Source organism: Panthera leo, chromosome E1 (assembly GCF_018350215.1).
Source record: "Panthera leo isolate Ple1 chromosome E1, P.leo_Ple1_pat1.1, whole genome shotgun sequence".
Lineage (NCBI taxonomy): Eukaryota > Metazoa > Chordata > Mammalia > Carnivora > Felidae > Panthera > Panthera leo.
Genome location: NC_056692.1, coordinates 49811501 through 49929131, shown reverse-complemented (window position 1 = coordinate 49929131; position 117631 = coordinate 49811501). Strand labels below are relative to the sequence as shown.

Here is a 117631-nt window from a genome sequence, read left to right as displayed (position 1 = left end):
AAAGCACCCCTCATCAAGGAAGATTATAAAGGAGCATATATGCCTTAGTCTGGCTCATATCATACCTTCATCCCCAGTCTTGCTACTAACCAAGACTCCAAAATAGTAAATAACATTTCTCCCCACATCCAGTTTCTCCTGCCCAAGCATGCTCAACTCGATTATCTTTAGTATGCCTTCCAGACTCAGATTATAATCACCCACTTTATAACCACGCCATTGTGATTCTCCCAGATGATCAAAGACAGGAAGCTTCAGGAGACAGATCAACAGGTCTTGGGTATTGAATCCAGCTAAAATGTGTCTAAATCTCCATTTCGGGGGGAGAATTCCCATTCCCTCAAGTATATCACGGCCTTCCCATGGCCACCGGTGACGGCCATTCACGCATCAACTCAGTTTCTGATTTTAACAAACCATCTCCTCTTGTGTATTATAAACAGAAAAGGTGGGACTCAAATTCCATGCAGCAATAGCACGGATGATGGTGATTGGAACTTCCACAAAGAGTTAAGGTATGTTGGAGTTGCTTTCTTGTACAACAAGATGACAAAGACAGTAAGTAATGTCAGGCTCTGATAGAACAAGTTACAGGTGTGAAGGAACATTCCAAAATGTCAGGATTAAACACTGAAGGAATGAGATGATTCATTACCAAAATGTTCCTAAGATTTTTCTTGTCGAAGAAGGTTTCTGAGATGTTAAGATTTGGAAGATGTGGAAAGGTATATTAGGACAAGTTTGGCTGCGATATGGGATCAACCCAGAAGAGTAGAATGGCTCAAACAAACGAGATTATTCTTCCTCACGAAAGAATCCCAGGTGGCTATTTCTGGCCCACGGATATCTCTGCTCCAGCGGTGATTTCAAGAAGCAGACCCGCCACCTGTTGGCTCAGTCATCTGCTGTGGTATCCAGGAAAACAAGGTGAATTGGGCAAACCCCATTCATAAAAGGTTGACTCAAAACTGTCCTGGGTGGTTTTTTCCTTTGTTGTGGAAAAAGCTGCCACGGTTTTTGGATTTTAAACTGCTTGTGGCATCTATGTTTAAAACACGGGATTATTTTCCTTTAAGCTCTAGATGATTGTTCTCAGAAAGATACCATCGCTTGCCTGGCACCTGAATTCTCTTAAAAATGTTCTTCAGGATAAGGCACAATAAGAAAAACACAGAGCCCAGCGGGAAAGATAGCCTTTGTTATACTTTGTTTCTTAAGAAAAGCTTCCTTCAGCTGTTTTTAATTTTTGCGTTTAAAAAAAAATTTTTTTTAACGTTTATTTTTGAGAGAGAGAGACAGAGCGTGAGCAGGGGACAGGCAGAGAGAGAGAGAGGGAGACACAGAATCCGAAGCAGGTTCCAGGCTCTAAGCTGTCAGCACAGAGTTCAACGCAGGGCTCGAACTCATGGACCGTGAGACCATGACCTGAGCCAAAGTCAGAGGCACAACTGACTGAGCCACCCAGGTGCCCCTACTTTGGTGTTTTTAAAGTAGATTCTTCCCACCCGCCAATCAAGGAGCTTAGCTATGAGGTGAGAAAGCAAGGTTAATCTCCCTTTTTTAAACATAAAAATATTTTCAAAATTATGAATATTTATCATTTTGGAACAAAATATCATTAAACTCTAAAAGAATAAGAAATTTTATAAAAGTGGAAGTTTAGATGAGTTTTCCAAACTTTTTTAACAAGTGAGAACAATTATCTCGCACTATGTTTTCACGCAGGTGCGGGGAAAGCTCTGGGGGTTCAAAATCACCTCACTGGACAGTAATGAGGTTATGGGGCTTATAGACGATATAACCGAAGGCAGCTAGTGAAGACACAGAGTTAGTGCTAAGGACAAAGTGACTTAATTTCTAAAACACATATATGTTGTGTTTTTTCAGAGCACGTCCCTAAAAATCACCCCTTCGTACGATGTGCTTGTCATTTACAGACACTGGTCATTCTTGCCAGCTGCCTGCAAAGGAGCATACCGACCAGAACGATATTTTCCAGCACCGGAAGATATTTCTTGTCGCTTCCACTTTTGGCTAGAAATTTCCTCTGCGAGTTAAGGTCCTTGAACAAAGAGCTTCACGCTCTCAGAAGCTACTGCCATCTCTCACGTAATGTGCAAGCCTGTCACCGACTGTTTCTTTTCCAGGGAACATTGTCTCCTGGACCAGGGACCTAGTTACCGTCGACACCAAAACCACAAGCTTTCTTTTAAAAGAAACCATGGAAACCACAGCCTTTTGACTTCACTAACGCAATTGACTCCCTAATGGTCAGTACTGCCGTTAAAAAACTAAATTCAGTGGGTAAATGTGAAAGTCTAATTGGCCTTATTAAACAATTCATGAATTGGAATCATCGAACAAGTGGGGGGGGGGGCGGGAAGGAGCCTTCTGCTGAGCTAAAAGAAAGAAAGCTTTCAAAGGCAGAGAGGGGACATCAAGAAAAGAAAAGAAGGAAGGAAGAAAAAAGCAAACAAAGGAATTTAGTAGCAAGGAATGCCTTGCTTAGGAGAGGCTGCCCTCTTAAGGAGAGGGGAAGGGGCCTGTCAGTAAATTTCCAAGCCCTGACCGAGAAATTCTACGTTGACTGCTTAAAGGTTACATTCCGGGCAAGTTGAAACTGCAGGTAGGTTACGGATTAAGTCTGGTTTACTGGGAGACAAACCATCAGAGACTCTTAAATACAGAGAATAAAATGAGGGTTGCTGGAGGGGAGGTGGGGGGGGGGGGGAGGGATGAGCTAAATGGGGGATGGGCATTCGGGAGGGCACTTGTTGGGCTGAGCACTGGGTGTTGCGAGTAAGTGATGAATCCCTGAATTCTATTCCTGAAATCATGATTACGCTATATGTTAACTCACTTGGATTTAAATTTAAAAATTAATTAAGAGAAAAAGCCTGGTTTTCTGTACATGCCCTAAGGGGCACTATGTGGGGCCTGTGGTTTTCTTCTTAGCACTGTTCACGAGGAAATTGCCTTGAGGCCTTGAGAGTACGTGCTGAAATGTTGTGCTGAAATGTTGACCAACCGTTACAAGAAGAAAGAGCCTATTTTGCTGACTTCTGCCTTCCTCCGTTCAACAAAGCTGGCTTTGCAAATGTGGCTGTCATTCCCCAAGTGTGCAAACTTGGGAAAGTAATCCTAACCCTGAGAGCTTCTGTCCCCGAATCTGTAAAGAAGGGATCATACGGGCGCCTGGGTGACTTAGTTTGTTAAGCATCTGACTCTTGATCTTGGGGTTGTGAGTCTGAGCCCCGCATTGGGCTCCATGCTGGGCATGAAGCCTACTTAAAATAAGTAGTAAATAAGGAAAGAAAGAAGGAGAGAAAGAGAGAGAAAAGAAGGAAGGATCGGAATCTTACCTCTCAGCTTGACAACTATATGAGATACTAACGGCATTTGCCACATACTGAGACTTGTAATCTTTAAATTATCAATATATTTTTTCCAGGAGAGCTTTTAGGGTTATTAGGAAAGAAAGAAAGAAAGAAAGAAAGAAAGGGAGAGAGAGAGAGAGAGGAGATCATAATTACACCTCTCAGCTTGAGAACTAAATGAGATACTGTATATAAAGCACGTAACATAGCTCTTGCCACATACTGAGACTTCTAATCTTTCCATTATCATTAACATATTTTTTTCCAGGTGAGCTTTTAGGGTTATTAGGACATAACAGAGCCAGTAAAAGCACATCCATTGGAATGTTAACTGGAGACACAAACCAAGTGCAGGACAGGTAGATGGATGAGATAAATAATATGTAATCTAACAACACCCAGGATAAGTTTATAAGATATGACACTCTAAAACAATGTTGCCACTCGGGCACCTGGGTGGCTTAGTCGGTTGAGCGTCTGACTTTGGCTCAGGTCATGATCTCACGGCTTGTGAGTTCGAGCCCGGCGTCGGGCTCTGTACTGACAGCTCAGGGCCTGGAGCCTGCTTCGGATTCTGTGTCTCCCTCTTTCTCTGCCCCTCCCCCACTCTTTCTCTCTCTCCCTCTCCCTCTCCCTCCCTCTCTCTCTCTCTCTCTCAAAATAAATAAACATAAAAAGAAAAAAAGGCAATGAGGCCAAACCATCAGAAAGCTCAGGGTTGCCAGAGGGACAGAGATCACAGGACAGAGACAACGTATTTTTCCCCTTGTTAAAAAACAAAATGCAAGGGTAAATTTGGAGATCTAATTGGCTTTATTGGGCAGCATCCCATCCGGCGGGAAGAGAGATACTCTTCTCACCTCTGGGGACAGTATCTGTGGTCGCTGTGACACCATTGTCTTCTCCAAACTGAGCACCCTGACTTTCTGGGCCATGTGGTCATTCACAGCACTCCCCAGATTGACGCTGAGACCACTCTTGGCCTGGGACATGTGGCGGCACATTTCCGATCTGCTGGGCTCCTAGAGGGACCATACCTGCACTTGCCTGTCTATTTTGTTAAACTCCAAGGATATTTCAACTCGATTAGGGGCAAGTTGTAATGGCTTTTGGGGAAAAAAAAAAAAAAAAAAAGCCTGAGAGTCATCTATCTGTTCCTTCGATAGCCATAGCGGTCTTTTATAAACTTATTTATTTATGTATTTATTTATTTTTTAATGTTTATTTTTGAGGAAAAATAGAGTGTGAGTGAGGGAGGGGGAGGGACAGAGACAGGGAGACACAGAATCCGAAGCAGGCTCTGCACAGGGCCCGACGCGGGGCTCGAACTCACCAACCACGAGATCATGACCTGAGCCAAAGTCAGAGGCTCAACCGACTGAGCCACCCTCTCTGCAATCTTCCGACGCTTCCCTTTTCTAGGTGTCGTTTCCTCCCTTCCTTCCTTCTGGCTGCCGAGTCAGCTCTGCTAAGCACTGGCTCACGTGTGGGGACGGAAACCTTGGGGCTGTTTCCCCCCCTTAGAGATCTCAAAAAGTGGGCACCACGCAAGCATAACACAAGTGCCTTCCATCCCCCAGACCTAAGCAGACGTGTGTCTGTTAGCTAGAAGATGTGCTCACTACCGGGGTATGTGGGTGGTTCCGTTGGCTAAGCAAATCAGCATGCTCTTGATTTCAGCTCAGGGCACTATCTCACGGGTCCGTGGGCTCAAGCCCCGCGTCGGGCCCTGCACTGCACTGACAGTGTGGAGCCTGCTTTGGATTCTCTCTCTCCCTCTCTCTCTCTCTCCCCCACCTGCGCCCTCTCTGTCTCTCTCAAAATAAATAAACTTAAAAAAAAAAAACAAATACATTAAAAACAGTAAACTTTGAAAGATGGGGTCAGTCGCCTCACCTCATTTAAGATTTGCCCGTATTTTCTGTTTGTGTCCTAAGGTGATGTAGTAAACCATCCAGATTTAAAATATACGAACTCCCAAAGCGTGCCCACCCTTCCGCAGTTCAACGGAGCTTCAGCCTGGAGGAGTACGGCCTCTCGCAGCCCACCCTGGAGCAGGTGGGTCGGTCTTCGTGATTTCATTTATTTACTTATTAATTTTTAAGCGTTTAGTTTTATTTCGGGGAGCGTGCACGCAGGGGAGGGGCAGAAAGAGAGGGTCAGAGGATCCGAGGCGAGCTCTGCACTGACTGTCTGAGAGCAGCGAGCCCAACACGAGGCTCAAACTCACGAACCTCGAGATCGTGACCTGAGCCCAAGTTGAACGCTCAACTGACTGAGCCACCCACGTGCCCCAGGATTTGTGGTTTTATATCAGCCGTGAATATTAAAGTACCGTCTGTGAGTAGACACTGCACTCAGTCCAGAGCTACTGGAGGCCGTGTGGCCTCCTTCTATTCTATTCGTTTCCAGAAGAGGTTTTCTTGGACCTCTCCAAAGAGCAGGAACTGGATGATTTGGAGGAGGAACTTCAGCCCTCAGCCAAGTGCAAGCTTCTGCTGGAACAGCCCAGAAGCCTCAAATACCCTCTGTTTCTAAAAAAGTATTATGCTGTTTTAACTTACTGAAAATGTTTTGGAATGATAAAGCTGCAATATTATAATTATAATGTTATAAGTTCTCCGAGAAACACAGCATAGTTCTTCCTGTAGTGGAGAGGCAGAGCAAGGGCTGGGCAATGGCAGTGACCACGTGAACAGAGGCACATGGCTGAGCCCGCCCCAGGGTCACAGCCTCTGTGTTGTGTCTCTGCACATCATATTTTTCCTTTTTTTTTTTTTTAACTCAACATTATCTGTGAAATCGGCATGGCAATGGGTCACTTTTATTTGTTGTCGTGTGGTATTCCACTGTGTAAATACACCATAATTTATGTATCCATTCAGGCTATTATGACTAAACCTGCTGTGAACATCCTTTTATAGGTCTTTCGATGGACGGCGGCACTCATTTCTGTGTATCTATGCCTACACTCCCAAGTGCCGGTCTTAGAGTAGGCACTTCCCTACCTGTAGTAGATACTATCAAACAGTTATGAAAAGTGGTCGTACAAGTTTACAGTCGTCTCAATAGTATGTGAGAATTCTGAGCCGCCCACATTGTCCTCGGTTTAATAACAGGCATTCTGGTGCGTGTACATGATTTTAATTTACGTTTCCAGACGACTAGTGACGTTAAACATCTTTTCATACGTATTGGCCACTTGGAAGTTCTTTTGCTGGAATACCTATTGAGATCTCTTACCCATTAAACAAATCAAATTGTATGCTTTTCGTTTATTGACTGGTGGTATTTCACATATATTATTAATATGAGTCCTTTGCTGAATAGATAGATCGATCTACGGTGGAAGTACACAATGGATGTGTTCTCTTATTTTGTGATTTTTAGTTTCTCACTCTTCCTTTTCACAAATGGAATTTCATTTGTGGATAGTCCTGCTTTATTTTTTTTAATGTTTTATTTTTGAGAGACAGCGCAAGAAGGGGAGGGGCGGGGGGGGTGGACAGAGGATCCGAAGTGGGCTCTGTGCCGACACCAGCAAGCCCAACGCGGGGCTCGAACTCACAAACTGTGAGATCATGACCTGAGCCAGAGTCGGACGCTCAACTGACTGGGCCACCCAGGCACCCCTAAATGGTCCTGCTTGAAAAATACTTTGTTTTTCCCAAGGTTAGGAAAATATTCCTCTGAATAAGTTTTAACTTTTCCTTTCTAAAAATTATGACTTCTAAGTCTTTTTTCTCCATTTGTGAACTGCTAAGACAACAATGCTGAATGCCTATATTGATTGTGGACTTCCTTCTTTTTCCCACGCACAGAGGTAAAGCATTCTCTATTTCACCATGAAGAGCGATATTAGCTGTGTTTTTTTTTTTTAATCCTTCATCGTATTGAAAGATTCCCTTCTTTTCTTAATCCGCAGATAGTTTTTATTATGAATGCATAGGTAACGTTACAAAATGATTTTTTTCTTCTAGTGAGATAATCATTCATCACTAGTGGTTATGATGATTAATTAAATGGTTGGATTTTGGAATGCTAGCCAGCCTTCTCGGACCAGTTCATGACCAATTAAGCCATGGTTACCTGGATTTGATCTGGTAACATTTGGTTAGGACTTTGCATCCATGCTTATGAGGCATGTTGCTCTATCATTTTCATTTCTTGACATGCCCTTGTCCGACTTGGTATGCAAATAGTGCTGGCCTCCTAAAACACGTCGGAAACTTGGGTGGATCACACCAGGTCAGATGTCGGAAGGGACGCTCAGACTCCTCACATAAGCTGTTAAAGGTAAAGGATATGCTAGATCAGAGAAAAGCATAGGCAAGCATTGGGCTCTGGAAATAGTGCCCTAGGCTTCTTTCTCAATCACATGGAATATGCTTCTTGGCCTGAAGATCCACCAAGATGTGTGCAAGAAATGTGACATCAGGGAAGTCTGGGAAAAAGTTTCCAGCAAGATGGTCTATGCCTCACTGCTCATGACGCCAAGCTCTATCTTCAGGAGTTGGGCCAAGAGACCCTGGCCCTCCCATCGGTCCGGATCATAATTCTCTCCTTTGTCTCCCACCATATCAGGTGACTCTGGCTTTGCAGGAACTGTAGATTCCTCCTTTGACTACTCATCAAGTATTTAAAAAGTCCCTGATGGCAGCATAAAGAGGAACCTTCACCGGTTCAGTTGCAGCTCTACAGGTTGGTGGAACATCTGTATCATCTACTCTCTTTAGTTTTCCACTAAAATGTTAGCAATTACTCTATTCATTTCTTCCACTTTCAAGTCATTTTTAATTAAGCTTCTACACGGTCGACGGCCTCAGAAGGAGGCTTCCACTTCCTATGTATGACTGGCGTTGTACAATTCTTTTTTCATTATGCGTTATACAACCCCACATTTACCCTGGCTAATAAGCTGGGGATGGGGAGTCTGTCCCTTTATACAAATCTCTGCAAAAGCTGCTGTGACCTGACGGTCTGGTTGAGACCCTAACCTTCCCTTCCACTTGGGTGTATCTTTGACATTCGTGTGTAAAATCCGCTTCAGTAGAGGGTCCAAGGAGTTCCTTGGGGCCCCTGGGTGGCTCAGCTGGTTAAGCATCTGACTCTTGGTTTCAGCTCAGGTCATGATCTCACACTTCGGGGGACTGAGCTCTGCATCGGGCTCTGTGCTGATGGTGCAGAGCCTGCTTGGGATTCTCTCTCCCTCCCTCTGTCTCTGCCTCTTCAGCGTTCATGCTCTCTTTCTCTAAATAAATAAATATAAATAAATAAACAAATAAATAAAAAGAGGGAGTTCCTTAAGATCGTTCACAGAACACCCTAACTCTTTGACCACATCTCCCCATGTTTGGGTAGTCTTGATTGTCCTCCAACCGCCTGCTACCTATATAATCTTTTTGGTGATCATTGATGGGACAGGGACCCAAGCCATCAAAACAGATTTCCCCCAAACTCCTTACGATGTTATGTCCCTTTCTTACAGACTGAATCGCCAGCCGTAACATAGCAATTCTGGTGGCCCACAGTATTTCTTAGTTACTTTCATTTTTGGTGAATGAACCCAAAGCAGCCAGGGTACCATTTTCCTGGCTGACCTCAGCCAGAATTTCTTTTGTAATGTACTTGTAATTCATAGAGATATACCAACACCAAAACCCCAGATAAACTTTTCCTTTTGTCCATGGCTACGGTGCTTTAGCGACAACCCCCAGAGATGGTTACAAAACCCAGCTGGCAACGGTAGTTCTTCAACAGGTCTTTCTTCTGCAAACTTTTGTATTTGTCTCTCTCCCAAACAGAGCCACGGCCATTATTAAAACCGTGGAGCCAGAGAGACTTTAAAAAATCTTCTACCACGGTGCTAATTCCATAAATTGTATAGAGGCAGATAATTGAAAGGACTCACAAGACCCTTTGGGGTGTGTATTTCTGTAAGGTACAGCAGGAGAAAATAAAGGAGGGGCAGGGAAAGTATCGGGGGCCTGAGAAAATTCCAGAAGTAGATCCCCATCGTCCTTTTTCAATCACACAGGTAACTGTTTGTATTTGAATTATCAGCCACCAAGATAATGTGCAAGGAATACTCGTTCCAGGAAAGCCCAGGTAAAAGTATACAGAGGCATGTGTACCCCCCACCCCCCACCCCACCCCCCCGGTGATTTATCCAAACCAGGCTGTGTAACTGGTTAAATTAGAAGTAAACTATCAACCCAACATCGCTATACAATGAAGACAAGGTGGCCCCAGGTACTGGCAGGGGCGTTTCACACTTTAAGCGGCACATTGTAAATTACTAGCTGGCCCTTCTAGTGTTCTCTTGGCCAAGTGTCAGTAGTTAACTTCTTAGAAAAATTTTCCATCGAGACCTGGATGTGTCCCTCTTCTCCTCCAGGGAAAGGTTTGTGGTGATACATTCAACTCCTTACATTGTGAAAGAATGATTCAATTTTGAAAATATCTTCTTGCGTTACTTTGGGTAAGTGTGCGTGTGTGTGTTTTTTAAAGGATTTCTCATTTAATCCAAATTTTCAAATTTATTAAGATATGGTAGTTTATAACACCCCTGTTCCTTTTTTTTTTTTTAATGGAGTTTGTTTATTTGTTTTGAGAGAGAGACAGACAGTGCAAGTGGGTGAGGGGCAGAGAGAGGGAGAGAGAGAATCTCGAGCTGACTGGACACTGTCAGTGCAGAGCCCCATTCGGGGCTCGAACTCACGAACCGTGAGGTCATGACCTGAGCCAAAATGGAGAGTCAGATGCTTAACCAACTGAGCCATTGGGCGCCCCCTTGTTCCTTTTCTATATTAGCAGGATTGATAAAGAAACTTTCCTTTTCATTCCTGATAAGTAATTTGTCTCTTATTTTCTTAGTCGACCTAGTAGATTATAAAATTTTATTATTATTTTTCAAGAATCAAATGCTGACTTTGTCGGTCTTTCTCTTTGGGGCAACTAAACTTCTCTGTCAGGTTGAACTTACTGTTGTATTTCTGGCTTCTTAAGACTGAAGCTTCAATCACTGATTTTCAAACTTTTTCTTTTCTAATATATCCATTTAGAGCTACAAATTGCCCCCTAATCATTACTTAGGATATAGTCACAAGTGGATATAGTCACAAGTCTGATATGTTGTATTTTCATTATCATTGAGAAATAACGTTGGGGCACCTGGGTGGCTCAGTCAGTTAAACATCCAACTTCAGCTCAGGTCATGATCTCGCGGTTTGTGGGTTTGAGCCCCGCATCAGGCTCTTTGCTGAGAGTTCAGAGCCTGGAGCCTGCCTCAGATTCTGTGTCTCCCTCTCTCTCTCTGCCCCTCCCCCACTTGTGCTCTGTCTCTGTCTCTCAAAAATAAATAAACATTAAAAAAAATTTTAAAGAAATAATGTTTCCTAATTTTTCATTTTGATATCTTTTTTAGTAACACTTTGATTTTTTTTTTGGTACCATTTCTTATTTAGAATTGCATTACATTTGTGCAAACACATACATGTACATATACACATGTGCACACATTACTATTATATTTTAGAAAATATTTCATTTTAATCTATATTTTCTTTCAGGCCCCCCCAAATAATTAAGTTAGCTAGTGGTTTACATCTTTAAAAAAATTTTTTTTAATGTTTTTATTTTTGAGAGAGAGACAGAATGCGAGTGGGGCAGGGGCAGAGAGAGAGGGAGACACAGAATCTGAGGCAGGCTCCAGGCTCTGAGCTGTCAGCCCAGAGCCCCAAGCAGGGGTAGAACCCATGAACCGGGAGATCATGACCTGAGCCGAAGTCAGACACTCAACCAACTGAGCCACCCAGGAGCCTCAACATATTTTTAAATATTTATTTATTTAAAAGTTTCGGTTAATTAGTGAGATCTACTGTCCTCCTGTTGTGGCCTTATTAATTTTTACTTTTGTTTTTTTGGCTCTTTGATTTGGCTTTCTTTTTCATTTGTTTTGTTGTTATTTTTTCTGACTTTCTGTGCTGGACATTAAATTTGTATTTTTTTTTTTTTTTTTTTTTCAGATAGGAATATTTGTTGGAGGGGGCTATCAGGAAGACCCCGGGGTTGGCCGCAGCAGTCAGAGGCTGCTCGCCCCTCCCCTGTCCCTGGAATGTAGGCCCCATCCACCAGAGCCATTTTGAAGGTCACAACCTTGAGAGAGCAATGTGCTGCTGAGACCATTTGGAGGGTTTACGTGATCGAACCCCGTTAAGGACTCAGGGTAAACATTTAAGATTCTGGCCTGGGTGCAGACATCTACTCGTCTGGAGGTGTGGGACACAAGCCTTATAAGTAAGTCCCTTTGTTTCTTAAACCTAATATATGCCACCGATTCTGATACGTAGTGTTTTGTTATTTCATTTTATAAGATGTTTAACTTCAATTTTTATTTCCCTTTCCATTCAAGAGATGTTTAATAAAAGGTTGGGCAGTTTCCATGTGGAATGCCTTTTAAATTCTGCTGCTAATTCTTAGTTTTATCACATCGCTTTTTGAGAATGTTGTTTATATAATATTTCTATTTGACATAGAACTTGGTGACTGATTTTTGTGACCCAGTGGAGGATCACTGTATGTGACTGGTTCCTGTGCATGAGAGGTGAAGCTGTATTCTCTGTAATCAGGGTGTAAAGTTACTTATATTGACGTAGGATACATTTTGACATTAATTCAGATTTACGGAAAGGCTGCAGGAATATTTTCACACATGCAAAATACACAAACACGAGCCCAGCCATACATGCATACGTACATACATAGTACATGCAGTAACTTGTTCATTGTGATTTTTAAAACAGATAGAACTTTGTATAGGAATGACTGTAGTTTTATGCATTGATATCTATATATCAATATAGAATATGTATTTCTTTTTGAGAGAGAGAGTTGGGGGGGGGGGCTGAGAGAGGGTCAGAGGAGCAAAGCGGGCTCCGTATTGGCAACAGTAAGCCCGATGCGGGGCTCCAATTCACGAACCAGGAGATCATGACCTGAGCCAAAGTCCAGTCTCAGGCGACTCAGCCACCCAGGCGCCCCTATATATAGTACCTTTTTAATTACGGTGTTCCCATCTTCTGGATCCTTCCTACGTTTTGTCCATTTCCTCTGTCTTGTGCTCAAGGTGGTGTGTTAAAGTATTCTACTATTGTGATGCCCTGTTGCTGTCTCCTTTGCATCTCTGTAATTTTTATTTTATAAAATTGGTTGCTGGGTTTTTGGTGAATAAATATCATAATTATTATACGGGGCGTCCGAGTGGCTCAGTCAGTTAAGCGTCCGACTTAAAGTCAGGTCATGATCCCACTGTTCCGTGAGTTCGAGCCCCACCTCGGGCTCACTGCTGTCAGCCTGTCAGCCCATTGTCCACTTCCGATCCTATGTCCCTCTCTCTCTCTGCCCCTCACCTGTTGGCGCTCTCCCCAAAATAAACATTTTTTAAAAATCATAATTATTATAAATTAATTGTCATGTTCAGTTTTTTTCCTTGAGTTGTATTTTGCTTGATATCAGTATTCCTACATAGGATTTCTTAATAATTTTTTTAATGTTTATTTTGGGGAGGTAGAGTGGGGGAGTGGTAGAGACAGAGGGAGACATAGAACCTGAAGCAGACTCCATTCAGGCTCTGAGCTGTCAGCACAGAGCCCTATGCTGGACTGGAGCCCACAAAGCACAGGATCACGACCTGGATCAAAGTCAGACACTCAACCGACTGAGCCACCCAGGTGCCCACCTACATAGGATTTCTTATTACTAATCACCCGGTGTATTTTTGCCAATCTTTCATTCTTGCTAGTGACAATTTGCGTGTTTGTGTGTTTATTAATGGTTAGGTTAGCTAGAGCTCAACGATGTTATCAGTCTTCGCAAAGACTACAAATTCTAGTTTCATTGAATTTCTTTATTATTTTCCTATTTTATTCTAGTCACCAAAACTAGAAATTGTCCTCTAAGTACTGTTTTAGCTGCTTCTCACAAATTTTGTTATATTGCATTTCATTTTTACCTCTTCAAAATATTTTTCTTTTTAATATATTCTTTGAAAAATGCATTATTATAAGTATGTTGTTTAATTTCCAATTATTTGGGGATTTTCCAGGTATATTGCTATTATTATTTTCCATTTAATTCCCTTTTGGTCAAAGTGCACTTGTAAGATATTTTTAATTTATCAAGCTTATTGAGATTTGTTTTGTGTTTAATATATATCTACTATGATGAATAGTCGATGTGCATTTATTTTTTTTTTTAAATGTTCTGGGGGCACCTGGGTGGCTCAGTCAGTTAAGCATCCGACTTCGGCTTAGGTCATGATGTCATAGTTCGTGGGTTTGAGCCCCACGTCGGGCTCTGTGCTGACAGCTCAGAGCCTGGAACCTGTTTTGGATTCTATGTCTCCCTCTTCCTCTGCCCCACCTCTGCTCACACTCAGTCTCTCTCTCTTAAAAATAAATAAAACGATAAAAAAAAAAATCTTTTTAAAATCTGTTCTTTTTTTTTTTTTTTTTTTGCCTGGAGTGCTCAACAAGAGTCAGTTAGTTTAAGAAGCTTGGTTGTATTCAAATTTCCTATATAGTTACTTTTTATCTAATGATTTTATCAGCTACTGAGCTACAGCTGTTGAAATCTGCAGCTTTAACTGTGGGCTTGTTTGTTGGCCTTTTCTGTTCTGTTTTTTTTCTTTTCTTCTTTTTTTCTCTTTCCACTCATTTTTTTATTAAATAAATATGGCTGCTAGTAGTCCTGTTTTTTTTTCATTCATGAGTTTTTAAGCTCTGCTCTTAGGTCTATATACACTTAGTTTTTCATGTCTTTTAATGAATTGACCTCTGCATGATTAGGAAAGACCCCTCCCTCACCAGCAATAATTCTTGTCTTGAAGTTAGTAGGGCCACACCAGTTTTCTGTGATGAGTCTTCCCATGGTGTTTCTTTCCCAGTGTTGGAGTTTTCATCTTTGGGTCTTTAAAGTGTGTTTTCGTTCTTTGCGGATCGCATGTATCTATGGCAGACTTTTCAAATTAAGTCCGGAAAACTCTCTTATAATTGGAATGTTTTCATAATTTGTATTTGGTGTCATTATTGACATTGGTTGAATTCAAGCTACCATGATTTTGTATTTCCTATCTACTCACTGATGTGGTTTTGGGGTGATGATGGGAATTTGGAGCCGAAGGCCAAGAAAGAATTCTCGAGACGTCTTGGGTGCAAAAAGATGGCTTTAGTAAAGCACGGGGACAGGACCCGTGGCCAGAAAGAGCTGCCTGGGGAATTGTGAGAAGTTACTGATTATATACTTGGGAGTTGGGGTAGATAAAGGTAAGGGGAAGTTTCCAAAAAGATTTTCACGTGCTAAAGAAGACTCCCAGGATCCTGGAGGCCCAGCTGTTGTCAAGCCAAGGTTGTTTTTCCCTCCAGCAAAGCATTAATATTAAGACAGTAGGGAGTTCCTAGAGAAAAGTTATACTCGGCCTGTCCCAAGTATTTGTCAATGGGCTGCAGGTTATAAGGAAATTTATTTTCTTTTGTTTTTATTTTTGAAGTTTTTAATGTTTATTTATTTTTGAGAGAGAATGAGAGAGACAGAGCACGAGCAGGGGAGGGGCAAAGAGAGGGGGACACACAGAATCCGAAGAAGGCTCCGGGCCCTGACCTGTCAGCACAGAGCCCACAACACAGGGCTCGAACCCCTGAGCCGCAAGATCGTGACCTGAGCCAAAGTCAGATGCTTAACTGACTGAGCCACCCAGGAGCCCCAGGAAATTTGATTTTCTACCATTTCCTTCTGTCTTTGTTTTCCACATCAGTCACTAGGTCCATTTGTTACTACTCCTACTTTTTTTTTTTTTTTTTACTGATTTTATACCTTTGGTATTCCACTTTCTCTACACACTTGTCGTATTAGTTATATTTATCTATTTATTTTTAGTGGCTATTCTAGGGCTGACATTATGTACTTTTCATTTTTGTTTTGCAATGGTTGCATGGTTTCTGATAAGAAATTAACCTGCCTTTTTTGCAGAGTTGTAGTAGAAACAGTTCTCCGACAGTCTCCTGCTTCCTGTCTAAAATCAGATGGGTCCAGCAAACTTCTGCTTGAAGTTCGTGAGCCCACGAGTATTTGCAAAAGGGCACAGGACTCAGAACTGAGTGGCTCGATCACCTGTAAATCATTCACGCATGAGAAAGGAAAGAACCAAAACAAACGAATAGTGGCATATGCTATTTGTGTGATCTCTGAAAATTGAATTGCAGCAAAGAATGGAAAACATGGAGGAGTCATGTGGTCAGCAGGAGCTACTCCATGAACAGCTGCAGAAGGCTCTCCTTTCAATAGTTTAGCCAGAAAAAGAATTATTGAAAAGCTATCAGGTGTTTACTGTGAGATAACGCACCTGATTTTAGTAGCCTGATTTTTTTTTTAATTTTTTAAAAATGTTTTATTTATTCTTGAGAGAGAGAGAGAGAGACAGCCCGAGCAGGGGAGGGGCAGAGCGAGAGAGGGACCCAGAATCAGAAGCAGGCTCCAGGCTCCGAGCTGTCAACACAGAGCCCGCCACGGGGTCATGACCTGAGCCGAAGTTGGACACTTTACCGACGGAGCCACCCAGGCGCCCCTTTGGTAGCCTGATTAAATACAAACTCCTCACCTAATGGTTAAGAGTGCATTTTAGCCAGTATTAGAATATAGTCATTGTATGCAGACCTGAGATTGTCCGTAGACGTCATACCATCATTGGCTAACTTTACACGTGAAGAAACTTATCTGCATGTGTGAGAACAGGGAGACCTTTATTACAAGCATGGGCTCTTGTGTATAATTGAAGCGTCCTTGGGGCTTCCAGGCCTGGTTTCCAGTTGTGTATTGCTGGGCCCCAGCTCTGGTGCGTTAACGGTGTTTAGCGATAGACATCCGATATCGTCATTCTCGTATTTACTTGCTGAGACACCATAGTCTCAAATGCCTCATAGATATGTACTTGCTAGCGCCTTCGTTTCCACCGGTGCATTTCTTTTCTGGGACCATTTCTGCTATTAAATGTTAGACTCTCTGGTGCACGACATTGGAATTTTGAGGGCAAGATAATAAGAGACGAATATCTCTTAGAAGAAAGAGGGTGGGAGTGGTGATGTAAGAGCAAGAAAGCCTCAGGCAACCTGGGGGAGAGCTCTAGACAAGTTCTGCCATCCAGGGTTGTCCATATCAGGTTGGGACAGTTGGGCTTTGTATCCTAGCCTCACTCAGTCGCCACTGGATGCAAGTGGCCCCAAGGAAGAAGGTGACCTTGTGCAGCGAAAGCAGATCCAGAAGGAACTGGCAGCCGAAGCAGCTCAGAGCCCGCTTTAGATCATCTGTCTCCTTCTCTCTCTGCCCCTGCCCCACCCATCCTCTCTCTCTTTCTCTCCCTCTCTCTCAAACATAAATAAACATTAAAAAAAAAAAAATAAGTAATGGAATGTTGAAATTAGACTTTGAGAAGCAGAGAATTTCAAGCATTAAAATAATCCATGTATATGATCTATTGGATTTGGCCATCATACGGCAAATGTTAAAACCTCAAATTGAGGGGTGCCTGGGTGGCTCAGTTGGGTGTCTGACTTCGGCTCAGGTCATGGTGTCGCGGTTCATGAGTTTGAGTCCCGCGTCAGGGCTGTGTTGACAGCTCAGAGCCTGGAGCCTGCTTCAGATTCTGTGTCTCCCTCTGTCTCTGCCCCTCCCCCTCTCACACCCTGTCTCTCTGTCTCCGTCTCTCTCCCTCTCTCAAAAACAGATAAACGTTAAAAAAAAAAAAATTAAAAAAAAAAACCTTAAATTGAAATTCAAGAGCGTGAATCCAGGAGGTGAGGTATTCTGTTCATCCATGTGTACGTTGTCGTTGGGATGGCTTTGTCTCTTGCTTTGTGCTTTTTGTTTTGAATCTGATTTTTCATTGTTTTGCGTATTTTTTTGGTCCAAGATAAGACAAAACCCAATTACATACCTGTATGTATTTTTTTCAGAGGAGATTATCTTTTTTAGAGCATAGACACACACACATTAAGGACAAAATATAAGATACATCCCTTTGTTCCCGATATTATTTTATTGGTTTACACTATGGATTAAGAAACAGGCCATTCATCTAAGCGTGAATAACACATTCTCCTTTGGTTGGTCGCACTTTACATCTGGACATCCTGCATCATTCCCTCCAGCTCAGTCTTCTGCTTTTTTGTGTTTCTTGCTCCTCGAGCTCACGAGCTTTGCTGTTCACGACTTCCTCCTTGTGCTGTTTTCCTTCTCGTTGTTCGGTGGAATCCTTGCTTGTCACCTATTCCAAGGAAAATGTTCAGGTTTCCTGGTCCTGGGAGACTCTGATGACTCCTGTTGACAGCAGCTGGGTCACAGTGACACATCTTGTCTTCATTCTTTAATTAAGCTGAGCACCTCGACTTTCTCAGTGACGTGGTCATTGGTCACTCTCCGACTGGCACTGTGGCTAGGACTGGCCCACGACTGTTGGTGGTGTCTTTTTGGTCTGTTGGGCTCCACTTTGGGTTCTCACTGCCCTACCGAGCCAATATTTTGGTCAACAACAAGGGCGTTCAACCCAGCTTAGGGCAGTGGTTTCTCGAAAGAGACAGAGAAGGGTATCTGTTCCCTAGAAAACCACAGATATCCAGCTGTATGATCTTCTGATGTAAACTTTTCCAAATGTCCCTTCCTCCTGCTTCCTACTGTTTCCTGCTGCTGTGCTGAATGTGTTAAAAACACTGGGTCATGTACAGGGAAGGAGCTCCCTAAGCAGTATTTCCTTCCCTTGATGTGCAGTGGGTAAGCATTTATTATTTTCTCAAACGTAAGCAAACGCATTATACATTTCAACCCTGGGACAAACTCAGTCCGTGAATGTTTATTACTTTATCTTGTTCCTTGACTTTGTTACTTGTACTTGGTCGATTTTTCAGACCATCTGGATATAAGAATGTACCAAGACGTACAATAATTCTACCCTTTTGGAGTTAGAAATTCAACCTGGAAGAGGACAGCAGGGACAGAGCTCTCCACATAGCAGGACTTGGCTAATTTTGATGAGGAAGTTGATTGCTTGGTGAAGGGGAAGCTCCCGTAGGAAAACCCATAAAAGCCCATGTACCCTATGGTTTTGTTTAAGTCTCTGCCATTTTCTAGGAGAGTTGTTTTCGTAGCTTTAATATTATGCCTTAATGTTTAACAGTCATACCAATTATTTGGTATAAACTATCATGGAACTCATGTTAGAATTTTACATGGAAATGCTGGAATGAGTCTTCATAGCAGAAGAAGGGCAAGTCCAGAAGTAAAGTCAGTGATGACATTGAGAAGATTTCCAGGGCATAGCCAAGATGGATAGACATGGATGGGTGGGGAGAGAGAGAAAGAGAGCTAACAGACAGACAGATAACAGATAGTTATACCTTTATATATAGTATGTATCTTTGATAACGTGTTAAACTGGGAAATGTACAGGGACTGGACTGTAAAAGCATTGCAGCTCTCATTTAGGCCAATGTTGGATCTTGGCCTGATTGTTATACTCTGTGCCAAATATAAAAACTAAACACCAATTCTGGTTATTTCCTGGACACCCTTTTGGTTTATGATAAAAGCAAAAATAAAATGAACGGTGATCAGTTTTGAGTACAACCCTCAGTGATCTATTTGCTAATGCAGAAGATTAAGCATCTAATATGCCTTTGTGTCATTTGGGAAAGAGGTTGGAATTTGGTATCCCAGGTCATCTGAGACTGCATTGGCTTCTCCGGAGATGCGTGGTTGAGAGTAAATCCCGTAACCTTACCGAGCCTAGGGGCCTCTTAGTCCTGTTTACACGCTAGGTTGTATGGAAGTCAAATGGGAAGCTGCAGGTGGGAGTTTTTATAAACCCATAAGGCTCTTTATGCAAATTATCTACAGAAGCAGAATGCACGTTCATACAATGTGTGAAGTTGACTGAGCAAAATGATTTCCATGGACTCCTAAAATCTTCATTGGTAAAGAGGTCACAGACTGGTAAGTCTCTGATGTATTCCCCAAGGACCGGAAGCCCACACAATGGAACTTTCTCATTTTAACAGAATTTTCCCTCCCTTGACCCCTCTCATACCATAGGGCCTGTAGATCACGTGACAGAATGGCAACAATTTGCAGGACACTACGTGCCTGCTGGAAAGTCCATTCCTACTCCAGGCCTCACTCAAAGATGGCATCCTTCCCTGTCAGGCAGTGTACGGGCCAGAGAAGTATTACTAGGTGTTGAATGTGTTGCCTCCAGAATCCAAAGAGACATACTAGGTGCTGGTCTTCTATCGGTAGGGGATACAAGATATGTCAAATTGTCTTTTACTTTGGAGGAGATACGTAGAGTGCCCCTGATCACTGGGGCCATCAACCCTTCAAGTGATGGGTCATGGGTGATGGGTTGCTTATCCTCCACGGGATTTGTCCCCTACTCTCTGGAGCATTTGTGTCTTACCCATGTCATCTCTCGGCCTGATAGATCAGTTATCGATGTATCAATATGATGTTCTGTGAGACACTCTAGGTCTCTTACGACTATAACAGAAGCGAGAGAGTTAACATAGCCCTGAGGCAAAACTATAAAGGAATCTTATTGTGTAATTCACCTGAGTGTGAACTCTTTTCTAATCAGAATAGAAAACAAGGCATCTGGTTAGTCACCAGCTGAATGTCATGGACCTGTTCTAGAAACAGATACCATGTCTGACAGAGCAGCTGTCACTACCTGTTTGAGTTTACAACAATCTGGTTGTTGTTCAGGACCCATCTGGTTTCTGGAGGGATGAGACTGGCAAATTAAATGAAGATAGATACACTCTCTTTGTATTCTTTTTTTTTTTTTGGGGGGGGGGGAGACAAGTGAGAGAAAGCCAGAGAAAGAGAGAGAGGAAGAGAGAGAGGAACAGAGAGAGAGAGAGAAGCAGGACTCACTGGAAGCAAGTCTCGTGGAACTTGAACTCACAAACCGTGAGATCATGACCTGAGCAGATGCTTAACGACTGAGCCACCCAGAAGCCCTCTTTGTATCCTTTATGTCATTAATGGTCTCTACTTTCCCCCTCCTCAGGATACAGTATTGTTCTTGATTCAGTGTCTTGGCTGGAAGTAGGGTTGAAGGAATTGTCAGAAGTATCCACTTTCTCTACCCCGTTATGAGACTTCTTACCCAGAGGCCAAGGACCCAACATGGGGATTATTCCAAATACCAAATATATTAGTTCTGATGCCATACCTGGTGTTAGAGAACTGGCCACTGGGTGTGTTTGTGTTCATAGACTCAGTGGGACCCCATAAAGCTGGGTTTCACATATTACCTTAATTTCATGCACCGATTCTAACAATGGGGCCATAGTGACATTTTGGTTTTCTAAGTATCAATGTCCATTTAGGCCCTATGCCCAATAGCTCTTGAAGTGTCTGAGGATTTTTCTTTCTCCAGTGCACAGTCATCCAAGTAAATGGCTGTAGGTCCCTTTGAGTAAGGCCCAGGGGAAATCATCAGAGTATATACTTGTCAAGATGTTTTGGGATTCTTCTGACTGCTTCTTCAGACAATAGATTCTGGACCTTAAGATTAGCTCAGAGCCGGGAACTACACAAGTGATAAGAACTTTTTACTGGGGTGATAGTGACTGCCCTTAGCCTCTTACTCTCCATTCTTGACTCCCGGTTTTAACTATTAAGCAACACCCTATTGGCTGCCTACCTGTTTTACCCCTATGTGATGGTAAGACTTCTATATTCTACTTAAAGTGGTAAAATATTGCTTCTTCTAAGTAGACTGTGTAAAGTTAAATGTGTCTTTTATAATCCCTAGGGCAATCACTGAAATAAGTATACAAATATATGTAGTTTGCCATCGCAGTGGGTAAATTGGAAAACTAAAAATGTTCAGAGAGACAAAAGAAGGCAGGAAATGGGAAACAGAAGGATGAAAGTCAGAGAAAACAAATAACAAAACGGGAGACCTGAATCCTAAAATAGTAGTAGTTAGATGAAATGTAACTGCTCTAAAGACACCCATTAAAAGACATATATTATCAGGTTGGAATTAAACAAACAAATGAACAAAAAGGACCTCACTTGAGCTGTCTAAAAGAAGGTCACTTCAAATATAATGATATAGATAATTGAAAATTAAAAAATGGGAAAAATATACCATGGAAACACTAATCAAAAGGAAGTGGGAATGGTCCTATTAAAAGCAGGCAAGGTAGACTTCAGAACACGGAAAGTCACTAGGAATGAAGATGGGCGTTATTACATAATGATAAAAAGCCAATTTGCAAGGAAGACATACCAGTCCTAACTATGTATGCACCAAACACGACAGCTTCAAAGTGCATGACACAAGACTAGTTAGACCTGAAAGGAAAAACGGAAGAGTCCATGATTGTTGTTAAAATCGTCAGTACTCCTCTCTCAGTAATCAACAGACCTAGTAAACAGAAAACCAACAAAAATATAGAAAAACTGAAAAACACCATCGACCTACTAGATCTCATAGATATTTATGTAATACCCCACTCAACAGTAGAACGCACCTCTCTTCAAGTGCATAAGGAATATTCACCAAGATAAATCATATCCTGGGTCATAAAACAAGTCCTAACAAATTTGACATACACAGCAAATTTTCTGACCGCAGTAGAATTAAACTGGAAATCAGGGTGCCTGCGTGGCTCAGTCAGTTATGCGTCTGACTTCAGTTCAAGTCATGACCTCACAGGTTGTCAGTTCGAGCCCCACGTCGGGCTCTGTGCTGACAGCTCAGAGCCTGGAGCCTGCTTCGGATTCTATGTCTCCCCCTCTCTCTCTCTTTGCCCCTCCCCACTCCTGCTCTCTCTCTCTCTCTCTCTCTCTCAAAAATAAACATTAAAAAAAATTTAGAAACAAAAAAAGAATGAAACCAGAAATCAGTAACCAAAAGATAATAGGAACATCTCCAGGCATTTGGAAATTAACACACTTTGAGATGACTCACAGGTCAAAGAGTAAATCGTCAGGGAGACTAGAAATATTCTGAACCGAATAAAAATGAGACACAGAGAAATGAAAACCCTGATTATCCGAGTGATGACGTCAGTCAGGCAGCATAGAGCCGTGTAGAGAGGAGCTTTTCTCTGATTAAACGGTTGACTTTCTCTTCAAAGGCACTGCTTTAGATTTTGATATTAGCCCACAGTTATCTTGGCCATACCAGATGAAAGCTTAGAAATATCGGACCTCCTTGATAAGATTGCTCTTCATAATATGATATGTCCCGGAAACAAAATGTAAATGTTACTCCCTGCTCTACAGGAACTGGCTGAAAAGAAGTGAAAACACCCCAACAGTCCAAGAGAGATCATGTGAACGTGAGGTTTGGCAGGACCTGCGGGACTGAGGTCAGAACTTCTGAAGGCTGTCTTCGCAGGAACTTTTCACAGAAGTCAAACAGTTAAAGCAAATTGCAGAGAGGTGGTAGAGACCGGGGGTGCGGGGGAACATGTGAACTGTTTTCTTCTAAACAAGGACGTCAGTGGATAAAGTGTGATTCTGGATTCCTTGGTTCAGATTTCTCAAGAGTAAGTTCGTTTTATTTTTTTCTGGTCTGTGACTTGTGTTTCGGGGTTTTCTTTCTTTCTTTTTTCTTTTCTCCTTATCACAAATTTATAAATTTGGATGCTACCCCTCTGTGGAGAAATTATTTTGAAAATTAATGGGCTGTTTTGATGTTTTGAGTACTCCCTGTTTAACATGATGGAAGCAACGACATTGAGTTAAAACACAAAGTTGTAAAAATCATACAACTCTTAATATGATTTTTAACCAGAAACTGAGTGTGGAAATAAGCTGAACTTTGCTTAACATGTTGATCGGGAAGAAGTAGGGATCTTGAGAACGGATTGGTAAACCTGAATTGTTTTTGAAGTGATGGTTCTTTGCTTTTATTGCATAATAATTTGGGGCTATTGTGGATAAACTGTTCCACGACTGTTAGACTGTTGACCAAAAGCATTTACAGAAATATTTTTATTGTCTCTGGCTCTCTTACGCTGTGAGAATTTTGGAAGCGGAAGATGCTTTCTGTGCACACGGTGTGTTGAATCAAAATTGACTGCAGCATTTCCTTATCACAGTATTATTTCAAATGTGCATTACTTCTGTAAACAGAGATTTCAAGCTGCTCTGGTATAAGCGTTTTGCCCTGAATTTAACAACCGTATAAAAGGAGGAAAATTAGAGCCCTTACAAAATGAAACTATCTACTGCATGTATAATGAGGAATTCATGTTATTGTTAGTCTTTTGATAAACTACAGAACATACGTGAATCGGGGCGGTGGGGGGGGGGGGGGGGGCGGAGGGAAGTAGGCAATACTAATTTCCAGTGGAAAATCTAAGGGATTGGAGCCACACTGACGTTTCCAGGCTGAATTGGGCTGCAGCTGATTCCACAGCGAGATCACTTTTTGGCCAGCTTACCCTCCTACGCAGCCATGCACAATCCCCTTAAAAGTGTCCACACTGAATTCTCTGCACTAGGGACAGCCTATGGGATCCTCATTCCTGTTATCACTGGATACCTGACCTAATGCTTCCCCCAGCCCCCCCGCCCCACCTCGGGAACTGTCTTCCTCCCATCACCTGCCATTCCCTGGGCTTTCTAACCTCTTCACCCAACCTGCTTCCACCTAGACTAGCCCCTCAGGCTCATTAGCCTGATGTGTAGGGTTTAACCCCGGGGCTCTCTGAGGCTTTCTTGGCCTCCCATTGGAACTGGCTTCTGGACACCTTCTATGAGTTTGGTCTCTAGGAAATAGCACAGCCTTAAGCGTCATCCCATGGCATGAATGGAATGACAGCTTCGGGCAAAGGCACAACCATTCCTCATCACTATGGAGAAGTTCATGGCAACCGTGTGGTTTCTGTCCCTGGCCAGCATGAGATGCACATGGGAGGAGGAAAATGCTTGCACCAAATTCAGGACTTAAGAGCCAAATTCAAGGTGGAGGTGCTGACTCTGTGTTCTCAAAAGTCTCGACTCATTCTCCCAAGTCACGTCCCTGGCATGCTTTCCAGAAAACTGATGATCATTCCAGAATATCTTTACTCTCTTTAATCCAGCTTAGATATACTGCTTGCCCCTACAGTGAGGACCTTTTGAAAGCCCTCAGTTTCCACGGTTTTCGGGAGAACCTCAGCAAATCGTATTTGTGTAGTATTGGCTGATTAGGGCTCTGGAACGATGTGGTATTACTATTACGCACTGAGAAGCTTCCTTCTGGGAGGTATTTTGGGTCACTGCAAAAAAAAAAAAAAAAAGCATAAATTTCCCTGCCTAATCCTCACCACCACCACTAGCTCTCACATATGCACACAGGTGCACACACACACACGTACACGTTCATATATGCTCTTTGCCCAGGGGAACGGCCTGGTGTAATGCTATACTGTTCTCTGGTTGCTGATAGGGTATGTCGGGAAGAATACTGCCCTCTGCAGGCAGTTTTAGGTAGAGTCCATGGGCTGTTTTCACAGTGAACTAGCCCACGTGCAAGTCAGAGCCCTGGGTTCTTAATCTGGCTAAAGTCTATCCAAGCCTCGTTCAGGTGGAGTTTCTATCCCCCACCTCAAGAATAAGTTCAAATACATCACAGCCTTCCCATAGTAACCTTATGCAATCCATTGGCAGCTTTAGTTAACTCTGGGTGGCTAAACTCAATCCACTTTATGTATCCTTTAAATTATATGTATTCTTTATATTAAAAATTGAACCAAATTTCTATAGCAGTAACCAGAATGATAGGGTTTGAAATTCAGCTGAGAGATAATTGTCTGGAAAGTGTCTGTTTGTAAGAGGGTCGTGATAATAAATGATGTGGAGTTTCCACTTGAAAAAGAAAGATATTTTCCTAGGAAAGTCCAAAAATTAGTAGTTCATCATTAAAAGAATATAAATATCTTTTATATCTTTGGGACAGGAAAGGAAACATGGTGGGGGGGGGGTACCTTGATAAACTTCAATAGCAGGTTATTGAGACAGAACTAGAAGCAGACAATAAAACACAATGGAAGATCATCCGAAACAAACATTCATACGTGACTAAATTCACCTCTTAAAAATATAGTATCTATGAGTTTGAATTTCAAAAAAAAAAAAAATGATGAATCTTTCCTACTTTAATCACACATCTTAAAATTTAGCAAAAGGCTAAAATAAAGAGAAGGATAAAGCGACATGAGGCAAAATATTAAGCTAAAGAAACTTCATGTCCCTATGCTGCTGTCAGAAGTAAAAACAACCTACCATTAAAATAAGAGCAGGGGCACCTGGGTGGCTCAGTTGGTTGAGCGTCTGACTTCAGCCCAGGTCACGATTTCACGGTTCGTGAGTTTAAGGCCCGTGTCGGGCTCTGTGCAGACAGCTCGGAGCCTGGAGCCTGCTTCGGATTCTGGGTCTCCCTCTCTCTCAGCCCCACCCCTGCTCATGCTCTGTCTCTCTCTGTCTCTCGAAAGTAAATAAACATAAAAAAATTAAAAAGATAAAATAAAAAGATCAATAGAGCAAGGTTTTATGCACCTAACCACTTAGCCTTTAAATGCACTGACTAGGGGCACCTCAGTGGTTCAGTCAGTTGAGCATCTGTCTGACTTGATTTTGACTCAGGTCATGATGCCGGGGCCAGGGAATTGAGCCCTGGGTCGGGCTCCACGTTCAGTGCAGAGCCTGCTCAAGATTCTCTCTCTCTCTCTCTCTCTCCCTCTCCCTCTCCCTCCCTCCTTCTCCCCTCCCCCTGTCCCTCTCCCCCACTCACACTTGCTCTCTCTTGCTCTCTAAAATACTAAATAAATAGGGGCGCCTGAGTGGCTCAGTCAGTTAAAAATTGGACTTCGGTTCAGGTCATGATCCAACAGTCTGTGTATTTGAGCCCCAGTTTGTATATTCAAGCCTGGGCTTTGTGCTGACAGCTCAGTTCCTGGAGCCTGCTTTCAATTTCAATTCTGTCTCCCTCTCTTTTTTTCTTAAACTTTTTAAAGTATTTATTATATATATATTTTTTTTAATATATGAAATTTACTGTCAAATTGGTTTCCATACAACACCCAGTGCTCATCCCAAAAGGTGCCCTCCTCAATACCCATCACCCACCCTGCCCTCCCTCCCACCCACCATCAACCCTCAGTTTGTTCTCAGTTTTTAACAGTCTCTTATGCTTTGGCTCTCTCCCACTCTAACCTCTTTTTTTTTTTTTTTCCTTCCCCTCCCCCATGGGTTTCTGTTATGTTTCTCAGGATCCACATAAGAGTGAAACCATATGGTATCTGTCTTTCTCTGTATGGCTTATTTCACTTAGCATCACACTCTCCAGTTCCATCCACGTTGCTACAAAAGGCCATATTTCATTTTTTCTCATTGCCACGTAGTATTCCATTGTGTATATAAACCACAATTTCTTTATCCATTCATCAGTTGATGGACATTTAGGCTCTTTCCATAATTTGGCTATTGTTGAGAGTGCCGCTATAAACATTGGGGTACAGGTGCCCCTATGCATCAGTACTCCTGTATCCCTTGGATAAATTCCTAGCAGTGCTATTGCTGGGTCATAGGGTAGGTCTATTTCTAATTTTCTGAGGAACCTCCACACTGCTTTCCAGAGCGGCTGCACCAATTTGCATTCCCACCAACAGTGCAAGAGGGTTCCTGTTTCTCCACATCCTCTCCAGCATCTATAGTCTCCTGATTTGTTCATTTTGGCCACTCTGACTGGCGTGAGGTGGTATCTGAGTGTGGTTTTGATTTGTATTTCCCTGATAAGGAGCGACGTTGAACATCTTTTCATGTGCCTGTTGGCCATCCGGATGTCTTCTTTAGAGAAGTGTCTATTCATGTTTTCTGCCCATTTCTTCACTGGGTTATTTGTTTTTCGGGTGTGGAGTTTGGTGAGCTCTTTATAGATTTTGGATACTAGCCCTTTGTCCGATGTGTCATTTGCAAATATCTTTTCCCATTCCGTTGGTTGCCTTTTAGTTTTGTTGGTTGTTTCCTTTGCTGTGCAGAAGCTTTTTATCTTCATAAGGTCCCAGTAATTCACTTTTGCTTTTAATTCCCTTGCCTTTGGGGATGTGCCGAGTAAGAGATTGCTACAGCTGAGGTCAGAGAGGTCTTTTCCTGCTTTCTCCTCTAAGGTTTTGATGGTTTCCTGTCTCACATTCAGGTCCTTTATCCATTTTGAGTTTATTTTTGTGAATGGTGTGAGAAAGTGGTCTAGTTTCAACCTTCTGCATGTTGCTGTCCAGTTCTCCCAGCACCATTTGTTAAAGAGACTGTCTTTTTTCCATTGGATGTTCTTTCCTGCTTTGTCAAAGATGAGTTGGCCATACGTTTGTGGGTCTAGTTCTGGGGTTTCTATTCTATTCCATTGGTCTATGTGTCTGTTTTTATGCCAATACCATGCTGTCTTGATGATGACAGCTTTGTAGTAGAGGCTAAAGTCTGGGATTGTGATGCCTCCTGCTTTGGTCTTCTTCTTCAAAATTACTTTGGCTATTCGGGGCCTTTTGTGGTTCCATATGAATTTTAGGATTGCTTGTTCTAGTTTCGAGAAGAATGCTGGTGCAATTTTGATTGGGATTGCATTGAATGTGTAGATAGCTTTGGGTAGTATTGACATTTTGACAATATTTATTCTTCCAATCCATGAGCAGGGAATGTCTTTCCATTTCTTTATATCTTCTTCAATTACCTGCATAAGCTTTCTATAGTTTTCAGCATACAGATCTTTTACATCTTTGGTTAGATTTATTCCTAGGTATTTTATGCTTCTTGGTGCAATTGTGAATGGGATCAGTTTCTTCATTTGTCTTTCTGTTGCTTCATTGTTAGTGTATAAGAATGCAACTGATTTCTGCACATTGATTTTGTATCCTGCAACTTTGCTGAATTCATGTATCAGTTCTAGCAGACTTTTGGTGGAGTCTATCGGATTTTCCATGTATAATATCATGTCATCTGCAAAAAGCGAAAGCTTGACTTCATCTTTGCCAATTTTGATGCCTTTGATTTCCTTTTGTTGTCTGATTGCTGATGCTAGAACTTCCAGCACTATATTAAACAACAGCGGTGACAGTGGGCATCCCTGTCGTGTTCCTGATCTCAGGGAAAAAGCTCTCAGTTTTTCCCCGTTGAGGATGATGTTAGCTGTGGGCTTTTCATAAATGGCCTTTATGATCTTTAAGTATGTTCCTTCTATCCCGACTTTCTCAAGGGTTTTTATTAAGAAAGGGTGCTGGATTTTGTCAAAGGCCTTTTCTGCATCGATTGACAGGATCATATGGTTCTTCTCTTTTTTTTTGTTAATGTGATGTATCACGTTGATCGATTTGCGAATGTTGAACCAGCCCTGCATCCCAGGAATGAATCCCACTTGATCATGGTGAATAATTCTTTTTATATGCTGTTGAATTCGATTTGCTAGTATCTTATTAAGAATTTGTGCATCCATATTCATCAGGGATATTGGCCTGTAGTTCTCTTTTTTTACTGGGTCTCTGTCTGGTTTAGGAATCAAAGTAATACTGGCTTCATAGAATGAGTCTGGAAGTTTTCCTTCCCTTTCTATTTCTTGGAATAGCTTGAGAAGGATAGGTATTATCTCTGCTTTAAACGTCTGGTAGAACTCCCCTGGGAAGCCATCTGGTCCTGGACTCTTATTTGTTGGGAGATTTTTGATAACCGATTCAATTTCTTCGCTGGTTATGGGTCTGTTCAAGCTTTCTATTTCCTCCTGATTGAGTTTTGGAAGAGTGTGGGTGTTTAGAAATTTGTCCATTTCTTCCAGGTTGTCCAATTTGCTGGCATATAATTTTTCATAGTATTCCCTGATAATTGTTTGTATCTCTGAGGGATTGGTTGTAATCATTCCATTTTCATTCATGATTTTATCTATTTGGGTCATCTCCCTTTTCTTTTTGAGAAGCCTGGCTAGAGGTTTGTCAATTTTGTTTATTTTTTCAAAAAACCAACTCTTGGTTTCGTTGATCTGCTCTACAGTTTTTTTAGATTCTATATTGTTTATTTCTGCTCTGATCTTTATTATTTCTCTTCTTCTGCTGGGTTTAGGCTGCCTTTGCTGTTCTGCTTCTATTTCCTTTAGGTGTGCTGTTAGATTTTGTATTTGGGATTTTTCTTGTTTCTTGAGATAGGCCTGGATTGCAATGTATTTTCCTCTCAGGACTGCCTTCGCTGCATCCCAAAGCATTTGGATTGTTGTATTTTCATTTTCGTTTGTTTCCATATATATTTTAATTTCTTCTCTAATTGCCTGGTTGACCCACTCATTCGTTAGTAGGGTGTTCTTTAACCTCCATGCTTTTGGAGGCTTTCCAGACTTTTTCCTGTGGTTGATTTCAAGCTTCATAGCATTGTGGTCTGAAAGTATGCATGGTATAATTTCAATTCTTGTAAACTTATGAAGGGCTGTTTTGTGACCCAGTATATGATCTATCTTGGAGAATGTTCCATGTGCACTCGAGAAGAAAGTATATTCTGTTGCTTTGGGATGCAGAGTTCTAAATATATCTGTCAAGTCCATCTGATCCAATGTATCATTCAGGGCCCTTGTTTCTTTATTGACTGTGTGTCTAGATGATCTATCCATTTCTGTAAGTGGGGTGTTAAAGTCCCCTGCAATGACCACATTCTTATCAATAAGGTTGCTTATGTTTATGAGTAATTGTTTTATATATCTGGGGGCTCGGGTATTTGGCGCATAGACATTTATAATAGTTAGCTCTTCCTGGTGGATAGACCCTGTGATTATTATATAATGCCCTTCTTCATCTCTTGTTACAGCCTTTAATTTAAAGTCTAGTTTGTCTGATATAAGTATGGCTACTCCAGCTTTCTTTTGGCTTCCAGGAGCATGATAGATAGTTCTCCATCCCCTCACTCTCAATCTAAAGGTGTCCTCAGATCTAAAATGAGTCTCTTGTAGACAGCAAATAGATGGGTCTTGTTTTTTTATCCATTCTGATACCCTATGTCTTTTAGTTGGCGCATTTAATCCATTTACATTCAGTGTTATTATAGAAAGATATGGGTTTAGAGTCATTGTGATGTCTGTATGTTTTATGCTTGTAGCGATGTCTCTGGTACTTTGTCTCACAGGATCCCCCTTAGGATCTCTTGTAGGGCTGGTTTCGTGGTGACAAATTCCTTCAGTTTTTGTTTGTTTGGGAAGACCTTTATCTCTCCTTCTATTCTAAATGACAGACTTGCTGGATAAAGGATTCTCGGCTGCATATTTTTTCTGTTTAGCACACTGTAGATATCGTGCCAAGCCTTTCTGGCCTGCCAAGTTTCAAAGGAGAGATCAGTCACGAGTCTTATAGGTCTCCCTTTATATGTGAGGGCACGTTTATCCCTTGCTGCTTTCAGAATTTTCTCTTTATCCTTGTATTTTGCCAGTTTCACTATGATATGTCGTGCAGAAGATCGATTCAAGTTACGTCTGAAGGGAGTTCTCTGTGCCTCTTGGATTTCAATGCCTTTTTCCTTCCCCAGTTCAGGGAAGTTCTCAGCTATAATTTGTTCAAGTACCCCTTCAGCACCTTTCCCTCTCTCTTCCTCCTCTGGGATACCAATTATGCGTATATTATTTTTTTTTAGTGTATCACTTAGTTCTCTAATTTTCCCCTCATACTCCTGGATTTTTTTATCTCTCTTTCTTTCAGCTTCCTCTTTCTCCATAACTTTATCTTCTAGTTCACCTATTCTCTCCTCTGCCTCTTCAAGCCGAGCCATCGTGGTTTCCATTTTGTTTTGCATTTCGTTTAAAGCGTTTTTCAGCTCCTCGTGACTGTTCCTTAGTCCCTCGATCTTTGTGGCAAGAGATTCTCTGCTGTCCTGTATACTGTTTTCAAGCCCAGCGATTAATTTTATGACTATTATTCTAAATTCACTTTCTGTTATATTATTTAAATCCTTTTTGATCAGTTCATTAGCTGTTGTTATTTCCTGGAGATTCTTCTGAGGGGAATTCTTCCGTTTGGTCATTTTGGAGAGTCCCTGGCGTGGTGAGGACCTGCAGTGAACTTCCCCTGTGCTGTGGTGTATAACTGGAGTTAGTGGGCGGGACCGCAGTCAGACCTGATGTCTGCCCCCAGCCCACCGCTGGGGCCACAGTCACACTGGTGTGTGCCTTCTCTTCCCCTCTCCTAGGGGCGGGATTCACTGTGGGGTGGCGTGTCCCCTCTGGGCTACTTGCACACTGCCAGGCTTGTGGAGCTGGGGATCTGGCGTATTAGCTGGGGTGGGTAGGCAAGGTGCACGGGGGCTGGAGGGGCAGGCTTAGCTCGCTTCTCCTTAGGTGATCCACTTCAGGAGGAGCCCTGTGGCAGCGGGAGGGAGTCAGATCCGCTGCCGGAGGTTTGGCTCCGCAGAAGCACAGAGTTGGGTGTTTGCGCGGAGCGAGCAAGTTCCCCGGCAGGAACTGGTTCCCTTTGGGATTTTGGCTGGGGGATGGGCAGGGGAGATGGCCCTGGCGCCTTTGTTCCCCGCCAAGCTGAGCTCTGCCGTCCGGGGGCTCAGCAGCTCTCCCTCCCTTTGTCTTCCAGCCTTCCTGCTTTCCGAGCAGAGCTGTTAACTTATGACCTCCCAGACGCTAAGTCGGGCTTGCTGTCGGAACACAGTCCGTCAGGCCCCTCCGCTTTTGCCAGCCAGACTCGGGGGCTCTGCTTGGCCGGCGAGCCGCCCCTCCGCCCCGGCTCCCTCCCGCCAGTCTGTGGATCGCGCACCGCCTCGCCGCCCTTCCTACCCTCTTCCGTGGGCCTCGAGTCTGCGCTTGACTCCGGAGACTCCCTTCTGCTAATCCTCTGGCGGTTTTCTGGGTTCTTTAGGCAGGTGTAGGTGGAATCTAAGTGATCGGCAGGACGCGCTGTGAGCCCCGCGTCCTCCTACGCCGCCATCTTCCGGAACCTCTATATATTTTTAAGAGAGAAAGAGACAGAGCATGAGCTCGGTAGGGGCAGAGAGAGAGGGAGACACAGAACGTGAAGCAGGCTTCAGGCTCTGAGCTGTCAGCACAGAGCCCGACGCGGGGCTTGAACTCATGAATAATGAGATCATGACCTGAGCTAAAGTCGCACGCTTAACCGACTGACTCACCCAGGCACCCCTGTCTCCCTCTCTTTCTCTCTGACCCTCCCTGCTTGTCCTCTCTCTCAAAAAAATAAATAAATAGGGGCGCCTGGGTGGCTCAGTCGGTTAAGCGTCCGACTTCAGCTCAGGTCACGATCTCGCGGTCCGTGAGTTCGAGCCCCATGTCGGGCTCTGGGCTGATGGCTCCGAGCCTGGAGCCTGCTTCCGATTCTGTGTCTCCCTCTCTCTCTGCCCCTCCCCCGTTCATGCTCTGTCTCTGTCTCAAAAATAAATAAAACGTTAAAAAAATTTTTTTAAATAAATAAATAAAAATAAACAATTTTTTAAAAGTTTAATAAACAAAATAATAAATAAATACACACAGTAAAAAGTAACAGGGGGGCACCTGGGTGGCTCAGTCAATTAAGCATCCAACTTCAGCTCAGGTCATGATCTCACGGTTCATGAGTTTGAGCCCCACATCAGGCTCTCTGCTATCAGCACAAAGCCTGCTTTGGATACTCTGTCTCCTTCTCTCTCTGCCCCTACCCTGCTCTCTCGCTCTCTCTCTCTCAAAAATAAGTAAACATTAAAAAAATTTTTTTAATGTAACAGAGACACAATAAAAAATTGACAAGTCCATGATCGGTGGAAAAATTTAATAGAATTCTATCATAAAATGATTGCTCTAGCAAATAACATTCAAAAGGATGCTGAAGGTTCGAAGAACACAATTATGAAAGATACGTACAAAACAAACTAAAGGGTGACATATGGCTATTTCAAGCATACATGGAGTATTTCCAAATATTAAAATATGCTGAACCACCAAGGAAGTCTCAAGGAATTTCAATGAAACAATATCTTACAGAGCAGCACTTCCTCAGACTACAGCATGATCAAGTTAGGGACCAAATATTAAAAAACCACTAAAACCAAAGAAATGCAATATTGTAGGGGCTAAGTAGGGGATCCTAAGTAACATATCTTGTCTGTAGCTGTATTTACATTTCATAGCAAAACTAAAAAAAAAAAGGCAACAAATAACACACATCAATAAACATTTACGGCTGGGATGTGTGGGGTAGTTTTTAGGTGGTTCTGCTGATCTTGGATAAGTTTTCTCAGATCTCTGGGGTCTGGCTGGCCGTCCTTTGATGTCGGCTACTCTATACTCGGATGACTGGGATGAGTCTGCTGTTTCATGTGCTTTTCATCCCAGAGGCTAGCCCAGGTATGCTCTGATAGCAATGGCAGAGCCATAGGAACAAGAAGATAGATTCAAGGTCTCATAAGGTCTAGGCTCAGAACTGGCACAATTCTGGTAACAGAGTGCTCCCATCCCTCTCTACAAAGTTATCGTCTGCCCTCAAGGAAGGAACTCCAGAGTTCTCAGACAAAAGGTATGGACAAAAGTAGAGGTGAAGAATTGGAACTTCTATGTTGAATAGGAGTGGTAGGAGTGAGTGCCCTTGTCTTGTTCCCGATCTTAGAGGAAAAGCTTTCAACCTTTCACCATTGAGTATGATGTCAGCCACGGGCTTGTGGTATATGGCCTTTACCATGCTGAGGTTTATTCTTTCTATGCTTACTTTTTTGAAAGTTTTTATCCTGAAAGGATGTGTATTCTGTGAAATGCTTTGCATCTATTGAGATGACCGTATGATTTTTACCGTTCTACTCGTGTGCTGTATTACATTCATTGATTTGCATATATTGAACCATCCTTGCATCTTGGGGGTGAATCCCATTTGGTTGTGGTGTATCATGTGTGGTTGTGTTCAGTTTGCTAAAATCTTGTTGAGGGTTTTTACATCTATGTTCCTTAGGGATATTGGTCTGTAATTTTCTCTTCTTATAGTATCCATATCTGGCATTGGCCTTGGGGTAATGCTGACCTCATAGAATGATTCCGCAAGTATACCCTCCCCTTCAGGTTTTTGAAGTCTTTGAGAAGGACTGGCATTCATTCTTTTCTGATTGGTAGAATTCAGTGAAGCTGTGTGGTCCTGGGCTTTTCTTTTTTGGGAGGTTGTTTAATTTTAATTTTTTATTTTTTTATTTGAGGGAGAGAGGGAGAGTGTGTGCACATGAGCGAGTGGGGGCAGAGGGAAAAAGAGAGAGAGAGAGAGAGAGAGAGAGAGAGAATCTCAAGCAGGCCCCATGCTCAGTGCAGAGCCCACTGTGGGGCTTGATCCCACAATCGTGGGATCATGACCTGAGCCAAAATTAAAAGTTAGATGCTTAACCAACAGAGCCACAAAGGCACCCCTGTTGGAAGGTTTTTGATCACTGATTCGAAGTCCTTCCAGCTTTTCTTTTGTTACTCATTTCTAGTTCCCTATTCTCATGGTCAGAGAAGAAACTTAGTATAATTTCAGTTTGTTGAGACTTGGTTTGTTGCTTGTTGTACGATCTATCCTTGTATCTGTTGGGAGGTCTTGGATATGTGAAAGCATCCTCTCTCCTCCTTGGATGATAGCCTGTCTCTGCTTTGTATCAGTGCTGGATTCCCAAGCAAACCTCAGCAATAACTCACCTTTGCTTAAGAACGGGGGCAGAGAGGTTTCCCACCGCATTCTTGATGGTAGATGGCCATTGCTAACTCCATGCAAGGGTCGTGTTGTGCCAAATAAGGTGTGTTTGGATGGATGTTGTTGCAGCCCACGGGATGACAGGGAAGCCTGAGTGTCAAGCTATGGGCACAAGGACTGGAGTGCTCTGTCTTTGCAGTGGAGAGCAGAAGGAAACAAAAGTCTGGGGGAAAGGCTCCAGCTGTCTCAGGCTCCCAGATGCATTACCGCTGTGTGGTCAAGAGCTGTTGGAAACCCCCAGTGAAACCTGTACCATCCAGATGCTTTGTGCTGGAGGAAATCATTTCCTCTGAGCAGTGGGGGGGGAGGAAAATGAACCCCTCTGACACCAAAAAGAAGAGTCTCTTCTTCCCGAAATGCCTCTTCAGTCCTTTCTCCTGACAGTTTTACATCATGGCGGCTGGCAAAGGAAAATATGTCTGGGGCCCAGATCTGCTTTCACAGAGCGGGCTGCAAAGGATGACTTTTGAGCTGAGAGGCGAGAAAATGATGATCGACACAATGCATGATGAACAAATGAGGGAGTAAAGAGTCTGGACGTGGGAGGAAAAGAAAGCCAGGGCAGCGGGTTATGAAAAGCTAACTTCGGAACTCTCAATTTCTAGTGCTTATGTCTAGCACTGCAACGATCAGCCTGTTCTGTTTTGATTGTTTGTTTGTGGGGAGATTTCTTCTCATTAAGGCCATTGCATTTACGTGATCGTCTTGTCTTTCTTATTAAACAGGGCAAAATGATTAAGAGGGAGATAAGTGTGTGTCAACAAACATGCGCATTATTATGCAAGAACCTTCTTAAAAAATGGAGAATGAAGAGAGAGCCCTTAATGGTATGCCTGTCCCTTTGCATTTACAGGACGAAAATGTATATTTCTTTGGGAAATAGCTATACTTTATCTCCCCTTCCAAAAACAAAACACAACAACCTTTCTGTTGCAGAAGAAGCTGTTCCTCAAACTGCAATCTGTCTGCAGACATTTCACTTGACATAGACCCTAAATTGAGGTCTTAAAGGACTGAAGCTGGCCAACAATACAAAATCCAATAAATGTTTTAAAAGTCAATGGTCACGGGGCGCCTGGGTGGCTCAGTCGGTTGAGCGTCCGACTTCGGCTCAGGTCATGATCTCGCGGTCTGTGGGTTCGAGCCCCGCGTCAGGCTCTGTGCAGACAGCTCGGAGCCTGGAGCCTGCTTCGGATTCTGTGTCTCCCTCTTTCTCTGCCCTTCCCCCACTCATGCTGTCTCTCTTAAAAAAAAAAAAAAACATTAAAAAAAATTTTTAAGTCAATGGTCACATTTTTGCTAGTGTTCCTACTCATGAGTCATCAGGTCCAGATGCTGAGATTCTGAAGGCACGGTAAATCAACCCCCGGAAGTAGCTGGCGGGTATTTTTGGTTTTGAATCTCTTTCTCTTTTTAAAAATACATTATTCTCTTCAAACAAGTGGAAAACTTGGAAATGCCATTAGTGCCAAGAACAAAATTAGTGTTAGCCCCTATAATTCTACCATACAACAAAAATCCTGGTTAAACTCCAGGGTCTTTTTAAAATCAGGTAGTTACAGCTTCTCCGGTTGCCTGAATCATATGGAGTTTCCAATACCAGACTCTTGTCTTGTAGCCAATGTATTATTGCTAAGGAAGAGGTGTCCTCGAACTGTCTCATGTAACGCTAGGCTTTGAGCAGAATCAGACACAGCGTGAGTAGTTCCTGCCCAGTGGTAATAATTTATGATAGGTTGCCACTGTTGTCTCTCATACGTCCATGATCAGTGCATGCTTTAGACTGGTGCTGTGGATCAATACATTTGAATTCCTACGAATAACTCATTGGAATTAGTCAGACTGCTGACATTTGTAAGGTACATATTTTAAACAGTTCCTAATGTGGCATACATTGAGATCAGAAAGATGAATGAGACAAACTGTATGCCCAAATGATTGTGGATAACTGATTCAAACTCATAATTTTCTTTATTCTTTGTCTCGGATTGTGTAGGAATGGCTAAGCTCATTGCTCCTACTGCTTTTTTTGTATGAATATCCTATTTATCATGAAGCTCATGATTTTTCTTCACTGCCCGCCATGGACCTGGGACCGGTAGATTCATTCAATGATACTACATTTGCTATTGCATTCACACCAGTCACCAACGTAACCCAGCAGATCATGGACAAAGTAGCCTTGGCCTCCTTCATGAAAGGTGAGTTTTCTGGCAGCCAAAGAGAAATATTTCTGATGGCAATATTTGGTTCAAGTGACTTTAGATGCATGCATTTAATTTGCATTTCAGTGGATAAACCACATTACTTGTCAGATTTTCTAGATTATGTGAAATTGGAGTGCACAGTCTCTCAAGAGAGAACTCTTGATCTCGCATAGGATTTGGGGAAGCATGGAATATAGAGTTTGGCAGACTTTGAAAAGCAGGAGTGTTAAGGAAATCGTTGACATTGCTGTGGAAGCATTATTACTAAAATGAGGCTCTCCCTCCAGCGTTTGCTTGTGATGAGTGACAAAAACAGCTAGTCTCTCCTTGAGTTTGATTATAGGAATTCTTTCTCCACCGTTTTACTACCAAAAAACAGCTTTACTATATTTGAGGATTCTATGGAGGAGTGAGTATTCATTGTGTGTTTCAGATTTCCACGCTTCTGTGTTAAGATACTTATCAATGAAAAATAAGAGTAAATATGTGGATCCTGAGAAACTTAACAGAAACCCATGGGGGAGGGGAAGGGAAAAAAAAAAAGAGGTTAGAGTGGGAGAGAGTCAAAGCATAAGAGACTCTTAAAAACTGAGAACAAACTGAGGGTTGATGGGGGGTGGGAGGGAGGGGAGGGTAGGTGATGGGTATTGAAGAGGGCATCTTTTGGGATGAGCACTGGGTGTTGTATGGAAACCAATTTGGCGATAAATTTCGTATATTAAAAAAGGAAAAAAGAAAAATAAGAGTATTATTACAGTCAGGATCACTTCGCTGAAAACTAATTTTTTTAAATCAGAGGAGAAGCAGCCTGGTGCAGAGGCAAGAGAACTAGTCTTAGAGTCAAAGAACGCTTGACTAAAAGTGTTTCTATGACTGGGTTTGCATTGCGTTTTGCAAGTCATCAACTTCTCTGAGCCACATTATCACCATAGTCAAGATACGATAAACAATGCTATGGTTTTCATGACTATTTCAGTTGAGAATGAGAGAATCCCAATTCAGCTTGTCTCAAAAAAAAGGGGGTGCTAGACGCTTAAAGGAAAAGAGTATGGATAGAGATGTGTCAACAACAAAGGAAGAAATACGTCTCCACTTCTTAGGTCTATAGTATTGTGTGCTGGCCTCATTCTCAGGTTGGCTCCCCCCAAACAGAAGCTGACTTAGTCTGTAGAATCTCCAGATTTAAGCCCTACCACAAACAACCCCTGTGAAAAGCGTACAGAACAGTTCAAAATAATTTCAGAGATTAGACCCGTTGGAAAAATGGTCTACTGTGGATTAATGTTGGTCTCGGTCCACCAAGAACTAATCTCATTGGATAGAAGAATATACTATTGTCATTGCCCGTTGGCTGAGTTCCTTCGTCACTTTGCAAACCACATCCAAACCACGTGGTATGTGAGTGGGAGAGTGGCAGTATCCCAGATGAATTTTGGAGTGTTTACTAGAAGGGGGACTGAATGTCAGGCAACTAAAAACAATTCTTTGCAAATATAAATGCATACCTCCAAGGGGAATCTATGGTGATTGCCCTATAATTGTGAGTTGAGTTATAATTTAAAAATGGATTAGAGCTTGCACAACTTTGTGAATATGCTAGAAATCATGAAGTTGTACAGTTTAAAGGATGAATTTTATGTTCTATGAATTATATCTCAATTTTTAAAAAGAACATAAAAATGTGCCTTGGAAGGTGCTTCATGTTAATTTTGGACACCATAACTCTCCACCACGAGTATTACTGTGAGGAGAACTTTTGGATCTTTTTCTGCCCCGTCCCTGGAAATCCATAAAATGTCTCTTCTCTTTGTCACCTTATGTCCATGATGCTAGTACAGCTTATGTAACCATTAATTTTGTGCTTGGATTCTGACTCCTTAACTGTATTGAGTATCTAGAAGTCCACCTGTCTGTAATCTATATTTGGAGGTTCTGTGGTCACAGTTCCCAAATTATGTTGGGCTTTTCCTTCCTGTCCATGCTTCGCTGCACACTTCCAGGACAGGTGGATGGTTTACAGCCAAACTTGTTTTCCCATCACGCCTCCCCAACCACCTCCGCCTTACTTCCTTCCAAATTGGAATGTTTACACTGTGCATCTTACCCGCAAACACTGACCCCACTTCTGATTCAAGATCGTAGCCTGATCGCTCTCCACCTAAGGTGTAGTCTCCTTGTCTATCCCAACACACGTTTGCCTTGGTTCACAGATGTCCTCCTAGGAAGTCACAACGCTATGAAAATGTGCCTCTCAGCAACACCCTAGTTCCAAGTCCCCTGCAACAGTTAATACATATTCATTAAATGACTACTGCGCACAGGGTCTTTACATCAAGTTTATCTTTACAATGAACGCGTTGTTATCTTTGTGTCATAAATAATGTAACTAAAATTGTAAATATTCATTAAATGCTATCATGTGCTAGATTTTTATAGAGACTTTATTCTGTAGTAATAGGATATGATTCTATCATATTATTATGTATTTTACTTTTTATACTCTAGTAATATTCTGTACTACTAAAAATAGATATTATTATGTTTATTTTACAAACAGTGAGATTGAGTAATAAAGGTTATGTGACTTGCTCAGGATCACAAGGATTTAAGGAATAGATTCCAGGAAAAAAAAAGTAATTTTATCAAAATACATGCTGCCTTCTTTTTTGCCTTCATCTTCAACACTCCCATCCAACCCAGGACTTGCTTTGTATTCCTTCTCATCTTTTCAGTCTTAATGAGACATCTGTATGGCGTTGAATACACTATCTGCAGAAAAGAGAGATTATTTTAGTGATGTCAACATAGTCGACATATTTTTTAAATTTCTCACTCTTGTTTTTAGTCTATTTAGCATACTGTCAGGATTATTAAAGGAAAAAGAATTTTTATAATCATTTCTACCTGCTGTAAACCAGAGACTAAGCCAGAGACTAACTGTGATTTAAAAAAAAGATATCTGCATGTGCTTACTACCATTGGAGATTTATTGCAAAGCTAATTCTTATGTGAATAGTTTAATTGGAATGGAGTAATATTATATGTGATTGAAATTGGTTCAAGAACTACAAATGAAAATAAAATAACTAATTTTCATGGAGTCCTTCCGAATGTGTCTAGATGAACGTTAGCAATGTCTGTTCCCAAATTTTACTCCTCCTGACTTACTCAACAGTGATATTTGATTTTATTTTATTTCCAGTGAAAGCTCTAATAAGCAATTTAACATGGCCTCCTAAAGTTGATCTCTTGTAATTTACTAATAAATATATTCCTTTCTTGTAATGGCAGGTAGAGAAGTCTTGGGACTGTCCAGTGAAGAAGATATTCAAGAATTAAGGACACATTATCTTGCAGAAATAATACAAGTCAGCTTTTCTAATACATTCTCGTATCATTTGAAATTCTCACTGGGATACAGAATCCCAACGATCAAGGAACACAGGGACCATACAGGTAACTAGCTAGCTACCCAGTTCCACTGCTCTCTATTACAATTATGTTATAGGCTGTACATGGGAACATATGTTAGCACAACAAATGTAAAAACCCTTGCCTGTGATGTGATGTCAGTAGGATAATCAACACATTTTAAAAATGTATAGTGGTTTTGGGGTTTATCAACATACTGTATTAGATGGTTATTATATATGGTTATACATATGTACATATATTTATACATGTATTATACACATGTATTATATGTACATATATAATATACATATATTTACACAGATACATGTGTATGTATACACATGCATGTATATGTATACATATCTATTATATGCAATATGCAGTTGTAATATATTAATTTTAAAGGAAAGTATATTTGTTTATGGATAAAATAGAATAAACTTCTCTTCAAGTGTCTGAGTAAGTTTATTCCTGAGGGCCCAAAATGAAGAAGTCACCAAATCCAAACCGATTGATTATTATTAATGCTGTATGATTTTGCCAGTCTCAGTAACGAAGAGATTTAGGTTTTAGCTGCATGAGGACAAGTGAGAAGATCTGGGGTTTAAATGAGATGAAAATTTCTATATTAATGTGGAACTTGAGGAGACTATATACTCAGCGAAGAAGTGGACAAGAAAAAAAGCCAAGATGGTCTTTAAAAAGAGTGAAATTATAAGTAATTAACACAGTATGCTATTGCCGTAGTAAAAGACCAATGAAACAGAAGGAAACCTGGAAAACTCTCACCTAAACATGAAAACTAACATATGACTGAGAAGACATTGTGATCAGTGCTGGGAAAATTCTCTCTCCATAAAGAAGAAAATGAAATTATCTTATACTTAACAGCCAGTTCCAAGTACGGAACTCAATGGAAAACAAATTACTATAAACTGTCTAGAAGTCAATATAGGAGAGTATATTTATAACTGTTGGATAAAATAGAATTCTTAAAGCAAAAAATGCATCAACTACAAAAGAAAAGACGGCTAAATCCAACTAGAGAAAAATTAAAGAATTACCTTCACCAAAAGACCTCAGAGAGAGAGTGAAAAGTAAAGGCAAAACTTGTGATGAAATGTTTATACAAATAAAACTAACAATGGGGCGCCTGGGTGGCTCCGTCGGTTAAGCATCTGACTTCGGCTCAGGTCATGATCTTGTGGTTTTTGAGTTCGAGCCCTGCGTCGGGCTCTGTGCTGACAGCTCGGAGCCTAGAGCCTGCTTCAGATTCTGTGTCTCCCTCTCTCTCTGCCCCTCCCCTGCTCACACTCTGTGTCTGTCTCTCAATAATAAATAAAACGTTAAAAAAATTTTTTTTTAAAAACAAAACTAACAAAAGGTCAATAACCAGAATATAGAAAGATTTTCTTTGGATAGATAAGGGGGAAAAAACGTAGAAATAGGAAAGAAGTGAACGATATAAATAGGAACTTTGTAGAAGGAGAAACACAGATCCAGAATAAACACATGGACAGATGTTTGCCTCCATTAGCATTCAGGCAAATGCATTTTGAAACCACGTTCAACCAGATTGGCAAAGAACAGTAAATAGAACAATACAAAGTATTGACAAGGATCTGTAACAAAGAAAATCCAATTGTTATAAAGTATTTGAATTCCACAAAAATTGAGAAATTTTATTTTTACTTTGAAGATGTGTGTAACCTGTAACCCAGCATCATAGGAATTTTATTAGGGAAAATCTCATGCCTATTGAAGATTTGCAGCCTATTCTCCTCTCCTTCCTGAGGGCATAGAATAATTGTTTTTAGCTATAATTAGATACCTAGACTCAAGGCATTGAAAAGCAGATGTGAGTTCTCTACAACCTTTCCTCACATACTTCTGCAAGCTAGATAGAAACCCTGTCACCTTGGGACCCTTAGATGTGAAACAGAGGACCTTGCACCCCTCCTTCCAAAGATCTGTGCTGAATCTATAGTCTGAGAAGTAAACTTTTGCTGTGAAAAGACATTGAGATCTGAGGGTTGTTTGTTACTAGGCATATTGTAGACTATCCTGACTGATACACACATATTATGAGAAGACGTATATAAGGACTTTCAAAGCAGTAACCTTGTTTTTTCTTCGCAATAGTAAAAAGAAAAAAAAAAACCTAACCAAATTATCAATAAGAGAATGGATAAATACATTGAATTATTTTCTTTCAATGTGGTTCTACACAATCATAAGAAGAAAAAATAAGGCCATAAATTTCAAAATCATAATATAGAATAAATGAAACAAAATACAGAACGATCGCTGTAATGAGATGCAAGATATAAATAATTTTTTAAAATTTTAATATTTTTTTTTGAGAGAGAGAGAGACAGATTGCTAGTAGGGAAGGGGCAGAGAGAGAGGGGGCGAGACCCAGAATCGGAAGCAGGCTCCAGGCTCTGGCTGCCAGCATAGAGCCCAATGCAGGGCTTGAACTCACGGGTCATGAGATCATGACCTGAGCAGAAGTCAGACATTTAACCGACTGTGCCACCCAGATGCCCCAAAAGTTTTAAATTGCATGTATAGTTTTGAAATACATTGTAAAAGCTTAAAGGCATACGTGAACACAAAGTTCAGGAAAGCAGTGAGCCAATTAGAAACTTGGTGCTAGGAAAAGCAATGAGATCCTAGGCAATATACTGGGGTTTGCAATTGTATTTGTAATGATTTATTTATTTTTAAAATTTGGCCATGGGTACATATGTACCCTGAGCTTTTCTGGGCCTGAGCTATTTTGAAATGATTTTTAAACGGTTAAAATTTTAATGAAACTTACACATAATTCCAATATTCAATTTTAATTTTTCATATTAAATAATGTCTCTTTTTTTAAATGTTTATTTAGTTTTGACAGAGAAAGACACAAAATCCAAAGTAGGCTCCAGGCTCTAGGCTCTAAGCTCTCAGCGCAGAACCCAATGCAGGGTTCAAACTGACAAACTGTGAGATCATGACCCAAGCCGAAGTCGGACGCTTAAGTGACTAAGCCACACAGGTGCCCCATAAATAGTGTCTCTTTAATGCAGTTTCATACTCAATGGACTGATAGGCTTTTTTTTCTTTTTCTTTTTCTTTTTCTTTTTTTTTTTTTTGGTAAGAGTTTTTTCTTCAAAAGATGTTCCGACTGACATGATTTAAACATAGTAGGTCATGCCCTCCAAACGCCCAGTTGCTCATTACTGCCTGTGGTGTATTTAATGTTAGGCAAAGCTTTAGTTTTCAATCCGTATGAGACCTACTAATCTTTGGAAACCCAAAAAGATTTTGTTTTGACAATACAAAATCGTGAAGAGAAGAGCTCAACAAGATTCTTTTTTTTTTTTTTAATTTTTTAATGTTTAGTTTTGAGAGAGAGGGAGAGAGAGAAAGAGAGAGCGCAGGGGAGGGGCAGAGAGACAGAGGGAGACACAGAATCTGAAACAGGCTCAAGGCTCTGAGATGTCAGTACAGAGCTGATGCAGGGCTTGAACTCACAAACCACGAGATCGTGACCTGAGCCGAAGTCAGACACTTAACCGACTGAGCCACCCAGGCGCCCCCCCCCCATTTATATTTTCTTAGGCTTTGAGTCAAAATAACATTTGGAATCTGTAGCCATTGTAAAGTGCACTGTCTCCCGCGATCAGAGCTGAAACCATCCATCATCTTTTTTCCTTAAAGGTCATTGTTTTGAAATGGGTACTGAAGAGGTTAGCTGCCAAGTTTCACAATACTGGGAAAAAGGTTTTCTGGCTCTTCAAGCCGCTATCAATGCTGCTATTATAGAAGTGAGTACGAATGTTCCCAGCTAACTAACGTTCCATGCAGATTAACGGTATGAGAAGCCTCAAAAATTTCATGGAAGAATACAGAAATGGGTAGCCTTATTCTTTCGCTTAATCACCGGTTTCGTTTTCTTTTTTTTTTCCTAAGTTTTATTTATTTATTTTTGAGACAGAGTATGTGTGTGCAAGCGGGGGGAGGGGCAGAGAGACAGTGAGACTGAGAGAATCCCGAGAAACCCAGGAGAGAAGCCCACACTAACAGCATGGAGCCCAATGAGGGACTCGAACCCGCAAGCTGTGAGCTCATGACCTGAGCCGAAATCAAGAGCCTGATGCTCAACTGACTGAGCCACCCAGGTGCTCTGATCACTGGTTTCTTTAGATCGAAGTTTATTTAAGTTGATATGCCATGGGGGCAATAGACATACATGGAAGAGAAATTTTCTCTCCCAAGGACTCAACCTTGTCAGGAAGCCAGGCATTTAATAAGAATCTTAGTAGAATGGGAGAAGGAGATATAAAGAAAGTCCCTGTAAGTAAACAAGCAAAACTTCTCAGCCTAGAATGCCATGGAAGAATTCCTAATCGAAGTAACATTAAAACTGAAGCTTAAGGTAAGATTTGCCAAGTACGTAAGGTCATAAAGGCACTTCAAGCACATTGTAGGGCAGTGTTAGGCGGGGAGGTGATAAAACACACAGTAAATTTGGAGAACTGTGCGAACCTCAGAATGCCCGGAATCAAGGCCCCAAGTGGGCCAGTGGTGGAAGAAGGGAGTAAAAAGTTAGGCTAGCGTCACAGCCAGACCGACCGGTTACGTATTCAGAGGAAAACAGACGATTGAAAAGGAAACGATCATGCTATCCATTAAAATACAGATTTTGTTTACTGACGTATTTCCTCAGACCACAACAAATCATTCAGTAATGGGGGAACTGATGTCTGTCACTGGAAAAAATATGAAGATACATCCTTTTGTTTATCAAGGAGGTGTTGCCACTGATTTCTTCATTTTCTTCTGCATCATTTCCTTTTCCTCCTTCATTTATTATGCATCTATTAACGTTACAAGGGAGAGGAAGAAGATGAAGGGCTTGATGAGGATGATGGGTCTTCGAGATTCGGCCTTCTGGTGAGTAAAGGGTAGCACAAATGAGTAAATGTCGGGATTCGGGGAAAGGGGGCTTCTTCAAAGCATCAGTATTCACACTTAATGATTTTCCAGCTCTTCCCTATGAATGGGGTAAATTCTCCTTGATGTAACGCTTGTCAGGATAAGGCTGTGGATTACTAGGCTTTTTGGACTGAAGAAGAAACATCAGGGTTGGGTTTGTGAGGTGGCCGTGACGTAGAAATAGTGAGGGATGGCCGTTGAGTCTACTGGTAAGAGACTCGAGGTAGATAATGGTAGATTTGGGTATCTAAGCCGGGCGGCAGTGGAATTCAAGCCAGGATGGTACTGAAAGGGGAAAAAAGAAGTCAAGGATTAGGAGCTCTCTTGAGACTAAAGATCTAGCATGATCGATATATTTGAGGGAACAAGTCAGCTGTATGAGATGGTGAATAGGGGCTGTGTAGTTTGAATTTAAAATCTTGGAAGCTGGGTAATTCCAAGGATGGACAAAGCCCTGTGTTGAGAGAGAACCTGAGCATGACTGAAAAAGCATAGACGTGATGTTCATCACGAGGAGAAGGTAAAATAACAGAGACACTAGGAGGCCAGGCGGAATATGGGAAGGGCGACAAATTTGGAATCTGGAAGAAAATCCTATAGATTAATATTGAACTCTTTTTTTAAATAAGTTTGTTTATTTTGAGAGAAAGAGAGCATGCGAGCAAGGGAGGAGGAGAGAGAGAGAGAGAGAGAGAGAGCCTGATGCCGGGCTTGAACTCCATACCGTGAGATCATGACCTGAGCCGAAACCAAGAGTCTGATGCTTAACCGAGCCACCCAGGCACCCCTATTGAACTCTTTCTTGAGTTAATATTGGAGGGAAGCGTGGCCAAGCGGTGAAATCTGATGACTCTAGAGCCCGATGCCTGGACTTGAAACATAGTTATTTAACATCTCTGTTCAGTAAGTTCTTTGTGTATAAAATGAAGGAAATAATGGTGTTTCTGCATAGAGCTGTGGTGGGCATAACGTGATTTGATATTTGCCAAGTTTGTAAAACACGGTCCAGCATGGAGTAATTGCCCTATGTGTGGGCTATTATTTTGTTGGTTTTGCTGCTATCTTTGTCTTTTATTATTTCATTATATCCTTCAAAGAATATTAATCCACATGAGAAAAGAATTGAAGAAAGGAAAGTGAACTATCCTATCTTAACAGTAAATGGATGGAGTTAGAGACCTAGTATGTAGACTTTTTGGTGTATGCATCCAGAGAAAGAAGAAAGCTTCCGCAAAGAGAGAAAGTGACAGCACTACACGTAAGGAGGAATTTTTTTTTAACTCTGAGGAAATTCATAAAGCCCCTCACCCCTAGACAGGCCCCAGAGAGGAGAAAAGATCTGAGATTCAGGGCGCCTGGGTGGCTCAGTCAGTTAAGCATCCAGCTCCTGATTTCGGGTCAGGTCATGATCTCACAGTTCATGAGTTCAAGCCCCGTGTTGGGTTCTGTGCTGACAGCGCCGAGCTTGCTTGGGATTCTGTCTCTCTCCCTCTCTTTCTCAAAGTAAATAAATAAACTAAAACTAAAAAAAAAAAAAAAAAAAAAAAAAAAAAAAAAGATCGGAGATGCATGGAGGGGTTACTCTGTACTAGGACAGGGTCCCGCATAGACATGACTTCATTGATCTAATACTGTAATATTATTCCTATTGTCCAGAGCAATAACAAAACAATGAGGGGTTACAAAGTTTGCCCGAGGTCACAGAGTATGAGTACAGCAGAGAAAAATGTTTGAACCAAAATCAGTCAGACTGGAAGACTATTTTCTCCTTTTCTCCACAATGCTACGTGTGTGTGCATGTATTTATGGGTGTGTATTTACCAAATTAATTTTAGGAAGACGAATATTCCTGATTCCTAGAGAATTCTCCCCAAAACATTTTCCTTGTATTTACATATCCTAAAACTCAATAAATATCTACCGAAAGGATGAGTGAATCGATGAATAATGTTAGGATCGATCCCAGGTCCTCCTTTCAATGAAACAGGAAATACTAAAATAAAATCTTGTTTCCACATTAGGCTCTCCTGGGGTTTACTCTATGCCGTCTTCATCTTCATTATGGCGCTTTTCTTGGCACTTGTTATAAAATCTGTCCAGTTTGTCATTCTGACTGGCTTCGTGGCGATCTTTATCCTTTTTTTCCTCTATGGACTGTCTCTGGTGAGTTGGTGAATTAAATTGCTTTCCATTCAACTCTGACCCTAAGGATCAAGTGTTGGTTTCCAATTAGGTTAATTATTCTCCCTATCCCTTTTCATCACTGTCGGCTATTTGCCTGAGAACATCTATATATGTGATTTATAGTGTTTTGTAATGCCAGCTTATAGTGCAATTTGTAGAGAATAGTTTTGTGTTATAGACAAAAAAGATGTAACTCTAATTTTGTGTGTTAAATCCCTTATTTTGTTTTTGCTAATGATAATCCTTAGAGAAATATCAAGCAAATGGATCTTCTCTCATTTTAGATAGCTTTGGCTTTTCTCGTGAGCGTCTTGGTAAAGAAATCTTTCCTCACTGGTCTGGTCGTGTTCCTTCTTACCGTCTTTTGGGGGAGTTTGGGATTTACGGCATTGTACAGGCACCTTCCTACATCCTTGGAGTGGATTTTAAGTTTTCTGAGCCCCTTTGCCTTCACGCTTGGAATGGCCCAGGTGAGAAACAGTCTAATTGTTTATTGATGGCATTTCCTAAGCATCTTTCCCCTCTGGAATTCAGTTGTCTATCGTCGTCTCTATGATGAGCATTGTAAGATTTAAAGCCCCAGTGCACAACACTTGGAAATTGCAAAGGTGAACTTGTAAAGCTTTGGATACACTGAGCTCAGCAAAATAAGCCATTTGGTGAGTGAGAAAATGGAAGATCAATATATAATTCATTAGAGACAATCTAAAGCATTTCCTTTGACTATTAATTAAATATGTATCTGATGCTGCAAATCTAAGTCTAAATCATTATTCCAGTTTGTACTTTGACTTAGTAATCGAATAGCTTAGTGATTGATGGTCCAAAGCACCATGTAAAAGAAAATTAAAAGTTAAAAACCTCTTGAAAATACATGAATTGACCAGTGAATTACGTTTCTGCTCATCAAATGTCCTTTGTCTTTATCTGATTCTCACCGTGAACTCACTTTGCTGTCCCTCCAATTAAATGGCAATGTTGATCATTACATACATAATTCTTAAGGAAAGGATTATTAATTATAGAAGACCCATTAACTTGAACATTATAGACAAGCCCACTTTTTCCACTGGTTCTCCTTAAACACACCAATTTTTTTGTGTGGGTTTCCTTTTTTTTTTCCCCAAGAGCATGAACTCATGTAGTAATTTTCGAGCAGGACCATACCTTTGTCCTATTTGGTAAAAATTTATCTAAGGTTAAGCTCAAATGTCATTTTTTCCCATACTTCCCTTCCTCCTCCTAATGCTCCATTTTCACTTGGTACATAGTTGAATCGCAGTAATTACTAAATTTCGTTATACTCGGTCACACGCCTGTGCCTTCCAAAGATTTGAGAATTTTAACATATGCGGTTTCATTCAACTTTGTACTCCCAGGATAGGGCAAAAAGTAGCTATTTTATATTTCTGCCAAACTGAACTGTTCAAAATTTATCATCAACCTAAGTTCCTTAAATTAATTTCTTTTTTAATTTTCAGCTCTTACGTTTGGAGAATGACTTGAATTCTAATGCATTTCCTGATCCATCAGACTATTCAAATCCGATCATAGCAACAAATTTCATGTTGGCTTTTGATCTTTTCCTCTATATGGCACTGACGATTTATTTTGAGAAAATTTTGCCAAGTGAGTAGTGACACAACGAACATTGTTTCCTAAAACAAATCTCCTAACACACGTGTTATTTATATTTGAAAAACTATTTGGGGCATCAACAGGAAGGAAATAAACAAGGTCATTGCCAATGGCCCAATTAGTTATTTCTTGCTACTTGACTGGTCAGAACTACAGCTTAAATTTTGTTTATAGGATCACTGATCTTTGAACTCCACTATGGTTTAAGCTTATAGTTTGTTTCTTTTTAAAGACTTGCTTAGAAGGCTATTTCCTAAATGCGTCTGGCGTGATACTCACTTAGCTCAGCAGTTCTTAGCCCTGGCTGTATGTAAAAAGACCTTGAGAACTTAAAAAATACCAAGCACAATTCAACTCTGAGAGATTCTGATTCAGTTCACCAGTGGTGGGACCAGGGCATCTATATTTTTAAAAATCTGCCCAGGGTGTCACAATAGGGAAGTCAGTAGGTCGTAAATTTTTATTTTTATCACCTTGCAAGTTAAAAGAATATGAGTTCATAAAAGCAATGATCTGTGTTATTCACAGAGGCAGCAAAGCACCCACCCCAGTATCTGACGCACACAAGGGACTCATAAATAGTTGGGGTCGAAATGCTAGCTCATTTTCTTCTCCCTCCTTTTATAGTCAGTCACAGGCGGGGTTTGTGTCTGCACCTGTGCATCTGCTGTTCAAAACCGAATGCCAAGGCTTTCTTCACCCCACATAATCCAGCATTCCCACTTGTGGTTACATATCCAAAGGAAAGAAAATCACTCTCTGCACTCCTGCATACATTTCGGCCATTATTCACAGTAACCAAGATATGGAAACAACCTAAGTATCCATCAGCAGGGGAATGGATAAAGAAAATGTGAGATACAGGGAATCTTATTTAGTCTTTAGGAAAGAAGGAAATTCTGCCATTTGCAGCAACGTGGATGAAACTTATGGAGGACATTATGCTCAGTGAAAGAAACCAGACACAGAAAGACAAACACTGCATGATCTAACTTATACGTGACATCTAAAGAAGTCAAAGGAATGGTGCCAGAGAATGGAATGATGGTTACCGAGGGCGGGGGGAGTAGGAGGAATGGGAGATGATAGTCACGGGGTACAAACTCTCAGGTATAACATGACTAAGTTCTGGACACCTAACATACAGTGTGGTGACTGTAGTTAATAATAATGTATTGTATGCTTGGAATTTGCTAAGATAATAGGTCTCAAGTATTTTCAGGACACACACACACACACACACACACGCACGCAGAAAAATTGATAACCATGTGACGTGATGATATGTTAATTAGCTCGATGGTGGTAATACCTCACAATGTATGCATATATCAAAACATCACATTGTATATGTATACAATTTTTATTTGTCAATCATACTTCAATAAAGCTGCAAAAATTATGAAAGTTACTAATGAAATCAACACATCGAATAGGTTTTTAAAAAGTCAAGGGGGTTGCCTGGGAGGCTCAGTAAGTGAAGCGTCCAACTCTTAATTTGGGCTCAGGTCATGATCTCGTGGTTTCATGGGTTCGAGCCCCGGGTCGGGCTCTGCACTAACAGTGAGGGGCCTGCTTGGGATTCTCTCTCTCCCTCTCTCTGCCCCTCCCCCGCATGCGCTGTCTCTCTCTTAAAAAGTCCAGGATTAATCACTTGTACAAAGGGACAAAGGGGAAAGAATGAGGGCAAAGGTGCAGAGAAACATCTTGAGGCAGTGAATTGATCATGTTGTTGCTCTTAGATAATCCCTTAATAACAATAACTGGCTCTGCCCTTTAGAAGAGTCCAGAATAGTAGATGCCAGGATCTACAATTTTGGCTAAAACATTTGTTATATGGTTAGAATTATTTGCATCATCATTCATTAAGCCTGAATGTAAGCCTGAATCCAAATGGTGACTTTGTTCAAAATTCTTTTAAAGATAAGAAATATGAATGAGAGAAAGGAAAACTAACTGGCTAAAATGACAGAATTCTGTAATAGTAAATCTGGTGGGAGAACGAACCCAATACAGCTAAGTGTTTTCGTTGGTTAGATTTCCTAATCAAAGGAAAGAGGTACGATTAATTATATATCAGATGGCAGGTGAATAGAGAGTGTTTGTTTGGTCAATATTGAAGGAACGAATGAATGACAACGCATGAAAAGTACACATAATTTGAAAGCCCATCATCATTACACTGGAGGTCACTTGCAGAATATTAGGGAAATACAATTTTTGTATTTCATAATGTCTCCTAACACGTAGGGAAACAGAGGTGATAATTAAATGCAAATACACTGTGGATTAATTTCCAGAAAGAGGTTCGTGAATAGTAAATTTGCTTCAGAGGAAAGTTATTATCTGGGGATGAAATAGAGGATAAACCCAAAGTAGCTTTTTGAAAAATTCCACTCTGTTAAATTTCAATAAATTGTTTTGCCCCTTTTCTCGCCCTTTCTTACAGTGTGTCCCTTATTTTCGTTAATTCCTATAATCCTGTTCTGTTTTCTCTTGGAATATTTGTATCCAGTAGTGGCTTCCGAATCTCTTCTCCCTTTGTGGGGGGCATGGGGGGCACGATACCCGGACTCTTAACATAACATTCAGGATGCTTAGCATATCTCGCATTTGTATTCTAATATCTGGCTTTCTGGGGATTAAGAAAAGTCCTCACATTTACTTAAATTCCTCCTGGACTTTTTCAAATCCCAGTTTCATTTTCTCTGATGGGAACAATTATCATAATAGAGACATCTTTGTGATTTTCTTCTCCTGACGAAACTACACATGTCAAGGAAAATATGTTCATTACCTGTGTTGATGACACGTTCAGGTTTATGGGCAAAGGGGTCCTATTGCTCTGCTTTATTAGGGTGACTCTTTCCCTTAAACTGATGACTGACCCAATATTTAATTGTCTCCTGGCCATGTAGATAAATATGGACATCAATATCCCCCCTTGTTTTTCCTGAAGTCTTCCTTCTGGTCACGGCAACCAAAAGCTGATTGTGTGGCCCTTGAAGATGAAATACATTCTGATCCTTCATCTAATGACTCTTTCGAGCCAGTGTCTCCAGAATTCCATGGCAAAGAAGCCATCAGGTAACAAGGATGCAAATGAACAGGGCCAAGACGAAGACACTAACAGCACCTGAAGCAAGCACAGTTCTCTTTTGTGCCCTCTAGACGGCTCCGACCTAACCTCCACGCTACCTTCGTCATTTCCCAGTTCACGTTTAAAGAAAAATTCCTTTAACCCTTTTTATCTTATATCGTTGGCTTTTACATCAAATACTAACTTAGGGGGCGCCTGGGTGGCTCAGTTGGTTAAGCTTCCGACTCTTGATTTCGGCCCAGGTCATGATCTCACGGTCCCTCAGTTCAAGCCTCGCGTTGGGCTCCGTGCTGAGCGTGGAACCTGCTTGGGATTCTCTCGCTCCCTCTCTCTCTGCCCCCCCTATACTCATGCTAGTGTGCATGCACGCTCTCTCTCTCTCTCTCAAAAAATAAGTAAATAAACTTAAAAAATTAATAAATTCGAATTTAGATTGCACCAACAAAGATAATTCAACGAAAACCCTGCCTGTGTTCTCCATCTTTTATCTGTTGTTTCTCCCCTCCATCTGTAGCCTCTCTCATTTCTTTGCCCGGTCTCATTTATTCACACTTTGCCCTACCTCATTTTTTATACTCCTTATGTTTTTCTCTGTTCTTTTTTCTTGTTTAAACTTCTTTCCTCTTCTACGTATGGCCTTTTCAAAGAGAATGGAAGAGTAGGGGAGAGGTAGGGAGAAAGGATCTGGAGATAGACCCAAGGAGAATTGAGGAAGATGTGCCTTAGAGCATCCTACACGTCTTCATTCCCAATGTGTGTTTTGCTTGGTGCTAGCAACTTTTCTTTCCAAATAAGAAAATAGGAAGAAAGTCCTCCAGATCCCTGACTGTTCATATCTTACTCGTCCGTCAGTGACCCCCCACCTGTTAGTCCTTCGTGAATGGTCTCAGATGACCTCAGCCTACAGAGCTTCTAGAACCTGTTCCAGTTTTTATTTCAGCCTGTTCCATTTTTATCTTCTATCCTTACGTCTGTCCTATGGTTTAAGCTGGGTTGAACTTCCAGCAGAGCGGCTGGGAGGGAGCAGAGCAATGGCTTTATTTAATCTGCTTAATTTAATCTGTTTTCTATTTGTTTAATCTTTATTCAATTTCTTTTTGTATTTCTTCTATCTCTTTGGCATCTCACCCAACTACAAGTGCTGTGGAGTGATAGTAAATGGGGTGAAAATAGACATGAAGAAGCTAATCAAACAATTCAATATGAATGGAACCCGAGTCACTTGAAGACTCGTAGATGATACAATAAGAAACATAAATTTCATTGAGTTGATGGATTATATATTTACTACCCACTAGAATAAAACAGATAAAGTGCCTAGCGTTCCAGATCTGTAATAGCACCCAGAATATGTTGATTCTATTCCTTCCTATTATCATAATCAACATAATCTAACCGATATCATTTTATGCTTTATTGACCGTTTACCATGAACCAAGCACAATGCATGCAAGATGAACTATGTTACTCAGCCTCCACCACAACCCTAAAACACTCAAAAGTTTGAGGTTGCAAAAGCTGAAACTTACCTGGAACAAGTACGTTGACTAAGGCAACAGCTACTAAATTCTGTATAAGACTGTAAAGCCCATGCCATCACTGTTAGAATCTTTGCCTGTCTTCCTTCCTCCACCCTTGTGCCTCTTAACCTACTCCTGGAGACCTTGACCTCAGATAACCAAAGATACCTATAACCTGTGCCAGTATTGCATAATGAACCTTTCAGTATCAGATGCCCATGTTACCTGTCAGTCTAGCTTCCTTGGCTTTGCAGTTTGGAGATGATCCCTGTTTTCAGTACTAATGTCAGGCCATACCCTGATCTTTGAAATCAGAAGGACTGGTAATGGGATCCAAGCATAGGTAAATGTATAAAACTGCTCAGGTGAGGCTCATGTGCAGCCAGGACTGGGAAGCAGTATTCTAGCCGATTCTCTCTCACACAAGCATGACTTTATGAGGGTGAAATCTCATACCTTCCTGTACCCTGAAGATAAGATTCATCCAGTCCCGGCAACCAAACCAAGAATGACAAACTGAAGAAAATTGTCACACCTTGAAATATCTTTTCTTTTCTTTTTTGTTTTTCCAGAATCAGAAATGTTACCAAAGAATATAAAGGAAAGTCGGGTAAAATAGAGGCTTTGAAGGGTAAGAAAAGAAGAAGGCTTCGTTATAATGTTGATACTGATTTCCTCCTTTTAATTCAGTTTTGTTGGTTGTGGTGGTGGTGGTGGGCAATCACTGGTGGCATTTCAGATTTGAAATGAGTCATTTGAGGGGTGCCCGGGGTGGCTCAGTCGGTTAAGCAACTGACTTCGGCTCAGGTCACGATCTCATGGTTCATGGGTTCGAGCCCTGCATCGGGCTCTGTGCTGACAGCTCAGAGCCTGGAGCCTGCTTCGGATTCTGTGTCTCCCTCTCTCTCTGCCCCTCCCCTGCTTGTGCTGTCTCTCTCTCTGTCTCAAAAATAAATAAAATGTAAAAAAAAAAAAAAATGTAATGAGTCATTTGAGCCACACGATAAAATTTCCCTTCTAACACATTACTTTGCATAAAAGTTAGAAAAAAGATTGATGATACGTTAGAATATATGTACTTGAAAGATGTATTGTGTAATACTGAGGTACTCTAAGGAAATCCTGGGGGGTTTTTTTCCTACAAATCCAAACGTTTCTAATGTAATTCCAAAGCTGTTGCAGGGATTATATATTCTTCTGCTGTGCAAACAAAAAAGCAATGTATCTCAGAGGAACATTAGTCACATAGTGATCGACTGAATGATTAACCTGTTGTTTAGTCCATAAATATTCACATCCACCTACTTTATGCCAGGCAATGTCAATAAACCTAGGAGTATGAGACATGTTTCCTGCTGTGAAACCAAGTAATTTCAAAATTTCAGAACAGGGTAGACCTATAAACTTCCAAATGCGTCTTTTATTATTTTTATTTTGAATGTAACAACCCAGAGCATTCATATTTAGAAAACATGGCCATTCAAGGAAATAAAAAGGCAGTCCATTAGTTCCATAATATAGTTTTGTTTGTAATTTTATTTTCCTTCCTGTCGCCCTAATTTTTCCCTTCCTTCCTTTCTCCCATTCTTTTTCCCTTTCTTTTTTCTATCTAGGTCTGGTATTAGACATATATGAAGGCCAGATCACTGCAATACTTGGTCACAGTGGAGCCGGGAAATCAACACTGTTAAACATTCTTAGTGGGCTATCAGTTCCCACCAAAGGTAAGAGGTTTTTCCCAAAGTCAGGTCGACGTATATATATAGATATCAGCTCTTACTATGAAGTCCTTCTGATTGTTAATCACAAACACAAATAACTGTGGACAAATGGAAGTTAGTTCATAGTGTTAGTCTACAGAGGTATGCGATACTGGATTGATACATATATGAAATTTGAGTCTTTCGTGAGAATCAGTTTCTTGATCGTAAGTTACCCTTTGGCATTCGAACTTGTACCTGTTAGCTTTTGCTGCATAACAAGCATCCTCAAAATGAATGGCTTAATATAAAGATGTTTTATCATTTCTCACGATTCGGTGGGTTGACTGGCTCGTGTTTCCGCCTGGACTGAGTTGTCTGGTGCCGGATGTTTTGGCATAGCCTCACTCACGTATGTGGGGCTTCAGTTAAGAATGCTTCTCTTCTCTGTTTACACGGACTTTCATCTTCCAGGAGTCTGGTCAGGATTCTTCAGCCGGGGGTCCATGAGCCCAGAAGCCAAGAGAGGGCAAATACATCCCAGGGTGGAGGCAAATTCACAGCCTCTGCCTGGATCACGTTTCTTAAGATCGTTTATTATATCGCCAAGCCTAAATGTGAAGGGTGAAAAAATAGATAACATCTTGATGATAAAGCTGCAGATGGGACTTTCTGTTTTCTTCCAGTATACCACACGACCAAAACAGAAGTTCATAATGCCTACGTTATATAAACCTTGGAGAGAAAATCGTGTATCTAAAATGTAATTGATAAATATATAGTGATTTTTCATCTAGATAAATCTTTCTTTTCTTAAGTTTTTGTTTCATTTCCAGTTAGTTCACATACAGTGTAAAGTGAGTTTCAGGTATACAATATAGTGATTCGACACTTCATACAACACCCAGTACTCCTCACGGCAGCTGCACCCCTGAATCCCCATCACCTGTTTCACCCATTCCCCCCCACCTCCCCTCTGGTAACCATCAGTTTGTTCTCTGTAATTAAGAGTCTGTCTAGAAAGATCTCAATTCAAGCATTCCTCTGATATTAACTCTTAACCTTTATTATAGGTTCAGTCACCATTTATAATAATAAGCTTTCAGAAATGGCTGACCTCGATAATATCAGCAAGCTCACTGGGATTTGTCCGCAATCCAACGTGCACTTTGATTTCCTCACCGTGAAAGAAAATCTCAGGCTGTTTGCTAAAATAAAAGGAATTCGGCCGCATGAACTGGACAAAGAGGTACAGAAACATGTTAGAATTAATGTATGGGTCAAAAAGAGATTGTGAACTCTATTTGTACTGAGTTCTTTATGCTTTCATTAAATCATATTGGCGCAAATCACGTATAAGTGTTCGACGAAATCGAACTTAGATAACATCTAACATTTATGTGTAACTTACAGTGTGCCAAGCAGTATCCTTAACTTCAAAGAGAATAATTGGCCGATTCCTCACAACCACTCTAAGAAATAAGTACTGTTACCATCCCCATTTTATACATGTGGAAACTGAGGTTCAGGATCAAGATTATGCAGCTAGTTAAAGTGGAGTTGTATTCAAATCCAGGCAGCCTGCCTCAGGTTCCATGCTTTGAGCCATTACACTTTACAGCCTTGCGTTTTCAAATTTAACAAGAAAAGAAACAAAATCTTGATTTGTGACATAAAGCTTCTTATTCGGTTAGATACAAAGAGTTTTGCTGGAGTTGGAGATGAAAAACATCCAGAACGTCCTTGCTCAAAACTTAAGTGGCGGACAGAAAAGAAAACTCAGCTTTGCGATTGCCATTTTAGGAGATCCTCAGGTAAGTAAGTCAGACTAAATTTGGAGATGAATTCAAAATTTCAAAAATGAAACTTTGGTAGTGGTCCAAATCTTTTATTTGCAAAGGACATCTGTGCCAAGGGATTGATGATAGAACATGAAATATAAGAACAAAATCTTAACTACCGTATCCTTTTAAATATGTAAGTAATGTGGTTTCTGCGTGTTTTCTGGAAGAACTGTGCTTTACTGGAAACACACTTTATATACATCCCTCCTCGGTAGGTTTTCCTATTGGACGAACCAACTGCGGGACTGGATCCCTTTTCAAGGCACCTTGTGTGGAACCTCCTGAAGGAGTGGAAAGCAGACCGTGTGGTCCTCTTTAGTACCCAGTTCATGGATGAGGCTGACATCCTGGCTGGTAACTGCCGATTTCCTTTGAGTGTCATCATGAGGTCTTTATGAGACTTGGGAAATATGGATTTGTATCCTGAGCAGCTGTATTTTATAATCTGGTCATCTAGTTGTACCTAGCAGTCCGAACAGCTGGTAATGATATGAACTGGGCCCGACGAGTCTCACTCCCAACCTTGTCTGTGTGTCTCCTAGAATTTTCTATCGTTTGATGTTACAAGGGCATAATCTGCCAGGAAACTCAATTATTGTGAAGAGAGAGTCTGTATTCTAATACATTAATCCTTTTACTCAAAGTTAAGGTACACTGACTTGACATATTCGAATAATGGTTTGGTCCATTAAAATAGATAGTGCCACAACAGTCTATATTAGAAGACGTATTCACATAACCTCCCGGAGTGGTTAGATGGCAAAACAATAGGCTAAAGTCTACAAGTAAGATTAAAGTGTGCCTGTTTCAATGAGTTTTTATGAAGCGCTGTATTTGAAAATGCAGGGGTGCCTGGGTGGCTCAGTCCGTTAAGCGTCCGACTCTTGATTTCAGCGCAGGTCATGATCTCACGGTTCATGAGGTCAAACCCTGCTTCAGGCTCTGCTCTAACAGCGTGGAACCTGCTTGGGATTCTCTCCCTCTCTTGCTGTCACTCCCATGCTCTCTAAACCAACAAGCCAACAAACAAATAAACAAATAAACTTCAAACACACACAATAAAGAAAATGTGGAAGCTCCTAAATTAGAGTAGAATGGTGGTTACCTCTTGGGAAAGAGGGGACGACTTCTTACGAAACTTTCTTCTTTGCTTCTTCCTTTTCAGATCGGAAAGTGTTTCTCTCCAGCGGGAAGCTGAAGTGTGCAGGCTCTTCTCTGTTCCTCAAGAAGAAATGGGGCATTGGATATCACTTAAGGTAGAGCCACATGAGGAGGCTGGGAAACTGAGAAAGGCACATGATGTAAGCACGATGTTTGATGGAATGAATACATTACAGCACAGGTGAAACTCTTGATCTGTCCCACACCGGTATTTGCATGTGCATATGTGGAGATATTTACACACATATATGGAATTGGTCTGTATATAGGAGAGAGGTTGACGGGTAGATTTTAGAGACTGAAAATACAAGGTAACAAAAAAGCCGAGATAAATGTGATAGAAAATCCATCCACAGCACGCTGTTAAGGAAGGTTTGGATTGAGGGAACTTTCACGGCTGACACGTGGTATTATCCACCCTTCTCCCCCCTCACCCACGTGTTAACATCGTTTCTTGAGTAGGCTCCTTGCTTCTACTTGATCTCTCAGTGGTGCTGTTCATGTGCTTGCTCTTCTCTCCGTCCTCTTCATTTTATTTTTATCATTATTTTCAATCAACCGGGGTTGATGGAGTCATTCAGAGAGAAGATGCGTACCATCATTTTATTTAAATCTTGAGACTTTTGAGATAGAAACTATTGCTATTTTTATTCTATAGATAAACGTAGAGTGCCCTAGGTTCGGAAGTGAGAGAGCCAGGAATTGAATCTGGATATTTTTAACTTTGAAGGCTAATATCCAGGTCTGTATTTTAAATTGATGTTTATTTATTCATGAATTGGTCAGTTTGTCAAAAGTATAGCTCTAACTTATGGCATCTGTAACTTAAATATATATATAAATACATATATATTTACATATATATATATATATATGACACAAGAAACAAAAAAAATTAATGGCTCCATTTTATCTATCATAATCCAAATTTTGTTGTCATATGAAACTGGTGTGGCCCACCTTATTGTGACTTCCATATTACTCGCCTTTAGTTAAAAATTAAATATGCAGGGCGCCTGGGTGGCTCAGTTGGTTGAGCGTCTGACTCTTTATTTTGGGTCAGACTGATCTCACGGTCGTGGGATCGAGCCCCGTGTCCGGCACGGCACTGAGGGTGGATGGAGCCTGCTTAAGATTTTCTCTCTGCCTCCCTCTGCCCCTCCCCCGCTCCTGTTCTCTCCCTGTCTCTCAAGAAAAAAAGAAAAAAATACACATTGTTCATTGCACACGCCTGTCATGACCTACATTTCCCCTTGTCCGAGGTTATCTCCAGAGGCTGGCAGTTTTCTTGGGTCGATTCCCTCCTGTTTTCGTCCTATGGAGTTATTTGAATGCTGTCTCGTGTAGCTTTTGCTAATCTTCCAGCTCCGTGTATCGTCCCGGTGTTTCATTTCCCCAGGCACATTGTTTGAGTTGCTTCTTGGAAATGAATTAAGCTCTCTGCAACTCGGTTTCCTCGCTGACAAAGTGGGCATAACAATTCCCAGTTGCAAGTAAAGGTTAGAGAAGAGCAAATGACGTCGCGCCTCGTACAGAGCACCGAAACAGAACGTGTTCTCTAAGTAAAAAACGATGGTCAGGATCCCTGCATACCCAGGTATTTAGGTATCGCCCGTGGCCTGCTTCCACGTTGCAGCAGCAATGTTGAAGATTTGCAGTAGAGACCCACTGGCCGCAAAGCCTAAAACATTTACCACGTATTCCGTTTTCAGAAACGAGCCTACTGCCCTCCATTTCTGAGCTATAGGCTCCCCGAGGAGGGTACATTTTCTGCTCCCTCAGTCCTCTCTGGTGCCCAGCACAAGTTGTTGTAAGTAACCAAGAAGTATCTATTAAATTGTTTTTATTTCAGGGGGCAGCAGCACCATGGAGAACAGTTACGACTTGGGGGGTGTTATTTAGTTTTTTTTTTTTTGCTTCATTCTCTCAGTGAGTTTCACTGCCTCTAAAAATGAAAGGGATTCTCATTTGTTCTTACTATGCACCAGTAAGCGTAGTTTCAATGTAAGCATTTGATCAAATAAAATAGCCATTTTTTTAAAAAGAAAGTTTATTTGTTTATGTTGAGATAGAGAGAATACAGGCAGGTGAGGGGCAGAGAGGAGAAACAGAAGCCCAAGCAGGCTCCGTGCCGTCAGCGCAGAACTTGGTGCGGGGCTCAAACCCACAAACCGTGAGACTGTGACCTGAGCCGAAATCGAGAGTTGGATGCTCGACCGACTGAGCCACCAAGGTGCCCCTAAAGAAGCCTTGTTTAAAGGACTTACTAAGTACAGACATCACTATTACCCAGTTCTTCGGACAGCCTTAAACGTCAGGAATCGTTATTCCATTTTGCTAATGAGCGGACTGTCCAGATAGGGCAAGCAGCACACTTCAAACGGCAAAACCGAGTTTAGAAGCCAAGTCACTACTGGTATTTGTCTATTGTATACTTTAAAGCCTGGATTCATACGTTTTTGTTTGTTTTTCTACGTTACGGAAATACCCATGGTATTTTTTAATGGGTAGACTGTTCTCTATGATTCTGTGTTCTTGGTCAAAGTTCTGGGGTTAGCACTGCAAAGAGAGCAAAAATTAGTGATCTCAACGACTCACACCCACATTCATCCACAATTCATTTCTGTCTGTACCCCATTTCCTTCAGAGCATTTACTCCTATTGCATTTACTACTAATCATTTATTTTTCTGTCTGTTTACTTGTTTTCTCCCTGTCTCCCCACCAGACAGTAAACTCCATAAGAACAGGGCAGCACTTTTATTCACCGCTGTATCCTCAGCATTTAGGGAAGTTTTTGTCACATACTAAGAACTTAATAAATCTGTATGGAAGAGCCAGTTGAATAACGGAAACTGTTTTGTCCCTGCCTATCAAAATCCCCTTCTGTTTTCCCAATACAGTAATCCTATTCAGCCAAATTAAACTCCCTTTGAAAAATCTTCACCATTTTCCACTTTGTGTAGTCCTGCTGTGTCCCTGCTGTCTTTACTGTGCCACTGTTCTCCTTTTAAGGACTTGAGTCAATATTAACTTGCTCTGGGCATCATCTCTAAATAACCTGACCAGTGGTTCTGATTAGCTCCCTCTGCCTTCTCCTATTACATTTATACGATCTGAGATTTTTTCCCCTTTATTTCAAACATGAAATAGAAGTCATTGTCTTCATGCTATTGAAGACTGTGTCAAATAACATATATCTTTCTTTTTTATTTTTCAAACACCAGTTTGCAGTTGAATGAAATGTGCATTCAGGAAAAAATAACATCGCTGGTTAAACAACACATCCCCGATGCCAAATTATCAGCAGAAAGTGAAGGAAAACTTGTCTACACATTGCCCTTGGAAAGAACAAGTAAATTTCCAGGTAAGCACACTGTGAAATGAAATGTGTAAATAAAATTTATAATCATAATGATAATTCTTACAGCATGTATTGAGAGCTTACAATGTGTTCAGGCATTTGAAACATGATGCAAATAAGACAGTGGTTGGATGTTTTTATCAATTGTAGGAAATATTATATTTCAGTAGTTGCACTGTAATGTCTGGGCATTTTAGGGAACTCTTTAAGTCATTCATTCCCTCTGTGGTGCATAGCAGAATCTTCTAGTGTTCGTAACTGAATGAACACAAGTGGTTGAAAACGTCTGGCTTAGCCATTACGTTAAACAGCCCCGTGATTGGTCCTTTTCGTTTTCGACAGGATTTTTGTGATAGCTTTGGGGTTTTTATGCCAATACATAAAAGTTTACTTTAGGACTACCATTTTGAATTCTTTGTCGGGTAAATCATAAAGCTTCATTTACGAAGGTCTGTTTCTGGAAGTTTCTCTTGTTTCTTTGTTGGGAGCATCTCCCACTGATGTCTCCTCTTCCTTCACACTCTGTGTTGATGTCTGCACATTACGTAAAGCGGGCACCTCTCCCAGGCTTCACAGGCTGGCTTTCTGCAGGAAAGGGGACACCGGCGATCAGCCTGGTCAGAGATTCGGAGGGCTGCCATCAACTCTTTTGAAGCAGGCAGCTGTGGTTTTTGTCTGTGCTGAGCCAGAGAGTGACTAATGGCACCACGTAAACTATAATAATCAGGTTTGTGTGATATTGGCAGAGTGATAGACACGTAGACAGAACGGAATAGAGAATCCAGAAACAGACCCACAGAGATACGCCAGGCCAATTTTCGACAGAAGTGGGAAAGCAATTCAATGGAGGAAAGATAACCTTTTCAACAAATGGAGCAAGTGGACCCACAGGCATAAACGTGAACCTTTATCTAAATCTTCTACCTTAGGGGCGCCCGGGTGGCTCAGTCGGTTAAGCGGCCGACCTCGGCTCAGGTCATGATCTCGCGGTCCGTGAGTTCGAGCCCCGCGTCGGGCTCTGTGCTGACGGCTCAGAGCCTGGAGCCTGTTTCAGATTCTGTGTCTCCCTCTCTCTAACCCTCCCCCGTTCATGCTGTGTCTCTCTCTGTCTGAAAAATAAATAAACGTTAAAAAAAAAAATTAAAAAAAAATGGAGAAGGGATTAATAGTTGCCATAGGGTTGGGAAAAGAAGGAATCAGGAGAGATGGTTGCAGCTGTAAATGGGTAGCATGATCTTTGTGGGGATGGGAATATTCTGTATCTTTTTCTTAAATGTCTATTTATTTCTTTTGAGAGGGAGAGATATCGAGCACGAGCAGGGGAGGGGCAGAGAGAGAGAGAATCCCAAGCAGGCTCTGCACCGTCCGTGCAGACAGGGCCTGACGTGCGGCTCAAACCCGCGAACCGTGAGATCGTGACCTGAGCCAAAACCGAGAGTCGGACACTTAACCAACGGAGCCCCCCAGGCACCCTGGAAATGTGCTGTATCTTGATTGTATTTTCACTAGGGTGGTTGTGATCATTGTACTGTGGCTTTTTAAGATATTACCGTCGGGGGAAACGGAGTGAAGGGTACAGATCTCTCTGTATTATTTTTTTTTACAACTGCTTGGGAATCTAAAATGAGCTCAACATAACAAGTTGAATTAAAAGAGAAAGAAAAAGTGCACTTATTATGTATGTCATTCAGAAAACCTGCTCCCTGGTAGAGAGGCCCTCTAGGAGGGCCACACTGGATGGTGGAAGAAATTAACTGGGCCATACGTGTGGTTAACAGACACATAGATTAACCCCACAAAGTCATTCACATATACATTTTATGGCGACAGCACAGGCGTTCCTTAGAGCCATGGGGCGAGATGTTAATCAAATCCTGATTAATGTGTTTTCACAGTCGTTACAATTTGGAGGAGGTTTGTCCAATTTTAGGGAAAGTGAAGAATGACACAAACCACTCATCAGCAGTTTGAATCTCACCTCTTTCCTGCCTTTCCATACATAGGACTCTGATCAAGACAGAAAGCTTTTTTTTTTTTTTTAATTTTTTTTAACATTTATTTATTTTTGAGACAGAGAGAGACAGAGCATGAACCGGGGAGGGTCAGAGAGAGGGAGACACAGAATCCGAAACAGGCTCCAGGCTCCGAGCTGTCAGCACAGAGCCCGACACGGGGCTCAAACCCACGGACCGTGAGATCGTGACCTGAGCCGAAGTCGGCCGCTTAACCGACTCAGCCACCCAGGTGCCCCAAGACAGAACGCTTTTAACTTCTCCTTTTGCCCAGGGAGAAACTATAGGTGGAAGGTTCAGGACTTCTATAATCCTGCTAGGATTTAAAATTAGGTTTCAATTCAGGCTTCATTTAATTAGCTGCTATTATTCAGATCCAGACAGGCAGAGACAGTGTTCATTATGTTAAGAACAGTGGCCGATGCAAAAGTGGCTTTGGTCAACGAACTAAAGGGTACAGGGACAGAGCATCGCGGGAGGAGGCACCAACCTCCAGTTTCCCACTACGACAAGATGCCCTGAGTCCATTCTGCGTTCTTGATGACATCTTGTGAATTGTTTCTTCCACAGTCAAAAGCAGAAATAGAAAAAATTTTAAAAAAATAAAAGATTTATTATTCGTGTCCTTCCTTTAATATAGTTTTTTTGGAACTGAAGAAGGTTCTGTACCATCGTACCAATCCTCAAAAAATTAGTTCTCTCCGTTTTGTTGGCTAAAGCACAAATGGCCCTGAAAAGAGTCTTCAGTTAATTAGAGTTGAAAAAACCCAAAGGTCCCCTGTTCATTAAATGTTAAAAGTTACCATAATTAAGTTAAAAACAAACTTAAAAAAATTTTTTTTAATTTTTTAATGTTTATTTAGTTTTGAGAGAGAGAGAGAAAGAGAGACAGAGCATGAACAGCAGAGGGGCAGAGAGAGAGGGAGACACAGGATCTGAAGCAGGCTCCATCCAGGCTCTGAGCTCTCAGCACAGACCCTGACGCCGGGACTCGAACTCAAAAACCACAAGATCATGACCTGAGCCAAAGTCGGATGCTCAACTGACCAACCCGGGCACCCCTAAAATGAAATTTTAACATAAATATAAATGACTATAAATTATTATTTGATCAAAGGAGGTTAATATATGAGCTGTTACAATATAAATTTTAAAATACAGTATTTGAAGAGTAAGTACGTACTATGAAATGTTAGCTTTTAAAATGTATAGTTTTATTTCATACCTTTGTGCTTTGTCGCATGAAAAGTTGTCTTCACTTGTGATTTTCATAGTTTGGATTTGCTACTGTACGTGTTCTTTAGCGCTTTACGAGGATCTGGATAGGTGTCCTGGCCTTGGAATCGAGAATTACGGTGTTTCCATGACAACCTTGAACGAAGTGTTCCTGAAACTAGAAGGAAAATCAGCTGTTGATGAATCAGGTAAATAAAATGCGTGACTGATCATGTCAAGGTATTCACAGCACCTAGTGCAGTATATATTTCCGTAAAACACTGTTACATAGATGTGATTACAAAATGTGGGGTTCTGTGATGATCAGGTCCTTTCCTAGACAAGGATACATGGAGCCAGACTGCATTCCTGTCACATTATACCTTTCCTGCCAATATTGCCTTATTATTAAAGCTGGCCCATTTTCTTCTATCCAAGGCTCACTGCTGCCTTCATCCCATTTCCCAAGAGCAATTTCAGACAAAACATGTATTATTTTTTAAAACTTTGTTTTTAATGTTTTTTTTAATTTTTTTTTTTTACATTTATTTATTTCTGAGAGACAGAGAGAGATAGAGCGTGAGTGGGGGAAGGGCAGAGAGAGAGGGAGACACAGAATCCGAAACAGGCTCCAGGCTCCGAGCTGTCAGCACAGAGCCTAATGCGGGGCTCGAACTCACAAACCGCGAGATCATACCCTGAGCCGAAGTCAGATGCTTAACCAACTGAGCCACCCAGGTGCCCCAATGTTTATTTATTTTTGAGAGAGAAAGAGAGACACAGCATCAGCAGGGGAGAAGCAGAGAGAGGGAGACACAGAATCCGAAGCAGGCTCCAGCCTCTGAGCTGTCAGCACGTTTATTTTATTTATTTTAAATTTATTAAATTTATTTTAAATGTATTTAGTTGAAATCCCTCTCTTCAAGCATTCTGAATATGGCCTCCCTGGTTTCTGATGAGAAGCCAGCTTTAGATTTTACAGAGAATATCTTGTGGGCGATAACGTGTTTTTTCCCCCTGCTGCTTTCAAGATCCTTTTTTTTTTTTTTTTTTTTTTTTTTGTCCTTGGCTTTTGACACCTTGACTGTGATGTCTTTAGGTGTCGATCTCACATTTATCCCACTGGGAGTTTAGTGAGTTTCTTATATGTGTAGTGAATGTTTTTCATAAAATGTGGGAAGTTGTTAGCCATTATTTTTTCAACTATAATTTCTGACCCTTTTTCTCTAAACTCTGCGTCTGGAACTCCCATTAACCCAGTATATGTGGTCGTGCATATTAGAATGCTTGATCGTGTCTCCCATCTCTCTGAGACTTTTTTTTTTTCATTATGTTTTCTTTCTGTTCTTTAAACTAAATTATCTCACTTCTTTTGAGTCATGTTCACTGATTTCTTTCTTCCGCCGAAAGAAATCTGTGGAGCTTTTATTTTTTTCAGTGAACTTTTTTTTTTTTTAATGTTTGTTTATTTTTGAGACAGAGAGAGAACGGGGAAGGGTCAGAGAGAGAGAGGGAGACACAGAATCCGAAGCAAGTTCCAGGCTCTGAGCTGTCAGCACAGAGCCCAACGTGGGGCTCAAACTCACGGACCGTGAGATCATGACCTGAGCTGAAGTTGGACGCTTAACCGACTGAGCCACCCAGGGGCCCCTTCAGTGAACTTTTAAATTTTTTTTTTTTAACGTTTATTTATTTTTGAGACAGAGAGAGACAGAGCATGAACAGGGGAGGGGCAGAGAGAGAGGGAGACACAGAATCCGAAACAGGCTCCAGGCTCCGAGCTGTCAGCACAGAGCCCGACGCGGGGCTTGAACTCACGGACCATGACATCATGACCCGAGCCGAAGTCGGACGCTTAACTGACCGAGCCACCCAGGCGCCCCTTCAGTGAACTTTTAAAATCGGTTCATGCACTTTTCAGCTCAAATCTCTATTTGGTTATCTTAAATAATTTTTACATCTCTAATTATATCCCCTATTTGATGAGACATTATTGAAATACAGTAAAACTTTGCTTTGTGAGCATAATTTGTTTCGGAAATGTACTTGTAATCCAAAGCACTCATCTATCAAAGCGAATTTCAGGAACCATTGGCTCAGTTGTGATCATGTGACGCTTGGCACCACATTCTATTCGTATTGCAAGGCACCACTCATGTATCAAGTTAAAATTTATTGGAAACGTTTGCTTGTCTCACTAAACAAGTTACTTGCAATCCAAGGTTTTCCCGTACTTGGTGATTTATAAATGCGTCATTCGATGTACGAACATTTGTGGATTTCCTAGACGTTATTGCTGTTGACACATAGATCATATTCCAGCACAGGCAAAATTCTAGAGCTCCCTCTGTTATACAGCCCCAAATTTCTCAACAAGAAATGATATCTACCTGATTTTCAGCTTGCTGTCACTTTTTGTTTACTTGTTTTGGGGGGGTTTCGGCTTTTCTGCTACTGGGGAGTCAACCTGACTCTCCATCCTTGACCATGGCTTACCACGCCTTGGGAGATCGCTCCACCTTTCCACCCTACACCCAGATGTCAGCATGCCAGTGTATTGTACCCAGCCAAGATCCGTTCTGCCTCAGTATATTTCTTTCTGCTCATGTGTCCTGTAGCCAGCCCCTGGTGGATTTCCTTCACAGAGGAAGGCCCCATGTACCTTGACGATGTCTTCCACAAGTAAAGAGTCTCTGCACTTTAGCGTGGATCTTTCTCAGCTTTTCCTTCCCATCTCCAGCCTTTGGTGTGCTGTTTCCATGTATTTGGTGAAGTTCTCATGGGAAAGGGTTGGTAAATGATGTAAATTCATTTGGGGACGTGAGTACCACGTGACTCTAGTCTGTCCTACCAGCCCATACGTGACCATAAGAGTTTGTTCAATGCCCTCTCCTTATTCATATCTAAAGTGGTTCTTTCCTTTTCCCATGCCTCTAGGATGAAAGGAGCCATGGGTATCATCTCCCTCGGAATGAGTCTTCCCTTTATGGAAAAAAAAAAAAAATTTTTTTTTTTACTTTCTTTATGCTCGTATCTGATGGGTTAAAAATAACTGGTATATTCTCTCGGTAAGAGAGGTGACAGTCTCTTGGAAGCAGGAGATCCCTGAATTATTCTTTTAATATACTGTTGACCCCTACCTATAAGATCTTTACATCTTCTTCAATAGTAACTGGAATGGTGTGTTTTTGTGTCTGTGGTTGAATATTTATGGGTGTGTGCTTTCTGAGGTTTGATATCAGGCTTGTTTTAACACCATACAATGGACAGCATCCCGAGTCTCCAAAGACTGTTGGGCATATACAAGAGTGCAGCCTCCAGTGGTGCGAACAGATTTGAAATCCCACCAGTGCCAACAATTAACGGTTGATCCCGTTTGTAGCATGTCAATTCGTAGGTTGTTTCTCTAGGCGAACACCTGAGGTTATTTTTCCCTTGCAAGTGACACCTCTAGGCACGCTATGATCTCGCGTGTTTGCCCTGACCTCTCGAACGTGTTGTCTGTAGCCAAATGATCGAAGATCTCCTTTCTACTCCTTTTGTTCAAGGCATCAAACTTCCATTCATGTTTCTCGCTCATGGCGGCTGCCAATAGCACCACAAAACGCCCACAGTTACGCAGAAGACTCTAGCAGTGTGGACGACACAAGCTCCTACATGCAGTAGGCTCCATAACGTCCAGCTGGAGCCCAGTTTTATGAATTGCGTTTTTTCGTATTTTGCAGATATTGCCACGTGGGGAGAAGCCCCGTCAGAAAGAGCTGGAGATACAGAGAGGCTTGTTGAGACAGAGCAAGTTCTCAGTTCGCTTAATGAGATAAGCCAGACCATAGGCGGAATGGCTCTTTGGAGACAGCAAATCTGTGCGATCGCAAGGGTTCGCTTCTTGAAATTAAAGCATGAAAGGAAAGCTCTTTTATCACTGTGAGTGTCAGAGTGCCACGGGGGGGGGTTTTCAGTCGATACATTAAGAAAACAAATCTAAGATGTAAAAGCGAGAGGAGACCATCAAAAAATAAAAATAAGGTGGGGGGGCGCCTGGGTGGCTCAGTCGGTTAAGGGTCCGACGTTGGCTCAGGTCACCATCTCACGGTTTGTGGGTTCGAGCCTCACTTCAGGCTCTGTGCTGACAGCTCAGAGCCTGGAGCCTGCTTTGGATTCTGGGTCTCCCTCTCGCTCTGCCCCTCCCCCACTCACGCTTTGTCTCTCTCCGTCTCTGAAAAATGAATAAACCTTTTAAAAAATGTAATTTTAGGGGCGCCTGGGTGGCTCAGTCGGTTGAGCGGCCGACTTCAGCTCGGGTCACGACCTCGCGGTCCGTGAGTTCGAGCCCCGCGTCGGGCTCTGGCCTGATGGCTCAGAGCCTGGAGCCAGCTTCCGATTCTGTGTCTCCCTCTCTCTCTGCCCCTCCTCCGTTCATGCTCTGTCTCTCTCTGTCTCAAAAATAAAAAAACGTTAAAAAAATGTAATTTTAGGGGTAGGCAAAGGGCAAAATACTCAAGAAAAGAGTCCAAGAGCTCTGTGTTGAATTTCCATAAATTCTTGATGGTATCACGTTCTAATCTGCTCAGGCAGCTTTAAAGGTTAAGAAATGACTGTGCATTCACACTGGCACTTTTCTCCTGGGTAGGCTCTTGATTCTCGGATTTGGAGTTTGCCCTCTTCTCACAGAGATCATCACCATGAAAGTGTATCAACAGAGCTACGCTTGGGAACTCTCTCCTCGTTTGTACTTCCTGGCTCCTGGACAACAGCCACGTGATCCTCTCACAGGATTACTGATCATCAACAAAACAGGTAATAATGTGGCGAATACTCCATTCCCAAGTGCATTCACGGTTAAGAGAAACATAAAGCATGTGAGAGAGAAAAAGAAACTTTTGACTTCCTCCGTATAAAACTGTTTATGAGGGTTGAGGAGGGTGAATGCAAGTCCAGGAAGGTAAAGGGGACTAGGAAAGGACTTGCCAAGGAGACATAAACTTTCTGGTGGCTGTGGGCAAAATGAAAGCATTTGTATCAAAAAAAAAAACACGTTTGTGGGGCGCCTGGATGGCTCAGTCAGTAAAGCATCCAACTCTTGATTTCAGCTCAAGTCATGATCTCACAGTTCATGAGTTCAAGCCCCGTGTTGGGTTCTGTGCTGACAGCGCGGAGCCTGCTTGGGATTCTCTGTTTCTCTCTCTCTCTCTCTCTCTCTCTGCCCCTCCCCTGCTCAACCTTTATCTTTCTCTCTCAGAATAAAGAAATAAACATTAAAAAAGACACATTTGTAACAGCTGGAGCTAGAATTCATGTGCTATTCCATTTATTCCAAGGATACAGTCCAGTGGTTTTCAGTGTATTTCACAGAATTGTGTAACTCTCAGTACAACTCATTTTTTTGGAATCTTTTTATCTCAAAACTTTTTTTAAAAAAATTTTTTAAAGAATATTTTTATCTCAAAAAGAAATCCCATGCTCATGAGTACTCATTGCCATTTACTCTTCCCCAGCTCTGAGAAACCACAAAATTTCTGTTTCTACAGATCTGTGTTACCCTGGACATTTAATATAAGTAGAATTACACAACAGATGATCTTTTATGACCGACTTCGTTCACTTAGTGTGATGTTTTCCAGGTTCATCTATGTTGTAGCATGTTTCAGTATTTTTTTAATTGTGGAAGAATTCCATTGTGTGAATATGCTACATTTTATTTTTCATCAGATGATGGACAGTTTCTCCAAATTATTGGTTATTATGAGTAATGCTGCTATAAATGTCCATGTACAGGTTTTTGTATGAACATACATATTTTTTTCACTTCTTTGGGGTATAAAACCCAGAAATGGAATTGTTGGGTCATATGGTGACTATATTTAACCTTTTGAGGAAAGGCCAAAGTTCTTTGAACGGGCTGCCCCAATTTACGTTTATGCCAGCAATTTGTGAGGGTTCCAATTTCTACACATTTTCACCCAAACTTGTTATTTCCTCACTTTTTTTTTTTTGTCATACTCATCTTCATATGAATCAAGTAGTATCTTGTAGTTTGATTTGCATTTTGCTAATAGCTACTGACCTTAGGCATCTGCCCATGTGCTTACTGGCCAGTTGTATATCAGTCTTTGCGGAAGTGCCTTTTTTCTTCCTATTTAAACAATGAATCATATGTCCTTCTTATTGAATCCCAAGTGTTCTTTATATATTCTAGATACAAGTCCCATGTCGCATGCAATAGATCCTCATCATTCACAGGTTATGTACTTGCAGACTTCTCTAGTCAGTAAAACTTATTTGTGACCCCAAAACCAATACTCATGGTTCTTTTGTAATCATTCACACACATGCTCAGATCAGTGGACAGTTTGAGTCACCTGATACACACTTTCCAGCTGAGGTGATACTCTGTTTCCTTGTTCAGCTCTCATACTGTAACTAAATATCCTTTCTGTAGTCTATTGAATGCTACGTTTTCCACCCAAGTAGAGTGCACAAGTGCTTTCTAGTGTCCCTGAGTCAAGAAGGCCATGAGATACCTTCCAGAGGAAATATGTGTGTTAAATAAGCTTCGTTCAGATATACATTAGTGTTGTTGGCTTTGAGATTGCTGTTACAAGTCAACAACATATATACCAAAACATATATAAGATATGGCGATCTCTTGATTGGTCAAAGAAATTGTTGCAACCAGAGGCTCACAGGAACCTCAGCCATAATTAAGAATTCACTTGGGGCGCCTGGGTGGCTCAGTCGTCTGAGTGTCCGACTTCGGCTCAGGTCATGATCTCGCGGTTCATGAGTTTGAGCCCCGCATCGGGCTCTGTTGCTGACAGCTCAGAGCCCGGAGCCTGCTTCAGATTCTGTGTCCCCCTTTCTCTCTGCCCCACCTCTGCTTGTGCTCTGTCTCTCTCTGTCTTTCAAAAATGAATAAACACTAAAAAAATTAAAAAAATAAAGAATTCACTAATTCAGTGTTTGTGGTGACTTTATAGAATATATGTACCATGAATAATAAGAGTCAGTTGCAAGTTTTCTGCAAAAATTTTGCTTCGTCCTGTAGATTGCCTTTTCATTTTCTCATTAGTGTCCTTTGAAGCATAATGTTTTAATTTTTTTAAGTTCTTTTTTTTTTTTTCTGAGACAAAGGCAGTGTGAGTGGCAGAGGGGCAGAGAGAGGGAGAGAGAGAATCCCAAGCAGACTTTGCACTGTCAGCGTAGAGCCCGTTGTGGGCCTTGAACTCACCAACCATTGAGATCGTGACCTGAGCCGAAATCAAGAGTTGGATGCTCAACCAACTGAGCCACCCAGACACTCTATAATGTTTTAATTCTTACAAGGTCCAACTTATTTTTTTCCCTGGCTTGTGCTTTTGGTCTCATATCTAGGTAAGCTTTACGTAACCCAAGATCACAAGGATTTACTTCTATATTTTCTTCTAAGGTGTTTTTACTCTTAGTAGAGTAAGAACTCTTAGTTCTTCCATGTAAGTCTGTGATCCAGTTTGAGTAATTTTTGTGTATGGTGTGAGGAAGGGACACAACTTCAATGGCTATTCAGTTCTCTTCAGGGGACTGAGTGGCCACCAACCTTTCTTATTCCTTTCAGTCCCATGTTGCATAAACTCCATCCCCCCAGGTAGTGAGAGGACTGGAGTCCTGGTCCATCCACTCCCTACTTATGAGATGAAAGCTCTATCATAGGCACGTGAGGCCAAAAATAAGGCCAAATCATCCTTATCCCAGTTCTTCCCAAGAAGATACTGTAGGCCTAGACGTGGCTTGATGAAGGATTCTTGAGTTCTTGGCTATATCCAGAGTGAAGCTTCTATCAAGCTAATTGAGGATAGGGACTAACGGTATGGATTTTTAGCTCAAATGCCAGTTTTTTAGTGTTCTTACCCAAACTTACAAGATTTTCTTAATTTTTTTTTGCACTTTCTGTGTGCCATTAAGACAATCAAGAGATTTTTAACTTGTTGGATTTTTAGTAATTTTTACAAGTTATGGTTGCTTTTCTGGGAGAAGGTCCATGAAGCTCCTCCTACCCTCATTCAAACAGCTGTTATCGAGACACATTTTGAAAGTCAATTAATAATCTAGCAGTAGTGAAGTGAGATTTAGCGATTTCCGTAGTTGATTAGTAGCGATTACCCGTGTCATTAAACCCTTAATGTTTATGGCCACTGATTGCAATATTCTAGATAAAAACATCATTCCAAATGCCATATGGTGCTCAAAAAAAGACTTTCACCTTTCACGTTAGCAGTAATCAGAAGCGAATAAATATATTATGAACTAAACTCCATCACAAGTGAATAGATTTTTCATTCACAGTAACAAGTATGTTCTTACGTGGAAAGCTATCCTGACAGTCCATATGGCAGTAAGGATCACATAATGACATTAATTAAAATTTTATTGTACAACTTGACATTGATTTTCTTAGTTTTATGACACACCTAATATATTTAACTGCAACGCAGGGGCAAGCATTGATGACTTTATACATTCTGTGGAGCATCAAAACATAGCTTTGGAAGTGGATGCATTTGGAACTAAAAATGCCGTAGATGACCCATCTTATAATGGAGCCATCATAGTGTCTGGTAATGAAAAGGTATGTTGGTCTCTGTTTCATAATTTTTCCCCAAGATGTGGAAAACCAATACGATATCGATGTACTCAGCTTTCCATTTCAGGATGTGAAATGAAAAACAAAGAATGCTTGCATTTATTACTCAGTGAATTGTAGTCATTAACATGATGAATAATTCATATTTTAATCATTGTCTACCAACACAAGCTGTGTGTATTAGCAAAATAAACACTATATAATACCCCCTGTCAAGTGCATATTTAAGTCCAAAGAACTCAGATTTCCTCTCAAGGATTTTAGAATACATATTTTCTGAAACTTCTGTTTTATTCTTAAACAATAATACTTGATGCTAGCCTTCACCCAGATGTCTGGTGTCCTGAAAATTAGATTCAGTCTATATGCTTGCTCTGTTTTACTTACACAGTGTTTGTGTTTTGCTTTATTTGACACCATTTAAAAAAAAAATTTTTTTTTACATTTATTTATTTTTGATAGAGAGAGATAGAGCACAAGTGAGGGAGGGGCAGAGAGAGAGGGAGACACAGAATCTGAAACAGGCTCCAGGCTCTGAGCTGTCAGCACAGAGCCCGACGTGGGGCTCGAACTCACAAACCGCAAGATCATGACCTGAGCTGAAGTCGGATGCTTCACCGACCGAGCCACCCAGGCGCCCCTATTTGGCACCATTTTAAAAACAGGATTTTTTACATTTTAGATATTGAATTTTGACCTCTTTAGCAAAAAAAAAAAAAAAAAAAAAAGACCTTTGAGAATTTATAATTTTGCTTTTTATATTTTAGTGTTACAGATTTTCATTAGTATGCAATACCAAAAGACTAAATTGCTTCCCAGTTCTCATGGATATTATTAGCAATGCACTGCTTGGAATGGTTAAGCCATCAGCACACATCCAAACTGATAGAAGTACATTTTCAAGCGTAAGTATACTGACTCTCTTCCATCAGGAATCTGGTCTCTCCTGCACCAAGAATGTCCCAGGTCACTCTTTTAAGTGCTGCAATCTCGTTCTTATTGAGTAAATGGCTGCATAATAAGTCACGACTTGGTTCATGCCAGCTCTCTGGTTTTAAGAAATCAGTACACTTTTTAGAGCTTCAGTGTTTTCAGTAATCTCTATACCCAGCAGGGGCTCAAATTCGCAACCCCAAGATAAGAGTCGCACCAACTGAGCCACCCAGGGGCCCCTGGAGCTTTTTTTTTTTTTAACTTTTTTAATGTTTTATTTATTTTTGAGAGACAGACAGAGACAGAGAATGAGCATGGGGAGGTGCAGAGAGAGAGGGAGACACAGAATCTGAAACAGGCCCCAGGCTCTGACAGCTCAGAGCCCAACACGGGGCTTGAACTCATGAACTGCAAAATCATGACCTGATCCGACGTCGGATGCTTAAGGGACTGAGCCACCCAGGTGCCCAGAGCTTTAATTTTTTTTTTAAATTTTTTTTTCAACGTTTTTTATTTATTTTTGGGACAGACAGAGAGAGACAGAGCATGAACGGGGGAGGGGCAGAGAGAGAGGGAGACACAGAATCGGAAACAGGCTCCAGGCTCCGAGCCATCAGCCCAGAGCCTGACGCGGGGCTCGAACTCACGGACCGCGAGATCGTGACCTGGCTGAAGTCGGACGCTTAACCGACTGCGCCACCCAGGCGCCCCCAGAGCTTTAATTTTTTAAATGCAAAACAGAACTCTTTTTCAAAGGGAATGTGAGGTAATGAAAGTGAAGTCAGGAAGCACTGAGACTAACACAAAAATAACAAAAGTAGGAAGGAAGGAGAGAGACAGAAAGAAGAAAAGGAAAGAGAAGGGAAGGGGAGGGGAGGGGAGGGGAGGGAAGGGAAAGGAAGAAACTGAAGTCTTATGATTACTTTTAGAAACACTACAGAGAAAAAAATTTAGGACAAAGTTCAGACCAACACTGCAGGCTGGTTACACTAGAATTATTCCAGTTCCTTGTAATAAATATTCATTATTTGGGCCTGCCAGCTTTTTCATACCTGGGGCAAAAGGAAAAAAAAAAATCCCTAAAAAAAAGGCCCATGTGATTGGATTGTGTACACAGCCTTGTAAGTTTGGAAACCAGAATACAGATTAGAGTTTGTAATTGTTCCTTTTTGATGATTTCCTAAATATATTGCTTCCACTTAGAGAGTTCTTTGAACCCAGAGACCGTGTATTTTTAACCCTACAGAATATTTTATACCTTGAGATAAGGCTGAGGACATGATAAGCACCAAGTAACTTATTTGTTAAATGTATAAATGAAAGTCAGAGGTCAGCAAATTATCTATATTCCATTCAAATCTAGGGTTTTAGAATAATATATATATGGCTAAAGACCATTTACCCATGTGTATATAAATGGACCTTGTGTCCATCATTTTCACACACTCCTGTAGGATTTTGAGTTGACTTCTCACGACATACCTCATGGTGCGTTCAGCAAATAAAAATTCCTTTCAGTAAGGGTGTGTAAGAAGCTTAATCCCTAAAGCAAAAAGTTTTAGTCATTCATCAAGTACTAATTTTAGACTATGCTATGGTTCATTTAATTAACCTCCTATCCATTTTCTGGTTTCTGAGGGAGGATACCATAGTTGAGCAAATTTCCATCAATAGAAACATTCCGTTTTAGCTATGATGAGTTCGATACCAACTAACTACCTTACTTGACCTTGTTTCACGTGCTCAGCATCCGAACTTTAATATCTCCAGCAACTCAGGTTATACTCTATTTGGATTTACCTGTTCGTTGCTCAGGTAAGAGTTTTTGGGAGTTTCAGACCTTGCTTCTGTCCTGCTCAAGTCAAAGGATTTACCACTGAGTACTGAACCCACCCCGCATGCAAGGTGTTCTTAAAAGATTCTGTCAATAACCTTAAATCTCACCTTTCTGTCGTGAGAAAGGTTGTCTCTGATGGCCAAGCTGAAGATGACCAGACTCTGGTTATAACTTTAAAAAAAAAAATTTTTTTAACGTTTATTTCTGAGAGAGAGAGACAGAGAGAGCGTGAGCATGGGAAGGGCAGAGAGAGAGGGAGACACAGAACTCGAAGCAGGCTCCAGGCTCCAAGCTGTCAGCACAGAGCCCTATGCGGGGCTCGAACTCACGGACCATGAGATCATGACCTGAGCCGAAGTTGGCCGCCCAACCAACTGAGCCACCCAGACACCCCTGGTTATGACTTTTCTCAGCAATGTGTGTAACTAAACACCTTTGTGGATCACGAAAGTAACGTGGAAACTGTTTTCAGGGCAGTCAGTGCATCTTCTGTCGCTAAAGACTGTTCCAAACAGGAGCGACATTGTGTGTGAGCAACTGCGAAGGTTTTTCATGGAGATTCCACTTCCCTTTCTAGTACTGTGCTTTATCTCTACTTTGGAAGCCTCAACCAATATTTTTCTGGTCTCACGGTGTACCTAGAAAGACACTTACCATCACTGTGCCCACAGAACATCCGAGAGGATTTTTGAGTCAGGCTGTCGCATTTGACATAATTAAATACCCGTGAAAAATGAGATGTTCCAACTGTGACTTGTCATTATTTACTGTTTTCACATCAGAATACATTTTAGAATCCTAAAATAAGAAAACGTAAAATCTTACTCCTCTTTTGTTTCCCAGCAGTGTAATACTTATCAGTTCAGTCTCATGCTTGGAGTCACTTTCCTTATCCCTGTAACTGGGTATAAAGCCAAGAGTCATGCTTCATAATTGGATGGATAATGAAAGAGTTTGGGAACCTCAGTGGGGACCTAAGGAGGGAGTATATGTCATCAGTTTAATATTTTTTTTAATGTGTTCCAGAAAGCAAATTTTGAATTTGTTGCTCAGCTCGTTATATTTGCATTTTCAGGAGTCACAGAGAAATTCGTTTGTATTTTGGGAACATACCATATTATGGGCGATTTTGGCATCCTCTTGTACTCCTTATATTGCAATGAGCAGCTTCGATGATTATAAGGTAATAATGAAAACTTCATTACTTTGTATAACTAGAAGGTGAAGGTGAAAGTCCTTCCACAAGGCTTTTATACAAGCCTTTTCACAAGGCTATTTATACACTTCTTAAATGCTTATTTATTTTTGAGAGAGAAAGCATACGAACAGGGGAGGGGCAGAGAGAGAGGGAGACAGAGGATCCAAAACGGGCTCCATGCTGACAGCGGAGAGCCCGACGTAGGGCTTGAACTCATGAACCGTGAGATCGTGACGTGAGCTGAAGTCGGATGCTTCACCGACTGAGCTACCCAGGTACCACCCTCCCATCCGTTTATACATGCTTCATAGAGCAGCCAATTCAGCAATAAATCCTAAGATATAAAAATTTTGTTTGATGTCTTTATAAATACAGAGATAAATAAAGAGGTTACAGATAGAGAAGATTCTAAAAGTTGCATGGATGTGCAGCACCTAGAATAGACCAAATAAATTTGAAAAAGAAAAGACAAAGTTGGAAGGGTTATGTTTCTGCCCTCAAGGCTTACTACAAAGTTATAGGAGTGGAGAATGTGTTGTATTTATTTAGGATCGTCATATAGGCGTAGGAAACAAAATAGACATTGCAGAGATTATCAGTTGATTTTCAGTAAAATCTGCCAGAGAATTCAGCAAATTGTACCGGAACGACTTGACATTGGTATGAGGAAAAAAAATAGTGTTCTCAACACTCACCCCCCACCATACACAAATTTTATTTGAAATGAATCGTCGGTTTTGTGGTAAGCAATTATTTCTTGCTTAGATGGGGCAGAATGAGCATATATACCATAAAGGAAAATGAGAACTTGAAATTCGTCAAAGTTAAAACCTTTTGCTCTTTGTAAAGCACCAATAAGAAAATAAAAAGCTTCGGGCTGGGAAGAAAAAATATCCACAACACTCGTACATCTAACAAAACATTTGTTATCGCACATAAACGAGAATTGGAGGGTTGCATGGTCCCTGCACAAGGAAAAGACAAAAATTTGTGAAGCATTCCATATTAAAAAAAAAAATTTTTTTGTACTAAGAAGATAAAGAACTCTTACAGCTCAGTAGTAAAAGATAGCCTAAATTTTAAAGATGGGCAAAATATTTGAACAAATGCTTCACTGAAGATATGTGGAAGGAAAATGCTCCCATGAAAAGATGGCTAATATCATGGGTAATCAGGAAAAGAGCCCCCATGAGATAGCTCTACACACGAACGAAAATGAGTAAATGAACATGACTGAAAATACCACGTTTGGGAGGATATGGAGAAACTGGAACTGTAATGCGTCATCGGCAGGAACATAAAATGCACAGTCACTTTGCTAAGCCATTCGACGCTGTCTTACAAAGTGAAAAATACACTTATGGTGTGGCCCGGAATGTCTCTCCTAAGTATTTACCTGGGAGAAAAGAAAATCTCTTTCCATATACAGACTGGTACGTTCATGTTCTTGGCAGCTTTATTCATGATAGCCAACTCTCTGAAACAGCCCAGATTTCCATCAAGCTGTGAATTGATAGAAATCCTTGGGTGGCCAGACCAGGGGATGTTACTGAGCAGTACAAAAGAAGGAACAACTGATAAATGCATCAGCATGGATACGGGTCATAACCATTACACTGAGGCAATGAAGACAGGAAAGAGTAAATACTGAATGATTTCATTTATATGAAATTCTCAGAAAGGTAAAATAAATTCACAGTGACAGAAAGGAGACCTGTGGTTTCTTGTAACCCCTGATAAAGGCTATTAACTGCAAAGGAGCATGGGAAATTGGGGGGCGGGGTAATGTAAATGCTCTATACTCTGATTATGATTGTGATACAGGAATCCATGCATGTGTCAAACCCCACGCAACTGAATACTTCATAGGGACATTTTTTATGGTTTCAAAATCACATTTCAAAAAAGTTAGAGAGAATTGAAATAAAGGAACATGGTATGTTGAAAACGTGAGAACAAAAAAATATTTAATGTGTAACTGACTATACATTTTCATTCACAGACACTCTTTCGTTGCTTGCCATGCATTTTTGATGTACCGACAGATATTTGGAGCATCTTTTAAGATGAAGACTGATTCAGTAGTTCTGGAGTAGAGACAGATTTTGAGTGGCAGTCATAGGGTGATGGATTCATATGACTCGTCAACCCAGGCCAACTCGCATTAGCTTTACTTGCAAATCTCAATAGAATGCCTTTTAATGGCTCCATTTTTGTAACTTGACTGCACAGAGTGACCCTGCATAAGGATCTTTATCTGTTCCTCTCCAAAGTGATTCTGTTGTCCAAGGGAAGGGAGCGCTGGCTGTTCTGTTCTCTTCCTAGTGTAGAACCTCCGGGGAATCTTGGGAAACACCATTTGCTGGCCTGAGGTAACTGTCAGGCATCTCGTAGTTAACACTGTCCTAACTTAAAATGACTCCCAGGGGCACCTGGGTGGCTCAGTCAGTTAAGCCTCAGACTCTTGGTGTCGGCTCAGGTCCTGATCTCCCGTTTCGTGGGATGGAGCCCCACATCGGGCTCTGCCCTGAACAGAGCCTGCTTGGGACTCATTCTCTCTCTCTCTCTCTCTCTCTCCCTCTCAAAATAAATAAATAAACTTAAAAAAAAATGCCTCCCGTAGGAAATGCGGACATTTTCTTTCTCTGGTCTGTGAAACGCCTCAATCCCACCATGTTCCTCCCAACCCTTTGGCCACTGTCTGTCTCCTTTGGAACTCCTCATTCTTCTCCATTGTCTCTAAATTCTGAACTCCTTACATCTCAGTCCTAGGCTCTCTCATCATTCTTGATGTCATTCTGTCCTAGGCAAACTCATCTAACCTTATGGCTTCAAACCCCTTTTACCTACCCATCACTCAACAGACTTGATCTCTAATTTCTTTCTTCTTCTTCTTCTTTTTTTTTTTTTTTTTTAGTTTGAGAGAGAGAGAGAAAGAGTGTGCCTGTGCGGGGGTGGGGGAAGGGGACAGAGAGAAGAGAGAGAATCCCAAGCAGGCCCAGTGCCATCAGCACAGAGCCCAGTGCAGGGCCAGTCCCACCGCCGTAGGATCATGACTGGAGCCGAAATCAAGAGTCAGACGCTTAACTGACGGAGTCACCCAGGCGCCCCAAGATCTCTAATTTCTCACGTTACCTCCAGTGCGGATCCAAACTCCCTTCTCCGGGGTTGCCACTGGGAGAATCACAGACTCTCCCAACTTAACCACATCTCCAAAGCTGAATTTATGATATTGTTGAACGCGTACCCCCTTTCCGCATTTCCTGCCCTCCAGAGCTGGCAGTGCTGGGCACTCACTCGGTCAGTAACCTAAAACCACCATTCACCCCTCTCCGGGCTTCACCACAGATCCGTCCATCGCCAAATCCTTTTCAGTCGTGCCAACTGACTGGGCCGGTGCTCAGAGATTTTGACACGCATCCTTAGGTCAAATTCCATCTCTGACAGGGGCCTATTTTAGCCAACCGGAGACCATCAGCAAATGAACTATTTTTGAAAGAAAAGAAACATATTCAAAATTGCTTAACCGTTTATTGCGATTGCTTCATTGGGGCCCAACCCCTCATCACTTGATAAGTAGTTTTAAAATATGTAATTTAGTGTGCTTATTCAGAGACGGGCAGGAATGCAAGACACGTAGTATTTACGAATGTAATAATATTCATGTACGTGGGCATAAATATTTGGATGGGTAATAAATATTTGCATGTGTGCTATGCCAAAACTACCCTAATGTATCCTTTAGTTAGAATGAAAGGAATAAAGCCATTTCATATGTATATAAGGTACATATCGTGTTATGTATTTATGTATAATAGTAACTAAAACATAATATTTTATGTATAACCTTGATATGTATATAGACATGTGTAGAGAGAGACAGCACAAGACTTCACAGTGAGTCAAAGCAGAATCACCCTGATGGAAGGCTAGCTGCTTAAATAAACCACCCTGTTCCCGTAGATTATTAATCACTGTTTTGTTTACTGCAGTGTTAATACCTTAATTACACTGAGACCTTCTTATACGTATTTCCACTGGGTGCATGACGAACATCAATATTGTTCATGAAAGCAACAAACTGACCATCTGTGTTTGGAACTATCCGTATCCCTTGGTCCCCATAATGCTTCTGGCCATGATGCAGAATTATTACAAAGGAAAATGCTGATCAAATGTTTTCTTACATAATCCACGTTTTCTGGAAGCTTCAACTGAACTAGCGCTTTGTGTCTTTGCTGTTTTGTAATCAGAACAAAGCTCAGTCCCAGCTCCGGATTTCAGGCCTCTTCCCTTCTGCTTACTGGTTTGGGCAGGCGCTGGTGGATGTCCCAATGTACTCCCTGATCTTACTGCTTATGTATTTATTAGACTACGGCTTAAACTTCCAAGAGTCTGCGTTTGTAACTATAAATCAGACTATACAAGTAAGTGATGATATTCATAGAACAAATACCGTTGAATGATTTCATGAAAAAAATTGAAGATGCAAATGATATTTGTATTGTCATAAATTAAATCGCTGTAAAACTCTGTGCTACAACACTCTTTTGGCTCCTGATGTGTTTCTCGGATTGCATTTGCCTTTGACTGAACATCACGTTCCTGTTGATTTCAGATCCCCTGTTCTATTGGCTATGCCTTCTCACTTATCTTCTTGACATACGTGATTTCGTTCATTTTTCGCAAGGGGAGGAAAAATAGTGGCATTTGGTCTTTTTCCTTCTTTATGGTAAGTATATTTTTTGTGTACAATTCTGAGCCAGTAAAGTTTGCCCTCAGTAGAATGATAAATTAATATCATAATCTAAAATATTTTGTTTTCTTTATGCATGATCCTTTTCAAACTCTGCATGTTTTTCTCTTCCTAATTTCTAGCCTTGTCTCTCTCTCTCTTTTTAATGTTTATTTATTTTTGAGAGAGAGCAGGGGGAGGGCGGCAGAGAGAGAGGGAGACGCAGAATCCAAAGCAGGCTCCAGGCTCCACGCCATCAGCACAGAGCCCAACACAGGGCTCGAACTCACAAACCGTGAGATCGTGACCTGAGCTGAAGTCAAGACGCTTAACCAACTGAGCCACCGCAGGCACCCCTACCCGCAGGCACCCCTACCCTCCTCTCTTTTAAAAGTAGCCAAATTGTTTCTAGAACCATAAAGTATTTGCTAGAAGGAAGCCAGGAAACCATTTGTATCTTCTTTACTGAAAAACAAAGAAGCCCACAGACCTCCACGAGATTACGAATGTTGTTGCTAGCCTGGTTAAAATTAGAAACTACTTCTCCAAATGCTACTAGAGTTAATTCCACAAAAGCAACATTTATTTTATCGAAATTAGGAAGGAAAAGTACATGTTATCTCCTATTACCTATTCTAATTTCCTGTCATTCTGGCTGCCAAAAAGTAAATTATTAATTCAACAAATACTAGTTGGCTTCAGGACACCTGGGTAGCTCAGTCAGTTAAGCGTCCTGTTCCCGATTTCGACTCAGGTCATGATCTCACAGTTCATGAATTTGAGCCCAATGCCAGGCTCTGCACTAAGAGTGCAGAGCCTGCTTAGGATTCTCTGTCTCTCTTTCTCTCTCTGCCCCTCCCCTGCTCACTCTCTCTATCTCAAAATAAATAAATCGGCTTTAAAAAAATGTGTATTAGTTGCCTTCCAACAATATGTCAAAAAGTAAGACTGATAATAAATAAAAAATAGTTTCAACCCTGAAAGGGCACTCAGAGGGTAAAAGAGAAGTAAACAGCCACTTACGAGAACAAAGTGACAAGGAAAAGATGATCTCTTTTTTTTTTTTTTAATTTACAAATTTTTATTTATTGCCTTTTTTTAGGGTTTTCGTAATAACCACTTTTGACAAAATTCCAAGGTACTTTAAAGGAATTCATATTTTGTCTATTTCATGATGGGCATAGGTCTGTTAAATGAGCACTAAAATCCTTGGCATTAGCTACAATCAAATGACAAATAGCAGCTCAGACTTCTTTTACTGTACTAAAGATGATCTCTTTTTAAAAGATTGCCTCTGTGAAAACCAGAGAAGGGAAAGATGAACTCATGAAAATGAGAGCAGAAATTTCCTTTAGGAATTGAAACCTGGAGAATAAGATTTTACTAGCTGAAGAAGAATGATGCAGTGAAGAAAGAGAAACCCAGAGGGGAGAAAGTCCAGGCTTATCCTAGGAACTGATAATAATCTGGCTTAGGGAAGGGAAGAAAACACCGTGCAGCATGGGCGTGGCCTTAGTTATGGTAAAAATATTGGTTGCAATCATGCTGGCCTTTGGTGATGTGCTCCAGAATTGAGTCTACAGGCTGTGGGAAGCTATGGAAGCTTCTAGTATAGACATGAAATGTGATCAGAAATATACTTTTAGGAGGAACATGCCCAGTGCCATAAAAATGGTAGCTTGTAACACAAAGAAGCCGGAAGTACAAAAACTTTCAGGGAACTTTTATCATTGCAGTGTTTTAGAAGAAAAAGTCTGAATGTGTCTGTTGGACCTCTCACCATCTCTTATCCCTGAATTCTATTGAATTCTCCTGAAGCCACTCTGGGTTTTTCTGTGCCTCTGTCTCTCCATCAGTATAACTAACAGAAGTCTCTCTCTCTCTCTCTGTTGTTGTTATGTCATTCCTACTAGATATCAGTTTGTGTTCCCCATGATCATTGCTTTTCTACCCGTTTTACCTCCGAAAAGAAGGCCAACTTTCTTCCTTTTCCGTAACAAAAATATTCCATACGTTAGATTTACCCAGTCGTGTCTCACTCATGATACTCTAGGTGAAAGGAATTTGGCTAAGTCACTAAGAGAACAGGTCAGTAGCAATAATGCTGATTTCAGTTGGGTTTCTGAAGCTGGGGCTGAAATTAGGGTTATCTTCAAGATGAGCCATCTCAGTTTGGAATATATGTTGAAATTCGAAGTGTTAATATGCGTGTCTGTTATCTTCTTTAGATCTCCACCTTCTCTTTGTTTTTATTTATGCTATTGGATTACTTTGGATATGGTGTGCTGTATTACATCACCTTTTTAATACCACAAGCCACCTTAATTGGCTGCATGTTCTTGTTTCTTTATGTAAGTAGTGCCACCATCTGCCCCAGTGTCCTAGAACTCTTGGCCAATTGTGAATGCTATGCTGGGGGTTGGGGTTCTACATCATGTTGAGTATACATGACATTGAAATATTTCTACCGCATGGATACCAGCTGAATTCCTCCCAGATAGGCCCGTGTGCTCCAGCTGAACTGCATTAGAAAACCTGCCCCCGGTCTGTGCATGGGGAGGGGGGGGTAACAGGTGGTGGGAAACAGAGCAGTCTTTACATGCTCGTAGGCATGCTCAGCTTTAGAAGAAGGCAAATGAAATACCCCCGATCTTTGGGATCTTGCGATTCTCGAGAGGCACTCCATAGGAATAAAATCCTTTTCTTCTAGCTAATCGACTTCTACAAAAGGAAGAAAGATACAGTGCATGCATGAAGATGGGGAAAGGGAAGGGAAGAGAATGGGAGGGGAGGGGAGGGAAGGGGAGGGGAAGGGAAGGGAAGGGAGGGGAGGGGCTTATGAAGGATCAACGGGCACAGGAAGGTGTGCGAAGCTCTGCGGGATAAGGATAAACCCTGTTTCTCTCTCCTTCCTTGGAGAGGCTAACGCATGCCCAAGATCCTCTCACCAGGTGGTGAGTACTTGCTAAATCCTATTGCTTCAAATAAAAACACAGTGCCTCTTAGACCTTGGGAGGAAGGAATACAACCCTTTGATACACATTTTGGAATGGACACCTACCCAATACTCATGGCGAAATCAGGGGACATACCAGTAGGGCTGTTCAGTGGGCCAATTCACGTTTATACGGATAAAAATGCACAAAACCAAAAACCTTCCTATGTAACCATTGTTTTTCCTTTTGCAGCAAGTCGAGTCTTCTCTTTGGACTCAAGAACCAACAAGGGCAGAGCCATTTCTGGTATTCTTAATTGTAAGAACACACCTGTCTTTCAAAACTGTTGTCTTTTCCTATACGAACCATTTTAATCCCTGTATACAGGGTGAAGCTTTTTATTAAGGTAGATATATGGGTATGTGTAGCCCATGGAGATAAAATATTAGTAAAATATGGAACACATTTTTCTATAAAGATTCACTGATTAGATAATATGCTTCCCAAATTTTGAAAACACTATACCAGTATTTAGACGAAATGACCTAAAGTAATGGTATTACCTAATTGTATTTGCTTCTAATGTTTCCATAAGCAAGATTGAAAACGAACTTGATAGTGGCACGATTTGACAGATAGATTATTGGAAATTTGAAATGGTTTTTCCAACCATACCTTTGGAGAAGTCTGACCATTCCTAGTTCATTTCTGATGTGAAACATTTCTCTTTGAGTGCTTCTAACCATGCATCTCTCTCTTTATTCCTAGCCTTTCCTTCATTTTATCATCTTCCTTTTTATTCTTCGGTGTCTGGAATGGAAGTTCGGAAAGACATCAACGAGGAAAGATCCTTTCTTTAGGTTGGGAGAAATCAAATTGGATTCTTTCATTTCAGTTATCAGTGGTTAATTTTTTTCATGCATAAAGTAACGATTTAGCAAAGAACTGCCAAGTCCTGGAACAGGCTGGGGTCGCAGCTATATGCCAAGACAAAATATAGAGATCGGAGTACCTAAATCAGAAGATTATAAGTAGAGGAGGAAAAGAGATCTGAAACACTCACTGTTAAGGGCTCTGTCTGACATGATGTGAAGTGAGAGGGTGGGAAAAGTTATCTGCTGCTAGTTCAGGTTTTTTTGTTTGCTTTTTAATGTTTATTTCTTTATTTTGAGACAGAGAGACAGAGAGACAGAGACAACGAGCAGGGGAGAGGCAGAGGGTGAGAGGGAGAGAGAACCCCGAGTAGGATCTGCACTGTCAGCACAGAGCTTGATGCAGGATTCAAACTCATGAACCAGCGAGATCATGACCCGAACTGAAATCAGAAGCCAGGTGCTTAACCACCTGAGCCACCCAGGCTCGGGTGGCTGGTTCAGTTTAAACAACAATCAGTTTAAATAGATTGGTAGTTGAAGGAATGCTACCAGTCTAGGGAGGAAGACTAGAATGATGAATAAGCCAAAGACCGCAATAATTATGCTCCTTTCCTGTGGTGCCGAGAAGCCCAGCTGGTCGATCGCAGACTGGTCCAATCATAATGGGACTTAGAAGCTGAGATTGTCTTTTTGTGGCATACAAGGACACGTCCATAAGCATCTTATTCCCTGTCTTCCATGCCACATTGATTTCATCTTTAACTATGACAGACAGTTGAGTGGGTGACTCACAAGGTAAAAGATGACCTTTAGGAAATCTAAGGTCGAGGCGCCTGGGTGGCCCTGTCAGTTAAGCATCCCACTTTGCTTTGGCTCAGGTCACGATCTCATGGCTCATGAGTTCGAGCCCCAAGTCGGGCTCTGCACAGATAACATGGAGCCTGCTTGGGATTCTGTCTCTCCCTCTCTCTCTGCCCCTCCCCCGCTCATGCTCTCTCTCAAAATAAATAATAAATAAACATACTTAAAAAAAAAAAAGAAATCTAAGATCGGTATGTGGGATTAGGGCAGAGGTAAGAGAGACTAAAATGACATAACTAGCTAGCTAGCTGGCTAGCTATGAAGGACCAGACTTAAAATAGAGGAGAAAGTGAATCTGGCACATATTCCCAAGAAATGGCCAGGCTCAGTAGGAGACCAAGCATCTAACTTGTATTTTCTGAGACCATCCTGACTCCAAATATGTCAACTCATTCTCCTCATGGAAATGCAATAATGCCAACATGGAGGTGGTGGTAAAGATAGGGTTTCTAGAAAAATTGCATCACTAAACTAGGATACTAAAGTCCTATGTTAGACAATAGATACTAAGTTGCCCAGCGATGATGAAAAAATAACGTCCCATAGGTAAGTAGAGCAAAAGATACGTGAGAAGCAATGGTCACTAAATATAGCAGTACCACGGACAGGAATAAGGTGAGGAAGGGCGGAGGAGTCATGGTACTAAAAGGAGAGTGTGACAATTTATTAAGTACCCAGCCTACTACTCAAAGCATCAGGTTTAAAGAATGCAGTATTCCGAATACAAGAATGAAGCTGCCAATCAGTGATTAATGGGTGGCTTTCTACTCTAGAATTTCTCCAAGAAGCAACAACGTGTATCAAAATCCAGAAGATCCAGAAGGGGAGGATGAAGATGTCCAAATGGAAAGAGTGAGAACAGCAGATGCCTTGAATTCCATGAACTTTGATGAGGTAAAACATACGTGGTAATGATTCCATCGAAACCACAAACATTTGTCGGTCAAAGTGGTCAGGCTACGAGTCTAATGCTCACAGAATTTTGAGTTTCTCTAATACATACAGGCAAAGACCACAACTCCAGTTTAGGAAGTGGTCATGTGATTACATCTAAAGAAGCAGATTAAGAGTCATGTCACCTCAGTTTGTCATTCACGGTTTAAAGAACCAGTAGAGAACAATGAAAATTGCAAAAGCCAAGAAAGACCTAGTGAACTTGAGAACCGGAATAAAGCGATAGGGTGACATTGCTTCTTGGAGAAAGTGCACGGTGCGGACTTCAAGGCAAAGTCTGGTCCACAGCTTGTTGTTTTGGATGCTTAAGGACAACACAGTACTTCTCCAAGTTTCTTTGCTCCTGTTCTGCACAAAATAACGTGCTGCTGAGTAACTGCCTTTGTCAGGGGTTAACGTGACTGAAAATAAAGACTAGGATTGGAGAATGGCCAGTAAACATGTCACCTAGGAGAAGGTCTTCTGTGATGCGTGGCTTGTGCCAACCAACCCAGTGGGAAGACACCAACCCAGTGGGAAGACAGAGTTTCCTCAAAGTTAACGGAGAGAATTAAGGTCTGATGTGATTTATTTGTTATTTACAGAGACCGGTCATTATTGCCAGCTGTCTACGCAAGGAGTATGCAGAGAAGAGGAAGCACTGCTTTTCCAAGAGGAAGAAGAAAATCGCCACGAGAAATGTCTCTTTCTGTGTTAGAAAAGGTTTGCCCCCAGTGGCTCATCCCCTGTTGGCTTGGGGCCCTCATTAGCTTTATGGTTCCTGATGAGAATCTGATGCATCATCTCTTGGTTTCACACACAGACTCATCAGCAGGTGACTGTGACAGCTCCTTTGACCTGTTCCATTTCTAAGTGAAATTAATTAACTCACCCCACGGATGGGGCACAGTCACATCTACATGGAAACCATGAGCAGTCTATTAAAATGAACCACTGGAGCTGTGACATTTCTATGTAACGAACATGATTGATTTCCTAGTGTTCTTCTTCACAAGAGAACTAACTGGGGTTGTACCCATCCAGTCAGAAGATTTGACCAGCAGCTGTCAGATGACCTCATTTTGTGTCATTGTCATGGAGTGCTTAGGGTCGCAGGAGACAAGAGTATGATACACTGGTTTCCAAGAGTGGCTTTACCCCTTCCTATCGGTGTGACCGTGGGCAGCTAACCTAATCTCTGAGAGCCGGCCCCAGATACGTAAGAAGGGATTATGGTAACTTCTCAGGGTTGACAAGTACATGAGATACTGTGTATAAAGCACATAGCACGATACTTGTCACATAGCAAGACTTCAGACTCTGTTACATTTTTTTTTAATTTTTTTGTTTATTTGTTTATTTTGAGAGAGAAAGTCAATATTAAGTGTAACCATTTTTTTTCAGGTGAGGTTTTAGGATTATTAGGACACAATGGAGCTGGTAAAAGTACATCCATTAAGGTGATAACTGGAGACACAAAACCAACTGCTGGACAGGTAAGTGAATTAGGCTAATAATTTACATTAATTTTAATACATATTATAGTTATAATTATGATATATTTTAATGTATCATATTTTAATATAATTATAATATATGGTTATATACCACATATAATTATAATGTATTATGTTTTATATAATTATAATATGTTATAATATAATTATGCTAATAAATTTATAAGATGTTGGGGCACGTGGGTGGCTCGATTAAGTATCCAACTTCGGCTCGGGTCACGATCTCGTGAGTTCGAGCCCCGCATCACGCTCCGTGCTGACAGCTCAGAGCCTAGAGCCTGCTGTAGATTCTGTGTCTCCCTCTCTATCTGCCCTCCCCCTGCTTGCCTTCTGTCTCTCTCTCCCAAAAATAAATAAACATTAATTTTTTTTAATTTATAAGATGTTAAAACTTTGTAAACAGCAAATATCATTTAATCATTAGATGATTGAAGTAAACTAGCAGAATAATACATTCACAAATTAACGTGTTCATACACAGAAAAATTAATCGCTGCCAGGGAGCAATTACTTATGCCTTCAGAGACATTTAGAGGGAATGTTCAGTATCCGATCAGAAATCAATATCAGAATCCGTACAAGTCTTATTTACAATATCATAAAACACACGCATTTGCACTTTGTTTTTCTTGACAAACTATTTGCTTCCATTTACTAACAGCGAGTGCAGTGTAACGCATTACTTTTTTGTTTTAGAGTTTTAAAATTTTTATGTATTTATTTTTCATGTTTTATTTATTTTTGAGAGAGCACGAGCAGGGGAGGGGCAGAGAGAGGGGGACAGAGGATCCCAAGAGGGCTCTGCGCTGACAGCAGTGAGCCCGATGTGGGGCTTGAACCCACAAACCACGAGATCATGACCTTAGCCCAAGTCAGATGTCCAACCGGCTGGGCCATCTGAGGTGCCCCTGTTTTAGACTTTTTTAAATTGAAATATAGTAGACATACAGGATTTGCACATTCAATGAACAATTGTTTTCCCTGCATGTAATGCTTTAACATCGAATTAAAATGTTGAAAAAAAAACACCTTTATTAAGTAATTATATTCATTGTCCTGCACAACGTGCTTGGACACTGGAACGTGTATTTTTGTACAGATCCACTATTTCTTGGGAGTATTTGTAAGGAATGGCTCAAAGTTGAGGGATATGAAGTCAACTTGAATCGTACATGCAATTGAACCGCATAAAGTGGTCTGAAAAAACAAAGGGGCTCAGATTTATCAAAGAGAGAGACAACATGACGTATAGAGAAAACATTTCCCCCCAAACTCCTTGGCAGAAAAAAAGAAAACTTTAAGAGCTCGCTCCTTTGGAAAGTATGTCCAGGGTTGTGGAGAACAGAATATAACGCAGAGGTCTAGGGGATTGCACCGTGGGAAAGGGGTTGGTGGTCAGCCTGGAGGGAAAAGACCTCCTGTAAAGTGATTGACAACCCACTAAAGACGGAAGAGAAAACATATCCACAATCCCTCCGAAGCCAAGCTGAGAGCAGGTGTCTGTGAAGGGGGCCACTCAGGGAGGTTGGTGGCTTGGTCAACTCTAATTGGACTCCTTCAGTTGAGACCACGCTTCAATTCAGTCACCACCTGGACCCTAAATCATTATTTTATTTCTCATCACACATGAGTACAAAAGGAGGAAGTAACTGTTCATAGATACATGGCGATGAAATATTTTCAAAGGTAGGTACGTTCTGGGGCACCTGGCTGGCTCAGTCGGTAGAGCGTGCAACTCCTGATCTCAGGTTGTGAGTTCGAGCCCCACGTTGGGTGTAGAGATTACTTAAAAAGGATAGGGGCGCCTGGGTGGCTCAGTCGGTTAAGCATCCGACTCTTGATTTCAGCTTGGGTCATGATCTCGCGGTTCATGGGTTTGAGCCCCGCATCAGGCTCTGTGCTGACGGTGCGGAGCCTGCCTGGGATTCTTTCTCCCTCTCTCTCTGCCCCTTCCCTGCTCTCGCTCTCCCGCGTTCTCCAAATAAATAAATAAATAAACTTTAAAAAGTATAATAAAATAAAAATCCTGAGAATAAAACATACTAAGCATTTTTTTTTTAAGTAAGATCTGAGTTACAAAGTCAGCTATTTGGGTGTCATGAAATTAGCTGTCATCAGATCAGCCAGTGTGATCTTTATAAACAATGTCATTGTCCTACTTAAATATTTTCAACAACCTCTTACTGCACTAAGGCTGAAGGACCCCCCCACTCCCACCCCGGACCCCCCACCTGCTGGCAGCTGCAGGGACCAATCATCATGTTCCTTCTCCATTCGCCTTTCTTTCCTTTCTCACTCGGCCCCAGGCCCCCAGCTTTGTCTAGGGTCGAAGAACATATCAAGCTTCATTATGGCGCAGGGCTTTGCTCTGGCTCTTTCCTCTGCTCCAGATTCCTTTCTTCTGGGCTTTTCCATGGCAGGTGCCCTCTTGCTCTCCCCCCACAATGGCCCCTCAGCAAACAGGCTTTCTCTGATGACCCTACCTACTCATCTCCGCTGGTATTCCCCAACCCAGCTTCCGGACTGCTCCCACTACAGTACCTTACGAGCTGCCTGTATTCCATCCATTCATTTTTCTAGTTCTTTATTGCCCGATTCACTTGGTAGCAGGAAAACCCCCAAAATAAGAGGGGTGCTGGCTGTTACATGGGTGGCTCTCAAAAAACATTGGATCACGGATCCAATAGTGAGTAATTAAATTCACCAATTCATATACTTTCTTCCTGACTGCGATGAGGAAATTGTATATCAACTGTTGGCCATGATGGCAAGACGGTCCCGTTGGTGAGATTTTTGATTTTTCGGCTTCGGTTAGGTGGGGCACTCACTTGTTTTCATGGGCTTGCTCTCTGACGACCTTTCTCCAATGCAGATTGAGGACAGGTTGGTCAACCCGATTAGGACTTAGAGAGTCTCTAGTTTTTCTAGGTTTGTAAGGAGAAAGATGCCATTGAAATATGCAGGGGAAGCAAACAAACCCAGAGGGCAGGCTCTGAGCGTGAACTTTCCTCTGCAGGTACTACTAAAAGGGAGCCGTGAAGAGGACTCCCTGGGTTTCCTAGGGTACTGTCCTCAGGAGAACGTGCTGTGGCCCAACCTGACCACGAAGGAGCACTTGGAGGTGTTCGCTGCCGTGAAAGGGCTCAGGAAAGCCGATGCGGCAGTCACCATCACAAGGTAGGCGGGAGCCACAGGTGTTCTATGCCTGAGGGTGCGGGACAGTTGGGAGTGACGAGCTTCACTGTCATTCTGGACAGAAGACTCCTCTCTCGAGAGGAAGAGAGAGAGAGGGAGAGCGAGAGGGAGAGCGAGCGATCAACCCCTGACCCAGACCACACTGGGTAGATTCCCCACTAGAAACCCGTTTCCTGTATTTCGAAGTATTCATTTTCCTCTCATACTGAATATGAAAATTAAAAAGTAACCATCAGTGAAAGTTACCAAAAATACTAAAATTAAGCATAGGGCACCTGCCTCAGTTAAGCGCCCAACTTCGGCTCAGATCATGATCTCACGGTTCGTGAGTTTGAGCCCTGTATCAGACTCTGCTGACAGCACGGATCCTGCTTAGGCTTCTCTCTCTCTCTCTCTCTCTCTCTCTCTCTCTCTCTCTCTCTCTCAAAAATAAATAAACATTTTTTGGGGGCGCCTGGGTGGCTCAGTTGGTTGAGCGTCCGACTTCAGCTCAGGTAATGATCTCCCAGCTCGTGGGTTCGAGCCCCGCATCAGGCTCTGTGCTGACAGCTAAGAGCCAGGACCCTGCTTCAGATTCTGTGCCTCCCTCTCTCTCTGCCCCAACCCACTTGCATTCTGTCTCTGTCTCTCTCAAAAGTAGATAAACATTAAAAAAAATTTTTTTAATAAATATTTTTTAAAAGCAAAATATAAGTACAATTCAGTATAAAGTATTTATTTTGGCACAACTATTTAGAAATCATGAAATGTGCTTCTATTCTTTTAAAAGAGAAAACTATCTCTCTGAGGGGATCAGACCAACCAGTTTAAAATTGCCTGGCATGTAGGGCCGCCTGAGTGGCTCAGTCGGTTGGGCATCTGACTTCAGCTCAGGTCATGATCTCGCGGTCTGTGAGTTCGAGCCCCACGTCGGGCTCTGTGCTGATGGCTCAGAGCCTGGAGCCTGCTTCACATTCTGTGTCTCCCTCTCTCTCTCTGCCTCTCCCCCTGCTCACACTCTGGGCCTCTCTCTCTCTCTCTCTCTCAAAAATAAATAAAAATACTTTTTAAAAATTTAAAAAAAAAGAAAAGATCACCTGGTGTCTATTTTCAGAACCGCATTTCTGAGCTCCGCTCTGCATCCTTGGGCTGCGGGTCTGCCCTCCTTCCAACTTCCTCACTGTGATGCCCCATCGTGTTTCCCTCCTTCAGGCTGGTGGATGCACTCAAGCTTCAGAACCAGCTGAAGCTGCCCGTGAGGACCTTATCCGAGGGAATAAAGAGGAAGGTAAGAGGGGGGGCTCAGCGTTCCTCTGCACACCCCACATGTCGGCCCCAGACACGCTGTTCCTCTCGTTCCAGCTGTGCTTTGCGCTGAGCATCCTGGGAAACCCATCGGTGGTGCTTCTGGACGAGCCGTCCACGGGGATGGACCCCGAGGGGCAGCAGCACATGTGGTGAGGGGGCACGACCCCGTCGGGGCCAGCTCCACTGCCCCGTAGGAAATCTGTGAATTGCTTTCCTGCTGTAAGAATGGCCCCTTAAACTGTCTCTTAAAGGAGACACCTCTCAGGATCGTTAGGGCCACCGATATTTGGCAAACCAAAAAGGAAACCTCTCCCCGATGATAGTCCATCACTGAAGAAAGAGTAGGCATCGTTGATCGCCGCGGTGATAACCACGCCAGGCTGGTGTTTTAGAGCGAGGGCCCAGTATTAGGTTGCCGAGGTGGGATCGGGTCCTCCGTGTCACCTTGTATATTTCTTAGGAATGCATTTTCTCCTACGAGGCTGTGACACCTCTGTTGCTGGATTCTCCCTGCTCCTTCGCGCAGCCTTTTCGTAACCAGTCTCCTGCTCAGCATTTCTCTTTCAGTGCCACCTCGTGATCGACACGGTATTCTGTGCCCGCTCCTCTTCCAACGCCTGGCTCCCCCCCTCCCCCTCCTCCCACCTGCCTCCCTCCCCCCACCCCCCCATACGGGTCCCTCCCTTGCTTAAGCTCTTTTTGCAAATGACTCAACCTTCGTGCCAGTTACAAATTCTTCTCTCTGCCCACTTACGATTAACGAGAAGCCTTTCGCAATTGCACATGGTCCTTTGACGATTCAGGCAGGCAATCCGGGCCACCTTTAAGAACACGGAGAGAGGCGCCCTCCTGACGACCCACTACATGGCAGAGGCGGAGGCCGTGTGTGACCGCGTGGCCATCATGGTGTCCGGAAGGCTGAGGTGGGTGCCCGTCCACCCCCGCGCTGGGCACCCAGGTGCACGGCCGGAGGAGCCTGTGGGCAGAGGGAGGTCTCCGCGCGGCTGTAGCTACTGCATCTGGGTCCACCAGTGAGGTCCTTTAGACACCAAGGGTCTCAAGCGTGGTGTTTCCTGTCCCGTTCCCCTGTCTCTTACGACCACATCCTCCTCCCACCTCCAGGTGTATCGGTTCCATCCAACACCTGAAGAGCAAATTTGGCAAGAATTACCTGCTGGAGATGAAAGTGAAGGCCCTCGAGCAAAGGGAAAGCCTCCACCGCGAAATCCTGAGGGTTTTCCCCCAGGCTGCTCGGCAGGAAAGGTAAAGCTGGGTGCTTGCTGGTTTTGATCTGATACCAAGCTTTTCCTTGCCGGTTTCATTGATGCATGGCCCTCGGAGTCCACAGTGAGCCCCAAAGGAAACCTCAAAGAAGTTATTTGCTGGACACCCAAGAACCTAAATTGGAGAAGAGAAGAGCTGGTGTAAAATCAGAGGGACTAAGTGCTAAGTGCCCGGTACTGTCCTCATCTTGCATTATTCTACTTCATCCTCCCCGAGACTTGCCAAGGAAGACACCGTTTTTCCATTTTTCCTGGGATGGTTTCAAAAGAGCATGTGAGAGTCTGGCCACTACAAGGACCTTAATGAGTGGAACTGATTGTTACCTTTAAGAATAGGAAACTGAGGGGCGCCTGGGTGGCTCAGGGTTAAGCATCCGACTTCGACTCGGCTCATGATCTCACCGTCCATGGGTTCGAGCCCCGTGTCGGGTTTTGCGCTGACAGCTCGGAGCCTGGAGCCTGCTTTGGATTCTGTGTCTCCCTCTGTCTCTGCCCCTCCCCTGCTTTCTCTCTCTCTCTCTCTCTCTCTCTCTGTCTCTCTGTCTTTCAAAAATAAATGCACATTAAAAAAAAAAGAATAGGAAACTGATAAGGGAGGTCACATGACAGCTAACAAGTGGCACAAGAATATAAACCTAATTATTTCACTTCAAATCTATTTTATAAACAGTCTAGTAATGGCACAGTTCTCAGGAGCATAATACAGTAAAAATCAAGAGATTAATTTTAGGGGCATTTTTATCAGCTAGACTTGATGACAGAAGACAGATGATTTAGGAGTTGGGGGAGAAAACAGGAAAGGGTGATAAGTCACAACAATACGGTGGGAAAATACTATTTCTACAGTGGAGTATAAGTATCACAGCAATGCTGTACCTTGTGTGCAGCCCACGACTGAATAGAAATAGGTCATGAGGTCACAAGGAATGAGAATAGATGAGAACGATTGCCCCATAAAGCGAGCTAATAGCATCCTTTTTAAAATGTTTAAATGTTTATTTATTTTGAGAGAGAGAGAGACAGAGGGAGACACAGAATCCGAAGCAGGCTCCAGGCTCCGAGCTGTCAGCACAGAACCCCACGCAGGGCTCGAACTCACGAACCATGAGATCATGCCCTGAGCCGAGGTCGGACGCTCAACCGACTGAGCCACCCAGGTGCCCCACGCAAATAGTATCTTAACAAAATGAAATCTAAATCCTCCTGATTTTCAAATGGTAAAAAGACAAGTGTTCATCTGAGAAACAAATTATTTTTAAAAAATGCGATTCAATTCAATTTCAGTTATATTTTCAGTTTTATATTCAGGATTCAATTATATTATCCCAAATTAGGAGAGCATAGGGCAAGGTCAGAGAGAGATGAGTTCTCTGGAGAAAAGACCCAGAGTCCCCACGTGAATTGGGTGACGTCAAGCAACTACCAGGGGTCAGTCCCTGGCTGGAAGGTGATGTTTGAGGAGCCAGTGTTCAGCTGAAAAGATAAGGTGACAGGTGACTCTGGCACATGTCCACGTTTTACCTGCACTGCACCTCTTATCTCAGAAGCCAAGGGCACGATCCCCTCCTGCCTCCCAGTTGTCCTTGTGGACGGCCTCAGCCTGGGCATTTCGCTGGCCCAAACTGACTCTTAGGAGGACAGCGACCGGAGAGAGGGTCGCAGCCAGCTGGCACCTGCACAGGTGGTACCGGCCTCAGCCCCGCCCCTCTCCCCCCAGGTTCTCTTCGGTGATGGTCTATAAAGTGCCAGTGGAAGATGTTCGACCTTTAGCACGAGCTTTCTTCATGTTAGAGAAGGGTAAGAGCGACACACTTTGAAATAAGATCCCCCGGAAAGCAGGTAATTCCAGATCCTAGGTGAATCCGTCGGCACGACCAGAACGGAATGTGACCTAAGGTGTTCGTTTTCAGAGTTCAAATCTCCAGTTGAATTTTATGGGCACGGGATCAAAGAGGTGGACAGATTCTGTGTGTGTTGGGTGTTGGAGGAGGGGCAGGGGGTTAATGGGAGTGATTTTACCTTTGGTGGGGTTTTCCTGTGTGTGTGTATACACACACACACACACACACACACACACAGGAACAACCTAAGTCAAAATTCAGTTGTGTATGCATTCAAGGAGGATGCTTTCTTTGGGAACATTGACGCATGCATATTTACAATTCAATTTTTATATGGACTTGCATCTTATTTTATTGCCTTAGGCTGGGTATTAAGAAACTGGCCCCTGTCTGGTCATTAGAACAATCTTCCCTTGTCTGTTGCACTTCAAAAGTGACCACGCTGCGTCTGTCCTCACTGCCCCATGTTTTTCTTGCCATCAGAGCTCATCAGCTCTGCTTCTCTGAACTGTGCTAGCCGCAACTCCCTCCCTATGCGCTTTCCATTGTCACGGCTCAGTGATCTTTTTGCTGGCTTGCCACCTTCCCTAGGGAAGACATTTAAGGCTCCTGGTTCGAGAAGACTTTTTTTACTCCTGCCGATAACATTCATGGTCACGGCAATGCCCCCTTTCCATTCTCCGAGCTGAGGACCCCAACTCTCTGGACCATGTGTTCGTGCAGTCCCTTCCGGACCGACACTGTGGCCAGTACTGGCCTGGAGGTTCTGCTGGCGACCTATTTCCAGTCTACTGCCCTCCCATCGGGGCTGGGACTAGTCCCATTTTGGTTAAGGACAAGGGTTTTCAACTCAATTAGGAGCAAGCTGTCACTGGAGAGAGAGGCCCACAAAAGATATCTGCTCCCCAGAAACCCTCAAACATCTTTGCATATCATCTTCTGATGCTTCCCTTTGCCAAATGTGTCTTCCTTCCACTTCTTCCTGTGCTGAGTGTGCAAAAGCCTTGGATCACACACAGGGAAGGAAGCCTTTGCAGCACCGTTTCCTCCATTAAACAGACATCGTGAACACTGTGCTAAATGAGCATTGCGTGAGCACTTTTCTCCCCAGACCCAAGTGAATGCATTGGTGTGTTTCATTTTTAATTGTTTTTTTTTTTTAATGTTTATTTTTGAGAGAGAGAGAGTGCAAGCAGGGGAGGAGCGGAGAGAGAGGGAGACACAGAATCCGAAGCAGGCTTCAGGCTCCGAGCTGTCGGCACAGAGCCCGATGCGGGGCTCGAACCCACGAGCCACCAGATCGTGACCTGAGCTGAAGTCGGACGCTCAGCCGACTGAGCCACCCAGGCGCCCCAGCATTGGTGTATTTTTAACTGAATGCAATCCTTAAACTAGGCACATTGTCATTGAAACTTTTTTATTCAACAAGTTTTTAAAAGTTGTTTGTACTGGATGCTGAACTGTCCGGATGTAAAAATATATGAACTCCTGGGGCGCCTTGGGTCGCTCAGTCGTTTAAGCGATCAACTTCAGCTCAGGTCATGATCTCGCAGCTCGTGAGTACGAGCCCCGCGTCGGGCTCTGTGCGGACGGCTCGGAGCCTGGAGCCTGCTTTGGATTCTGTGGCTCCCTCTCTCTCTCTGCCCCTCCCCTGCTCACACTCTGTCTCTCTGTTTCTCTCCAAAATAAGTAAACATTAAAATATGTATCTATGAACTCCTCATGTGCACCCATCCTTCTGCAGTTAAACAGAGCTTCGACCTGGAGGAGTACAGCCTCTCGCAGTCCACCCTGGAGCAGGTGCGTCCGTTTTAGGGACTTTGTTGCATCCGTGGGACAGAAGTGTACAAGCTGTGCCCGTGCTTTGCACTCGCTTGGAGCTGTGGGAGGCAGCGTGACCTCCCCGTCTCTTCATTTCTCGCCCCTCTCAGGTGTTCCTGGAGCTCTCCAAGGAGCAGGAGCTGGATGACTTTGACGAAGAACTTGACCCCTCAGTTAGATGGAAGCTCCTCCCCCAGGAGGACCCTTGACGCGCCAAAACCTCTATTTCCTTTCAAGCCTGCAGTTGTTTTTTTTTTTGAGGCATTTATTTTTATAGCTTCAATGTCAGATTTCTAGAAACTATATTGTAAACACAACATGATTCTTCCTGTGGTGGAGAGAAGGAGCAAGCGCTGGGCAATTGCAGTGACCGCGTGGACAGAGGCACATGGCTGAGCCCGCCTCCTGGTCACAGCCGCTGTGTCTCTGCAGGTGGCCCTGATTCCCTATTTCTGCGTAATACTGAATAAGCAAACTCACTCTTGCGAGACTGTTTCATTTTCTGAGTACAATAAACACATTGGGTTCAACTGTTTGTTTGTTTGTTTATCAAAACCTTAAAATACTCTCTCACGTAGACTTTGTGAAGCTGATATTTTAATAAGAATTTAAGTGACCATGTCAAAGGTGTCATACTTTCCGAAATAGATTTTTTTTTTGTATATTCTTATGGCTAAGAATATGACGGCATCATTCGTTCTAATATCTGATACCAATATATTTGAAAACACATCCACTGGTAATGCTATGAGTAGCATACACACGTAGTTGTGATTAGGAGTTTACTGAACTTTTTAAATCCTGGTAAACCATTGAAGTCCCATTTTCACTGTATTTTAAAATCGAGGCTTCAGAGTTGCCCGTTTTGCCACGGATCGTTCGTAGATTTTTGCCGCCTGGTCTAAGAAAGTTGATAAATGACCAAGTTGGTGGAAAATATAAAATAAATCTCATATGTGCCATTTGAATTTTTTTTAATTTATTTTTTTAATTAATTTATTTTTTGAGAGAGAGAGCACGAGCAAGGGAGGGGCAGAAAGAGAAACAGCCAGAGGATCCGAAGCAGGCTGTCGGCAGCGAGCCGGACGCAGGGCTCGAAGTCACCAACCGTGAGATCATGACCTGAGCCGAAGTCGGACGCTCAAGTGACTGAGCCACCCAGGTGCCCTGAAATATGTTTTCTACTTCAAGGATTCTCGCGTGTCTCTTTCTTGACTACGTGGCTTATTTACAAATTCAATGAAATCAAATTGAAAAAAAATTCTAACGTAAGAGCTGGTGTGCTATAATCAACGTGTTGCTAAATGCAAAGAAAGAAAAAACACACTGTGGTTAAGGAAGTAAACGGTGGTGGCAAACATCTCCTAGAACAATCTTTTTTAAAAATCCCGGGTATGGTGGGGCGCCTGGGTGGCTCAGTCGGTTGAGCGTCCGACTTCAGCTCAGGTCACGATCTCGCAGTCTGTGAGTTCGAGCCCTGCATTGGGCTCTGTGCTGATGGCTCAGAGCCTGGAGCCTGCTTTGGATTCTGTGTCTCCCTCTCTGCCCCTTCCCCATTCATGCTCTCTCTCTGTCTCTCAAAAATGAATAAGCGTTAAAAAAAATTTAAAAAAAAAATCCCAGGTATGATTACCATGCATAACATGTAGTTAAACAAGATTTTTCTGAGCTGTGGAGAGGCTTCCCTGAGCAGATTTCCCTGCCAGTTCTCTCTGCCTTATCTTTTCTTCCCTCGGGAAGCCCTGACCCTCCCAGACTCAGATCCTTTTTAGCAGCCCGGAAAGTTCTGTTCCAGGCGGCACCCCTCCCCTCCCTTCCCAAGGTCCGTTTGTTCATCTTGTTCTGGTGCGCGGAATGTGCCGGAAGGCCGGTCGGTGCAAACACACCCCAAATCCCCTGCCAGTCACTGTCTTCGAAGGCAGGGCTCACATTCCCCCTCTGTATTCCCATCAAGCAAGATAACATAAAACGTGCTGCTCAGCGTTCCAGGTCAGGGGCTCTGGGGGCGCCCAACCTGGAACACGTCCTTTGTAACCATGAAGGTCCACGTGACAGGCCCGGATCTCCTTGGACCGCTGGCCACGCAAGAAAGGGGAGAGGCTACGGGTAGTCACCAGGCCGGTTGCTACTCTGTCCACCTGCTACGTGTGGAGCCCCGCACGCAGGGGGACCCCGTCCCCACTCCTGGACGCCTGGTACGTAAGTTCCCCCAACCAACCACCTCCACCGCTGTCTCCGCTCATTTCTTCGGCCTCGCTGGGCCCTCTCCCACCCTCCGCTTAGAGTCTACAGAGCCACAGCTGGGAGCCACTGGGTGAACGCAACTCCGTGCCTGCCTTCAGCAACCCCTTGCTGCGTGTCCAGACCACTAGTCTGGAGCTTGGCCTAAGTTCAATGTGGGGTCCACCATTTACTGTCCGCGCGCCCCTCGCTTCGAGACAGCAGAGCCCACCTCCGAAGGTTGCCGTGACCACCAAAAGTCAACAACAGTCCCGAGCTGCTGGCTGTGATCAGCATCCGGTGTACTCCAGGGGGCTCCCTCTTGTTTTTGTCCCCTGGGTTCTCCGGGGCACATCAACCTGCTCCTGTGTCACCTCGTTTCCTAAGGGCCAGCCGAGGCGTCTGTAAATAATCCCTGAACAGACTTCTTGGCACGGAGGACTTCACGCTGCAGCCCAGGGGAGTAACGCAGGGGCGCCTGGGGGTGGGGGTGGGGGGCTCAGTCAGTTAAGCGTCCGCCATCCGCTCGGGGCATGATCTCGCGGTTCGTGGGTTCGAGCCCCGCGTCGGGCTCTTGTCTGCGCTGACAGCTGGGAGCCTGGACTCTGCTTCGGATTCTGCCAGGAAAAGCCTGCCTGCTCGTCATGTGGCTTCATGTGGGACCCACGTGTGGCGTTGGCTTCCCCCGATCCATCTGCAGAGGAAACCCAACGTATGGCCAGCAGGGTGCTGCCCGGAGCCTGGTGAACTGTGAAGGGTCTGATGACCACGTGGCAGATGTTGACATTTCGGAGGCCATCGAGGGAACCTAAAGTCACAGACTAGCTCTGCGCATTTTACCCCCAACCTGTAACAGCCCCTGACATCCACAGGCCCCGGAGGACACGGAGCATTGCTGTGCTAAAAATAATTCTCTTTGTTACTTAGGGTCAGTCTTACCCTACCCATCCTTTTTCTAATCTCATTAGTATCCTCTAATAGTCTTCTAACCTCCTTTGTTTTGGGTTTGGAGGGTTTGGGTTTTTTGCCTCTCTTTTGGTCGTGTAGAGATCCTACGAAGTCATATTCAAGGGAAAAATATTCGGTTCAAGGAAATTCATTAGCACGGTGGAAACAATACCCCAGCTAATGGACCAATATCGCTATTTTCCAATCAGATGTAGGAGGTCAAGGGGACATGGCTCCCTGCCCCAGGCTCTGTCTTAGTCCAGTTTCCATGCTTGATTGCTTTCCTGCTCACTTGTTGGTTTCCTCTCCTTCTATCCAGGTCTATGCCTGCCTATTTATTTATTTATTTATTTAATATATTTTCCTGCATCCACGCCTCCTCTAGTGATCTGTAGGGTTTTCCACACCTGTTTTCTTTTAAGTTTGTTTGTTTATTTTGAGAGAGACAGAGAAAGAGCACAAGCAGGAGAGGGGCAGAGAGAGAGAGGAGGACAGAGGATCTGAGGCAGGCTCTGTGCCGACAGCAGACGGACGGCCCCACGTGGGACTCGAACTCACAAACTGTGAGATCATGACCTGGGCCAACGTCAGATGCTTAACTGACTGAGCCACCCAGGTGCCTCAGATCTATGCCACTTTCAAAGCCTTTCCTGAGATGTTGAAGTAAAACTGGGAGGGGGGGAGAATTTTTCCCACTATTAAAAAAAAAAAAAAAAAAAAAATGCACAGTCTTCCAAGATCCCAGAGAGGACAAGTGATACATTATGTTGAGCAACAAATGATAAAGGCGTCAGGAAAAATAGACGACGACTTGAAGATGGTGGGAACCAAGTGTCTCAGGAGACATCCTTTGTCTACTTGACCCGTGGAGAACACACACAGCTGTGAAAGGGTTGGAGGGATAGACTAATGCAGGATCATCACATCACACACAGGAAATGGCAACATTTTGAAGGGGGGGAACCTTCGTATTCTGCTTATAAATTCCAAAATGTCCTTGTTTTTCCAGTGATTTACAATTCGTGTCTTCATCCTACTCTTCACATCCAAGAAAAGAAATACACGAGACCTCAATTAAATAGAGATTCTAGAGTTGAGGTCTTCACCCGTGGAAGCCCAAGTGATCTCAGTCTCGCTTTGGAGGTTGAGAGAGGTAGCTTGTACCCGGGTTCTAAATAGGTCGATGCTGCTGTGTTGTCAGAGAACTCATGAGGACAGAGCATACAAATGGCCCGAATTTCTTATTGTCCTAATCAGTTGAAATCGGACTCCCTGCACTGGTCAGGGTGGCCCTGAAGGGAAGGTCAAGGGGCCATAGCAGTTTAGATCTCCAGCCTTTACGATACTGGAATGTGCCCAGGAAGGAGAGTGAGGTCAATGTTGGAATCCAGTCTATCAAATGCAATGAAACGCTCCAATGTCTCCACCCACACCTTTCCTTTGAGAACTTACAAACGTACGAACCAGTTGAGTGTCCAGTTGGAAACTCAAAATGTGTCCAAAGCAGAACTCCTAGCATTTCCCTTGGACTTCTCCATCTCAATAGTAGCAACATCCCAGTTGCCAACCTAGAGGGCCACCCTTGACTGCTCTGTGTCCTCCTTCGGGTCAGTTGAGCTGGTGGTTCTATTGACTCTAGCCCCAAATTGCACCCCAGTCCCTCCTCTTCTTTCCTTGTGCTGCTACACCCACTGCACGAGCTGCCATTGCCTCTCGCCCAGCGTTCTGCATCGGCCTCGGGTTGTCGTTCCCGCATCTGGCCTTGCGTCCCATATCTCATTTTCTGCACAGTGGCTACAAATTCTATCGTGTCCCCATCTTTTATGACGCACCACCGCACTCAAATAAAATTCAGACTCCCCGTTCAGACCTACAGATCCTCGTATGACGTGGCCTCTGCCCACCACTCTGAGACTCCGGCCACATGGAGACTTTCTGTTCCACATACACATCGAGATTACAGTGGGGCTCGGGACAGATGTGCCCTCTTCCCCGAATGGGCCACATCAGAATGTGGATTGTTTTGAGCTGGAGGCGCTTGCGTCCCCATGGGCTCAAGAGAAATTTTGTCTCCCCTTCACCACACAGAATCTAAACTGGGGGTCTTTCCAAGAACAAGGGTTATTAACGGAGATAAATTTCATCTGAGTGACCCATCTGTTTGGCAGGACAAATGTCTAATTTCCAAACATCTGGTCTTCTTGTTGTCCTGTGAGGTGCATTTCTTTCCTCCGAAGTCCCAGACCCCTACCCACCTTCTCCCCAGTTCAGAATGACCTATATACCTCATTTTGCTGGCCTGTCTTTGGGATTTCCATGTCTATGTGGATTCCCTGTACGTTTGCCTATTGAATTCCATTTTCTCCTCTTACTCTGCCTCGTGTCAGTTCGATTCTTACTCTAGCTATAAACACCTTTGAAGGGACAAGAATTCTTGCTTCCCCAACAATTGTTCCTACTTCAGGACCTTTGCGTCTACTTTTTCCTCTGCCAAAACTTCCTTCCCCCAGACATTCACCTGCTTGGCTCATGACTGTCCTTCGGGCCTCAGCTCAAATGTCTCCTCTTCTAAAATATCACCCTGACCACCCAATCTAAAGTAGCTCCCAGTCACTCTCACTACTTGCCCTGCTCTATTCTTCAGAAATTACGTAGCTTATTTATTTATTTGTAGATGACCCGCCACCCTTCCTCCCTACCCTCCTCCCACCAATTAAAGACAATCTGCGCAAGTGTAGGCATCTTACCTGTCTTGTTAACCCTTGTTTCCCCGTGGACTGGAACCGTGCTCATACCATAAGAAGCCACCACTAAACAATTATTGGGTTCGTTAACTAAATAGAGGTCCCATTTCTCTGTTCTAGCATTTACTACTGTGAAACGCGATCATCGGCCACAACTTTTCTTTCCATCAAACTATCACTTTTTGAGGTGTGGGGGAAGAAAAATAATGTTTCCTCTACCTTTCTAGGTTCGTGGCTGAGATCCCTCTGTAATAAAAAGACAGATTCATGGGAGAAAAATAAACATAACATCTGTATCTCTTATATTAAAGAGAGAGAGAGAGAGAGAGAGAGATACCCAGAAAAACTGAGTAACTCCCTGAAATGGCCCAAGCCATCACCCTAAGTGCCATTTCCAGCTAAAAACAAAAGATGTTGGGTGGTGAGGGAGAGCCAGGTATGGGAGATTTTCAGGAAAAGCACAGTAAAGAAGGTTGGAGTTGTGTAGCTTTAAGCCCATGTCTTCTCCACTGACAACAGTTTCTACAGATTTAGAGTACCTTCCTGGTACAGCAAGGGAGACACCCTTACACATGGAAATGTCCCTTATAAATGTAAATTTCCCTTACGAAAGGCTAACTTCTTAGTTTTCAGAGATTTTTCTGTGTCAGCTCTTTCTTAAAAATGAGCAGCTCAAAATAATCCCTATATTACAAAGGCATATTTTGGGGTAGTTTATTTTGCTCCCTGACAAAGGGGAAGGGCCACGTCTCTCGTTTGTCGTGGTATCCCCAGTTCCTGATACATGGTGGATGCTCAGTAAGTGTCAGATGAGTACTCCAAGAGCAGAGAATATCTGAGAGAGGAAGGGAAAGATTATTGGAGACAAAGTGTTCCTACTTCAGAATAAGATATGTGGCTGAAAATAACCTGAACGTTGCTGGACCCAAGGGCTATGGACATTTGAGCAATAGTCACTGATTCTCTTCGTTATTTATGACCTGTGAGCTTCTGAGACCCAAACCACTTGAAAATTGAATAACAAATGAAAATTACAAAATTACTGGCTAGGAAAATAGATCAAAGTTGAGATGAGTGGTTTGCTTCTGTCAAGATGAAAAATACACGACGTACAATGTATTCTCATAGAGAGGTCTGAGTCATGTCTCCAATGCTGGATACTTATGAGCTCCTTATGTGCCAAACACTAACTGACACACTTATAGGAAAAGCAAAATGAGTAAAATACCATCAGGAAAGGGAAGAAAGAGGATTTATATTAATTAATCATCTTTCCTATGCCAGACATTCAGGCTACAATCTTTTCTTTCTTTTTTGTTTTGTTTTGTTTTGTTTTGTTTGTTTGTTTCAGGCTACAATCTTAAGAGGCTGATTATTACCGTTTTACAGTAAGGAAACTGATCGGCAGTGGGAGTAAATCACCTATAATCACACGATTTGGTAGAGCTGGAATTTGGACCCAAGTTTTTCTGGTTCCAAAGCCCCCATTCCAGTGTATCTAGAATGCAAACAGAATCCGACAGATGCCATGCAAACATAATTACTGAAAACCAAAATGGTAGCATAGGAGGGTAATTGACTCTTGGGCCTTCCTGGTAGTGAGTTTAAAGTTGGAAGCAAAGAAAACTTCAAGGTTTCCTTGAAGTGAGGTCCTAATGGATGAGGAGGTAGGTCTATGCCAAGTTTCAAGGGGGAGGATAAAAGGCAGGTGGAGTGGTAGGGAGTCATGAAGGTGACTCATCCAGGTGCCATTCCAATTTGGAGAAGACCAAGCCCAATAACCTGTAAGATAATTGTTTTGGTGCCTAGAGAATTGAAGGAGGGCAATCGAGAAGGGGAAACCAAAAAAGTTCTGAGAACCACTTTTTTCAGACCTGAGCCCTGAACCCAAGGTCCTTTTGACCATTTTTTATATCATGGCCATGGCCATGGTCTGTGGCCATTCAATGTATTTTCTGCCTGCCAACTGCAGCAGCTGGGCGTTTTGTGATAGCTGTCTAAACAGTGACACATTGACTCTGTGCTTGTTGGGGACTCTGTAGATCCCCTTATAAATGGCCATTTCCTTTATTTCCTCTGAAGATTCTCAAGTACAAGATTGGGGCCCTGGGTGGCTCGGTTGGTTAAGCGTCCAACTTTGCCTCAGGTCATGATCTCACCGTGAGTTCAAGCCCCACGTCGGGCTGCTGACAGCTTGGAGCCTGGAGCCTGCTTCACATTCTGTGTCTCCCTTTCTCTCTGCCCTTCCCCCGCTCATGTCTCTGCTCTGTCTCTCTCTCAAAAATGAATAAACATTTTTTTTAAAAATTAAAAAAAAAGACTAGTGAAAAACAGCAATTAACACAAATATCTTCATTCAAGATAAAACTATGTTAGCATTATTTTCATACTCAAAGCCACTTTGCAAGCTACCTCTGACTACCAGAACTTCAAAAATAACACTGCTTTTGTTTTTATTTTTATTAAATACTGCTCAATTGTATACTCTAAACTTCTGGGCAAGAATTTTAGAAGGGCTTTGTCAGATACTGTTCCCGTACCTTCTGGTTGCAGTAAGAGGTGATTATACAGTTAATAGTAATAATGTCACAGGTCATTTGAGCAGGTGGGGATCTGGGCTGTCTGCCCTTCCCCATGGATTCATGTTACATTTAGACCTTTGATGCTATGAAGTTAATTAGCTAATTTTTTTTTCTCAGAGCATCTAATTACATTTGTGAATTAAAATAGAAGCTGAGAAGTGTTCTAACAGAATATTAAAACTCTATCTCCTCCACTGGGGTTCAAAGATATTTAACCTGGTAGACAGATGTATCCTCAAATTAGACAAGATTTTTTTTTAATTTTTTTTGTAACAGTTATTTATTTTTGAGACAGAGAGAGAGAGAGAGAGTGAGAGTGGAGAAGGAGCAAAGAGACAGGGAGACACAGAATCCGAAGCAAGCTTCAATTGGTTAAGTGTCCAACTCTTGATTTTGGCTCAGGTCATGATCCCAAGGTCATGGGATTGAACCCCGAGTAGGGCTCTACACTGACAGCGTGGAGACTGCTTGGGATTCTCTCTCTCTCTTTCTGTCCCTCAATAAATAAATAAACATTAAAAAAAAAAAAGAGGGGAACTTGGTTTTAAAAGACTCTGAAAAACAGGTTACTTATTCCTTGTCACTTATATGTGCTGTTGAGATTTTGGTTCGTATCAGATGCAGGAAGCATAATGCCCGTATTTAACAGATTTTAGTTACCCATGTAATGAATGTGCCTCTTAAATGTCCAAAACTTTTAGAAGAAAACGATTGAATTGTTGAATATCATATTCTCAAGCATTATTACTTATTTTTCACACCATCTCACACCGATAAAAGGAGTTGAGATTGCTTACACTAAACAAAATACAATCAGACTATTAGGACAAGGGTAAAAGAACAGAAAAGCTAGAACAACAACCAAGAAAACCCAGAATACCAAGAAAATACACAGTAGGAGAAGGAAACGGAAGGATAAAAATGGAGGCGCACGTAAAATGATACACCATTTCTGCAAATGGGCTTACAAGGGAACGGAACAATTTTTCATCATTAAAAATGGCTGCAGCTGTATCTCAAAGGAATTCATCTAATCTGGCCAGCCAGATTTCACAACAAAGGAACACTTGAAAATACTGCAGCTGCAAAAGACCTCTGGGAGAGTGAGCTGTATCAGCCTGGAACATTCCACAAAACAAAGGGGAAAATAAATTGCCCTGGTAGATAGGTAAGAAAATACTTCCATAAAGACGATATTCTATTAAGAAACTTTACGTTTTCTGTCAAAAGCGTCGACAGTGGTATGTGAGAGCTTGAAGTCACGTGGAAATTCATTTGTCCTCTTTCATAAGCCAAAGAGCGACTGTAAGTTACTTCCAATAAAAGCTTCACAGATCAGATAATTCTCCTTCACAGAAAACAAGTATAAAACTGGATAAAATTGCTCAAAACAACGATTTTAAGTGAAAATGATGGTGAAGACAACAAATTATGAAGATTTGCCTCCTGGAGAAGTGCTCCTATACCTGCTAGAACAACGGTGAACGTAGCATTCTTGCCCAGAGGTGTTCCCATCGCTAACTGATCTATACAATGACTCGTGGATAAGTACATACCTAGCTTTGTGTCTTCAACAGCAACTCAAGAAGGGTCCCACTCACACAAGCCAAAACTTCATTCAAAGAATTGTTTTGTAGACTACAAAGCAGCCTTGGCTGACGTAGTAGAATTCAAATCTGGCGGCGGTAAAATCCTTTCCTGTAAAGATATTGGTGAACTCACCGAAATGCCGGAAACGCTAAACACCTAGTCTCGGAAAGCAGTCAGGAACCAGAAGTTAGGCGGTAGGAAAACACAAAGAATATCACATTTCGGGGCAACCTGGTTCAAGGTCACGGTACCAGCGCCATCACCGCGAGACAGCTGATGCCAACAGCAATGGTCACAGCCACTGAATTCTTGATGTTGTCACTGCTGCTGGACTCCCAGCACTGCCTCCAGGAAGAGTGTCTCTACTATGCCTATCTTTCTTTTACTTTTTAGTTTATTTATTTATTTTGGGAGAGTGAGCAGGGGAGGGACAGAGTGAGAGAGAGAATCCCAAGCAGGTTCTGCACTGGCAGCACGGAACCCAACGCAGGGCTCAAACTCATGAACCATGAGATCATGACCTGAGCCAAACCAAGAGTCGATGCTTAACTGATTGAGCCCTCCAGGCACCGCTCTACTATCCCTGTTCTTTACCTTGGTTCCCCTGGGTCCAAAAACTCAAGCAGGAGCATTTTACTGAATGCACTGAGAGAAAAGATTGGTCCATTTGGCATCCATAGTGGACAGCCAAATTCTGCCTTCCACCAAAGCTTAACCTTTATCAATTTTAGTGTTTGGAAGAGATGTCCTAAATTTAAGAAAGGTTGCAGAAGGATTAGAAAAATAGCTTTTTCTGAGCAAGTAATGCTTCACGTAAAGGAAAAGGCTGACTTTGCATGGAAGGAACACGTATCCCTTAAAAGATAGAGCTTCATAGGAGAGAACATCTGGAAGATCAGCAGCTGTGAAAGCAGGAGAGGAGAAACATCACTCAAGGATGCACAGAAAGCATTAGATTTGTTACAGAACTTTCTTGAGCTATTTTTTCTTGTGTTGTTGTTGTTGTTGTTGTTGTTGTTGTTGTTTGTCAACTACTCCAGGATCTCTGTACTTTTCTAGATACTCATCAATTATTGTCCATCTTCCATTTAAATATTTTGAATATTTGGGCTTCATATGAGATTTTCTTCCATACCCAAATAAAATATCCTGGACCAAAAGAAATTCACCATACATAGGCTCATAATCTCGGAAAATTTACAAGGTCAATACATTTGTGTATGTCTTCGTATGACAGAGACAAGAATGATAAAAACTTGTCAGTGGTTGGTTCCTTAGGTGAACTGACAATCCCCAACACGCTGATCAAAGGACCTCAGCGAGGGGTGGGTTCTATCGACTCTGTTGTAGTTGTAAACCACTATGCTGGTTGCTTTTGAAGCGTCCTCAAAATTTCAAGTCATTTGCAGCATGTTGGCAAGATTGATGACCTCTTTGTTCTAGTTCCGATTCACTCTTTGATGGCACAGTGACAATAGAGTTGAGACTTTCCAGAATCCCCCCAAATTTTATTGGATTCCACCTTGCTACTGAAACCGTACTCTGGGGCTTTCCCGCCTTCTTTTCTCAAGTCCAAACTTGCAGTGTCTGTATATTTTTGAGCCAAACATGAAGATCTTCCTTCAAACAAGGGATATTCTACAATTTGGATAGTTTGCCAAGAGACAGCTATTCAAGGTCAAGAGAGAAACCTAAAATTTCACACACTTTGGAATCATTAAAAGCAGCAAAGGAAAATCTTTCTGATACGGTTTTGCTTTGGAACTAACCGAGAAACTCTGTAGTCATATCATGAAAAACTGAGTCTGACTGTTGTGCCTTTTACAGTCAGAAAAATAGGCTGGGACGAAAACAACCCATTGGGGCCCTTACATAAATTAGCTTTCAAAAAATCAACTAAAATCAAGTGCATTTTATCCCTTTTCTTGAGACTTTGGTGCAGAGTGAATCCAGTTTTCAATATCCCATCTTGGGAGAACTTGAACTCACTCCTCACACACACACACACGCAGTCAAGGTTTTGCTTGAACAGGACAACATAGCCTCACACTACTTTCAACAATCAGTTTCTCCAACTGTTCAGTGAAGTCTTTATGTAGAGCAATATGCCCACTCTTTCTGAAATACACTAGAAGGCGGGGAGTGTGTTTGGAGGGGAGGGGAGAACGGGAGGAGGCTGATGCTTGGTGCCCTTGATATTTGCTATCTCAATCTTAAATAGAAGATTTCTGTTTCAAGATAAACGACGACATGCTTCCCTCCCACCCCAAATCCGCAGAGATTATGAAAAAGTCGCAAAAGGTAAAGGCATCCAAACGTGACTATGGAAAAAGAGAGACATCTGGTAAACCGGCAACTGTGACGAAATCCTGAAAAAAACAAAAGCTACCAAAAGCACATTGGAAAAAGGAAACTTACCCCAAAATGCAGATCAGAGAAGAGTATAAGAAGCAGTGAGCGAGCTACCAAGAGCAACAGGAGCCCGAGGCCACAGAGCAGACGATTTTCTAGAAAAGCCCCGCACAACAACCTCTTTGGGGGTCAGGAGTGTTCAGGCCACGTGGCTGCAGAACATCAGAGAGAAGAGGGCAATGGGAGACCAAACAAGACCGAGGGGCAGGGATGGATTTGGATTCATTCTGCATTTCGAACAGGCCGGTCCCGATTCCATCTTCTGGGAGCTTTTTGCCTCATTTGGTACTTAAATGGAGTCACATCTGTTCTCCATATGAGCAGGTTGTTTATGCGACATTAGAGATAAATTCTTCCCCACTGAAGTCATTAAGCTTTGTCATTAATTCTTTCCCCAGCTTGATTCTCCTCCCTGTTAGCCAAATCAGTCCTGTTTTGTCGAGGGTGGCTCGGTCTCTCAGGGATGTTCCAGCCTTGATTTCTCTGAAGAAGCAACTCAGGATCCATCACCTCCTAAGCTGGGTATGTGGATGTAGCACGTTACCCATCTTTGCCTGTGAGTGTCTCTTGCCCTGGCGTCCCCAGTGGCTCACATGTGTGAGTGCCATGTGTCTACAGCTGCCTTTTCCTCCCAAAGTACAAATTCTCAGGGAATTTCCTGTTATTGGAATTCTTCATGCCTCGGGGACACAACTAATGCAAGGACACAGATTTGAACAGAGCATCTATTGGGACATACAGACAGGAGAGAAATGAGCCAGGAAGACCAGTAATGAGTAGTTCCTGTTAACGGTGGCAATAGATTTGAAAGCTGTTTGTGGTAACAAAACAAAACAAAAACACCATATATCAGACATGGTATTTCCATCAAATATGGTCACTTTTGTTAGTATGTCAATTATCACATTTTAAAAATAGATTGGAATTAGGGGTCGCTGGGTGGCTCAGTTGGCTAAGTATCTGCCCTTAGTTTCGGCTCAGGTCATGATCTCACTGTTCATGAGTTTGAGCCCCACATCGGGCTCTGCGCTGATAGCATGAAGCCTGCTTGGGATTCTCTCTCTCCCTCCCTCTCTGCCCCTCCTTCTCTGGTGCTCTCTCTGTCTCTCTCAAAAATCAATCAATCAATCAATCAATTTCAGGAGGTTCTTAACAAATCTGGGAATGGAAAACCACATCACGTGAAGTAACCTTAGTCTTTATACAATGTATAAATTCAACTTTGGCTATTTTTTGCAAAATCACAACACAATTTTAAAAGTCTTCATGTTGGACCGTTAAGGTGGCTCAGTTGGTTAAGCATCCAACTCTTGATTTCAGCTCAGGTTATGATCTCACGGTTGTGAGATCAAGCCCCGTATCAGTCGCTTTGCTGAGAATGGAGCCTTCTTAGGATTCTCTCTCTCCCTCACTCTGTCCCTCCCCGACTTGCGTGCATGAGTGTGTGTGTGTGTGTGTGTGTGTGTGTGCGCGTGCATGCACGTTCTCTCTCAAGATAAAAAATAGAAATAAATAAAAGCCTTCGTAGGGGCGCCTGGGTGACTCAGTCCGTTGACTGTCTGACTCCAGCTCAGGTCATGATCCCCCAGTTTGTGGGTTCGGGCCCCACATCGGGCTCTGTGCTGACAGCTCAGAGCCTGGAGCCTGCTTCAGATTCTGTGTCTCCCTCTCTCTCTGTCCATCCCTCCTCATTCTCTGTCTCTCTCTCTCTCAAAAGTAAATAAACATTAAAAAAAATTTTTTAAAGCCTTCATAATATATTGAGCAATTTTTATGAGTTTCTTATTCACTGAAATTGTGGCTCTATTTATGCTTAGATGTACATATACTATTACTCTTACTTCTTCAATATTTCAACCATTCAATTAATTTGTATTGTGCCACTAACATAGTAAATTTGGGAGACACGAAGGTGAGTAAGACATACCCTCTGCCCTCAAGAAGCTCAACTGAATGGGGCAAATGGGAAAAAACTAGATGACTCCAATAAAATACTTTAGTTACTATGATGAATGTGTCTCACGTGTTGTGAAAGCAAAGAAGGGGCTAATAGTTCTTCCTGGGGGGCCTCTCCCCCTCCACCCTCCACCCTCCACCCTCCACCCTCCACCCTCCACTACCTCTCTCCTTACTGGCCATACTACTGAAGGTGAGTATGGATCTCATCACACGCTACCTTATGAAATACAATTCTTGAATGCTCGACCTAAATTAAAAGAAAAAAACTGCATTTAAAAGTTATGTTTTACTTAGACAAGTATGTGTGAGAACTCATAGCCTCGCATTAAAAAAAATTCCCCAAACATTCAGGGGTAGATCAAGTAACATAATCTTACTACCAGATATGATCAGCCTTAAATTTTATCTCCAGCTTTTGCCCGACAAGTTACCTCCCAGCTCCCATAAAATACTCTTATTTCAATTATTATAAGACAGTTAAAATACCAATTTTATTGATTTTCTTCTTCTTCTTTCTTCTACTTACATTCTTTCTCCTTTGTGTCTGTAAGCTAATACCACCTGATACTTTGATGTACGGGAAATACCTACAACTCACGCAATCCACGGTTAAGATTCTCCGTCAAAATTTGAATCCAGTTAGAGTTGAGATTTGGCGTATGATTAACTGCTTGCTCAGGAGAAGCAGGAACAAGAACACAAGATTCCACGGCTGTCTCATTGGGTTCAGAAATCAATTATGATTTTAATACAGTATTAAATGAATCACTTGGCCTCTGACACCCGACTAAAATGGCAGGCAACCCTCAACTTCTGAATCGCTTTGAAAGGAAGAAGCTGGCGTCTGCTTTGATTCCTGTTGCTGGAATCAGAGAACATCCTGTTCGTCTCTCTCCGCTGATGTGGCAATTTACTGTTGCGGTCACCCTGGAAAGATGAAATATTTTTGACGTCTCCCATTAAGTTGTGGACTCCGTGCAGCTATGGAAAAATGTGTCATTAACAGCAGCTAGCAACATCAGAGGTCTGGCCTTCTTGTTAATATTTTGCTTCACAGTGCGGAGGTGATAAGTAAATCCACATCTCCCGCTGACGTGGGCAATTTGGAAGCTTGCAAATCCAAATTTACATCACTCTCACTAAATGGGGCAGCTGAACAAAGCAACCATCCCGTTTCGCCTCAAAAGTAAGAAAGGTTTGCTTTGCACATGAGAAAATACGGCCTATCAGGCCATCCGACTATCGAGGAACATAGGCACAAAATTAAAAGGTCTGAAGGACGTGATACGAGTAGGTCTTATTCAAGCCCTCTGGTTATGCACTCAAGGCTCACTGGAGCATCCCTTAAGGAAAAGCATTTCATTTGCAGTTGGCTACTCTTTGTTCCATAATGTCGACGACCAACCTTCCTGGGACCATCATCCTCTGCGCCTACTGCCCCCTACCTACCTTTGACAGTTCGATGTTCTTCCATATGTGGCACTCATGAATTTTTTTTTCAGTAATGAACTTCACTGACTCCTTGAAACGTGTGCGGCCTGGGTGTAACCCAACCGAAGTTGTGGCTATGGCTCGTTTGTCTTTGGGTCTCAAGCAAATCTTCATGAATATGAAATACTGCTGGAGGAGACACTTGCTTGAGCAGACATGGCCATCACAACTCTCTTGAAGGATGGACACCCGGCAAGACATACAGGGAAAAGGATCGCAAACAACCTGAGTAAAAGGGGCACTGCAAATGATACTGTACAAAATCATTACCAGTTCCGCCATATTGTTGCCGCGGCCATCACCCCTTGCTGCTCTATAATGTCTCTCAGTCCCGCCCCAGGTCACACTCAAGCTCTGACTGCCCTTTTCTTATGCAGAACATGGGCTTCCAAGGTCAGCAAACCCAAGACACTTTGGAAGTCTTTCCTTATTTGAAACCCTAAGTGTCATCCCGGCGGCTGTGGTAGAAGGATGGAGGTAGGAAAGGCAGAAAAGTGTCATCTATCTTGGGGAGGACTTGAGACCACATTATTGCCGTAGTTAAGTTTAGAAGGTTATTCTAGGATCAGAACGGGTTTTTTTCTTTTTTTTTTTTTTTGTTTTTCGGAAGGGTGCAACTAAATAATGGGCTTCGTTTGTCCAAGAAATATATTCAGTGACGTAATGGGATCCTGAGTTGCTTCTTAAAGACCATTTTTTCTTTCCTTACTTGGATTAAAACCTCATTATCATCGGGGGCACCTGGGTGGCTCAGTCAGCCAAGCGTCCGACGTCAGCTCAGGTCATGATCTCGAGATGCGTGGGTTCGAGCCCCGCGTCGGGCTCTGCGCTGACCGCTCGGAGCCTGGAGCCTGCTTCCGATTCTGTGTCTCCCTCTCTCTCTGCCCCTGTCCCACTCCCTCTCTTTCAAAAATAAATAAACATTAAAATAATTTTTAAAAAAATTAAAAAATAACCTTATTTCCACAATAGCCAGGTGCTCTGCTCTAGCTTTGTTGCAGGCTCAAACAACATTCCCTACTATTCCTGCAGATTTATTACCAGCTCTTACTCTCTTTGACTTCTCCTTAACTAGATATTCTTTGTTTTCTTCAAAATTGTACATTTTCTCCAAAGTCAAGCTCAAGGGTGTAACTTCCCATAAAAAGCTTTGTCAGTTCTGCCTAGCGCACGATGGATTTTTCTTCCTTAAATTCTCATCGATGGCACACTTGTTGGTCCTGGGAGGGGACACTTCTGATGGTTTGTTATGCTGCTCTCTTCCTTGGATCGCATTGAGTATCTGCGATTTGTCTTCTTTACAAAATTGTGAGGAAAGCAAAGAGAAGGCCCAGGTTTCCTAGGTCCACTCTCCCCTCACTCAGGGTTTGGCGAGTGTTCAGGCAGCTCGGGGTAGCGGGGAGACCGCCAGCTTGATGATAGGCCAATCTGCGTTTTCATCCCCGCTGGGCTCGTTAGCAGTTATGTGATCTCGGTCAACACATTAACCTTCTCTGAATATCGATTTGATATCCTGGAAAAATCATTGACTCAACCAGTCAATCAGGGTCTGAAATCTCTGCATGCACAGTGAGCTGTGACCTGTTTGACAGTGAAGTTTAGCTTCTGGTAGACAAGGCCTTGGTTTGGTCCCTTTCAGACCCCGCATGCAGCTGCATACGCCTTCTGCTTCTACAAACACCGAGTGTAGAGAAGATTCGGATTCAGGAGAGCACCTGCTGCAGCCCTTTGGGTTCTGCGGCAACCCAGCAGGTAAATGGATAGGAACAAAAAGCAAGATTTGGCAAGGTTGTGGAGTCACGAAGCTAGAAAGAAGCCACTCTCCGGTCTCCTGGGATCCAAATCCCCTCGACTGACTGAGACCCGGCAGAGGACGAATGCGAGGTGTTTCACGGTCACAGAACTTCACTTTTGCAAGATGAACGATTCGTTGCGGACACGGAAGGCAGTGATGCTTGCACAGCAACATGGGAATCTCTGAACCGTATGTGTAAAAAGGGTTAAGGCGGCAAATTTTATGTTACGGGGCGCCCGGGTGGCTCCGTTCGTTAAGCATCCAACTCGTGATTTCGGCTCGGGTCATGATCTCACAGTCGGGAGATCGAGCCCCACGTCAGGCTCTGCACCGAGCATGAACCTTGCCTGGGATGGTCTCTCTCCCCTCTCTCTTTGCCCCTCCCCCTCTCACTCCCTCTCTCGCTCAAAAATAAATAATAAACTTTAAAATTAAAAAAAAAAAAGGCGGCAAATTTTGTTACCTGTATTTTGCCACAATTTAAACATCTAAGTGTGCATAGAGGATGTCTGGAAACTCATAGCATGTGCTGTA

General features: G+C 42.3%; 1 protein-coding gene across 5 annotated transcripts; it reads left to right on the top strand.

The window, feature by feature from the left end:
- Positions 1-22791: 22791 nt before the first annotated feature.
- ABCA8 (ATP binding cassette subfamily A member 8) lies at positions 22792-99891 on the top strand. 5 transcript variants are annotated; one of them, XM_042915815.1, is made up of 39 exons: positions 22792-22990; positions 35869-35970; positions 37140-37344; positions 40642-40806; positions 44473-44579; positions 45482-45708; positions 47772-47913; positions 48219-48404; positions 49416-49563; positions 52491-52659; positions 54765-54823; positions 55806-55916; positions 56966-57141; positions 57587-57706; positions 57952-58090; positions 58902-58992; positions 62124-62263; positions 65577-65696; positions 69213-69411; positions 70118-70284; positions 73956-74089; positions 74872-75009; positions 77950-78057; positions 82326-82499; positions 82691-82804; positions 85036-85158; positions 85996-86061; positions 86512-86603; positions 88253-88373; positions 89018-89135; positions 89817-89908; positions 92946-93106; positions 94316-94391; positions 94466-94560; positions 95215-95334; positions 95534-95674; positions 97412-97491; positions 99280-99335; positions 99467-99891. In XM_042915815.1, the coding sequence occupies exons 2-39, from the start codon at positions 35875-35877 to the stop codon at positions 99563-99565; spliced, it is 4875 nt and encodes a 1624-aa protein (XP_042771749.1). In that variant the 5' UTR covers positions 22792-22990; positions 35869-35874; the 3' UTR covers positions 99566-99891. The 5 variants fall into 5 exon arrangements, 4 of the variants coding, with proteins under 4 accessions (XP_042771749.1, XP_042771747.1, XP_042771748.1 ...); XM_042915813.1 differs by having other exon boundaries at positions 65547-65696; XM_042915814.1 differs by lacking the exon at positions 22792-22990 and having other exon boundaries at positions 35471-35970; positions 65547-65696.
- The last annotated feature ends 17740 nt before the right edge of the window (positions 99892-117631 follow it).

Bases quoted from the DNA above. Each gene is read 5' to 3' on its own strand.
- ABCA8 (XM_042915813.1), top strand. From the start codon at position 35,875: ATGATTAAGAGGGAGATAAGTGTGTGTCAACAAACATGCGCATTATTA. The intron at 57,142-57,586 runs GTACAGAAACAT...TTATTCGGTTAG, and splicing joins CGCATGAACTGGACAAAGAG to ATACAAAGAGTTTTGCTGGA. The intron at 85,159-85,995 runs GTAAGTAGTGCC...TTCCTTTTGCAG, and splicing joins GCATGTTCTTGTTTCTTTAT to CAAGTCGAGTCTTCTCTTTG.